The following is a 144179-nucleotide window of genomic DNA, read 5'->3' on the forward strand; positions in this document are numbered from 1 at the left end:
ATCATTGCACATCCTTCAGTTTTTTTATGTGTAAGGATAAAATTTTTGTTGTGTTAAATATAAAGGCATTATCTGGATTTTAGGGGTTTTCAGCGCTGTACACTCCTCTCCAAATCCTTTTTCTTGTGCAGTATTAACTACAGGTGTTGGTGTATACCTGGGATTGGAGCTGAGCAGCTGATTACCAGCGCTGTGAGGGGAAATAATTCCTTTTTCATCAGTAGCCACTGGCACCACAATAGGCTGGTTTACGTGAAATGATGAAACCACTTTTGGCAGAAATTGCTGACGAGTTCTCAACTCCGATCTATCAGCATGGAAGATTAAATAGGGGCTTTTGTGAGACAAAGCCGCCAACTCAGATACCTGCCTTGCAGATGCCAAGGCCAACAACATGACTACTTTGAAAGTAAGGAATTTTAACTCAACCTTACGTAAAGGTTCAAACCAATGAGATTGTAGGAACTGCAATATCACATTAAGATCCCACGGTCCCACAGGCGGCACAAATGGAGGTTGGATGTGCAGCACGCCTTTCTCGAAGGTCTGAACTTCTGGAAGGAAGGCCAATTCCTTCTGAAAGAAGATTGACAAGGCTGAAATTTGTACTTTAATAGAGCCTAACTTTAGGCCCGCATCCACACCTGCTTGCAAAAAATCGAGCAAACGCCCCAGCTGAAATTCTTCCGTAGGAGCCTTCTTGGATTCACACCAAGACACATAATTCCTCCAAATACGGTGGTAATGCTTTGCCGTTACTTCTTTTCTAGCCTGAAGAAGTGTGGGAATGACTTCACTGGGAATACCCTTCCAGGCTAGGATTTGGCGTTCAACCGCCATGCCATCAAACGCAGCCATGGTAAGTCTTGATACATGCACGGCCCTTGTTGTAACAGGTCCTCCCGTAGAGGAAGAGGCCAGGGATCTTCTATGAGCAATTCCTTAAGATCTGGATACCAGGCCCTCTTTGGCCAATTTGGAACAATGAGTATCGCCTGAACCCTTATTCTTCTTATAATCTTTATCACCTTTGGAATGAGTGGAAGTGGAGGGAACACATAGACCGGCGTAAACACCCACTGTGTCACCAGGGCGTTCATCGCTATTGCTTGAGGGTCCCTCGACCTTGAACAATATCTCTGAAGTTTCTTGTTGAGGCGGGACGCCATCATGTCTATTTGAGGAATTCCCCAATGACTTGTCACTTCTGCGAAGACCTCTTGATGAAGACCCCACTCTCCTGGATGGAGATCGTGTCTGCTGAGGAAGTCTGCTTCCCAGTTGTCCACTCCTGGAATGAAGACCGCTGACAGAGTGCTTGCATTTCTCTCCGCCCAGCAAAGAACTTTCGTGGCCTCGGCCATTGCCGCTCTGCTCTTTGTTCCGCCTTGGCGGTTTATGTATGCCACTGCTGTTATGTTGTCTGACTGAATCAAGACGGGCAGACCGCGAAGAAGATGTTCCGCTTGCAGAATGCAGTTGTAAATGGCCCTTAATTCCAGAATGTTTATGTGCAGACAAGCTTCCTGGCTTGACCATTTTCCCTGAACATTTCTACCCTGTGTGACTGCTCCCCAGCCTCGGAGACTTGCATCTGTGGTCACCAGGATCCAATACTGAATCCCGAACCTGCGTCCCTCCAGAAGGTGAGAACTGTGCAGCCACCACAGGAGGGAGATCCTGGTCCTGGAAGATAGGAGTATTTTCCGGTGCATGTCCAGGTGAGACCCGGACCATTTGTCCAACAGGTTCCACTGAAACACCCTGGCATGGAACCTGCCATACTGAATGGCCTCGTAGACCGCCACCATCTTCGCCAGCAACCGAGTGCATTGAAGAATCGACACTCTTGCCGGTTTCAGAATCTGTTTTTCCATGTTCTGTATTTCCAGAGCCTTTTCCACTGGAAGAAAAACTCTCTGTAATTCTGTATCCAGAATCATACCCAGGAACGACAGCCATGTCGTCGGAACCAACTGTGATTTTGGCAAGTTTAGGAGCCAACCATGTTGTTGCAGAATCGTCATGGAGAGCACAACGTTTTTCAGCAATTGTTCCTTGGATCTCGCCTTTATGAGGAGATCGTCCAAGTACGGGATAATTGTGATTCCCTGCTTGCGCAGGAGAACCATCATTTCCACCATAACTTTGGTGAAAAACCTCGGAACCATGGACAGACCAAATGGCAACGTCTGAAATTGGTAATGACAATCCTGAACAGCAAACCTCAGGTAAGCCTGATGTGGAGGATATATGGGGACGTGTAAGTAGGTATCCTTTATGTCGACCGACACCATAAAATCCCCCTCCTCCAGACTGGAGATCACTGCTTGGAGAGATTCCATCTTGAATTTGAATTTTTTTAGAAAGAAATTGAGGGATTTTAGGTTCAGAATCGGTCTGACTGAGCCATCCGGCTTCGGTACCACGAACAGACTCAAATAAAAGCCCTCCCCGTTTTGTGACGGGGGTACCGTGACAATGACTTGATTTTGACACAGCTTTAGTATCGCAGCACCTACTACCTCCCTTTCTGGAAGAGAAGCTGGCAAGGCCGATTTGAAAAATCGGTGAGGAGGCACGTCTTGAAACTCTAATTTGTACCCTTGGGTTACTATTTCTAATATCCAAGGATCCAGGGCCGAGTGAACCCAGACCTGACTGAAGAGTTTGAGATGTGCCCCCACAGGTGCGGACTCTTGCAGAGGAGCCCCAGCGTCATGCGATGGATTTGGTAGAAGCCGGAGAGGACTTCTGTTCTTGGGAACTTGCCACAGCCTTTGACCTTTTTCCCTTTCCTCTTCCTCTCGCAGCAAGGAAGGAGGATCCTCGTCCTTTTTTGTATTTATTGGGCCAAAAGGACTGCATCTGATAGTGGGGCATTTTCTTTTGTTGTGCAGGAACATAAGGTAAAAATGACGACTTACCCGCGGTAGCCGTAGATACCAGGTCAGTGAGGCCGTCACCAAACAAGACACTACCGTTAAACGGTAGAGACTCCATAGTCTTCTTTGAGTCAGTATCAGCATTCCATTGATGATTCCACAATGCCCTCCTAGCCGAGACTGCCATGGCATTGGCCCTTGACCCCAAAAGGCCAATATCTCTTGCAGCTTCTTTTAAATATGCTGCAGCATCCCTGATATGACCCAGAGTCAAAAGCACGCTATCCCTGTCCAGGGTATCTATCTCAGATAACAAGTTATCTGCCCACTTTTCAATAGCGATACTCACCCATGCCGAAGCCACGGCAGGCCTGAGAAGCGAACCTGTAGTGACATAAATGGATTTTAGTATATTCTCCTGCTTACGATCCACAGGATCCTTTAGGGCTGCCGTGTCAGGAGACGGAAGCGCCACCTTTTTGGACAGATGCGACTGTTAGGGTCTCCTGCCCTGTGCTGCCACGTCGTCATGGCAACCAGGAGACAAGTGCTAGCGGAGTAACCTGAGTGCAGCTGATACTCCGGTTCGGGTCTTCTGCTGTGCAGTGGTTACAGGCTCTGTGCACGGCAGGGGATCCGGTGCTGGTTTTTGTGCCCACAGTCTGTGAGGTCTGAGTGGGGCGTGGACAGCACCTGCTTTATAAGGCCTCTTCTCAGGTTAAGCAGATGCTGCTGAATCTTTGTTGGTTAGTCAGTTCCTGAAAGTTAGCCAGTACTGTGTAGCTTTGTATTTGTTGTTGCTTACTGCAAATAGGCCTGGGGATTTGGTACTACACTCTGCCAATCCAGACCTAGCAGTAAGACTGGAGTCAGTCGTTTAGCTTGCTGGGGTTCTTTTACTACTCTGTGAACTTAGCAAGTTTGCGGCTGTATTCTAAGACTTGCCTGCCTAAATCCTGTCTCACTGTGCAAGGTGTCAGGTGTCAGTTTAGTGGCAGTAAGCTGAACCTGTGCACTGCAAGTGAGAATTAGGATTGTGGAGACTCTCCTTGTGTCTATCATTCCATCTCTGACCAAGGAGTTTACTGCCACACCCGTTGGTAACCCTTTAGGGTTTTGCTGTTGCCCTTAGCAACAGCATTTCGGGTTCTCTACGTATTAAAACACAACATCTTGCTTTTCCCATCTGAGCATTACTAATACTAGGGAGACACCCAGTTCCTTAGCCTCTGGGCTTCTCTGTTCACTTTGTGTGTATTTTGTTACCCTATCACCTTCTGTGTCTGTCTGTGAGTTCATTTGCTTTGCATACCTATCCGTTCAGACACCAGTACATTCCTGCAGGCACTGGTGTGCATAACAGTTCAAACACCAGTACATTCCTGCAGGCACTGGAGTGCATAACAGTTCTGACACCAGTACATTCCAGCAGGCACTGGTGTGCATAACATATTCAGCAGCCTAATACTCCTGTTGAAATTTTGTGGGAATATGGAGCATACCCCTCAAAATACGTTGCAACAGGTGGTCGATCAGGTGCAGGTCCTGACTCAACAATTTAATGATTTGTCCATTAAAATGCACACCTCCCAGGCCGCTGGCGGAGCTCCCGCAGCAGCAGCACCTGCAGGGGTTAAGGAGCCGAAAGTAAATCTCCCGGATCGTTTTTCTGGAGATCGCTCGCAGTTCTTTTGTTTCAAGGAGAGCTGCAAGCTATACTTCCGGCTTAGGCCTCAGTCTTCTGGGTCGGAGATTCAGCGGGTGGGCATAGTGATTTCCTTGCTACAAGGAGACCCACAGGTCTGGGCATATGGGTTGCAGCCTGACTGTCCGTCGCTTAAAAGTGTTGATGCTTTTTTTACGGCACTGGGCATGTTGTATGATGACCCTGACAAGACGGCCTCAGCCGAGGCTCAGATTTCGATCCTTAAGCAAGGGCGAAGGCCAGTTGAGGTTTACTGTACGGAGTTTCGGAGGTTGGCCCATGATACCCAGTGGAATGACCCAGCCCTGAGACACCAGTACCGAAGAGATCTTTCTAACCAGATAAAGGACCAACTGGTACAATATCCCTTGCCTGATAGCTTGGATCAGCTCATGCAGTTATCCATCCGGGTGGATAGACGGCTGAGAGAGCGTAGGCTTGAAAGGGAGACTGAGGTTTCCTTCTTTCCCAAGGGAACCTCAGACTCTGAGGAATTTTCCGAGGAGCCTATGCAGATTGGGGCTACCCGCCTCTCCTCGCGTGAGAAGACGCGGAGGAGACAGCAGGGGTTGTGTTTGTACTGTGGGAATAAAGGTCATGTGGTAGTATCATGCCCAGAAAAGCCAGAAAACTTCAGGGCCTGAGGGTGATGGGAAATATCCTGTCAGGCCAGAAGTCAGAATTTCCCAAGAAGACTTTTATCATTCCGGTGACCTTGAAGATCCTCGGTCAAACTGTCAAGACTGAGGCCTTTGTGGACAGTGGGGCCGACGGGGTTTTTATGGACCGCCAATTCGCCCTGAAACACTCTGTTCCCTTAGTACCCTTGGCATCGGAAATTGAGATTTGTGGGTTAAACGGGGAACCATTATCCCAAGGTAAAATTACCTCTTGCACTAGCCAGATTTCTTTGTTTATTGGAGCCACACACTCTGAAAAATTGTCCTTTTATGTGACTGTCTGTACTTTTGCCCCATTGGTGTTGGGGTTACCCTGGTTAAGGGCCCACAATCCTCAATTTGACTGGGTCTCTGGGAAGATTCTTAGTTGGGGTACTGATTGTTTCAGGAGTTGCTTGAGCCTTCCAGTCAGGCTCTCGCAGCTAAGTTTGCCAGGATTGCCAGGGTGTTATGCAGATTTTGCGGACGTGTTCTCCAAAAAAGTTGCAGAGGTACTACCTCCCCATCGCCCCTATGACTGTGCCATTGATTTGTTGCCAAATGCTAAGCTTCCCAAGAGCAGGTTGTACTCCCTGTCACGTCCTGAGACTCAGGCTATGGCAGAGTACATTCAGGAGAACTTGGCTAAGGGATTTATCAGACCTTCACAGTCTCCAGTTGGGTCGGGGTTCTTCTTCGTGGGTAAAAAGGATGGTTTGTTGCGGCCCTGCATCGACTTCAGGGAATTGAACCGTATCACGATTAAAAACTCATACCCACTGCCTCTCATTTCGGTCTTGTTTGACCAGCTTCGTACTGCCACCATTTTTTCTAAGATTGACCTACGTGGTGCGTACAATCTAATCCGAATAAGAGAGGGGGATGAATGGAAGACTGCCTTTAATACCCACTCAGGGCATTATGAATATTTGGTGATGCCTTTTGGGCTCTGTAATGCCCCGGCAGTCTTCCAGGATTTCATGAATGATGTGCTCAGGGAATATTTGGATAGATTCTTAGTTGTATACTTAGATGACATCCTAATCTTCTCCCATTCCCTGGAGGAACATCGGAAGCATGTACGCTTAGTCCTCCAGAAACTCAGAGACCACCGGCTTGGGGCGAAGCTGGAGAAGTGCGAATTTGAAGTTCAGCAAATCGCATTTCTAGGATATATTATCTCCCCAGAAGGTTTCCAAATGGAGGGTTCCAAGGTACAGGCAGTCCTGGATTGGGTGCAGCCCACTAGTTTGAAGGTTCTTCAGCGTTTCCTGGGCTTTGCGAATTTTTATAGACGATTTATCGCTGGATTTTCGTCTATAGTGGCGCCTTTGGTGGCACTCACTAAGAAAGGGGCGGATGTTGCTCACTGGTCTTGTGAGGCTAAAGCGGCTTTTGCCCGTCTCAAAAGGGCATTTGTATCGGCCAAGGTGCTGCGACACCCAGATCCAGAGCGTCCTTTTGTGGTGGAGGTGGATGCCTCCGAGATGGGTATTGGGGCAGTGCTTTCTCAGATGGGAGTGTCTGATAATCGCCTTCATCCCTGTGCTTACTTTTCCCGTAAATTTTCGCCTGCCGAGATGAATTATGACGTGGGTAACCGGGAATTGTTGGCTATTAAGGATGCACTCGAGGAGTGGAGACACTGGCTTGAGGGGGCTAAGTTTGTGGTCTCAATTCTCACCGACCATAAGAATCTGGCATATTTAGAGTCAGCGAAGCGTCTCAATGCCAGGCAGGCACGATGGGCTTTGTTTTTGCTCGCTTTAATTTTTTGAGAACATATCGCCCTGGGTCAAAAAACATCAAGGCTGATGCGCTCTCGCGGAGTTTTGCTCCAATCCAGGAAACCACCGAGGAGCCGTTGCCCATTGTGTCCCCATCATGTATTAAAGTGGGCATTACCCAGGACCTCTTATCATTAGTCCTTAGAGCACAGGAGCAGGCTCCTCCAGACCTTCCGGTAGGTCTTTTGTTTGTGCCTCCTAGGTTAAGACAGCGAGTGTTCCTGGAATTCCATGCCAAGAAGTCGGCAGGTCACCCGGGTATTGCCAGAACTCGGGAGTTGCTATCTAGGGCGGTGTGGTGGCCCTCGGTGGCTAAGGATGTGGATCAGTGGGTTCGGGCATGTGACATCTGTGCCCGAAATAAGACTCCTAGAGGGGTTCCTGTTGGCCCATTACATCCACTCTCTATCCCATCTAAGCCATGGACCCACATTTCAATGGATTTTGTGGTGGACTTGCCCAAATCCTCGGGGATGACAGCCATCTGGGTTGTCGTTGACAGGTTTTCGAAGATGGCGCACTTCGTTCCACTGGTTGGGCTGCCATCGGCCAGACGCCTGTCTGAATTATTTATGCTGCATGTTGTGCGTCTCCACGGGTTGCCACTTGATGTGGTCTCTGACCGCGGATCCCAGTTTGTGGCCAAATTCTGGAGGGCATTTTGTTCCGATCTCCAGATTTCTGTCAGCTTGTCGTCAGGCTACCATCCGCAGTCTAATGGGCAGACTGAAAGGGTGAACCAGTCCTTGGAGCAGTTCCTCAGGTGTTATGTCTCCAAGTGTCAGACTGACTGGGTTGCTCATCTGTCCATGGCGGAGTTTGCCTATAACAACGCGGCTCACTCTGCTACAGGGATCTCTCCCTTCCTTTGTGTGTATGGGCATCATCCTAAGGCCAATTTTTTTGACCCCCTGGACTCCACGCCTGGTGGTTCCTCTGTGGTTTCGGTCCTTAGAGGTATTTGGCGGAAAGTGAAGAAAGCCCTTGTGTCTGTGTCATTAGTGACCAAAAGGGTTTTTGATAAGCGGAAAAGACCCTGCAGCTTCAAATTAGGAGACTTCGTCTGGTTGTCTACCAAGAATTTGAAGTTGAGACAGCCATCTCATAAGTTAGGCCCCCGGTTCATCGGCCCTTATAAGATCACCAGGGTTATCAATCCGGTGGCATTTCAGTTAGATCTGCCCCGTTCTTTGGGTATCAATAAAACATTTCATTGTTCCCTTTTAAAACGGGCGATTAGTAATCCTTCTTCCAGTGGAAGACCTTCCCCTCTTCTGATACGTGGCCAGAGGGAGTTTGTTGTTGAAAGGATTCTTGACTCCAAGATGGTTCGGGGTCGGCTGTCATTTTTGGTGCACTGGAAGGGGTATGGCCCGGAGGAGCGGTCGTGGGTGCGCAGATGTGATCTTCATGCCCCCAGACTGATACGCTCTTTCTTCTCGCAGTTCCCCGATAAACCCGGTGGTTGGGGTTCTTTGACCCCTCGTCAGAGGGGGGGTACTGTTAGCGTCTCCTGCCCTGTGCTGCCACGTCGTCATGGCAACCAGGAGACAAGTGCTAGCGGAGTAACCTGAGCGCAGCTGATACTCCGGTTCGGGTCTTTTGCTGTGCAGTGGTTACAGGCTCTGTGCACGGCAGGGGATCCGGTGCTGGTTTTTGTGCCCACAGTCTGTGAGGTCATAGTGGGGCGTGGACAGCACCTGCTTTATAAGGCCTCTTCTCAGGTTAAGCAGATGCTGCTGAATCTTTGTTGGTTAGTCAGTTCCTGAAAGTTAGCCAGTACTGTGTAGCTTTGTATTTGTTGTTGCTTACTGCAAATAGGCCTGGGGATTTGGTACTACACTCTGCCAATCCAGACCTAGCAGTAAGACTGGAGTCAGTCGTTTAGCTTGCTGGGGTTCTTTTACTACTCTGTGAACTTAGCAAGTTTGCAGCTGTATTCTAAGACTTGCCTGCCTAAATCCTGTCTCACTGTGCAAGGTGTCAGGTGTCAGTTTAGTGGCAGTAAGCTGAACCTGTGCACTGCAAGTGAGAATTAGGATTGTGGAGACTCTCCTTGTGTCTATCATTCCATCTCTGACCAAGGAGTTTACTGCCACACCCGTTGGTAACCCTTTAGGGTTTTGCTGTTGCCCTTAGCAACAGCATTTCGGGTTCTCTACGTATTTAAACACAACATCTTGCTTTTCCCATCTGAGCATTACTAATACTAGGGAGACACCCAGTTCCTTAGCCTCTGGGCTTCTCTGTTCACTTTGTGTGTATTTTGTTACCCTATCACCTTCTGTGTCTGTCTGTGAGTTCATTTGCTTTGCATACCTATCCGTTCAGACACCAGTACATTCCTGCAGGCACTGGTGTGCATAACAGTTCAAACACCAGTAAATTCCTGCAGGCACTGGAGTGCATAACAGTTCTGACACCAGTACATTCCAGCAGGCACTGGTGTGCATAACAGCGACAGAGCTTTGTCCACTGTGGGGGTTGACTCCCACTTTTCCCTGTCCCCAGAGGGGAATGGATATGCCACTGGAATTCTTTTTGGAACCTGTACCTTCTTGTCAGGATTTTCCTAAGCCTTTTCAAAAACAGCATTCAGTTCATGAGAGGGAGGAAACGTTACCTCAGGTTTCTTTCCTTTAAACATACAGACCCTCGTATCAGGAACAGCAGGGTCCTCCGTGATATGTAATACGTCTTTTATCGCCACAATCATGCACTGAATGCTCTTAGCCAGTTTAGTATTCAATCTGGCATCACTATAGTCGACACTGGAATCAGAGTCCGTGTCGGTATCTGTATCTGCTATCTGGGTAAATGCACGTTTCTGTGACCCCGAAGGGGTCTGAGTTTGTGACAATGCATCCTCAATGGATTTCCTCCATGTCTGTTTCTTAGACTCAGATTTATCTAATCTCTTAGTCAACCAAGCCACATTTGCATTCAAAACACTCAACATATTTACCCACTCAGCAGTCAGCGGTGCCGACAGGGTCACTCCCACTGCTTTTTCTGTCCCCCCTCCAGCTTCCTCCTGGGAAGAGTACTCAGCCTCAGACATGTCAACACACACGTACCGACACCTACAATCACACTGGGCTATAGGGGACAGACCCACAGCAAAGCCTGTTAGAAAGACACAGAGGGAGTTTGCCAGCTCACAACCCAGCACCTATCCCGGTACTGAAACCTTATATGCAATGCCTCAGACCTGTTAACGCTTTTATAATAAAGATAATAGCACCAAATTGACTGTGCCCCCCCCCCCCCCTTTTTGCACCCTGCTACTTGTATAGCAGTGTGGAGGTCAGGGCCAGCATCTCTGCAGCTTCTGTGAAGAGAAAATGGCGCTGGTCAGAGCTATGAGGGCTAAGCCACGCCCCCTCATCGGAGCGTTTCAGTCCCGCTCATTTTTTTCATATTTATACTGGCGGGGGTCTATATTAAGTGCCCAGGCACTTTTCATATAACTTTTGCCAGTTTTCTTCAGGTCTACATGCTGCCCAGGGTGCCCCCCCTGCGCCCTGCACCCTGTTAGTGCCGCTGTGTGTGTGGGAGCATGGCGCACAGCGCGACCACTGCGCGGTACCTCAAGACCTGAAGTCTTCTGCCGTCACTGAAGTCTTCGGTTCTTCTTTTACTCACCCGGCTTCTTTTTTCTGGCTCTGCAAGGGGGGGTGACGGCGCGGCTCTGGGAACGAGCAGCTAGGCGTACCATGTGATCGGACCCTCTGGAGCTAATGGTGTCCAGTAGCCTAAGAAACAGAGCCTTTGAACTCACAGAAGTAGGTCTGCTTCTCTCCCCTCAGTCCCACGAAGCCTGTTGCCAGCAGAGCTCCCTGAACATAAAAAACCTAACATAAGTCTTTTTTCAGAGAAACTCAGTAGAGCTCCCCTGAGTGTGACCAGTCTCCCTGGGCACAGAATCTAACTGGAGTCTGGAGGAGGGGCATAGAGGGAGGAGCCATTTCACACCCATTTAAAGTCTTAAAGTGCCCATGTCTCCTGCGGATCCCGTCTATACCTCATGGTTCTTGAAGCATCCCCAGCATCCTCTAGAACGTATGATAAATATCCTGGTCTCAGTAGTACAAGTGGGTGAGAGAATGTGAGGGGCACCCTAAAGTCTGATGGAAATGTCCTTGCTGAGCCTGGCCCTAGTGTTCTCTACCCAGTACTACCTGCTCACCTTGATGGGTAGGCCCAGGGCAGTCCTGATGTTGTCAGCTAGAGTGGTAGTAGGCCTGGTCCTGGTGATCTCATTGCAGAAGTGTGATGAGTCCAAATAATATTCCTGAGTTTTTCATTGATGTTGTTCAATTTTTGTTCAACTGTTTTTTTAATTTTGTTAAAATTGTTAATTTTCAAAATGCTTAGAGATAGGAACGCTTTGAGTATTGGAATGCACAGCTTACACGCACAGATGTGCATAGCTGAATCTACAGATATACTCATTTCCATGCCACAGTATTAGAAGCCTATCGCAGTCCATGACTCCCTCTCGGAAGAGGCACAAATCATGGTGGACAAGCGAGGGCATTTCCAGGAAGTGCATTGTGGAACGCATATTGCGTTCCACAGCACAGCCCACTACACTTGATGGGATGGAAGGGAGGTGTGTAATGCTTGGCAATTGTCAATCGCTTTGTCAGATCTCCAGATCTGGAGACCAACCAAATGATTTATGCCTTATAAGGCATTTTTCCAATTATTCCAATTTATATATAATGACATTTCACTTCTGTAGAGTAACTAGTTTTAACATTACGCAATCAAAGAAGTTTCTTGTTATCATTTCCTGTAAATAGCACAATTGGTGCAGATTGACAGAAAATGAGGTCAGTTTTTTTGAACGATGTGATTGACCTTTCTACCTTCAAATACCATGCTACTGTATACACAGATCCCAAATGTCTTGAAAACAGAGCCGAAACGCATTGTCAGAAACATCTTCGACTCTGTTGACTTCTAATGTTGCAAAAACTACTGAGGTAATTTACCATTCACATCTTTTAAATGGTCTGGACTCCATTTATTGATATTTTTTGCACCTCAGTGGTCTTCCTTTGCTTTTATGAACTTTTGTATATATTGTTCCTAATTATGGGTTTCTTATGTTTCTAAAATAAAATCTTTTTACGTAACATTCTCTGACTTTTTTTTGTGGTGCCACATATATAAAACGTGGAAATTTGGAGAGAACATTGGGGGTCATTCCGAAAGTTGTTCGCTCGGTAAAAATCTTCGCATCGCAGCGAATTTCCGCTTAATGCGCATGCGCAATGTCCGCACTGCGACTGCGCCAAGTAAATTTGCTATGCAGTTAGGATTTTTACTCACGGCTTTTTCATCGTCCTGGCGATCGTATTGTGATTGACAGGAAATGGGTGTTACTGGGCGGAAACAGGCCGTTTTATGGGCGTGTGGGGAAAAACGCTACCGTTTCCGGAAAAAACGCAGGAGTGGTCGGAGAAACGGAGGAGTGTCTGGGCGAACGCTGGGTGTGTTTGTGACGTCAAACCAGGAACGACAAGCAGTGAAATGATCGCAGATGCCGAGTAAGTCTGGAGCTACTCAGAAACTGCTACGAGGTGTGTAATCGCAATATTGCGAATACATCGTTCGCAATTTTAAGATGCTAAGATTCACTCCCAGTAGGCGGCGGCTTAGCATGAGCAAATCTGCTAAAATCCGCTTGCGAGCGAACAACTCGGAATGACCCCCATTATTTTAATGTAATAACCAAAGTAACCCAGATAGGAATCACAAATGTATAATTTCTGTGAGTGTGGTACACAATATTTTAGCCGATTTCACTATATAAAGATACCTTGATGTGTACACCTTTACTATACTCTATGTAAGTTATAGTACGCTTCTAATCCAGACAGACAGTCTCTGGTGAAGGGTCTACCACCATTTATGTGAGACCAAAAGTAACCTTTATATGCACAAACTTTTTATCTTATCTGTAAGTTGGGTATGCTCATTCTCTGAGATGTAAAGTGTTCTTCATTGTGGGGATCTTCACTTCTCTGTCGTTTCAAACATATTTACATTTTTAATCATAAACAATACAACATATTGTATTTTTTTATTCACTTTTTCATGGTTTCTGGACCTCCTGGACAAGTAAAATAAGATCCACAAAGAAAACAAGAAACTGAGGAAAATCATTTGAAGGAATGTATAATTATTCCTTTATTTTTTACCTTATATTTCATGTTGTACACAATAATATAGACCACCATCTGTGACATTTCCTCATACCCTATGTCTTGTATAACTATTGTTTTGGGTACGGTGGCACCCCATATTTGAGGTAAAGGAACTTCACATGGGTTGCTGTGGAGTATATTCTGTGAATTTACACACTTCTTTTTTTGTGTATATTAGAGGTGGCACCCCATATTTGAGGTAAAGGAACTCCACATGGGTTGCTGTGGAGCATATTCTGGGAATTTACACACTTCTTTTTTTGTGTATATTAGAGATGAGCGGGTTCGGTTCTCAGAGAACCAAACCCTACCGGACTTCACCATTTGAATCCGGTTCCGAGCCAGGCTCGGGTTTTCCTGCCTGACTCGGAAACCCAAACGAGGCAAAACGTCATCATCCCACTGTCGGATTCTCGTGGAATTTGGATTCCATATAAGGAGCCGCACGTTGTGGCATTTTCACTCCAGTCTCAGAGAGTGTAGTGAGAGGACGTGTCTCCGTGCTCAGTGTCTGTGTGGGGGCGGGAAAGTGGGGTGGCGAGTCTAGTGCTGTGTTGTGCTGCTCAGTCCAGTCCAGTGTAGTCAGTGTCTTATGCTGCAACAGTCCAGCCAGTCACAGTGTTGGTGTCCTCTGCTGCTATATGTCCCCAGTGCTGCCGGCTGCTGTATAAGTCCCTTGCATTTTTGCTGTATTGTCTTGCATCAGACCAGGGGTAGTGTCTTGTGCAGCATCAGTCTAGTAACCAGTCACAGTGGTGGTGTCCTCTGCTGCCATAGATCCAGTGTAGCTGTATAAGTCCCTTTCAGTGGTGTTGTGTTGTCCTGCATTAGACCAGTGAAAGTGTCTTGTGCAGCATCAGTCCAGTGACCAGTCACAGTGGTGGTGTCCTCTGCTGCCCTATATCCAGTGTTACTGCCATAAAATTCCCGTGATACTGGCGTATAATTTCTGTGATACTGCCATATAATTCTCGGAATACTGGCGTATAATTCCCGTAATACTGACGTATAATTCCTGTGATACTGGCATATAATGCCTGTGATATTGCCGTATAATTCTCGGAATACTGGCGTATAATTCCTGTGACATTGCCGTATAATTCTCGGAATACTGGCGTATAATTCCTATGATATTGCTGTACAATTCCAGTGGTATTGCCGTATAATTCCCATGATACTGGCGTATAATTCCCGTGATACTGGCGTATAATTCCTGTGATATTGTTGTATAATTCTCGGAATACTGGCGTATAATTCCCGTGATACTGGTGTATAATTCCTGTGATATTGCCATATAATTTTCGGAATACAGGCGTATAATTCCGGTTATCCTGACGTATAATTCCGTATAAATCCAGTCCAGTGGTGCTGTCCTGTGCTGTATATTATTTACTCCAAATAAAGGGTTTATTAATATTTAATCCAAATAATTTTTACAGGGTTTGCCCTGTGAGGTGTAGGGGTACGCTCTCTTGTGCCGCATATTGTGTTCTATATCTCCAGAAAAATAATGGAGAACAAACATTTGGAGGATAAAATAGGGAAAGATCAAGAACCACTTCCTCCTAGTGCTGAAGCTGCTGCCACTAGCCATGACTTAGCCAATGAAATGCCATCAACGTCGTCTGCCAAGGCTGATGCCCATTGTGATAGTAGAGGACATGTAAAATCCAAATAGCCAAAGTTCAGTTAAAAGACCCAAAAAAAGAAATTTAAATGGTCTAAGGAGAAACATAAACTTGTCAATATGCCATTTACGACACGGAGTGGCAAGGAACGGCTGATGCCCTGGCCTATGTTCATGACTACTGGTTCGGCTTCACATGATGATGGAAGCCCTCATAACTGAGGCTTTGACACTTATGTTGGTGTTAGACGTGTGTCTGGTATCCGCCATTAGTACAGTGGGATTTAGACAATTGATGGAGGTATTGTGTCCCTGGTACCAAATCCCATGTAGATTCCACTTCACTAGGCAGGCGATACAGAGATTTTTCCATTTAATTCCAGTGATTTGGATGTATAATTATTAATTCCAGTGCTTTTGCAAATTAATTCCAGTGATTTGGATGTATAATTCCAGTGATTTTGACAATTAATTCCAGTGATTTGGATGTATAATTCCAGTGATTTTGACAATTAATTCCAGTGATTTGGACGTATAATTATTAATTACAGTGATTTTGCCAATTAATTACAGTGATTTGGACGTATAATTACAGTGAATTTGCCAATTAATTCCAGTGATTTGGACGTATGATTATTAATTACAGTGATTTTGATAATTAATTCCAGTGATTTGGATGTATAATTACAGTGATTTTGCCAATTAATTCCAGTGATTTGGACGTATAATTACAGTGATTTGGATGTATAATTCCAGTTGGAATTGTTTGTGTCGCTTGGCTTAGTCATACAGCTACCTCATTGCACCTCTTCGACATCTTTGCATGAGGTGCTGTTTGGGGCCTTTTTTTTGGATATCTGCCCTCCTTTCTTGCTCTGCAGTGCCACTCCTAGATGGGCCAATTGTTTGTGTCACTTGGCTTAGTCATACAGCTGCCTCATTGTACCTCTTCGACATCTTTGCATGAGGTGCTGTTTGGGGCCTAGTTTTTGAAAAGTGCCATCCTGTCTGACACTGCCGTATGAGTCCAGGGGTACTGCTGTATTAGTCCTGGGTACTGCCGTATAAGTCCACCAATTTCAGAATTTTTTAAAAATGACAGGGGCGTGCTGGAGATGCTGTCAGTGGACCGAACAATTGCGTCCCACTCTTGACATTCAGCCACTGCGTGACACTACTAGATCTGCCAGGTGGTTGTGTCGCTTAGCTTAGTCATACAGCAGCTTCGGGGCACCTTTTTTTCTTCTTTGCATCATGTGCTGTTTGGGGACTATTTTTTTAAAGTGCCATCCTGTCTGACACTTCCGTATACAGATGTGTCCACTTACATCTTTGCTTTTTTACCAATTTGGCACAACATGCAAAACAAGGCTAAGCTGTTTTTCACGAGTAGGGAGTGGATGAATTTTAAAATTTTTGCTTGCCATAATAGAATATGTATAAAGTAAAATATTAAAGAAGCAAATTAAGAAAAATCACAAGGCATGGCTAAATCTCTGAGTCTATGGCATGCAAAACTGTGCCATACATGGCGGGATATAGCAAAGATGTATGTGGACACATCTGTATGTCCAGTGGTACTGCCATTTAATTCCAGTGCTTTGGACGTATAATTCCAGTGATTTGGACGTATTATTCCAGTGATTTTACAGTATTATTACAGTGATTTTGCAGTATAATTCCAGTGATTTTGCCATTTAATTCAAGTGATTTGTTCGTATAATTCCAGTGATTTGTCCGTATGATAAGAGTGATACAGTACTGTGCAAAGGTTTTAGGCAGGTGTGGAAAAAATGCTGCAAAGTAAGGATGCTTTAAAAAATAGAAGTGTTAATAGTTTATTTTTATCAACATGCAAAGTGAATTCTAAATTAAATCAATATTTGTTGTGACCACCCTTTGCCTTCAAAACAGCATCAATTCTTCTAGGAACACTTGCACATAGCTTTTGAAGAAACTCGGCATAGAGGTTGTTTCAAACATCTTGGAAAACTAATCACAGATATTTTGTGGATGCAGTATTGCTCAAATCCTTCTGTTTCTTTATGTAATCCCAGACAGACTCGATGATGTTGAGATCAGGGCTCTGTGGGGACCATATTATCACTTACAGGACTCCTTGCTCTTCTTTACTTTTAAAAAAGATAGTTTTTTTATGACATTGGCTGTATGCTTGGGCTCGTTGTCCTACTTCAGAATAAATTTTGAGCCAATCAGACGCCTCTGTAATGGTAGAGATGGAGGGGAGAAGCCTGTCGACTTATAGCAGAAGGTACAGATGGAGCCACACTCATTGAGCTTGGCTACATCGCAGGTGGGGGCAAGTGACGTGCCTAGGTGCACCTGTGCCTTGGCTAACCACTGAGTGTACACAGATGCTCCCATTCAAAGCAAATAGGGCGCATGTACCCACAACCCATTCGCTCCCGGCAGGGCGCACCTACTAGCAGACAGAGCCACAATTAGCATGGCTCTATATATGTACTTGAAATACAAATACTGGGCTTTCCGGAAGTCTGAATTCTATAGCTGATGGACTTGCAATCAGTCACTGAAGTTTGGACACAGATTTTTGAAACCACCACTATGAACTCAGACATACAGGGCAAGATGCGTCATCGCTTGGAAAGTGATAAAATGGAGAGTGATAAAGTACCAGCCAATCAGCAGGTCCTAACTGCCATGTCACAGGCTGCGTTTGAAAAATGGCAGTTAGGAGCTGATTGGTTGGTACTTTTTCACTCTCCATTTTATCACTTTCCAAACGATGATGCATCTGGCCCACAAGGTTTGACAGGGTGAACAAACAGACATGCTGACATGAAGAATTGGCCCAAACGGGAGTGATCAGCATGACAGAATAAGGCAGACGTAGGTTCCATTCATGGGAAGGTATCGGAATCCCAGCAGTAAGGATCCCAACTGTATGAGGACAGCGGCATCCCAATGTTCAGAATCCTGAGAGCTCCCGGTAAGCATTTTAATTCTAACTTTAATCCACCCCTCCTGCAGCCTAACCCTAACCATCACATCCTGCAGCCTAACCCTAACAGTCCCCTTCCAAAGCTTAACCCTAACTGCTACCCACTGAGCCTAACACTTTTCCTTCCCCTAGTACCCAGTGTCGGACTGGGGCATGTAGGGCCCACCGGGAGAATGCAGTGGTAGAGGCCCATGTTTAGGGGTGTGGCCAGTCTGCTGAGGGGGTGTGGCCTGCCACCTCATTGGTTTGACTAACCATTAGAGAGCGCAATGTCTGGGCCCCTTCATAAATATATACAGTAAATGACAATGTACCAGATTAATAACAGATTAATAACAGCAATGCACTGTGGAAAATACACCATAGTCCAGTATAAGGTAACATATGTATAATGTATAATTCAAGTGCACAGTCTAGAACCTGATCCTTAGAGCAGGAGGTGGGGCCCCAGGCAGTGGGGCCTACCAGTGGTTTTCCCTGTACCCCTGTGGGCCAGTCCAAGCCTGCTAGTACCTAACCCTAACCCCAGTGCTTACCATTGGTATCCATCAGAATTCTGAGCATCAGGATACCGCTGACTGCATCCTGCTGTTTATAGCTGATAAATCAATTAATCAAGCCATACTGCATGCAAAATCAGCACAGACAGGATAGAACATAATCAGTAGTACCAACATGACAGAAAAACATTGTCTCCCTTAAGAAAATATGAATCACATTGACCCCCACAAAAAAACAACAACAGGATTTTAATACCTACCGGTAAATCATTTTCTCCTAGTCCGTATAGGATGCTGGGATCCACTTCAGTACCATGGGGTATAGACGGTTCCGCAGGAGCCATGGGCACTTTAAGACTTTTCAAGGGTGTGAACTGGCTCCTCCCTCTATGCCCCTCCTCCAGACCTCAGTATAGAAACTGTGCCCACTGAGACGGACATTTCGAGGAAAGGATTTATTTTTAAGCTAAAGGTGAGATTCATACCAGCTCACACCTCAAGCATGCCGCACAACATGGCATTCAACTTAACACATGTCAACGGGCACGAACAATTGCAGCAACATGCTGAAAAATAGGATTTTAATACCTACCGGTAAATCCTTTTCTCTTAGTCCGTAGAGGATGCTGGGCAGAGGCGGAACTACCGCCAGTGCAACCAGTGCGTTGCACTGGGGCCCGCCACTGTCCAGGGGCCCAAAGCATGTAATGAGTCAAACTGACTCATTACATGCCACTGTGTGCTGCGGGCAACCGCTGCCCGCAGCACACAGCCGCCCGGACAGAGAGGAGAGGAGCGCAGCAGTACGGGGGAGAAGGAGGAGGAGGGAGGAGGGAGGTGGAGGAGGGAGCCGCAGCAGCGCTTTACTACTGGTTGAGGCGCTGCTGCTGCTGTCCCTCTGCTTCACTGTAGGCTGTCTTCTGAGAACAGCCTATAGTGAAGCAGAGAGACAGCAGCAGCAGCGCCTCCACCAATAACACAGCGCTGCTGCGGCTCCCTCCTCCATCTCCCTCCTCCTCCTTCTCTCCTGCCCAGGAATCGTGACCAGAAGCTGCACCGAGGAGCCTGAGCCAGCGGAGAGGGTAAGTATAATTCTTCTTTCTTTCTGTCTTTCTTTTTTTCCATGTGCAAAAAGGGGGACTGCCTGCCGCAATGTGTAAAAATGGGGGACTGCCTGCCGCAATGTGTAAAAAGGGGGAATCTGCTTGCCGGAATGTGTAAAAAGGGGGAATCTGCCTGCCGCAATGTGTAAAAAGGGGGAATCTGCCTGAGATAATGTGTAAAAAGGGGGAATCTGCCTGACGCAATGTGTAAAAAGGGGGAATCTGTCTGCCGTGATTTGTAACAAGGGCACACTGTCTGCCGTAATGTGTAAAAAGGGACGCTGTCTGCCGTTATGTGTAAAAAGGGCACGCTGTCTACCGTTGTGTGTAAAAAGTGTACGCTGTCTGCCGCTATGTTTAACAAGGACACGCTGTCTGCCGTTATGTGTAAAAAGTGTATGCTGTCTGCCGCTATGTGTAAAAAGGGCACGCTGTCTGCCGTTATGTGTAAAAAGGGGGACGCTGTCTGACGTAATGTATAAAAAGGGGACACTGTCTGTTGTAATGTGTAAAAAGAGGAATCTGTCTGCCGTAAGGTGTAAAAGGGTCTCTACCTGGTGTAGTGGTGCTACTGTGCGGCGTAATTTGAATAATGGAGACTACTGTGCACCGTTGTATGAATTGGTATTATTTTGTGGCCACACCCCATCCCCACGAAGCCACGCCACTATGTATTTTTGCGCGCACCTACGGCGCGCACTGCCCCTTTTTTGCATGCAGGGGTGGGGCTCCGATGACGTTTCTTGCACACAGTGCTAAAATGTCTAGTTACGGCACTGTTGCTAGGTATCCATTTATCTGGCCCTGAGCAGGTCCCCCTCACCAGGTCCTCTCCAGGGGTGAGGGGGTGAACTTGGATGGGATGGGGGGCCCAAAGCATTTTGTCGCACCTGGGCCCACCGCTCGCTAGTTCCGCCACTGATGCTGGGGATGCTTCAAGAACCATGGGGTATAGACGGGATCCGCAGGAGACATGGGCACTTTAAGACTTTAAAAGGGGTGTGAACTGGCTCCTCCCTCTATGCCCCTCTTCCAGACTCCAGTTATAGGAACTGTGCCCAGGGAGATGGACATTTCGAGGAAAAGGATTTATTTAATTTTTAAACTAAGGTGAGATACATACCAGCTCAAACCTCAAACACGCCGTACAACATGGCATTCAACAACAACGCATGCAACAGCATGAATAACATCAGCCATAGACTGACTGCACTCAACACAACATGTGTATAACCATAACCAATAACTGCAGATACAGCCCGCACTGGGACGGGCGCCCAGCATCCTCTACGGACTAAGAGAAAAAGGATTTACCAGTAGGTATTAAAATCCTATTTTCTCATACGTCCTAGAGGATGCTGGGGTTGCTTCAAGAACCATGGGGTTTATACCAAAGCTCCAGAACAGGTGGGAGAGTGCGGATAACTCTGCAGCACTGAATTAGCAAACAAGAGTTCCTCATCAGCCAGGGTATCAAACTTGTAAAATTTCGCAAAGGTGTTTGATCCCGACCAAGTAGCTGCTCGGCAAAGCTGTAATGCCGAGACCCCTCAGGCAGCCGCCCAGGATGAGCCCACCTTTCTGGTAGAGTGGGCCTTTACTGATTTCGGTAACGGCAATCCCGCCATAGAATGAGCAATAGTGTGCTTAGAAGCAGGAGCCCCAATCTTGTTGGGAGCCCACAGGACAAACAGAGCCTCTGTTTTCTTAATCTGAGCCGTTCTGGCGACATAGATTTTCAACGCTCTGACCACATTGAGAGACTTTGATTCCGCCAAGGTGTCAGTAGCCACTGGCACCACAATAGGCTGGTTTACGTGAAACGATGAAACCACTTTTGGCAGAAATGGCTGACGAGTTCTCAACTCCGCTCTATCTGCATGGAAGATTAAATAGGGGCTTTTGTGAGACAAAGCCGCCAATTCAGACACCCGCCTTGCGGATGCCAAGGCCAACAGCATGACTACTTTCCAAGTAAGGAATTTCAACTCAACCTTACGTAAAGGTTCAAACCAATGAGATTGCAGGAACTGCAACACCACATTAAGATCCCATGGTGCCACTGGGAGCACAAAGGGAGGTTGGATGTGCAGCACGCCTTTCACGAAGGTCTGAACTTCTGGAAGGGAGGCCAATTCTCTCTGAAAGAAAATTTATAAGGCCGAAATGTGTACTTTAATGGAGCCTAACTTTAGGCCCGCATCCACACCTGCTTGCAAAAAATGGAGCAAACGCCACAGCTGAAATTCTTCCGTAGGATCCTTCTTGGATTCACACCAAGACACATATTTCCTCCAAATACGGTGGTAATGCTTCGCCGTTATTGCTTTTCTAGCCTGAAGTAGTGTGGGAATGACTTCACTGGGAATTCCCTTTCGGGCTAGGATCTGGCATTCAACCGCCATGTCGTCAAACGCAGCCGTGGTAAGTCTTGATACACGCACGGTCCTTGCTGTAACAGGTCCTCTCATAGAGGAAGAGGCCAGGGATCTTCTATGAGTAAGTCTTGAAGATCCGGATACCAGGCCCTCCTTGGCCAGTCCGGAACAATGATTATCGCCTGAACCCGTGTTCTTCTTATGATCTTTATCACCTTTGGAATGAGTGGAAGTGGAGGGAACACATAGACCAACTGAAACACCCACTGGGTCACCAGTGCATCCACTGCTACTGCTTGAGGGTCTCTCGACCTGGAACAATATCTCTGAAGCTTCTTGTTGAGACGAGATGCCATCATGTCTACTTGAGGAACTCCCCAAAGTCTTGTCACCTCTGCGAAGACTTCTTGGTGGAGGCCCCACTCTCCTGGATGGAGATCGTGTCTGCTGAGGAAGTCTGCTTCCCAGTTGTCCACTCCCGGAATGAAAATTGCCGACAGAGCTTTTGCATGTCTTTCTGCCCAGAGGAGGATCTTTGTAACCTCTGCCATTGCCGCTCTGCTTTTCGTTCCACCCTGACGGTGTATGTACATGACTGCTGTTACATTGTCCGACTGGATCTGCACTGGCTGATCTTGTAGAAGATGCACCGCTTGTAGAAGGCCGTTGAAAATGGCTCTCAATTCCAGAACGTTTATGTGAAGACAGGATTCCTGACTTGACCATTTTCCTTGGAAGCTTCTTACCTGTGTGACTGCTCCCCAGCCTCGGAGACTTGCATCCGTGGTTACTAGGACCCAGTCCAGAATCCCAAATGTGCGTCCCTCTAATAGGTGAAAACTGTTCTGCCACCACAGGAGTGAAATCCTGGCTTTGGAGGACAGGATTATCCTCTGGTGCATGTGTTGGTGGGATCCGGACCACTTGTAAAACAGATCCCACTGGAAAACTCTGACATGGAATCTGTCAAAGTGTATGGCCTCGTAGGCCGCTACCATCTTTCCCAACAACCGAATGCATTGGTGTATTGACACTCTTGTCGGTTTCAAAACTTGTTTGACCATTTTCTGGATCTCCAGAGCTTTTTCCACTGGAAGAAATACCCTCTGAACTTCTCTGTCCAGTATCATCCCCAGAAAAGACAATCTTATCGTTGGTTCCAACTGTGACTTTGGAAAATTCAAAATCCAACCGTGTTGTTGGAGCACTGACAGGGAGAGTGCAATGTTCTGCACCAACCGTTCCTTGGATCTCGCTTTTATCAGGAGATCATCCAGGTAAGGAATTATATGGACTCCTTGTTGTCGAAGGAGGACCATCATCTCTGCCATCACCTTGGTGAACAACCTCGTGCGGTGGAGAGTCCGAACAGCAACGTCTGGAACTGGTAATGGCAATCCTGTATCTCGAACCTCAGATAAGCCTGATGTGGAGGATAAATGGGAACATGTAAGTAGGCATCTTTCATGTCTACCGACACCATGACATCTCCTTCCTCCAGACTGGAAATCACTGCCCTCAGAGATTCCATCTTGAACTTGAACCTTTTCAGGTAGAGATTCAGAGATTTTAAGTTCAGAATTGGTCTGACCGAGCCGTCCGGCTTCGGAACTACGAAGAGGCTTGAATAAAAACCTCCTCCCTGCTGTGACAAGGGTACCAGGACAATGACTTGATCCTGACATAATTTTTTAATTGCAGCCCTTACTACTTCTCTGTCTGGAAGAGAAGCTGGCAAGGTCGATTTGAAAAATCGGCATGGGGGACGTCTTGAAACTCCAGCTGGTATCCCTGGGACACTATTTGCAAAACCCAAGGGTCCAGGCCAGATTGAGCCCAGATCTGACTGAAAAGTTTCAGACGTGCTCCCACCCAAGCGGACTCCTGCAAGGGAGCCCCAGCATCATGCTGAAGATTTGGCATAAGCAGGGGTGGACTTCTGCTCCTGCGATCAGGGAGATGCTGCAGACTTTTTTCCTCGTCCTCTCCCTCTACCTGCAAAAAAGGGGGAACCTTTGGCCTTTTTTGAACCTTGACAAAGACCCCAGCTTGGGGTGGAAACGCGTCGGTTACCTTCTGACAAGCCTGAGGACGGGCTTAAAGACCAGTATCCAGTAAGATCCATGTATGGTGGGATTATCCGGAAATCCCTATACCATCTCCCATTCACTTTTAGAACTGCCTAAAAACAGTTCTGAAAGATCTGGTAATTAGTTTGTCATTCCTTGCTGCTTGCAGTTATTTGCACAAATACCTGACCTTTGATATTTTTAAATAAATGTGTGTCATATATGTATGCTATTAAAACGGTATTTCACTATATGCACTTTATATTTATTTACATGATACTTCTAATACGAATGATGGAAGCCTGTGAATAAGCATCAGCAAGAATAAGAAGCGCTAGTTAAGTCTCAGTCTCCATATTTCTTATGTTGTGCACTTTGGCCTTTTTGTATTTGTTGGGCAGAAAGGACTGCATCTGAGAGTGATGTGTCTTTTTTTGTCGGTGCTGGAGCATAAGGCAAGAATGTCAACTTACCTTCAGTAGCCGCAGAGACCAACGCATCCAGCCCATCTCCAAACAAGGCCTCACCTTTATACGGGAGAGCCTCCATATTTCTTTTGGATCTCTGCGTCAGCATTCCACTGGCGAATCCACAACGCCCTCCGAGCCGAGACTGCCATGGTAGCGGCTTTTGAACCTAAAAGCCCAATATCCTTCATGGCCTCTAGCATGTATGCAGCAGCGTCTTTGATATGACCTAACTTTAGGAGTATCTCATCTCTATCTATCGTGTCAATTTCAGATGATAAGTTATCTGACCATTTTTCGATAACACTACTCACCCACGCGCAAGCAATGGTGGGCCTGAGCAGTGTTTCATTGGCCACATAAATAGATTTTAACATAGTCTCCAACTTGCGGTCTTCCGGCTCCTTTAGTGAAGCCGTCCCAGGTGCAGGGAGAATCACCTTTTTCGTTAACCGTGACAGGGCACTGTCTAAAACTGGAGGTGACTCCCACCTTTTCCTGTCCTCTGCTGCAACCTGAATCCTTTTGGGAATCTGAAATTTCTTTTCAGGGTCTGCCCAAACTCCCTCAAAGAGAGTATTTAGCTTGTGAGAAGGAGGGAAAGTTACAGTAATTTTCTTTTCTTTATAAAAATAAGCTTTCTCCTGGGGTACAGGAGGGGCTTCCGTACCTTCCAAAACCTCTCTTTTAGCAACAATCATGTATTGAATGCTTTTTGCCAATTTAGGATCGATTCCCCTGGAATCACTAGTGTCGACACAGGAATTAGAGTCCGTGTCGGTATCAGTTTGCACTATTTGTGCAAATGGGCTTTTATGTGACCCAGAGGTGACGCCTGTGGATGAAAAAGCAGAACCACTAAAAATCACATCTTCCACTGATTTTCTCCAGCTTTCTGCATGAGACTCAGACTTATCTAATCTCTTACTGATATGATTCACACTATCATGTAATTCTTTCACCCATTCAGGCTCATGGTGTGCCGGCAGTCCCACCACATTACAACTCTGTGTCTCTAAAATGGCTCCCTCAGGGGAAGAGCTCCCTGCCTCAGACATGTCACACACGTGCACAACCACACCACAGACACTCCGGGACTTATAGGGGACAGACCCACAGTAAAGTCTGTCAGAAGGACACAGATAGGATTTGCCAGTTCACAACCCAGCGCCAGTAATAAAATGTCTGTGTAACACAAAATGCCCACAGACCTGCAGCGCTTTTATACACAATATTATATATATATATAGCACCAAATTTCACTGTGCCCCCCCCTGTTTAGCACCCTGATACTTAGTTCAGCAGTGGAGGAGGACCAGCGTTCTTCTCTGCAGCCTGGAAGGAGAGAAAATGGCGCTGAGCAGTGTGCTGGCTGACTGAGGAAGAAGCCCCGCCCCCGTAATGGCGCGTTTCCCCTCAGATTTCTTGAACTAATATTTATACTGGCGGGGGTAGGACTGTGCCTCAGCATCTTATGCCCCTTATTTCTGCCAGTTTTAGTAGGTTTCATGCTGCCCAGGGTGCCCCCCTGCGCCCTGAACCCTGCAGTGCCTGTGTGTGTGATGGGTAGCATGGCACGCTCCACGGTACCTTTCAGCTGTCACGATGTCTGAAGATCCTTTTCTTCTTACACTCACCTGTCTTCTGACTTCTGGCTCTGTAAGGGGGGTGACGGCGGGCTGTGGGAGTGAGAACATAGCCGCAGCTAGCGTTCAGTACCCTTCAGGAGCTAATGGTGTCCTGTCAGCCAGAAGCAGAGCCATGAAACTATTCAGAAAGTTGGTTCCTACTTCTGCCCCCTAAGTCCCACGAAGCAGGGAGACTGTTGCCAGCAGTCCTCCCTGAAAATAAAAAAACCTAACAAAAGTCTTTCAGAGAAACTCAGTAGAGCTCCCCTGGAGTGCATCCAGTCTGCCTGGGCACATTTCCTAAACTGAGGTCTGGAGGAGGGGCATAGAGGGAGGAGCCAGCTTACACCCTTGAAAAGTCATAGAGTGCCCATGGCTCCTGCGGTACCATCTATACCCCATGGTACTGAAGTGGACACCAGCATCCTCTAGGACGTAAGAGAAATAAAATGTGCACCGGACATTTTTCGGGTTTTGTGTTTTGGTTTTGGATTCGGTTCCGCGGCCGTGTTTTGGATTCAGACGCGTTTTGGCAAAACCTCCCTGAAATTTTTTTGTCGGATTCGGGTGTGTTTGGGATTCGGGTTTTTTTTACAAAAAAACCCTCAAAAACAGCTTAAATCATAGAATTTGGGGGTAATTTTGATCCCATAGTATTATTAACCTCAATAACCATAATTTACACTCATTTTCAGTCTATTCTGAACACCTCATACCTCACAATATTATTTTTAGTCCTAAAATTTGCACCGAGGTCGTGGATTACTAAAATAAGCGACACAAGTGGCCGACACAAACACCTGGCCCATCTAGGAGTGGCACTGCAGTGTCAGACAGGATGGCAGATTAAAAAAATTGTCCCCAAACAGCACATGATGCAAAGAAAAAAAAAGAGGCACACCAAGGTCGCTGTGTGACTAAGCTAAGCGACCCAAGTGGCCGACACAAACACCTGGCCCATCTAGGAGTGGCACTGCAGTGTCAGGCAGGATGGCAGATTAAAAAAATTGTCCCCAAACAGCACATGATGCAAAGAAAAAAAGAGGCGCAATGAGGTAGCTGTGTGACTAAACTAAGCGACCCAAGTGGCCGACACAAACACCTGGCCCATCTAGGAGTGGCATTGCAGTGTCAGACAGGATGGCACTTCAAAAAAATAGTCCCCAAACAGCACATGATGCAAAGAAAAAAAGAGGCGCAATGAGGTAGCTGTGTGACTAAGCTAAGCGACACAAGTGGCCGACATAAACACCTGGCCCATCTAGGAGTGGCACTGCAGTGTCAGACAGGATGGCAGATTAAAAAAATTGTCCCCAAACAGCACATGATGCAAAGGAAAAAAGAGGCGCAATGAGGTAGCTGTGTGAATAAGCTAAGCGACCCAAGTGGCCGACAAAAACACCTGGCCCATCTAGGAGTGGCACTGCAGTGTCAGGCAGGATGGCACTTCAAAAAAATTGTCCCCAAACAGCACATGATGCAAAGAAAAAAAGAGGCGCACCAAGGTCGCTGTGTGACTAAGCTAAGCAACCCAAGTTGCCGACACAAACACCTGGCCCATCTAGGAGTGGCACTGCAGTGTCAGGCAGGATGGCACTTCAAAAAAATTGTCCCCAAACAGCACATGATGCAAAGAAAAATGAAAGAAAAAAAGAGGTGCAAGATAGAATTGTCCTTGGGCCCTCCCACCCAACCTTATGTTGAATAAACAGGACATGCACACTTTAACGAACCCATCATTTCAGCGACAGGGTCTGCCACACGACTGTGACTGAAATGACTTGTTGGTTTGGGCCCCCACCAAAAAAAGAAGCAATCAATCTCTCCTTGCACAAACTGGCTCTACAGAGGCAAGATGTCCACCTCATCATCATCCTCCGATTCCTCACCCCTTTCACTGTGTACATCCCCCTCCTCACAGATTATTAATTCGCCCCCACTGGAATCCACCATGTCAGGTCCCTGTGTACTTTCTGGAGGCAATTGCTGCTGGTGAATGTCTCCACGGAGGAATTGATTATAATTAATTTTGATGAACATCATCTTCTCCCCATTTTCTGGAATTAACCTCGTACGCCGATTGCTGACAAGGTGAGCGGCTGCACTAAACACTCTTTCGGAGTACACACTGGAGGGAGGGCAACTTAGGTAAAATAAAGCCAGTTTGTGCAAGGGCCTCCAAATTGCCTCTTTTTCCTGCCAGTATACGTACGGACTGTCTGACGTGCCTACTTGGATGCGGTCACTCACATAATCCTCCACCATTCTTTCAATGGTGAGAGAATCATATGCAGTGACAGTAGACGACATGTCAGTAATCGTTGGCAGGTCCTTCAGTCTGGACCAGATGTCAGCACTCGCTCCAGACTGCCCTGCATCACCGCCAGCGGGTGGGCTCGGAATTCTTAGCCTTTTCCTCGCACCCCCAGTTGCGGGACAATGTGAAGGAGGAGATGTTGACGGGTCACGTTCCACTTGACTTGACAATTTTCTCACCAGCAGGTCTTTGAACCTCTGCAGACTTGTGTCTGCCGGAAAGAGAGATACAACGTAGGTTTTAAATCTAGGATCGAGCACGGTGGCCAAAATGTAGTGCTCTGATTTCAACAGATTGACCACCCGTGAATCCTTGTTAAGCAAATTAAGGGCTCCATCCACAAGTCCCACATACCTAGCGGAATCGCTCTGTTTTAGCTCCTCCTTCAATGTCTCCAGCTTCTTCTGCAAAAGCCTGATGAGGGGAATGACCTGACTTAGGCTGGCAGTGTCTGAACTGACTTCACGTGTGGCAAGTTCAAAGGGTTGCAGAACCTTGCACAACGTTGAAATCATTCTCCACTGCGCTTGAGTCAGGTGCATACCCCCTCCTTTGCCTATATCGTGGGCAGATGTATAGGCTTGAATGGCCTTTTGCTGCTCCTCCATCCTCTGAAGCATATAGAGGGTTGAATTCCACCTCGTTACCACCTCTTGCTTCAGATGATGGCAGGGCAGGTTCAGGAATGTTTGGTGGTGCTCCAGTCTTCGGCACGCGGTGGCTGAATGCCGAAAGTGGCCCGCAATTCTTTGGGCCACCGACAGCATCTCTTGCACGCCCCTGTCGTTTTTAAATAATTCTGCACCACCAAATTCAATGTATGTGCAAAACATGGGACGTGCTGGAATTTGCCCAGATGTAATGCACGCACAATATTGGTGGCGTTGTCCGATGTCACAAATCCCCAGGAGAGTCCAATTGGGGTAAGCCATTCTGCGATGATGTTCCTCAGTTTCCGTAAGAGGTTGTCAGCTGTGTGCCTCTTCTAGAAAGCGGTGATACAAAGCGTAGCCTGCCTAGGAACGAGTTGGCGTTTGCGAGATGCTGCTACTGGTGCCGCCGCTGCTGTTCTTGCTGCGGGAGGCAATACATCTACCCAGTGGGCTGTCACAGTCATATAGTCCTGAGTCTGCCCTGCTCCACTTGTCCACTTGTCCGTGGTTAAGTGGACATTGGGTACAACTGCATTTTTTAGGACACTGGTGACTCTTTTTCTGAGGTCTGTGTACATTTTCGGTATCGCCTGCCTAGAGAAATGGAACCTAGATGGTATTTGGTACCGGGGACACAGTACCTCAATCAAGTCTCTTGTTGCCTCTGAATTAACGGTGGATACCGGAACCACGTTTCTCACCGCCCAGGCTGCCAAGGCCTGAGTTATCCGCTTTGCAGCAGGATGACTGCTGTGATATTTCATCTTCCTCGCAAAGGACTGTTGGACAGTCAATTGCTTACTGGAAGTAGTACAAGTGGTCTTCCGACTTCCCCTCTGGGATGATGATCGACTCCCAGCAGCAACAACAGCAGCGCCAGCAGCAGTAGGCGTTACACTCAAGGATGCATCGGAGGAATCCCAGGCAGGAGAGGACTCGTCAGACTTGCCAGTGACATGGCCTGCAGGACTATTGGCTTTCCTGTGTAAGGAGGAAATTGACACTGAGGGAGTTTGTGGTGTGGTTTGCAGGAGCTTGGTTACAAGAGGAAGGGATTTAGTTGTCAGTGGACTCCTTCCGCTGTCCCCCAAAGTTTTTGAACTTGCCACTGACTTCTGATGAATGCGGTCCAGGTGACGTATAAGGGAGGATGTTCCTAGGTGGTTAACGTCCTTACCCCTACTTATTACAGCTTGACAAAGGCAACACACGGCTTGACACCTGTTGTCCGCATTTGTGTTAAAATAATTCCACACCGAAGAGCTGATTTTTTTTGTATTTTGACCAGGCATGTCAATGGCCATATTCGTCCCACGGACAACAGGTGTCTCCCCGGGTGCCTGACTTAAACAAACCACCTCACCATCAGAATCCTCCTTGTCAATTTCCTCCCCAGCGCCAGCAACACCCATATCCTCATCCTGGTGTACTTCAACAGTGACATCTTCAATTTGACTATCAGGAACTGGACTGCGGGTGCTCCTTCCAGCACTTGCAGGGGGCGTGCAAATGGTGGAAGGCGCAAGCTCTTCCCGTCCAGTGTTGGGAAGGTCAGGCATCGCAACCGACACAATTGGACTCTCCTTGGGGATTTGTGATTTAGAAGAACGCACAGTTCTTTGCTGTGCTTTTGCCAGCTTAAGTCTTTCCATTTTTCTAGCGAGAGGATGAGTGCTTCCATCCTCATGTGAATCTGAACCACTAGCCATGAACATAGGCCAGGGCCTCAGCCGTTCCTTGCCACTCCATGTCGTAAATGGCATATTGGCTAGTTTACGCTTCTCCTCAGACGCTTTCAATTTTGATTTTTGGGTCATTTTACTGAACTTTTGTTTTTTGGATTTTACATGCTCTCTACTATGAAATTGGGCATCGGCCTTGGCAGACAACGTTGATGGCATTTCATCGTCTCGGCCATGACTAGTGGCAGCAGCTTCAGCAAGAGGTGGAAGTGGATCTTGATCTTTCCCTATTTTAACCTCCACATTTTTGTTCTCCATTTTTTAATGTGTGGAATTATATGCCAGTATCAATAGCAATGGCCTACTACTATATATACTGCGCACAACTGAAATGCACCACAGGTATGGATGGATAGTATACTTGACGACACAGAGGTAGGTAGAGCAGTGACCTACTGTACCGTACTGCTATATATTATATACTGGTGGTCAGCAAACTGTGCAAAAATGAAATTCACCACAGGTATGGATGGATAGTATACTTGACGACACAGAGGTAGGTACAGCAGTGGCCTACTGTACCGTACTGCTATATATTATATACTGGTGGTCAGCAAACTGTGCAAAACTGAAATGCACCACAGGTATGGATGGATAGTATACTTCACGACACAGAGGTAGGTACAGCAGTGTCCTACTGTACCGTACTGCTATATATTATATACTGGTGGTCAGCAAACTGTGCAAAACTGAAATGCACCACAGGTATGGATGGATAGTATACTTGACGACACAGAGGTAGGTACAGCAGTCTCCTACTGTACCGTACTGCTATATATTATATACTGGTGGTCAGCAAACTGTGCAAAAATGAAATGCACCACAGGTATGGATGGATAGTATACTTGACGACACAGAGGTAGGTACAGCAGTGGCCTACTGTACCGTACTGCTTTATATTATATACTGGTGGTCAGCAAACTGTGCAAAAATGAAATGCACCACAGGTATGGATGGATAGTATACTTGACGACACAGAGGTAGGTACAGCAGTGGCCTACTGTACCGTACTGCTATATATTATATACTGGTGGTCAGCAAACTGTGCAAAACTGAAATGCACCACAGGTATGGATGGATAGTATACTTGACGACACAGAGGTAGGTACAGCAGTGACCTACTGTACCGTACTGCTATATATTATATACTGGTGGTCAGCAAACTGTGCAAAACTGAAATGCACCACAGATATGGATGGATAGTATACTTGACGACACAGAGGTAGGTAGAGCAGTGGACTTCTGTACCGTACTCCTATATATTATATACTGGTGGTCAGCAAAATTATGCACTGTACTCCTACTATATACTGTCTACAATGCAGCACAGATATTGAGTGTTTTTCAGGCAGACAACGTATACTGGTGGTCACTGGTCAGCAAAACTCTGCACTGTACTCCTCCTATATATTATTATACTGGTGGTCCCCAGTCCCCACAATAAAGCAGCACACTGAGCACAGATATGGAGTGTTTTTCAGGCAGAGAACATATAGTGGTGGTCACTGTCAGCAAAACTCTGCACTGTACTCCTGCTATATAATACAGCTGCTCCCCAGTCCCCACAATTAAGCAGTGTGAGCACAGATATATGCAGCACACTGAGCACAGTTAAGGAGCATTTTTTTCAGGCAGAGAACGGATAACTGGTGGTCACTCTGCACTGTACTCCTCCTATATTATACAGCTGCTCCCCAGTCCCCACAATTAAGCAATAAAGCACAATCAAGTTCAACAATAAACGGAGAGGACGCCAGCCACGTCCTCTCCCTAACATTTCCAATGCACGAGTGAAAATGGCGGCGACGCACGGCTGCTTATATAGAATCCGAATCTCGCGAGAATCCGACAGCGGGATGATGACGTTCGGGCGCGCTCGGGTTAACCGAGCCATACGGGAGAATTCGAGTATGCCTCGGACCCGTGTAAAATGGGTGAAGTTCGGGTGGGTTCGGTTTCCGAGGTTCCGAACCCACTCATCACTAAAAATAACACATTGACCACCACAGTGGAACACAAATCCAGAAAACGTGGCAGCTGGCCGCTAGCATAAATCAACCCAGAGGCGGGGAGAACCATTGGCTGTAGTAAGTCACTGAGGTGAGCATGGGAACTGTGTAATGCTTGTGTTGTCCAAATCTCCCCCTGGGTCCATTGGATGATTGATCTCCTGTGACCTGGCATAGTAGGAACTGATACCTTTAGCATGAGCTCCACCATCGCTACTACCTTGCATACTGCAGATTGTACCCTGATTGGAAAAGAACCTGTTGCCCTAGTGCTGCAAAGCACCAAGCTATTACACAGTATCATCAATTCTACCCATCCCTCACTGCAATTCATATTAACTCATTACAATTGTAGTTGATGTAACAATAAGAGATTGCTGTCTCATTCTATTGTAAGCATTACTTCCATAGACCTACAGATATGTCCTCATACATCTTTGCCTGCGATGTGTTTGCACCGCAGGCAAAGAATACCGGCATAGCGTGTCATTTTCAGGAGCCGCGCGGTATTATGTATACATTCGCAATGCAGTCGCAGGTATTGGGAAGAGGACATTCCCGCTGCCATAGACAGTGTAGGGAACACAGTGGGAATATATTTGCTTGGACAGCAGGTGGATAAGATCCTGCTGTCCATTGTTATAAGTGTTTTCTGCAGCGTTTACGGGTGTGCGCGTAAGCATGTAACCGCGATTAATAAAATAATAATTAAAAATGTAAATAATGAAAAAAATAATGTATGCATCTTAAAATTGCTCTTAATTTGCAGGACAACTGAAGCTTCATAGATATTAATAATGTATCCTGTGAGAACAGGATGGAGCTCAGGTTCTCACTATAACATGATAAATCACAAGCTTGTGTACCATTATTGGTGTCATACCAGCTGCCTGTGACTTGTTGTAAGCCATGTTTATCTCAAATAGCCAGTGGCTGAATAACTCTCATCTCTACAATACAAAAAGCTGAAATGATTTATAATTAACACTCCTGGAGAAAGGCTTGAGCTAGCATTAATAAGGACAGAAGGAGAGTAAGTATGGCTCATATTCTTACTGATCTTGGCATCTATACCGATTTATTGCATATAAAATAGTTTATTCTTCTACAATTATTATATTTTGTACTGTTATTTGCACATGTTTATTAGAATGAACCACATGTACTGTAGTTATGAAGATTCTACTTTTTTGTTTAACGTCAAACACATCTATATGCTGTGCAGAGTGAAGTAGAGAGATTGCTATAATGCAGCAATAATGCAGATTTTACAGATCTCTTCACAAAGAAATTATGCTGCCAATATAAGATTCTAAATTATAACATTATTCTGAATAAATATCCTGATAATAATGAAAGGGTTGGGTATACGTGACCGCCGCTGGGGATGCCGGTGGCAGAATGCCAGCGGGGGTGAACACAACAAGCTACTTGCGGGCTCGCTGCGCTCGGCACAGGTTCAATTCCTACTCTATGGGTGTCGAGGAAATAGTCCCTGCTAGTTGGCATACCAACTGTTGGGACTTAGAGGGGGTGGAATCAGAGGCAGAACTCTGGGAGGCAACGGAGTCATCTGCCGCCGGGCTCCTGCTCTGAAGGGGGGCACCTCTCCTCCTATTCTGTGACACCATTGAATTAAGTTAATTGATAGCTGTCGCTGTCTTTTTAGTGGCCGGCTTCCTCACTGGTCCCCCCACCTTACAAGTCACACCCTCTTTATTATACTGAATATACACATTTTACAAGTATCACACCCAGGATTAGAAACCACAACCTACTACACTGGAAGCAGACACCTTACTGATCAAGCTGTTTGCTCCTGTATAGGAAATTTGAGAATTTTAACTATATGAAGATACTTCTCTGACAATTACACGTAACTTCATATAGTAAGAATTCTCATGCTTCCTCTACAGGAGCAAATAACTCCATCAGTAAAGTGTCTGCTGTTAGTGAAACAGGTCATGGGTTCTAATCCTGGGTATGACTGCTAAGAATTGTGTGATGAAAAATAAAAGTAAATTAAATGTATAAATACAGTATATACATTTTTTTCAGAACACTACACACAAACACACACACACACACACACACGCATGCATGCACGCACGCACGCATGCACGCATACATTTATTTATCTTAATATAGGAAATAGGGGGGGCACCAATATTTATCTTGCCTCCGGGCAACTGGGACGAACTTACGCCACTGGGTGGAATGTAGCCATCTGTAATGTGACTGGCAGTCTCCTGACCGCCGGCCACATAACTACATCCCTAATGAAATCATGCTAAAGGTCACATGGTCAGACTGAGCAGCAGGGGCATTTTAACCACTTCCCTGGTATGGTCGCATCAGATGCGACCATGACAGCAAGTGCTTTATCTGACCTGGTCGCACAGGATGCAACCAGTCAGATAGAGAGTGTTAAAAGCAGCAGGGAAGATAAACTTCCCTTCGCTGCTACTGTCAAAGGGCTGTGCCTCCCTGCACCCTCCCCCTGTGTCTGCCGTGCTGCCGATCACTGCTGATCGGTCAGCAGGGCAGGATCCCCCCCCCCCCCCCTCCAGTGGCTTAAGACAATGGTAGCCGCTGGGGAATGTAAATGAACCCTCACAAGCCACCCCCAGACCCCCCCTGTATACCTGCAGGCTGTCCCGGCTTTCAAAATGAAAGCCGCAATGGTCGCGATGTTCCGATGGTCGCAATGTTCCCGATCAATGATTTCGATGTTTGAAGAAGAAAAAAAATTAACTAAAATCATTTGGGATAGGGATAAATTCATGTTTTTCACCTAATTCACTCATAAAGAAAAACTACAATTTCGGAGTGGTTTTCGGTGAAATAAATCGTCAGTTAAGTGGTTAAGAGAGAAGGGGACCCGTGTGCATCCTCCGTCGCTGGCCCCCTCCTCTCCTGCAGCCGTAGACTCTGGCACAATGCCAGAGTCTAATGCACATGCGCAGGTCTCCGGGAACATGGCGCCCATGCCTTGTTCTCGGGGACACCTCCAGTGCGCATACGCAAATCACTCGGATATGGCCGTGGCCATTGGTGGGAATATCCGAGATGGGTCTCGGATCGACTTGTATCAGCTAAGTTCGGGTGTGAAAATCTCTAGTAAGTACAGGAAGTTTCATTATTGGGACACATTTGTTTCCCCAGTGTAATTTAAAGCTTTTTTTCTAGAAATAAAATCTGATGTTTAGTCTTCTACTGGGATATTCATTTCACACACACTGGGGCAGATGTATTAAGCCTATAGAAGGCATAAAGAAGTGATAAAGCGGTGATATGTGCAAGGTGATAACGCACCAGCCAATGAGCTCATAACTCGCAATTTACATATTGGAGCTGATTGGCTGGTGTGTTGTCACCTTATACATACAGTATTACTGCTTCATCATTCCTTTATGCCTTCTCCAGGCTTAATACATCTGCCCCACTGTGAGAAGAGTTCAGATGGAGATGGTGTGCTACACTGTGAGGCACTGTTTTAAAAAAAATATAACATAATTTTAGAGTACCATTATTACTATGGGGGTAATTCAGACCTGATCGCTGCTGTGTGTTTTTGCACAATGTGCGATCAGGTCCAAACTGCACATGCGTATGCAGCGCAATGCGCAGGCACGTTGCACGGGTACAAAGCAGACTGCCGCTCAACAAAGGATTTGTGTGATGGATCCTTTGCACAGACGATCACAAGGAGATTGACAGGAAGAAGGCGCTTGTTTTGTGTCAACTGACCGTTTTCAGGGAGTGTCTGGAAAAATGCAGGCGTGTCCATGCATTTGCAGCACTGGCGTTTCTATAATGGGTGCAGTGTGTGCAGTGCACACGGTCCCCTGAGTTCAGAGGGGGCCCCCACCGCACACACTGCACCCATTTTTAAAATACTAACCCCTCCTAAGTCCAGCGCCAGCATCCGCAGCGCTGTTAGAACACTGTGAAAATGGCTCAGCGGCTATTTTCACGGAGTTCTGCGCATGTGCAGTAGGGAAATCTCAGGGAAAATGGCCCCCGTTCCATTTTCCCGGAGATCTGCTCATGCGCAGTAGAGTCTGAGCCCTCTAGTGCTCAGTCTCTACAGTGCTCCGGGCAGAGAGGAGGGGGCCCGAACAGAGGAGGCTGAACACGGACCTCCTGCTCTCTTAAAGCGCCCCTGATTTGCAGGGAGGGTTCCTGACGTCAATTCCGGTTATAGACAGGCTGATATGATCGCAGTGGCTGAGTCGGTCCTGCACAAAATCTGTTTGTACAGCTCTGCTACACATGCGTTCGCACACTTGCACAGCTAAAATACACTCCCCCTGTAGGCGGCGACTATCTGATTACAGCAGTGCAAAAATTGCTTGCTAGCGATCAGGTCTGAATTAGGCCCTATGAGCACTGTGTTGTTTGTGTGTTCTGGCACTGTGCTTTTAAAAAATAGAACATCAATATATGGTGCCATTATTACTAGGAGCACTGTTTGTATAGTAAGGTACTTTGGGGGTCATTCCGAGTTGATTGCTCGCTGGCAGTTTTTAGCAACCGTGCAAACGCTATGCCGCCGCCCACTGGGAGTGTATTTTAGCTTAGCAGAAGTGCGAACAAAAGGATCGCAGAGCGGCTACAAAGTTTTTTCCCCTGACTGCATGCCCCTGCTGTCGTCGGCCATGACCTTGTGTGCAATGGTGTAGGAGGCTAAACATGTGTCTTTATATATTATTGCTGCAGTTCACCAAACAAGCTCCGCTTGGCACTTCATATCCACTGAGACTCTGCTAGAAACACAATGTGACTAGGATACAACAGGAGACTGTGCTGAGTAATTCAACATGCAATCCTTGTATGTCAGCCCACTTTTGCCATCCATCTCCCGCTGTGTGGCGTATTGAGGCTAGATACAGTATATGAGGACAAATCTGTACTTCTTTAAAATATTGCAAAGCTGATATTATTAAAAATTAACTACAATTCCATGAGGAAGACTTTTCAAACCAATTACGTCAATATACTTCTGTAATGGTAGATTCTAGTGATGCACAATACACTTGCAAAGTAGATCAATATCAATAGCGCGAACAAAGTTCAAATGCAGCCTCTGTGACAGAGAGGAGGCTCAACAAATCTCCTAAAATAAACAGCACACACAATAAAAAAGTCCCAGAAGTGGTGCAAAAAAAACAGTTTTTCCAACTAGGGGGTATATTTACTAAGCTCCTGATTTTGACCGATTTGGTGTTTTTTCTTCAAAGTGTCATCTCGGGAATTTACTAAACACAAATCTCGGCAGTGATGAGGGCATTCGTATTTTTTTTGAAGTCAAAGAAAAAAATTACGAATGAATACACCATCGGTCAAATATGCCTGTTATTTGATAGAACTCGGTAATTTACTAAAATTTGTATTATTTCACAAACACTGCCGGCAATAGCCAAACACTGCCGTGAAAAAATACAAATCGTAAAAAAAGCAGATTTAAAACAGACCTGCTTTTTTTTACTGTGTTCTGATAGTCATGCACGGATCCATGATATCCGTGCATGGTTATCAGTGGGAATGGGTGGGAAATGATGTAAAATTTGAAAAAAAAATGCTTGGGGTCTCCCCTCCTAAGCAAAAACAGCCTCGGGCTCTTTGAGCCGGTCCTGGTTGACAAAATATGGGGGGGGAAATGACAGCGGTTCCCCCATATTTCATCAACCAGCACCGGGCTCTGCGCCTGGTCCTGGTTCAAAAAATACGGGGGACAAAAAGCGTAGGGGTCCCCCGTATTTTTTAAACTAGCACCGTCTCCACTTGCCAGGTACATAATGCCACATCCGGGGGACACTTTTATTGTTGTCCCAGCGGCCCTGGCATTACATACCCAACTAGTCACCCCTGGCCGGGGTACCCGGGAGGAGTGGGAACCCCTTAAATCAAGGGGTCCCCACCCTCCAGCCACCCAAGGGCCAGGGGTGAAGCCCGAGGCTGTCCCCCCCCCATCCAAGGGCGGCGGATGGGGGGCTGATAGCCATTTGAAAAAAATGTGAATATTGTTTTTAGTAGCAGTACTACAAGTCCCAGCAAGCCTCCCCCGCAAGCTGGTACTTGGAGAACCACAAGTACCAGCATGCGGTGGAAAAATGGGCCCGCTGGTACCTGTAGTACTACTACTAAAAAAATACCCCCCAAAAAACAGGACACACACACCGTGACAGTATAAGTTTATTACATACATGCACACCTCCAAACATACATACTTACCTATGTTCCCACGAGGCTCGGTCCTCTTCTCCATGTAGAATCCTCAGGGTACCTGTGAATAAATTTATACTCACATAATCCAGTGTTGCTCGTTTTCTTTGTATAATCCACGTACTTGGCAAAACAAAAAAACGGAAACCTGACCACGCACTGAAAGGGGTCCCATGTTTACACATGGGACCCCTTTCCCCGACTGCCAGGACCCCCCCTGACTCCTGTCAAAGAGGGTCCCTTCAGCCAATCAGGGAGCGCCACGTCGTGGCACTCTCCTGATTGGCTGTGTGCTCCTGTAGTGTCTGTGACGCAGCCCACGGCAGAGATACAATGTAGCGCCTATGCGCTCCATTGTATCCAATGGTTGGAACTTTGCGGTCAGCGGTGAGGTTACTTTCGGTCAACCGCTGACCGCAAAGTTCCCACCATTGGATGCAATGGGGCGCATAGGCGCAACATTGTATCTCTGCTGTGTGCTGCCTCACAGACACTACAGGAGCACACAGCCAATCAGGAGATTGCCACGACGTGGCGCTCCCTGATTGGCTGAAGGGACCCTCTTTGACAGGAGTCAGGGGGGGTCCTGGCAGTCGGGGAAAGGGGTCCCATGTGTAAACATGGGACCCCTTTCAGTGCGTGGTCGGGTTTCCGTTTTTTTGTTTTGCCAAGTACGTGGATTATACAAAGAAAACAAGATACCCTGGATTATGTGAGTATAATTTTTTCACAGGTACCCTAAGGATTCTACATGGAGAAGAGGACCGAGCCTCGTGGAAACATAGGTAAGTATGTATGTGTTGAGGTGTGCATGTATGTAATAAACTTATACTGTCACGGTGTGTGTGTCCTGTTTTTTTGGGGGTATTTTTTTTAGCAGTAGTACTACAGGTACCAGCGGGCCCGGTTTTCCACTGCATGCTGGTACTTGTGGTTCTCCAAGTATCAGCTTGCGGGGGAGGCTTGCTGGGCCGAAAATGTACACAGACCTCAGAAAAAGACTCACCAGTGTCCTAAAAAATGCAGTTGTACCCAATGTCCACTTAACCACGGACATGTGGACAAGTGGAGCAGGGCAGGCTCAGGACTATATGACTGTGACAGCCCACTGGGTAGATGTATGGATTCCCGCCGCAAGAGCAGCAGCGGCGGCACCAGTAGCAGCATCTCGCAAACGCCAACTCTTTCCTAGGCAGGCTACGCTTTGTATCACCGCTTTCCAGAATACGCACACAGCTGAAAAGGAAGGAAGATCATTGCGGAATGGCTTACCCCAATTGGACTCTCCTGTGGATTTGTGACATCGGACAACGCCAGCAATATTGTGTGTGCATTAAATCTGGGCAAATTCCAGCACGTCCCATGTTTTGCACATACCTTGAATTTGGTGGTGCAGAATTATTTAAAAAACGAGAGGGGCGTGCAAGAGATGCTGTCGGTGGCCAGAAGAATTGCGGGACACTTTCGGCGTACAGGCACCACGTACAGAAGACTGGAGCACCACCAAAAACGCCTGAACCTGCCCTGCCATCATCTGAAGCAAGAAGTGGTAACGAGGTGGAATTCAACCCTCTATATGCTTCAGAGGTTGGAGGAGCAGCAAAAGGCCATTCAAGCCTATACAACTGAGCACGATATAGGAGGTGGAATGCACCTGTCTAAAGCGCAGTGGAGAATGATTTCAACGTTGTGCAAGGTTCTGCAACCTTTTGAACTTGCCACACGTGAAGTCAGTTCCTACACTGCCAGCCTGAGTCAGGTCATTCCCCTCATCAGGCTTTTGCAGAAGAAGCTGGAGACATTGAAGGAGGAGCTAACACAGAGCGATTCCGCTAGGCATGTGGGACTTGTGGATGGAGCCCTTAATTCGCTTAACAAGGATTCACGGGTGGTCAATCTGTTGAAATCAGAGCACTACATTTTGGCCACCGTGCTCGATCCTAGATTTAAAACCTACCTTGGATCTCTCTTTCCGGCAGACACAAGTCTGCTGGGGTTCAAAGAACTGCTGGTGACAAAATTGTCAAGTCAAGCGGAACGCGACCTGTCAACATCTCCTCCTTCACATTCTCCCGCAACTGGGGGTGCGAGGAAAAGGCTCAGAATTCCGAGCCCACCCGCTGGCGGTGATGCAGGGCAGTCTGGAGCGACTGCTGATGCTGACATCTGGTCCGGACTGAAGGACCTGACAACGATTACGGACATGTCGTCTACTGTCACTGCATATGATTCTCTCCCCATTGAAAGAATGGTGGAGGATTATATGAGTGACCGCATCCAAGTAGGCACGTCAGACAGTACGTACTTATACTGGCAGGAAAAAGAGGCAATTTGGAGGCCCTTGCACAAACTGGCTTTATTCTACCTAAGTTGCCCTCCCACAAGTGTGTACTCCGAAAGAATGTTTAGTGCCGCCGCTCACCTTGTCAGCAATCGGCGTACGAGGTTACATCCAGAAAATGTGGAGAAGATGATGTTCATTAAAATGAATTATAATCAATTCCTCCGTGGAGACATTCACCAGCAGCAATTGCCTCCACAAAGTACACAGGGAGCTGAGATGGTGGATTCCAGTGGGGACGAATTGATAATCTGTGAGGAGGGGGATGTACACGGTGATATATCGGAGGATGATGATGAGGTGGACATCTTGCCTCTGTAGAGCCAGTTTGTGCAAGGAGAGATTAATTGCTTCTTTTTTGGTGGGGGTCCAAACCAACCCGTCATTTCAGTCACAGTCGTGTGGCAGACCCTGTCACTGAAATGATGGGTTGGTTAAAGTGTGCATGTCCTGTTTATACAACATAAGGGTGGGTGGGAGGGCCCAAGGACAATTCCATCTTGCACCTCTTTTTTCTTTCATTTTTCTTTGCGTCATGTGCTGTTTGGGGAGTAGTTTTTGGAAGGGCCATCCTGCGTGACACTGCAGTGCCACTCCTAGATGGGCCAGGTGTTTGTGTCGGCCACTTGGGTCGCTTATCTTAGTCACACAGCTACCTCATTGCGCATCTTTTTTTTCTTCTTTGCGTCATGTGCTGTTTGGGGAGTAGTTTTTTGAAGGGCCATCCTGCGTGACACTGCAGTGCCACTCCTAGATGGGCCAGGTGTTTGTGTCGGCCACTAGGGTCGCTTAGCTTAGTCACACAGCTACCTCATTGCGCCTCTTTTTTTCTTTGCGTCATGTGCTGTTTGGGGGGTGTTTTTTGGAAGGGCCATCCTGCGTGACACTGCAGTGCCACTCCTAGATGGGCCAGGTGTTTGTGTCGGCCACTAGGGTCGCTTAGCTTAGTCACACAGCTACCTCATTGCGCATCTTTTTTTCTTTGCGTCATGTGCTGTTTGGGGGATGTTTTTTGGAAGGGCCATCCTGCGTGACACTGCAGTGCCACTCCTAGATGGGCCAGGTGTTTGTGTCGGCCACTTGGGTCGCTGAGCTTAGTCATCCAGCGACCTCGGTGCAAATTTTAGGACTAAAAATAATATTGTGAGGTGTGAGGTGTTCAGAATAGACTGAAAATGAGTGGAAATTATGGTTATTGAGGTTAATAATACTTTGGGATCAAAATGACGCCCAAATTCTATGATTTAAGCTGTTTTTTAGGGTTTTTTGAAAAAAACACCCGAATCCAAAACACACCCGAATCCGACAAAAAAAATTCGGTGAGGTTTTGCCAAAACGCGTTCGAACCCAAAACACGGCCGCGGAACCGAACCCAAAACCAAAACACAAAACCCGAAAAATTTCTGGTGCTCATCACTACTGTGTATAAGTACAGGTTTCCGGAGTAATCTCCCAAATAGTTCAGAAAGCCACCAGATGCTTAATGCATTTTGAATTTTTGTCCTTCATCAAGGACAAAGATCAGGATCTGTGCTGATTCCGGACGTTTCTCACTAGGGAAGCCAGGGTTGAGACTCTGGAGCCTCCATCTTTAAACCATCTACTGTACATGGTCCTAAGTCACAAAAATCTGGTAAAGCCTCCATTTCCTACCAATTTTAGTGACCAAAAATTCAATATTATGAATTATTACCAGTTATTTATATAGCGCACACATATTCCACAGCACTTTACAGAGAATATTGCCCATTCACATCAGTCCCTGCCCCAGTGGAGCTTACACTCTATATTCCCTATCACATGTACACGCACACACATTCATGCAAGGGTTCATTTTTGTTGGAAGCCAATTAACCTAGCAGTATATTTTTGGATTGTGGGAGGAAATCGGAGTACCCGGAGGAAACCCACGCAAGTACGGGGAGAATATACAAACTCCACACAGTTAGGGCCATAGTGGGAATTGAACCCATGACCTCAGTGCTGTGAGGCAGTAATGCTAACCACTAACCATTACACCATCCGTACTGCCCATGTTTGAAGATGATTTTTAGTTTAATGTGAAAATAAATATTTGAAACATTTTATACTATTCTGGATATTCTTCCATTTTTCCACAAGTACCGCAATTCTCTTTACATATGTGATTCAACAGCATGGGATGAAGTTCACGTCTGAATAATAGGAAAGGCACTGTTTTCTTTTTTATCACTTGGGTGTTGAACAACCTTTATGCACTCCCCTCTGACTACCTATTCCATATACAGGATAGCACCTGGATATTGTCATAATGCTTACTGCACCTCCTAATATTTGTTAGTGTAAGATAGGCTGATTTGAAATTTGTATCTCTGCAGTTCAACTATTAATTTTCTTGGCTTCTCTTAAACCCTTGTCAGGAATCCTTGGTTTATAACAGTGTGTTATTTTATGTCCTTTTTTCTTCTGATTCTTGCAAGGCCATGCCTCAAATTTAATTTTCTAAATCAATCAATTATTCCTGTACTTGCCTTTCACTACATACTCCACTTTCATTTCCCTGTACTGCCCTCGAGCCTCAAATCTAGTTTTTGATTAATGAAAACATTCTTTCTATGCTGTTATATAGTTTATATAACTGCAATCCTTTATGTCATTACTGTGTTGTAATGTTTCATAGATATGCTACTGTCATGTGTTTCTGCCAAAACTAAACTAAAATGATGAATTTAAACCAAAACTAAAACACGGGGGTGCGCACATCTCTAGTTCTTACAGTATTTTTTGTCCTGAATTCAAATATGTTTGAGATTTTCCACTTACATTTCTGATACAGAAACTTTTCTAAAAGCATTATCAATGCTGCAAATTCTGCTTGATATTTAAAAGTTAATAATATATTACATTTTCTATCCCATGATTATTCTAAATGAGGAAAATAAGCATCGTTCAACAGAAAAAACTACGCCTGATAGGAAAGATCCAATTGCTTATTTGAATTCAGCCTATAAATGTAAACTCGTAATACCAATCATGGGGCAAATTTGCTGTTGACCAGTGTTGTCAATGTAAATGTATCAAAAATCATTTATATACTGTATGTCATCTACAGTATATATGGTAACTGATATAATTTAACAAGTAAGATCTTAATAAATGTTTAGACAATAAACTATTAAACAATTAACCTATGGGGTTGTTTCCAAGTGCATATCTCTGCTGGCTAAAGAGGAGGGAGCCCAGACGGAGACTGCACACAGACCCTCTCCTCTCTTGTGGGCAGCACAATAGTTTCTGAGCACTAGGGTTACTAAGATATCCTAGTTATGTACCAGAAACTACAGTGCATGTGCAGGACTCTGGGAAAATGGCACAGCAGCCATTTTCTAGTCACATTTCTTCTGTGCATGTGCGAAACATTGGGAAAAGGGCCGCCTTGCTATTTTCCTGGTGACTTATACAAAGCTACTCCTGCTGATGCAGGCCTCTGAAGAGGTAAGTATTCAAGAAATGGGTGCAGGGTTTGAGGTGTGGGCCACGCTGGAGCCAGGGGCCTGTGTGCACCGCATACCTTGTACCCATTATAGATACATCACTCTTCTTACTTGGAGTATGGGAGGAAATCAGAAAATAGATGCATGATTATTCACAATATGGCCATCACATACAAATTCAAAAGGTGTATATTGCTATGCAGTGAAATTAAATTTAGTAGAAAAACTACACTAGGACTTTAAGAAGGGTACACCAATTTGACCAAGCATAATTAATCAAAGGACTACCACAGTTAAGGGTAATCATAAAAATGTGTTTCTCCTATCAGAGTATTACATCCTCAATTGTGAGTGATAAAAAAACTAATTTTTAACATAGCGTAGCTAGCCCAGGGGTTCCCAAATGTGTGTGTGTGGGGGGGGGGGATTCCGATCTGATCGTAGATGTGCTAAATTTAGAAGTGACCAGCCATTGTAGGTGCAACCTAGCATAGTATATAAAGAAAAAGAGCTCTACTTCGCTGCCCACTTCAAGCTGTTGTGTATGTGCCTGGGTTATACCAGGAGGGAACAGTAGTATATGCACCTGGATTACACCGGAGAGAGCAGTAGTATATGCGCCTGGATTACACCGGGAGAGAGCAGTAGTATATGCGCCTGGGTTACACCAGGAGAGAGCAGTAGTATATGCGCCTTGGTTACACCATGAGAGAGCAGTAGTATATGTGCCTGGGTTACACCATGAGAGAGCAGTAGTATACGCACCTGGATTACACCGGGAGAGAACAGTAGTTTATGTGCCTGGAATACACTGGGAGACAAAAGTAGTATATGTGCCTGGGTTATACTGGGAGAGAGCAATAGTACATGTGACTGGGTCACACCAGGAGAGAATAGCAGTATATGTGCCTGGGTTGCACCGGGAGAGAGAAGTAGTATACGCACCTGGTTTACATTGGGAGAGAGCAGTAGTATATGTGCCTAGGTTATACCGGGAGAGAACAGTAGTATATGTGCCTGGATTAGACAGGGAGAGAGCAGTAGTATATGTGCATGTTTTACACCGTGAGAGAGCAGTAGTATACGCACCTGGATTACACCAGGAGAGAACAGTAGTATATGTGCCTGGATTACACTGGGATAGAACAGTAGTATATGTGCCTGGGTTACAGCGGGAGAGAGCAGTAGTATATGTGCCTGGGCATGTTTTTATTTATGCACAGCTTCCATTTTATAACAAAATCTAAACATGATAATCATATTTACAATTATATACATAATAATTAAATAGAGATCATTACATCATGGTATTTACTGTTTACATAACTTAAATTTGTTTTCCATCACTTTATCATACTTTCAGTTTAAACATTTCACTTGATTCACAACATTTCTTTGAATCTATTTTAGGGTAACCCCCCCAACATTCCCCACTTAGCTGATTCAACATTTAACACACATTTGTCCATCTATCATAAACCCTCCACCTCCATACACTCCCACATTTATCCACAATCCTACCTACATTCATACTATTTACCTTTCATACATACTGGACTACCAACAAATAATTATAACTAGAGTAACATATCTGCATATTTTAAGGTGTATGCAAACCCCTTCTTTTAAAAAAAATGAAACAACAAAATCTAATCAGCTGAGAAAAAGTGACCAGGACAGAAAAGAACCTGAGACTGAAAAGAGGAAATCTTCCACCACTCACTAAGGGGGTTTCAACTGGCGCCACAATCTGGACCAGCTGACAATGTCCAATGTCCTCTTCTCCAGATCCATCATCCAACTCACCTCGTGAAGAATACAACCTACCACCTCTTCACAGGGAGGGACTTTTTCTCTCAAATTAACCAGACACCGTGCCTGCCATGTGTGGAACCTAACCGCTAAACTGACTAGAAAAACTGTGCCTAAATCAAAGTCCCCATACCCTTTGAATACCCAGTAAACCCATTCAGGGTAACTGAGCCCCCAAAAGGCAAGGAAAGCCTATGGCACCCGACACTGGGGGTCATTCCGAGTTGTTCGCTTGTTAGATTTTTTTCGCAACGGAGCGATTAGTCGCAAACTGCTGATAATGTCGATATTATCTTAAACCATAAAGCTATACCTTTAAACACACTTTTACCATGGAGCCGCTGCGGCCGCTAGACTTAATATGCACTCTACGTACTTTGTACGCTATTTGCGTACAGAGTCCCATACCTTGTACGGACTTAGCGTACAAACGCCGCACTGGGGGTACAAAGTACACACAGCGCGCACACACCCAGATATATACTTAAAACCTCAGTAGTAATGCAATGCAATGATATTACACCTTAAACCTTATGCAGCAAAGCACTACAATGATATTACACCTTAAACCTTATGCAGCGCTGATGGTACAAAGTACCCGCAGCGCGTACACACCGTATTAATACACTTTAAAACCTTTTACAGTTAGGTAATGTAATACACTTTAAACCCTAGCAGGGAAAAGAGGACACAACACCGATTTGTAGTTAAACACTGGGCTCCAACACCTCAGCGTATATATCTGGAAGGGGATAACAATACCATTTATACACTACAATATAACAGAGTAAATGGCTACAGTCAATGTACATACGTGAGAATATTCGCTTGCGCAACCCGGCCCGGTCCTCTGCTATCAGGTTGATTGCGTTGAGAGTCTTGTTGTCAGGCCAGGCTGCAGCAGGCTTTTTATACAGTAGATCAAAACATAATACAATAGACACTGTGTGCTCTTCTTCCATTGGTTCGGGGGTGGGACATATCCTGTGCACCGGGGACCATTGGTCTGCTCAAGAAGTGGGCGATGGCTAGGACTTGAGATGTGGTTTCTGTTGTTTGCATCTGAGTTCCCGCCCCATGACCAGTTAAACCCATCACATTAATCATACATAAATCTGGTATTATTAATAACTTAATGTGGTAATATATAATAATGTTCTTATTCCCACCAGATAAATGTTTACGTGACTCTGAACAATATGATCCGACACATGATATGATTATCTATTTCAAATCTCAAGATACACATATATCCATATATATATATATATATATATATATATATATATATATATATGTGTGTGTGTATATATATATATATATATATATATATATATACATACACACACACACATATATATATATATACACACACATACATCTCCATGAGGTTAGACTCTGAATGTTAATATCTTAGATTTCTAAATGTCTGGTTTTGTGTTTTGGTTAGCTATTGTTAATTGATTTTCTAACAGCTTTGGTTCCTGGGTATTGTCTCTTTGTTTGTTTTTGTCTTCAGGTGAGACAATGACAATCCAGTACCCATTGTTATTAATTGAAACTCGGCTATCCTCGTAAAAAATGTGTTTGCCTTCTTCATAGAATTTCAAAGCTTAGTGTAAATAAGGCCATTGTATTTTAGTCTCTGGGAGTTTTAATTTATGTGTGACTGATCTTCATGCTATTTAGAAGAAAAAGCAGACAGTGTGGGATTTATACAATATATATATATTAGATTTATGATATGTCTTTGTGGTTTTTCCATGAGAGTACAAACTCCACTGTAATTACTCATACCACGCTCAAACCACGCAGGACCGCGGGAGCGACCATACACAATTTGCGAATATGTGCATGCACAGCTGAACACGCACGCACATGGAGGCCACCTATGTGGTTTTTGTATGTAATGTGTTTTGTAATATTTTCTGACTTCGACACTGCGCATGCGCAATGTTCGCAGTGCGCCTGCGCCAAGTAAATTAGCACAAAATTTTGGTATTTTACTCACGGCCTAACGAGGATTTTTCATCGTTCTGGTGATCGTAGTTTGATTGACAGGAAGTGGGTGTTTCTGGGCGGAAACTGGCCGTTTTCTGGGAGTGTGTGAAAAAATGCTGGCGTTTCTGGGAAAAACGCGGGAGTGTCTGCAGAAACGGGGGAGTGTCTGGGCGAACGCTGGGTGTGTTTGTGACATCAAACCAGGAACGAAACTGACTGAACTGATCGCAGTGTAGGAGTAAGTCTGGAGCTACTCAGAAACTGCAAAGAATTTTCTATTCGCAATTCTGCTAATCTTTCGTTCGCAATTCTGCTATGCTAAGATACACTCCCAGAGGGCGGCGGCTTAGCGTGTGCAATGCTGCTAAAAGCAGCTAGCGAGCGAACAACTTGGAATGAGGGCCACTGTTTTGTAAACCTTTATGTTAAAGGGATATCTACAGAAGAAGTGGTCCATGGTCTTCTCCTCCCCTTGACATTCCTCCCGTGGGCAAACACAATCACCGGCACTTCTAAATTTGATGTTTTCCCTAACTTAAAGCCTCCCTTGAAAAAGAACCAGGCAATATCCCTAAACTTCAGAGGTACTCTCTGGGAATTTACCAGATTCAAACCTTCTGTAAGAACATTACCTGGGCAGTCTTTCAGGGCCAACAGGACATAAAAATGGTAACAACAGACCCTCTTCCCCAACTCCTTTCTCGAGAGATCTCTTATATCACCCACCTCCAAGCCCCATCACCTGATAATCTTCTGACACTAGATCACATTGATCGGGAGGTAGCCTCTATGAGCCCGAAAAATTCTCAGTCTGTCATCCTGTAACCATACTCTAATAAATGGAGACACCCGTTCCCTAAAGCCATTTACCCACCAAGGGGGTGTCTCTAAGCAGAGCCCACCAACATTTAGCTTCAGAAAAGCTGTTACAAAGACTAGGGGGTTGACCATGTCCAAGCCCACTTTAGCCCTTGGTCTGTAAGTGATACCTCTGCACAATGTTCATTTTGTTCCCCCACAATAGCAGAAAAAAACAAGGAATTAATTCTAGCCCACAAATACTGAATCAAAAAACATACATAGCTGACATACAAAAACATGGGATCAGGTAAGTTTTACACAGGTTTATCCTTTTTCCTCAGAGAGAACTTCCATCCTGTCCAGCTCTTTACTTTATGGGTTGCACCATCCAGTTCCCTGACCCAATTTGTACTGGCGTAGTCACCATGATCAAATTTTATGCCCAAGATTTTTGTACTTTGACTGGCCCTGGGGAGGCTGTCCGGAAGATTAAACTTATTGCCTTCTTCCCACATCCAGAAAGCTTCACACTTGTCCTAATTGACTATGGAACCTGAAGCTCTTGAATATTTCATAATCAGTTGGTCTACATCATGTGCCTCTGCCACCGATGACAGGACTACCATGATGTCATCAGCATTGGCTACTACACTCAAAAGGAAACTCTGGGTTCAGCTGCACCCCTTCCAACATGCTGCCCTCAACCCTGACGAAAACCAAAGTCTACTGAAAATGCAGGCTCTACCCAACCGTTCATAACTGGGAAGCTCTCGTCTTTTTATACAAAACTTTCAGCCTTTCAAGTAAGGCCCACAGGTACTCATGATTGACCTGATCAAAAGCCTTAGACTGATCCAATACCAGCAGAAACTTATTCAACTTTACACCCCTGCACCTTTCAAGAGCCTTTCAGAAACCAAGGACAGCAATATAGGTACTGCGGCCCTTTACAGTACAGTGCTTGGAAGGTGAAAGTACAAGCACTGAAAATTCCTTTAGCCTGTTGAATTTTTTTTCCCCAGAATCTTTTTGTCCGTATTGAGAAAAGCGATGGGGCGCCAGTTCTCAATATGGACTTTGTCCTTACCTTTGGACAGCAAAATAAGAGCTGACTGTCTCATGGAAGGAAGGAGTTCACCCTCACCAAGGCTAGTATTATATACTTCCGTAAGACGAGGAGCCAAGATATCTGAGAATTCTTTATAGAAGTCAGCTGTTAAACTACAGTATATGGTCCTGAAGATTTTTTGGGAGTTAACCCAACAATTGCCTCTCTGATCTCCTCCACATCTATTTCGCTGTTCAAACAGTCAAAATAAGCATCTGGCTCCACAAGACCAGGTGTCTCCCTCAGAAATGCCTCCATTGTTTCTCTGTCAAGTGCCTTCCCAGACAAGAGTTCAGCGTAGTAGAACCTGATTACTTTTAGGATGCCTTCCCCACCCTTCTAAAGCACACCCTCTCCATCAACAAGCCCTCTTATCTCTTTAAGATCAATCCCCTTCTGTAACCCTGGTAGGGACCCGGGGAGTGTACTTTCCGTAATCCCTTTCCAAAATAAAAGAAGACAGATATACTGATATTCTCTCATCTGTGATTTCATTCGGGAGATTTCCCCACTATCCCTATGTTCAGAGGTCAGGAAATCTAATCTTCTTCTTAGAGTATAGTAGGTATTTTTTTTTACCAAGTTTCTTTTGACTACTAGCCTCCTGAAAAGACTTTGGGCTCTCTTTTTTTACTTCCTCCCATCACTCCGATGTACTCCAACCCACCTCCTCAGTGTCTCCTGCACCTGTAAAATCGCCCTGAAAGACTCTTACTTCCTCTTTCTTAAGAAGCTCAGTATTCAGATGCCACAGACCCCTTCCTTTCTGGAAGGATTTTGAGGCATTCAAAACAAAACTTAAGTACCCGTGATTGGAGAACTCTACAAACTTTACCTCTGAAGGTAAAGTGCTTGAGGACTCCTAAACAAAAAAACCTGTCTATCCTAGATCTGTGCTGACCACAAAAGTAAGTGTAACCCGTGAGGTCTGGTTGATGTTTAATGTGTATATCAACCAAACCTGCTTGATCAGCCATACTAACTAAAAAATTCTCATTATAGCCAGGCCTCTGTCCTCTGGAGCCTCCCCTGTATTTCGGCCTGACAGCGTTGAAATTGCCCCCAAAGATGACTTGCTGTGCCGTGAACAGAAAGGGTTTAATTATTTCAAAAAGACATTTCCTATCCCAGCAAGACCGGGGGCCATACAGTAGATGTTGACAAGCCTAAGGTTATGTCCTCTTAAAGTGACATCCAAAATCATACACCTTCCCACTTGTGACTTAACAACCTTGCGCACGGTGACCATGTTGGTAAAAAGTACTGCTACCCCACCGTACGGCTCAGCAGAAAGGGACCACTCCCTTTTAGCTTTGTGGGCTAACAATCTGTTGATCCAGGTCTCTTGTAAGAACAAGATGTCCACGTCCTGTTTGTCAAAAAACTCAAAAGCCAGATACCGAGCACGTACGGATAACATGGAAGCCACATTCATTGTGGCACATCGAACAGGATGGGGATCCATGGTTCCAGATTGTTGAAATGGACTATGCACATACATAACTCTAGTTATCACCCCCACCACCAACACCACAGTCTATACATGCCACACCATTCACTTCCTCAATCACAACCACATCCACACCCGTACTAGCAACTTTAGGACCAGGGTCAGGGGGTTACCTTGCATCCAGTGACCCAGGGCCAGACTCATTATTTTGATTGATCTGACTCTCAGATTCACTCTGCCTCTTTCCTTATCACCATCACTTCCTCCTCAGCAGCAACCACCTCCACACCTACCTACTCCTCCTCCTCAAACAGTGGCTTCCCAAACTCCTCTTCCTCTCTTCCTTCCTCCAATTCAATCCGTATTGGATCCCACTCTAAACTTTCTGATGCAACATCCTATATGTTACTGCCTGCATTCCCTCCTCCATCCTTCTCTTCCCTACCATCTTGATTATTTCTTCTTTCCTTTCTTTTTTCTTTCTTCTCTGTCTTCTAGGTTTAAGTCTTGGTTCCCATTTTTCTAGACCCACTTTTTCCTCCTCTTCCTCATCTGTGAAGAATACCCCAAACCTATTTGAAAGAATCACCTCTTCCTCCACTTTCCTCTTTGTTGTTTTCACACCTTTTTTTCCACTTGAAACCAGGATTGGGGCTGGGATTGGGCCTGAGACTGAGTTTTTCTTCCTTCTGAGACTTTCTTTCCAATATCCCATACCATCTATTTCTCTTTGTTTACTTGAACTAATCCCACCCCTAGGAGTTATCTTTTCTGAGCTACTACTTTCTTCAAATTTCATGCAACCTCTGTTGTTATGACTTGCCATGGGGCAACGACAGTATGGATGTCTCATCTCCCCACACAGGTTACATTTCACCTTATTACATGATCTAGATGTATGTCCACTCTCCCCACACATCGAACATTTCACACCACCACAGTCACCACTGAGGTGGCCAGCCTCACCACACTTAAAACATGTTCTTGGTTGACCAGTATAAAATATCTGCACCCGGTCTCGACCTATGTATGCAACAGATGGAACATGGCACATACTGGTCTCCCCAGGATGCAGAAATACACTGGCCTACCAAGACCTCCACACACTCCCTTTGTGTGGTCCTTTTTCCTGATGTCTGATTGCAATTCACATTGCTTAACCAAAACCTGATATCTTCCTCAGGCATGGATTCATTGCGGACCAGGATGGTTACTTTTATATGTCATTTTGCTTCTCCACCTAATCCACCTCATAATTACAGTAACCATCCATGTCCTTGTTTACTGACAACTTTTTCAAAAAAAAATAAACAATGTTTCTTTATTATAAAATCTGACATCATACTCAACAGATTTTGTGGGCTGAATACAGGCATATAAATCTCAGTATGTAACCCCAAAAGAAAAAATGAACGTAAGAAAATCAGTCATAGGTGGGGGGGGGTTTATCATCGCCCACCCACTTAAACTGTACTAGGTTCTGTCTCACTCTGGCCACCACTACCACCACCAAATCTTGAATCCTTATTTCCAGAACTTTTCCCCATACCTGCCGCCTTCTGTGCATAAGGAATTCCTTCAGGGTAAGGCTTGCCCGCACTCCCTGCACCTTCTGTCACTGAAAAAATAGGATTTTAATTACCTGCCGGTAAATCCTTTTCTTGTAGTCTGCAGAGGATGCTGGGGTCCATTTTAGTACCATGGGGTATAGACGGTTCTGCATGAGCCTTCGGCACTTTAAGATTTTTCAACAATGTGAACTGGCTCCTCCCTCTATGCCCCTCCTCCAGACCTCAGTATAGGAACTGTGCCCGAGGAGACGGACATTCTCGAGAGAGGAATTACTATTAAAATTGTGGCGAGATTCACACCAGCTCACACCATACAGAAATAACATGTTGGCTAAAATGGCCAATAACATAACTCTTGCAAACCAGCATATATAATGCAACTGAAACAGCTGTCAACATCTGAACACATGTGCGCAAAAAGATAAATGTAATCAGCAGGAAAAAATGAGCACTGGGCAGACGCCCAGCATCCTCTACGGACTACGAGAAAAGGATTTACCGGCAGGTAATTAAAATCCTATTTACTCTTACGTCCTAGAGGATGCTGGGGTCCATTTTAGTACCATGGGGATGTACCAAAGCTCCCAGTATGGGCGGGAAAGTGCTACTGTTCCTGCAGAACTGACTGACCAAATTGAAGGTCGTCAGCATCCAAGGTGTCAAACTTATAACACTTAGCAAATGCATTTGCACCCGACCAAGTAGCAGCTCAGCAGATTTGCAAAGCCGAGACCCCCCGGGCAGCCGCCCAGAACTAACCCACTTTCCTTGTAGAGTGGGCTTTTACCAAAGTCGGTAACAGCAATCCTGCCATGGAATGAGCGTGCTGAATGGTACCCCTGATCCAGAGCGCAATAGTTTGCTTAGAAGCAGGACCCCCAATATTTTTGGGGTCATAGAGGACAAACAGATATTCTGTTTTCCTTATCCGAGCCGTTCTTAAAACATAAGTCCTCAACGCTCTGACGACATCCAAGGACTTTGAGACGGCTGAGGTGTCAGAACTTACTGGCACCACCACTGGTTGGTTGATATGAAAAGAAGACACAACCTTCGGAAGAAAGTGCTGACATGTTCTCAGTTCAACCCTATCTTCATGAAATATCAAATAAGGACTTTTGTGTGACAGAGCTCCTAACTCAGACACTCGTTTGCCTGAAGCCAAGGCCAATAGCATGACCACTTTCCAAGTGAGAAACTTTAACTCCACATCTTGCAGAGGCTCAAACCAGTCTGATTTAAGGAACTGCAACACCACATTAAGATCCCATGGCGCCGCAGGAGGCACAAAGGGAGATTGGATGCGCAGAACCCCCTATACGAACGTCTGGACCTCAGGAAGAGAAGCCAATTGTTTCTGAAAGAAAACTAACAAGGCTGAAATCTGAACCTTGATAGATCCTAATCTCAATCCAGCATCCACACCTGCCTGTAGAAATAGGAGAAGTCATCCTAATTGAAACTCCACCGCAGGAGACTTCTTGGATTCACACCAAGATACATATTTTCTCCAAATACTATGGTAATGTTTGGACGTTACCCCTTTCCTGGCCAGAATAAGTGTGGGAATGACTTCACTGGGAATACCCTTACGGTCTAGGATCTGGCGCTAAACAGCCATGCTGTCAAATGCAACCGCTGTAAGTCCTGATAAACTAATGGCCCCTGCTGAAGCAGGTCCTCGCGAAGAGGAAGAGCCCGAGGGTATTCCATTAATAACTCTTGAAGATCTGGATACCAAGCCCTCCTTGGCCAGTCTGGAGCAATGAATATTGCCCGAACTCCTGTTCTTCTGATGATCTTGAGAACTTATGAAATAAGTGGAAGTGGAGGGAACAGATACACCAACTGAAACACCCACCGGGTCACCAGTGCATCTATCGCTATTGCTTGTGGGTTTCTTGAACTGGAACAATATTTCTGATTCTTGTTGAGGCGTGATGCCATCATATCCACTTGAGGAACACCCCCAACAACTTGCCACTTCCACAAAGACTTCTGGGAGGAGGCCCCATTCTCCTGGATGGAGATCATGTCTGCTGAGGAAGTCTGCTTCCCAGTTGTCCACTCCCAGAATGAAAATTGCCGACAGAGCTTTTGCATGTCTTTCTGCCCAGAGGAGTATCTTTGTCACCTCTGCCATTGCCACTCTGCTTTTTGTTCCGCCTTGACGGTTTATGTAAGCTACTGTCGTTACATTGTCTGACTGGATCTGTATGGGACGACCTTGAAGAAGGTGTGCCGCTTGATGAAGACTGTTGTACACAGCTCTCAACTCCAGAATGTTTATGTTAAGGCGAGTTTCTTAACTTGACCATCTTCCTTGGAAGCTTTCGCCTTGCGTGACTGCTCCCCATCCTCGGAGACTTGCATCCAAGGTCACCAGGATCCAGGCCTGAATCCCGAACCTGCGTCCCTCCAGGAGGTGAGAAATTTGTAGCCACCACAGGAGCGAAATTCTGTCTTTCGCTGACAAGGTTATCCTTTGAAGCATGTGGAGATGCAACCATGACCACTTGTCCAGTAGGTCCCACTGGAAGACCCTGGCATGGAATCGGCCATATTGTTGCACCTCGTAAGGAGCTACCATTTTCCCCAACAGGCGAATGCACTGCTGAATTGAAACTGTTCTTGGTCTCAAACATTGTTTGACCATGCTCTGGATCTCCTGAGCCTTTTCCATCGGTAAAAATACTCTCTGTACCTCATTCACCATGATCATTCCAAAAAACGATAATCTAATTGTCAGTTCCATCTGGGATTTTGGAAAGTTGATGATCCAACTATGCTGTTGAATCACCTTCAGGGACAATGCTATGTTCTGGAGTAGCTTGTCCCTGGATCTCGCTTTTATGAGGAGATCATCCAAGAATTAGGCGGACTCCTTGTTTGCGAAGGAGAACTATCATCTCCGCCATCACCTTGGTGAATATTCTCGGAGCCGTGGAGACCCCGAACGGTAATGTCTGGAATTGGTAGTGGCAATCCTGAACCGCAAACCTCTGGTGTGCTTGATGTGGTGGGCAAATGGGGACATGCAAGTAAGCATCCTTGATGTCCACTGACACCAGAAATTCCTTTTCTTCCAACCTGGAAATCATTGCTCTCAAGGATTGCATTATGAATTTGAACCTTTTCAAATAAAGATTCAGAGATTTTAGGTTTAAAATTGGTCTGACCGAGCCATCCGGCTTCGGCACCACAAACAGGCTTGAATAAAAACCTTGGTTTCTTTGTTCGGCAGGAACCAAGGAAATTATTTTGTCTTGACATAATTTGTGTATTGCGTTCAGGACATTTGTGCCGTCCTGAGCTGCAACTGGCAAGGCTGATTTGAAAAATCGGCATGGGGGAAGGTCTTGAAATTCCCACCTGTAACCTTGGGATACTATCTGTAATATCCAAGGATCCAGGTATGAATGAAGCTAGACTTGGCTGAAAAATAATAGACGTGCCCCACCCGATTGCACTCCCGCAGAGGAGCCCCAGCGTCATACTGTGGCTTTTGCAGAAGTAGTTGCTGACTTCTGCTCTTGGGAGCCTGACGGTGTTGTAGATTTTCTACTTTTTCCTCTCCCTTTTCCTGTGACAAAAGGGGTACTCTTAACCTTTTTGTACCTGTTGGGCCGAAAGGACTGCATAGTATGAGAATTATATACTTTTTCAGCCAGTGTAGCTGCCGACGGCAGAAATGCTGACTTGCCAGATTAGTTTATATCATGGAATCTAGTTTCTCTCCAAAGAGGGTCTCACCATTGTAGGGGAGCGCCCCAATATTTATTTTGGATTCAGCGTCAGCGTTCCATTGGCGGATCCAAAGCGCCCTGCGAGGTGAAATCGCCATATTAGAGGCCCTTGTGCCCAGTAAGCCTACGTCCTACATAGCCTCAACCAAGTAACCTGCAGAATCTTTGATATGACCTAGAATTTGCAGCATATCATCTTTATCGACCGTGTCAATATTAACAATTAAATTGTCTGCCCACTTTTCCACTGCGTTATCTACCCACGCAGAAGCAATTGCGAGCCTGAGTAACGTACCCATAGCAACATAGATGGACCTTAAAGTTGTCTCTAATTTGCGGTCAGCAGGTTCTTTTAATGAAGCTGACCCTGGGGCAGGTAAAAATATTTTCTTTGACAACCTAGAGACTGAGGTGTCTATCATTGGGGGTGACTCCCACTTACACCTATCCTCTTCAGGGAAAGGGTATGCTATCCTTAGATGGAGGAAAAGTCACCACCTGTTTTTTTATTTAATTTAAAATAATCTTTTTCCTCAGGTGGAGGTGTTGTGTCAGGAAATTCCAAACCCTTTTATAGTGACTATCATACATTGAATGCTCTTAGCCAGTTTAGGATCTACCCCCCTCAAATCTCCTGTGTTGACTTCAGTGTCGAAATATGTGTTAGTGTCCCTTTGCATAATTTGGGTCAGAGACCTTTTCTGGGAACAGGAGGGGTCCCGAATGGGTGACGTGGAGGAATCAGCAAACAGAGCATCCTCCACAGACTGCCTCCATTGCTTTGTCTTTTGTTTAGACTCAGAGAATTCACATATTACTCTGCAGCTTTCTCACCCACACAGGCTCAGAACACTCTTGTGCCTCCAAAATGGATTCCTCTGTGGAAGAACTTTCTCTAAACATGTTACACACATGTACAGTCACACCTCTCACACACACAGGGAAGCTATTGGGGACAGATCTACCTAAAGTCTGTCAGAGTGACCCACAGGGTATTGCCAGTCCACACCATGCGCCCTATATGTATTACATACAATAAATACACAACCACAGCGCTTATTTATCCAATATGAAGATCGCAGACTTCAATAACTATGCGCTCCCCTCCCCTTCTATAACACCCCGATACTTGTATCAGCGATGTGTGAGGAGAAGCAGTGTTCAGAATCAGCGCTCCGGTGTCTCTGTGAGGAGAAAATGGTGCCAAAGTGTTACTAGCAATTCTGAGGAGAAGCCCCGCCCCCTGTAATGGCATGGTTCAGCCTCAGGAACACAATATTTATACTGGCAGAGATATGTACACCAGCGGATCCTATGTGTGTACTTTGTTGCCAGTGAGAGTAAGGATTTTATTTTTCATGTCCCTCAGAGCGCCGCCCCCCCCCCCCCCGCGCGCGCGCCCTGCACCCTGTGCTGAGAGACATGTTTGTGCGCAGTGCGCTGGTACCTTAATGCTGCCATGATGACAAGAGGGCCCCTCTCTGAAGGTCTCTGGTAAATACTCACCAGCCTTCTGGCTTCAGGCTCTGTTAGGGGGTGGCGGCAGTGCTGTGGAAGTGAGCAGAAGCCAGACAAGGGCTGTGTTCAGTACCCTTCAGGAGCTAATGGTGTCCTGTCAGCGGAAGCAGAGCCATTGAACTAATTGAGAATTTGGTTTCTACTTCTCCCCTAAGTCCCACGAAGCAGGGAAGCTGTTGCCAGCAGCTTTCCTGTAAAATAAAAAACTTAAAGTCTTTTTCCAGCAGAACTCTGTAGAGCTCCACTGGTGTGCATCCAGTCTCCTGGGCACATTTTCTAAACTGAGGTCTGGAGGAGGGGCATAGTGGGAGGAGCCAGTTCGCACTGTTGAAAAGTCTTAAAGTGCCGAAGGCTCCAGTGGAACCGTCTATACCCCATGGTACTAAAATGGACCCCAGCATCCTCTAGGACGTAAGAGAAAGAAACACGTGGCCCTAAATTGACATTTTGACTTTGCATTTTTTCTCCCACATTTTTATTCCTTCCTTCTGGGATGTCTTTAGAATACTTTTTCTTTACTTCTGATCCTAATTAACAACAATGCTTCCTTCACCATGGCAGGAGCTGGAATGTTCCCGTACATTGACTCTGCAACTGCTTTCTCACCAGGCCCTGCCCTCCGGTCCTCCCCGGCCCATCACCTATTACAGCATTTTCATTACTGCTCCCATCACCTGGCACCTTGGAAGCCACGGGTGATGACACCTGCACAGATCTTACCTTGCTTGGTGCGCCACCAGGGATTTCCGAGCTGCCATCCTCTCCCCTCACCTCTGCTCCCATCTCTATAGCAGCTGAAGAAGCTGCTTCCAGAACAACCACGGCCACTTCCTGGATCACAGGTACATCACTCTGGAGCTCATCAATAGCTAGGGATTCCTCCATCACCACACCCTCTTCCTTCTCCAGGTGAATCAACTCCTTTGCTGAAGGTGTAACCTGAATTCTATGAATTTCAGTTAACTCATTCCCTGCTGGTAAGGAAACTTTTGCCTTTACATTCTTTTAAGGATGTTATTCTTGCATTAATACTGCTCATGGTTGCTTGTATTTCATCCATTTCACCCTGGATCCTGACCCACTCAAAATTGACAATTATATTACATTTTCTCTTGCAAGCATAATACCAGGATTTAAGATTAGCTTCTGCCACTAATTCATCCAGTAATCATCCTCTGAAACAACATCATTGCCATCTGAGACCTTTGCATCTGAGATCCCTTCTGTTACACTAACATTAAGCTCTTCCTTGTCTGGAGGCTCAGCCACTGCGGCGATTGTACCATCCCCACCACTAATCTTACTGGCAGAGGTACCTTCCACAGGCTTAAAGTTACACAATCTTCCTGCAATCCTTGTTGCTTCACAGGGGCTACGGCAACAGTGCTGGTACTCCTTGTAATCCGTGGCTGACTGGCTTGATCTGCCATCCCTTCCCAATCCCGCAAACTCTACAGCTGGGGAAGGAGGTGGTGTGGGGGATGCCTGCCCCTTCTTCATACCTCTGGGACCTGATGGCAGCATCCCTAGGACTCGGCCTTCCACCTGCTGAAACTCCAACTTTCCCCCTGCTGAGAGCAGCAACTGTTGCCCAGGAATCCTGCAGTTGGGAGGTCACTCTCACTCTGCTACACTGCTAGTCTCTGGAGCTCAGGAGCTTCTGCACATATGTCTGCACACCAGGAGAGAGCAGTAGTATATGTGACTGGGTTACACCAGGAGAGGGGATGCAGTCGCTTTACCTCCAATCATAATCCCGACGGACTATATACCGACACCCATTGACCGATGGTCGAAATCCCGACAAGGTCTAAATACCGACACGGACTAAATACCGACATGTAAAATACCGACAAGGTCTAAATACCGACATGTAAAATGCCGACAGGTCGAAATACCGACACAAGTTTTTCATGATTTTTTTTATTAAAACCGACTTGTTCATACTTTACCGTCCCAGTGGACCTGGAGGGGGAATATAATAGTGTGCCGAGCGCAGCGAGGCACCGTGCCCGAAGCATGGCGAGCGCAGCGAGCCATGCGAGGGGACGCGGTACACTTTATATGGTGTCCATGTTGATTTATGTCGACATACACACACAAAAACATCAAAAAATGCATGTCGGTATTTCGACCTGTCGGCATTTTACATGTCGGTATTTAGACCTTGTCGGTATTTTACATGTCGGTATTTAGTCCGTGTCGGTATTTAGACCTTGTCGGTATTTCGACCATCGGTCAATGGGTGTCGGTATATAGACCGTCGGGATTATGATTGGCGGGATATCATACCGATCCCCAGGAGAGTACAGTAGTATATGCACCTGGGTTACACTGGGGAGAACAATAGTATACTGTATGTGCCTGGGTTAGACTGGGAGAGAGCAGCAGTTTACATGCATGGGTTTCACCAGGAGAGAACAGTAGTAAGTATATGCGCCTGGGTTACACCGGGAGAGAACAGTAGTATACGCGCCTGGGTTACACTGGGAGATAACAGTAGCATATACGCCTTGGTTACACCAGGAGAGAGCAGTAGTATAGGTGTCTGGGCATGTTTTTATTTATGCACAGCTTCCATTTTATAACTAAATATAAACATTATAATCATACAGTATTTACAATTATATACATAATAAATAGAGATCATTACATCATGATATTTACTGTTTACATAACTAAAATATGTTTTCCATCACTTTATTATACTTTCATTTTAAACATTTCCTTGATCCACATAATTTCTGTGAATCCATTTCAGGGAAACCCCCCAACATTCCCCACTTAGTTGACTCAACATTTAACACACATTTATTTATCTATCATAAACCCTCCACCTCCATATACTCCCACATTTATCCACAATCCTACCTTCATTCATACCTTTCACCCTCCATACATACTGGACTACCAACAAATAATTATAACTAGAGTAACATATCTGCATATTTTAAGGTGTATGCAAACCCCTTCTTTAAAAATAATGAATCAACAAAATCTAATCAGCTGAAAAATAGTGACCAGGACAGAAAAGAACCTGAGACTGAAAAGAGGAAATCTTCCACCACTCACTAAGGGGGTTTCAACTGGCGCCACAATCTGGACCAGCTGACAGTGTCCAATCTCTTCTTCTCCAGATCCATCATCCGACTCACCTCATAAGGAATACGACCCACTACCTCTTCACAGGGAAGGACTTTTCCTCTCAAATTAACCAGACACCGTGCCTGCCACGTGTGGAACCTAACCGCTAAGCTGACTAAAAAAAATTGTGCCTAAATCAAAGCCCCCATACCCTTTGAATGCCCCATAAACCCATTCCGGGTAACTGAGCCCTAAAAGGCAAGGGATGCCTATGGCACCCGACACTGTTTTGTAAACCTTTATGTTAAAGGGACATCCACAGAAGAAGTGGTCCATGGTCTCCTCCTCCCCTTGACATTCCTCCCGTGGGCAAACACGTTCATCGGCACTTCTAAATTTGATGTTTCCCCTAACATAAAGCCTCCCTTGAAAAGAGAACCAGGCAATATCCCTAAACTTCAGAGGTACCCTCTGGGAATTTACCAGATTCAATCCTTCTGTGAGAACATTACCTGGGCAGTCTTTCAGGGCTAATGGGACATAAAAGTGGGAACACAAGACCCTCTTCCCCAACTCCTTTCTCGAGAGATCTCTTATATCACTCACCTGCAGGCCCCATCGCCTGATCACTTTCAGACACTGGATCACATAGATCAGGAGGCAGCCTCTATGAGCCCGAAAAATTCTCAGTTTGCCATTTTGTAACCATACTCTAATAAAGGGAGACACCCATTCCCTAAAGCTATTTACCCACCAAGGGGGCGTCTCTAAGCAGAGACCACCAACATTTAGCTTTAAAAACGCTGTTACAAAGAAAACTACGGGGTTTACCATATCCAAGCCCCCTACTGCCCTCGGTCTGTTAGTGATACCTCTTTTCACAATGTTCATCTTGTTCCCCAACAAAACCAGAAAAAACAAGGAATTCATTCTAGTCCACAAAGACTGCGGCAAAAAACATACATAGCTGACATACAAAAACATTGGAGTCAGGTAAGTTTTACACAGGGCCACCCTTTCCCTCAGAGAGAACTTCCATCCTATCCAGCTCTTTACTTTACGGGTTGCACCATCCAGTTTCCCGACCCAATTTGTACTGGCATAGTCACCATGATCAAATTTGATGCCCAAGATTTTTATACATTGGCTGGCCCTGGGGAGGCTGTCCGGAAGAACAAAGTCGTTGCCTTCCTCCCCCATCCAGAAAGCTTCACACTTGTCCTGATTGATTATGGAACCTGAAGCACTTGAATATTCCATGATCAGTTGGTCTACATCACGTGCCTCTGCCACCGATGACAGGACTACTGTGACGTCATCAGCATAGGCTACTGCACTCAAAGGAAACTCTGGGTTCAGCTGCACACCTTCCAACATGCCGCCCTCAACCTTTCTTATAAAGGATCGATTGCAAACACGTACGAAAGAGGGCTCAGGGGACACCCCTGACAAACACCAGAGTCTACTGAAAATGCAGGCCCTACCCAACCATTCACAAGTGGGAAGCTCTCGGCCTTTTTATACAAAACTTTCAACCAATTTACCGCCCTTATAGGGAAACCATACTTTTTAAGTAAGGCCCACAGGTACTTATGATTGACCCGATCAAAAGCCTTAGACTGATCCAATGCCAGCAGAAACTTATTCAACTTTCCACCCCTGCACCTTTCAAGAGCCTCCCAGACAGCAGTAAAGGTACTGCGGCCCTTTACAGTACAGTGCTGGGAAGGCGAAAGTACAAGCTCTGAAAATTCCCTTAGCCTGTTGAAAAAGATTTTTGCCAGAATCTATCTGTCCGTATTGAGAAGAGCGATGGGGTGCCAGTTCTCAATATGGACCGGGTCCTTACCTTTGGACAGCAAAATAAGAGATGACTGTCTCATGGAAGGAGGGAGTTCACCCTCACCCAGGATAGTATTATATACTTCCGCAAGACGAGGAGCCAGGATATCTGAGAATTCTTTATAGAATTCAGCTGTAAAACTATCTGGTCCGGGAGATTTTTTGGGAGTTAACCCACCAATTTCCTCTCTGACCTCCTCCACACCTATTTCGCTGTTCAAACAGTCAAAAGAAGCATCTGGCTCCACAAGACCAGGTGTCTCCCTCAGAAATGCCTCCATCGTTTCTCTGTCAAGTGCCTTTGCAGACAAGAGTTCAGCGTAATAGGACCTGATGACTTTTAGGATGCCTTCCTCACCCATCTGAAGCACACCCTCTTCATCAACAAGCCCTCTTATCTCTTTAACATCAATCCCCCTTCTACAACTCTGGTAGGGATCCGGGGAGTGGTACTTTCCGTAATACCTCTCCAAAATCAAAGAAGATAGACGGCTATACTGATGTTCTCTCATCTGTGATTTCACCCGGGAGATTTCCCCACTATCCCCCTGTTCAGAGATCAGGAAATCTAATCTCCTTCTTAGAGTATAGTAGGTATTTTTTTTAACCAAGTTTCTTTTGACTACTATCCTCCTGAAAAGACTTTGGGCTCTCTTTTTTACTTCCTCCCACCTCTCCGATCTACTCCAACCAGCCTCCAACATTGACTCCTGCACCTGAAAAAACTCCCTGAAAGACTGTCTCACTTCCTCTTCCTTGAGAAGCTCAGTATTCAGACGCCACAGACCCCTTCCTTTCTGGAAGGATTGCGAGGCATTCAAAACAAAACTTAAGTACACATGATCGGAGAACTCTACAAACTTTACCTCTGAAGGTAAAGTGCTTGAGGACTCCTAAACAAAAAACCTGTCTATTCTAGATCTGCGCTGACCACAAAAGTAATTGTAACCCGTGAGGTCTGGTTGATGTTTAATGTGTACATCAACCATACCTGCCTGACTAGCCATACTAACTAAAAAAATCTCATCATAGCCCAGCCTCAGTCCTCTGGAGCCTCCCCTGTCTTTTGGCCTAATGATGGCGTTGAAATTGCCCCCAAAGTTGACTTGCTAAGCCGTGAAAAGAAAGGGTTTAATCATTTCAAAAAGATATTTCCTATCCCAGCGAGACTGGGGGCCATAGATATTGATAAGCCTAAGGTTATGTCCTCTTAAAGTGACATCCAAAATCATACACCTTCCCACTTGTAACTCAACAACCTTGCGCGCGGTTACCATGTCGGTAAAAAGTAGTGATGAGCGGGTTCGGTTTCTCAGAAACCGAACCCCCCCGAACTTCACCCTTTTTACACGGGTCCGAGCCATACTCGGATTCTCCCGTATGGCTCGGGTAACCCGAGCGCGCCCGAACGTCATCATCCCGCTGTCGGATTCTCGCGAGATTCGGATTCTATATAAGCAGCCGCGCATCGCCGCCATTTTCACTCGTGCATTGCAAATGTTAGGGAGAGGACGTGGCTGGCGTCCTCTCCGTTATTGTTGAATTTGATTGTGCATTATTGCTTAATTCATTGTGGGGAGGACTGGGGAGCAGCTGCATAATATAGGAGGAGTACAGTGCAGAGTTTTGCTGATCAGTGACCACCAGTTATACGTTCTCTGCCTGAAAAAAAAACGCTCCATATCTGTGCTCAGTGTGCTGCATATATATCTGTGCTCACACTGCTTAATTGTGGGGACTGGGGAGCAGCTGTATTATATAGCAGGAGTACAGTGCAGAGTTTTGCTGACAGTGACCACCAGTATACGTTGTCTGCCTGAAAAACACTCCATATCTGTGCTCAGTGTGCTGCTTTATTTTAATGTGGGGACTGGGTACCACCAGTATAATTAATATTATATAGGAGGAGTACAGTGCAGAGTTTTGCTGACAGTGACCACCATTATACGTTGTCTGCCTGAAAAACACTCCATATCTGTGCTCAGTGTGCTGCTTTGTTGTGGGGACTGGGGAGTCGGGACCACCAGTATAATATTATATAGGAGGAGTACAGTGCAGAGTTTTGCTGACACAGTGACCACCAGTCTACATTCTATACCTGTGGTGCATTTTAGTTTTGCAGTTTGCTGACACAGTGACCACCAGTATACTATATATAGCAGTACGGTACGGAAGGCCACTGCTGTACCTACCTCTGTGTCATCATTAAGTACACTATCCATCTACATTCTATACCTGTGGTGCATTTCAGTTGTGCGCAGTATATATAGTAGTAGGCCATTGCTATTGATACTGGCATATAATTCCACACATTAAAATATGGAGAACAAAAATGTGGAGGTTAAAATAGGGAAAGATCAAGATCCACTTCCACCTCGTGCTGAAGCTGCTGCCACTAGTCATGGCCGAGACGATGAAATGCCATCAACGTCGTCTGCCAAGGCCGATGCCCAATGTCATAGTAGAGAGCATGTAAAATCCAAAAAACAAAAGTTCAGTAAAATGACCCAAAAATCTAAATTAAAAGCGTCTGAGGAGAAGCGTAAACTTGCCAATATGCCATTTACGACACGGAGTGGCAAGGAACGGCTGAGGCCCTGGCCTATGTTCATGGCTAGTGGTTCAGCTTCACATGAGGATGGAAACACTCATCCTCTCGCTAGAAAAAAGAAAAGACTTAAGCTGGCAAAAGCACAGCAAAGAACTGTGCGTTCTTCAAAATCACAAATCCCCAAGGAGAGTCCAATTGTGTCGGTTGCGATGCCTGACCTTCCCAACACTGGACGGGAAGAGCTTGCGCCTTCCACCATTTGCACGCCCCCTGCAAGTGCTGGAAGGAGCACCCGCAGTCCAGTTCCTGATAGTCAAATTGAAGATGTCACTGTTGAAGTACACCAGGATGAGGATATGGGTGTTGCTGGCGCTGGGGAGGAAATTGACAAGGAGGATTCTGATGGTGAGGTGGTTTGTTTAAGTCAGGCACCCGGGGAGACACCTGTTGTCCGTGGGACGAATATGGCCATTGACATGCCTGGTCAAAATACAAAAAAAATCAGCTCTTCGGTGTGGAATTATTTCAACACAAATGCGGACAACAGTTGTCAAGCCGTGTGTTGCCTTTGTCAAGCTGTAATAAGTAGGGGTAAGGACGTTAACCACCTCGGAACATCCTCCCATATACGTCACCTGCAGCGCATTCATCATAAGTCAGTGACAAGTTCAAAAACTTTGGGTGACAGCGGAAGCAGTCCACTGACCACTAAATCCCTTCCTCTTGTAACCAAGCTCCTGCAAACCACACCACCAACTCCCTCAGTGTCAATTTCCTCCTTATCCAGGAAAGCCAATAGTCCTGCAGGCCATGTCACTGGCAAGTCTGATGAGTCCTCTCCTGCCTGGGATTCCTCCGATGCATCCTTGAGTGTAACGCCTATTGCTGCTGGCGCTGCTGTTGTAACTGCTGGGAGTCGATCGTCATCCCAGAGGGGAAGTCGGAAGACCGCTTGTACTACTTCCAGTAAGCAATTGACTGTCCAACAGTCCTTTGCGAGGAAGATGAAATATCACAGCAGTCATCCTGCTGCAAAGCAGATAACTCAGGCCTTGACAACTATGTTGGTGTTAGACGTGCGTCCGGTATCCGCCGTTAGTTCACAGGGAACTAGACAATTTCTTGAGGTAGTGTGCCCCCGTTACCAAATACCATCTAGGTTCCACTTCTCTAGGCAGGCGATAACGAGAATGTACACGGACGTCAGAAAAAGACTCACCAGTGTCCTAAAAAATGCAGTTGTACCCAATGTCCACTTAACCATGGACATGTGGACAAGTGGAGCAGGGCAGACTCAGGACTATATATACTGTGACAGCCCACTGGGTAGATGTATTGCCTCCCGCAGCAAGAACAGCAGCGGCGGCACCAGTAGCAGCATCTCGCAAACGCCAACTCGTTCCTAGGCAGGCTACGATTTGTATCATTGCTTTCCAGAAGAGGCACACAGCTGACAACCTCTTACGGAAACTGAGGAAGATCATCGCAGAATGGCTTACCCCAATTGGACTCTCCTGGGGATTTGTGACATCGGACAACGCCAGCAATATTGTGCGTGCATTACATCTGGGCAAATTCCAGCACGTCCCATGTTTTGCACAAACATTGAATTTGGTGGTGCAGATTTATTTAAAAAACGACAGGGGCGAGCAAGAGATGCTGTCGGTGGCCCGAAGAATTGCGGGCCACTTTCGGCATTCAGCCACCGCGTACAGAAGACTGGAGCACCACCAAACAATCCTGAACCTGCCCTGCCATCATCTGAAGCAAGAGGTGGTAACGAAGTGAAATTCAACCCTCTATATGCTTCAGAGGATGGAGGAGCAGCAAAAGGCCATTCAAGCCTATACATCTGGCCACGATATAGGCAAAGGAGGGGGAATGCACCTGACTCAAGCGCAGTGGAGAATGATTTCAACATTGTGCAAGGTTCTGCAACCCTTTGAACTTGCCACACGTGAAGTCAGTTCAGACACTGCCAGCCTGAGTCAAGTAATTCCCCTCATCAGGCTTTTGCAGAAGAAGCTGGAGACATTGAAGGAGGAGCTAAAACAGAGCGATTCCGCTAGGCATGTGGGACTTGTTGATGGAGCCCTTAATTCGCGTAACCTGGATTCACGGGTGGTCAATCTGTTGAAATCAGAGCACTACATTTTGGTCACCGTGCTCGATCCTAGATTTAAAACCTACCTTGTATCTCTCTTTCCGGCAGACACAAGTCTGCAGAGGTTCAAAGACCTGCTGGTGAGAAAATTGTCAAGTCAAGTGGAACGTGACCCGTCAACATCTCCTCCTTCACATTCTCCCGCAACTGTGGGTGCGAGGAAAAGGCTAAGAATTCCGAGCCCACCCGCTGGCGGTGATGCACGGCAGTCTGGAGCGAGTGCTGACATCTGGTCCGGACTGAAGGACCTGCCAACGATTACTGACATGTCGTCTACTGTCCCTTCATATGATTCTTTCACCATTGAAAGAATGGTGGAGGATTATATGAGTGACCGCATCCAAGTAGGCACGTCAGACAGTCCGTACGTATACTGGCAGGAAAAAGAGGCAATTTGGAGGCCCTTGCACAAACTGGCTTTATTCTACCTAAGTTGCCCTCCCTCCAGTGTGTACTCCGAAAGAGTGTTTAGTGCAGCCGCTCACCTTGTCAGCAATCGGCGTACGAGGTTACTTCCAGAAAATGTGGAGAAGATGATGTTCATCAAAATTAATTATAATCAATTCCTCCATGGAGACATTCACCAGCAGCAATTGCCTCCACAAAGTACACAGGGACCTGAGATGGTGGATTCCAGTGGGGACGAATTAATAATCTGTGAGGAGGGGGATGTACACAGTGAAAGGGGTGAGGAATCGGAGGATAATGATGAGGTGGACATCTTGCCTCTGTAGAGCCAGTTTGTGCAAGGAGAGATTGATTGCTTCTTTTTTTGGTGGGGGCCCAAACCAACCAGTCATTTCAGTCACAGTCGTGTGGCAGACCCTGTAGCTGAAATGATGGGTTCGTTAAAGTGTGCATGTCCTGTTTATACAACATAAGGGTGAGTGGGAGGGCCCAAGGACAATTCCATCTTGCACCTCTTTTTTCTTTCATCTTTCTTTGCATCATGTGCTGTTTGGGGACAATTTTTTTGAAGTGCCATCCTGCCTGACACTGCAGTGCCACTCCTAGATGGGCCAGGTCTTTGTGTCGGCCACTTGTGTCGCTTAGCTTAGTCACACAGCGACCTTGGTGCGCCTCTTTTTTTCTTTGCATCATGTGCTGTTTGGGGACAATTTTTTTGAAGTGCCATCCTGCCTGACACTGCAGTGCCACTCCTAGATGGGCCAGGTGTTTGTGTCGGCCACTTAGCTTAGTCACACAGCGACCTTGGTGCGCCTCTTTTTTTCTTTGCATCATGTGCTGTTTGGGGACTATTTTTTTGAAGTGCCATCATGCCTGACACTGCTGTGCCACTCCTAGATGGGCCAGGTGTTTGTGTCGGCCACTTGTGTCGCTTAGCTTAGCCATCCAGCGTCCTTGGTGCAAATTTTAGGACTAAAAATAATATTGTGAGGTGTTCAGAATAGACTGGAAATGAGTGGAAATTATGGTTATTGAGGTTAATAATACTATGGGATCAAAATGACCCCCAAATTCTATGATTTAAGCTGTTTTTTAGGGTTTTTTGAAAAAAAAACACCCGAATCCAAAACACACCCGAATCCGACAAAAAAATTTCGGTGAGGTTTTTCCAAAACGCGTCCGAATCCAAAACACGGCCGCGGAACCGAATCCATAACCAAAACACAAAACCCGAAAAATGTCCGGTGCACATCACTAGTAAAAAGTACCGCCACCCCACCGTACGGCTAAGCAGCAAGAGACCAAAAATAGGGCCCGCGCCTCCACTCACTTTTAGCTTTGTGAAGGGCTGCCAATCTGTTGATCCGGGTCTCTTGTAAGAACAAGATGTCCACGTCCTGGTTGTCAAAAAACTCAAAAGCCAGATACCGAGCACGTACGGATAACACGGAAGCCACATTCATTGTGGCACATCAAATAGGATGGGTATCCATGGTTCCAGATTGTTGAAATGGACTATACACATACATTACCCTAGTTATCACCACCACCCCCATCACCAACACCACAGTCCATACATGCCACCCCATTCACTTCCTCAATCACAACCACATCCACACCCGCACCAGCCACTTTAGGACTAGGGTCAGGGGGTTCCCTTGCATCCAGTGACCCAGGGCCAGACTCATTATTTTGATTGATCTGACTCTCAGATTCACTCTCTGCCTCTTTCCTTATCACCATCACTTCCTCCTCAGCAGCAACCACCTCCGCACCTACCTCCTCATCCTCAAACAGTGGCTTCCCAAACTCTCCCTCCTCTTTTCTTTGCTCCAATTCAATCCCTATTGGATCCCACTGTAAAGTTTCTGCTACAACATCCTCTATTTCACTGTCTGCATTCCCTTCTCCCTCCTCCCTCCTTCTCTTCCCTCCCATCTTAATTACTTCTTCTTTCCTTTCTTTGTTCTTTCTTCTCTGTCTTCTAGGTTTAAATCTTGGTTCCCCTTTTTCTAGAACCACTTCTTCCTCATCTTCCTCATCTGTCAATACCCCAAACCTATTTGAAAGAATCACCTCTTCCTCCACTTTCCTCTTTGTTGTTTTCACACCTTTTTTTCCCACCTGAAACCAGGATTGGGAATGGGATTAAGGCTGGGATTGGGCCTGAGGCTGAATTTTGGTTCCTTCTTACACTATTTTTCCAATTTCCCATTACATTTATTTCTCTTTGTTCACTTTAACTACTCCCCCCCTAGTAATTCTCATTTCTGAACTACTACCTTCCTCAAAATTCATGCAACCCCTGTTGTTACGATTTGCCATGGGGCAACGACTGTAGGGATGTCCCATCTCCCCACAAAGGTTACATTTCACCTTATTACATGTTCTAGATGTATGTCCACTCTCCCCACACATCGAACATTTCACACTCCCACAGTCACCACTGAGGTGGCCAGCCTCACCAACTTAAAACATGTCTTTGGTTGACCAGTATGAAATATCTGCACCCGGTCTCGACCTATGTACGCAGCAGATGGAATATGGCGCACACCGGTCTCCCCAGGATGCAGACGTACACTGGCCTACCAAGCACCTCCACACACTCCCTTTGTGTGGTCCATTTTCCTAATGTCAGATTGAAAATTCACATTGCCTGCTTAACCAAAACCTGATGTCTTCCACAGGTATGGATTCATTGTGGACCAGGATAGTCACTTTTCTCTATCGTCCTAAGTGGATGCTGGGGTTCCTGAAAGGACCATGGGGAATAGCGGCTCCGCAGGAGACAGGGCACAAAAAAGTAAAGCTTTACTAGGTCAGGTGGTGTGCACTGGCTCCTCCCCCTATGACCCTCCTCCAGACTCCAGTTAGATTTTGTGCCCGAACGAGAAGGGTGCAATCTAGGTGGCTCTCCTAAAGAGCTGCTTAGAGAAAGTTTAGTTTAGGTTTTTTTCTTTACAGTGAGTCCTGCTGGCAACAGGATCACTGCAACGTGGGACTTAGGGGGAAAGTAGTAAACTCACCTGCATGCAGAGTGGATTTGCTGCTTGGCTACTGGACACCATTAGCTCCAGAGGGATCGAACACAGGCCCAGCCGTGGAGTCCGGTCCCGGAGCCGCGCCGCCGACCCCCTTGCAGATGCTGAAGCGTGAAGAGGTCCGGAAACCGGCGGCTGAAGACTCCTCAGTCTTCATAAGGTAGCGCACAGCACTGCAGCTGTGTGCCATTTTCCTCTCAGCACACTTCACTGGGCAGTCACTGAGGGTGCAGAGCGCTGGGGGGGGGCGCTCTGAGAGGCAAATATAAACCTTATACAAGGCTAAAAATACCTCACATATAGCCCATAGGGGCTATATGGAGATATTTAACCCCTGCCTGACTGGAAAAATAGCGGGAGAAGAACCCGCCGAAAAAGGGGCGGGGCCTATCTCCTCAGCACACGGCGCCATTTTCTGTCACAGCTCCGCTGGTCAGAACGGCTCCCAGGTCTCTCCCCTGCACTGCACTACAGAAACAGGGTAAAACAGAGAGGGGGGGCACATTAATGGCTATATATATATATATTAAAGCAGCTATAAGGGAGCACTTAATATAAGGATATCCCTTGTATATATAGCGCTTTGTGGTGTGTGCTGGCAGACTCTCCCTCTGTCTCCCCAAAAGGGCTAGTGGGTCCTGTCTTCATTAGAGCATTCCCTGTGAGTTTGCGGTGTGTGTCGGTACGTGGTGTCGACATGTATGAGGACGATATTGGTGTGGTGGCGGAGCAATTGCCAAATATGCAGATGTCACCCCCCAGGGGGTCGACACCAGAATGGATGCCTTTATTTGTGGAATTACGTGATGGTTTATCTTCCCTTAAACAGTCAGTTGAGGACATGAGGCGGCCGGACAATCAATTAATGCCTGTCCAGGCGCCTCAAACACCGTCAGGGGCTGTAAAACGCCCTTTGCCTCAGTCGGTCGACACAGACCCAGACACGGGCACTGATTCCAGTGACGACGGTAGAAATTCAAACGTATTTTCCAGTAGGGCCACACGTTATATGATTTTGGCAATGAAGGAGACGTTACATTTAGCTGATACTACAGATACCGTAAAACAGGGTATTATGTATGGTGTGAAAAAACTACAAACAGTTTTTCCTGAATCAGAAGAATTAAATGACGTGTGTGATGAAGCGTGGGTTGCTCCTGATAAAAAGTTGATAATTTCAAAAAAGTTATTGGCATTATACCCTTTCCCGCCAGAGGTTAGGGCGCGCTGGGAAACACCCCCTAAGGTGGACAAGGCGCTCACACGCTTATCCAAACAAGTGGCGTTACCCTCTCCTGAGACGGCCGCACTTAAGGATCCATCAGATAGAAAGATGGAAGTTATTCAAAAGAATATATACACACATGCAGGTGTTATACTACGACCAGCTATAGCAACTGCCTGGATGTGCAGTGCTGGAGTAGTTTGGTCAGAATCCCTGATTGAAAATATTGATACCCTAGATAGGGACAATGTTTTACTGTCGTTAGAACAAATAAAGGATGCATTTATCTATATGCGTGATGCACAGAGGGATATTTGCACACTGGCATCTCGGGTGAGTGCTATGTCCATTTCAGCCAGAAGAGCCTTATGGACACGACAGTGGACAGGCGATGCGGATTCAAAACGTCACATGGAGGTTTTGCCGTATAAAGGGGAGGAGTTATTTGGAGTTGGTCTATCAGACTTGGTGGCCACGGCTACTGCCGGGAAATCCACTTTTTTACCTCAAGTCACTCCCCAACAGAGAAAGGCACCGACCTTTCAACCGCAGCCTTTTCGCTCCTACAAAAATAAGAGAGCAAAGGGCTTGTCGTACCTGCCACGAGGCAGAGGAAGAGGGAAGAGACACCAACAGGCAGCTCCTTCCCAGGAACAGAAGCCCTCCCCGGCTCCTGCAAAAACCTCAGCATGACGCTGGGGCCTCTCAAGCGGACTCGGGGACAGTGGGGGGCCGTCTCAAAAATTACAGCGCGCAGTGGGCTCACTCGCAGGTAGACCCCTGGATCCTGCAGATAATATCTCAGGGGTACAGGTTGGAATTAGAGACGGATCCTCCTCATCGTTTCCTGAAGTCTGCCTTACCAACCGTCTCTTCCGAAAGGGAGAGGGTGTTGGAAGCCATTCACAAGCTGTACGCTCAGCAGGTGATAGTCAAAGTACCCCTATTACAACAAGGAAAGGGGTATTATTCCACTCTATTTGTGGTACCGAAGCCGGATGGCTCGGTAAGGCCTATTCTAAATCTGAAGTCCTTGAACCTCTACATAAAAAAGTTCAAGTTCAAGATGGAGTCACTCAGAGCAGTGATAGCGAACCTGGAAGAAGGGGACTTTATGGTATCCTTGGACATCAAGGATGCGTATCTACACGTTCCGATTTACCCCGCACACCAGGGGTACCTCAGGTTCATTGTTCAAAACTGTCACTATCAGTTTCAGACGCTGCCGTTCGGATTGTCCACGGCGCCTCGGGTCTTTACCAAGGTAATGGCCGAGATGATGATTCTTCTTCGAAGAAAAGGCGTATTAGTTATCCCATACTTGGACGATCTCCTAATAAGGGCAAGGTCCAGAGAACAGCTGGAGACAGCTTTAGCACTATCTCAAGAGGTGCTAAGACAACACGGGTGGATTCTGAATATTCCAAAATCCCATTTAATCCCGACAACTCGTCTGCTGTTCCTAGGAATGATTCTGGACACGGTTCAGAAAAAGGTTTTCCTTCCAGAGGAAAAAGCCAAGGAGTTATCCGATCTGGTCAGGAACCTCCTAAAACCAGGAAAAGTGTCAGTACATCAATGCACAAGAGTCCTGGGAAAAATGGTGGCTTCTTACGAAGCAATTCCATTCGGCAGATTCCATGCAAGAATATTCCAAAGGGATCTGTTGGACAAATGGTCAGGGTCGCATCTGCAGATGCACCTGCGAATAACCCTGTCACCAAAGACAAGGGTGTCACTTCTGTGGTGGTTGCAGAAGGCTCACCTATTAGAAGGCCGCAGATTCGGCATTCAGGATTGGATCCTGGTGACCACGGACGCCAGCCTGAGAGGCTGGGGAGCAGTCACACAAGGAAGAAACTTCCAGGGAGTATGGACGAGTCTGGAAAAGTCTCTTCACATAAACATTCTGGAACTAAGAGCAATCTACAATGCTCTAAGCCAGGCGGAACTTCTCCTGCAAGGAAAGCCGGTGTTGATTCAGTCGGACAACATCACGGCGGTCGCCCATGTAAACAGGCAGGGCGGCACAAGAAGCAGGAGTGCAATGGCAGAAGCTGCCAAGATTCTTCGCTGGGCGGAGAATCACGTGATAGCACTGTCAGCAGTGTTCATCCCGGGCGTGGACAACTGGGAAGCAGACTTCCTCAGCAGACACGATCTTCATCCGGGAGAGTGGGGTCTACATCCAGAAGTCTTCAACATGTTAATAGACCGTTGGGAAAGACCAATTGTAGACATGATGGCGTCTCGCCTCAACAAGAAACTGGACAAATATTGCGCCAGGTCAAGAGATCCACAGGCAATAGCTGTGGACGCACTGGTAACTCCTTGGGTGTACCAGTCAGTGTATGTGTTTCCTCCTCTGCCGCTCATACCAAAGGTATTGAAGATCATACGGCAAAGAAGAGTAAGAACAATACTAGTGGTTCCGGATTGGCCGAGAAGGACTTGGTATCCGGAACTTCAAGAGATGCTCACGGACGAACCGTGGCCTCTACCTCTGAGAAGGGACCTGCTACAGCAGGGTCCCTGTCTTTTTCAAGACTTACCGCGGCTGCGTTTGACGGCATGGCGGTTGAACGCCAGATCCTAAAAGGGAAAGGCATTCCAGAAGAAGTCATTCCTACCTTGATTAAGGCACGGAAGGAAGTCACCGTGAAACATTATCACCGCATTTGGCGAAAATATGTAGCGTGGTGCGAGGATCGGAGGGTTCCGACGGAGGAATTCCAACTGGGTCGTTTCCTACATTTCCTGCAATCAGGATTATCTATGGGTCTCAAATTGGGATCCATTAAGGTTCAAATTTCGGCCCTGTCAATATTCTTCCAAAAAGAATTGGCCTCTGTCCCTGAGGTCCAGACTTTTGTCAAGGGAGTACTGCATATACAGCCTCCTGTGGTGCCTCCGGTGGCACCGTGGGATCTAAATGTAGTTTTAGATTTCCTCAAATCCCATTGGTTTGAACCATTGAAAAAGGTGGATTTGAAATATCTCACATTGAAAGTGACTATGTTACTAGCCCTGGCCTCTGCCAGGAGAGTATCTGAATTGGCGGCTTTATCTTATAAAAGTCCTTATCTAATCTTCCATTCGGATAGGGCAGAACTGCGGACTCGTCCGCATTTTCTCCCTAAAGTGGTATCAGCATTTCATCTGAACCAACCTATTGTGGTGCCTGCGGCCACTAGCGACTTGGAGGACTCCAAGTTGTTGGACGTTGTCAGAGCCTTAAAAATATACATTGCAAGGACGGCTGGAGTCAGAAAATCTGACTCGCTGTTTATATTGTATGCACCCAACAAGTTGGGCGCACCTGCTTCTAAGCAGTCGATTGCTCGTTGGATTTGTAACACAATTCAACTTGCACATTCTGTGGCAGGCCTGCCACAGCCTAAAACTGTAAAAGCCCACTCCACAAGGAAGGTGGGCTCATCTTGGGCGGCTGCCCGAGGGGTCTCGGCATTACAACTCTGCCGAGCAGCTACGTGGTCGGGGGAGAACACGTTTGTAAAATTTTACAAATTTGATACCCTGGCAAAGGAGGACCTGGAGTTCTCTCATTCGGTGCTGCAGAGTCATCCGCACTCTCCCGCCCGTTTGGGAGCTTTGGTATAATCCCCATGGTCCTTTCAGGAACCCCAGCATCCACTTAGGACGATAGAGAAAATAAGAATTTACTTACCGATAATTCTATTTCTCGGAGTCCGTAGTGGATGCTGGGCGCCCATCCCAAGTGCGGATTATCTGCAATACTTGTACATAGTTATTGTTAACTAATTCGGGTTATTGTTAAGGAGCCATCTTTAAGAGGCCCTTTCTGTTGTCATACTGTTAACTGGGTTTAGATCACAAGTTGTACGGTGTGATTGGTGTGGCTGGTATGAGTCTTACCCGGGATTCAAAATGCCTCCCTTATTGTGTATGCTCGTCCGGGCACAGTACCTAACTGGAGTCTGGAGGAGGGTCATAGGGGGAGGAGCCAGTGCACACCACCTGACCTAGTAAAGCTTTACTTTTTTGTGCCCTGTCTCCTGCGGAGCCGCTATTCCCCATGGTCCTTTCAGGAACCCCAGCATCCACTACGGACTCCGAGAAATAGAATTATCGGTAAGTAAATTCTTATTTTATGTCATTTTGCTTCTCCATCAAATCCGACTCATACTTACAGTAATCATTCTTGTCCTTGTTTACAGACCACTTACATACTCAACAGATTTTATAGGGTAAATACAGGCATATAGATCTCTGTAAGTAACCCCAAGAGAAAAAATTTACCTAAGAAAATCAGTCTTAGGTGGAGGGTCACCATCACCCACCCACCTAAACTGTACTAGGTTCCGTCTCACTCTCTGGCCACCACTACCACCACCAAATCTTGTATCCTTATTTCCAGAATTTTTCCCCATATCTGCCGCCTTCTGTGCATAAGACATATCTTCAGGGTTAGGCTTGCCCGCACTTCCTCCACCCTCTGTCACTGAAAAAGAAACAAGTGGAGCTAAATCAACATTTTCACTTAGCATCCCCCTCCCCACCCCACCCCCCACATTTTTATCCTTTCCTTCTGGAATGTCTTTAGACTTCTTATTCTTTACTTCTGCACTGATTGACGACAATGCTTCCTTCACCCTGGCAGGAGCTGGAATGTTCCCAAACATTGACTCTGCAACTACTTTCTCACCATCATCCAAAGTCTCTGGATTTAGAGCTGGCAGACCTTGAGCCAAACCATCAGTTATTACAGTTTTCCTCACTGCCAATCCCACACCTCCCTGCACTTATTTGGACACAGCCTGCACAATAACACTAGTCCCTGCATCAGATTCAAGCAAAATGTTAACAGGCTCATCCTCCATGCCACCCTGCGCCCTGCATAGACCCAATTCCGGGCCCTGCCCTCCGGTCCTCACCGGCCTGTCACCTATTACAGCATTTTCATTACTGCTACCTTTGCCCGGCACCTTGGAAGCCACGGGTAACCCCCGGGAATCCCCTCCTGACAGCACCTGCACAGATCTTACCTTGCTTGTTCCTCCACCAGGGATTCCCGAGCCGCCGTCTGCTCCCCTCGCCTCTGCTTCCATCTCCATAGCAGCCGATGATGCTGTTTCCAGAAATCCACAGCCTTTTCCTGGACAGGCACACTCTGGAGCTTATCAATAGCTGGAGATTCCTCCATCTCCACACCCTCTTCCTTCTCCAGGTGAATCAACTCCTATGATGAGGGTGTAACCTGAATTCTATCCACTGCAGTTAACTCCTTCCCTGCTGATATAGAAACTTTTGCCTTTTTTTTCTTTCCTTCAGATTCCTTTAGAGATGTTATTCTGGCCTTTATATTACTCATGGTTGCTTGTATTTCATCCATTTCACCCTGGATCCTGACCCGCTCCAAATTGGCAATTGTATTTCATTTTCTCTTGCAAGCATAATACCGGGATTTAAGTTTAGCAGCTTCTGCCATTAATTCCTTTAGGCCTAAATTGACCCAGTAATCTTCCTCTGAAACATCATCATCACCACAGTCTGAGTCCTCTGCATCTGAGATCCCCTCTGTTACATTGACATTAACCCCTTTCTTGCCTGGAGGCTCAGCCGCTGCGCGACTGTACCGTCCCCACCAATAATCTTCCTGGCAGAGGTGCCTTCCTCAGGATTAGGGGTACACAATCTGCTGCACAGGGGCTCCGGCAACACTGCTGGTACTCCTTGTAATCCATGGCTGGCTGGCTGAATACACCATCCCTTCCTGTCCCCTAACCCCTACAGCTGGGTAAGGGGGTGGCGTGAGGGATGCCTGCCCCTTCTTCATACCTCTGGGACCCGATGGCAGCAGCCCCGGGCCCGGGCCTTCCACCTGCTGAAACTTCCACTCTCCTCCTGCTAAGAGCAGCAACTCTGGCCCAGGAATCCTGCAGGGGGCGGGCACTCTTACTCTGCTGCACTGTTAGGTTCTGTAGCTCAGGAGCTCCTGCACATATGTCTGCACACCAGGAAAGAGCAGTAGTATATGTGCCAGGGTTACACCGGGAGAGAGCAGTAGTATATATGCATGGGTTACACCAGGAGAGAGCAGTAGTATATGTGCTTGGGTTATACCAGGAGAAAACAGTAGATACACATAAAGACCCCAGTATAGTGACAGATACAAATAAGGACCCCAGTAGTGGCAGATAAGCATATACACCCAGCAGTGCCAGATACACATACACCCCCAGTAATGCAGTGCCATATACACATACACCCCCACAGTGCCATTTACACATATGCCCCCACAGTGCCAGTTAAATATATGCCCTCCCATTGCCAGTTACACATATGCCCCCCAGTGCCAATAACACATATGCCCCTACAATGCAGGATACACATATGCCCCCCCAGTTACACATATACCCCCCAGTGCCTTTTACAGATATGCCCTCACAGTTTAGGATACCCATATGTCACCCCCTGTGCCAGTTACACATATGCCCCTACAGTGCCAGTTACACATATGACCCCCAGTGCCAGTTACACCTATGCCCCCCAGTACCAGTTACACGTATGCCCCCCTGTGCCAAGTACACATATGCCCTCACAGTTCAGGATACACATATCCCCCCAGTGCCAGTTACACATATGCCCCCACAGTGTAGGTTACACATATGCCCCACAGTGCCAGTTACACAGATGTCCCCACAGTGCCAGTTACACATATGCTCTCACAGTGCAGGATACACATATGCCACCCCCAGTGCCAGTTACACCACTGCCCCACAGTGTCAGTTACACATATGCTCCCCCAGTGCCAGTTACACATATGATAATGCCGCCCAATGCCAGTTACACATATGATAATGCCCCCCTGTGCCAGTTACACATATGATAATGCCACCACAGTGCTAGTTACACATATACCCCCACAGTGCAGGATACACATATGCCCCCCAGTGCCAGTTACACATATGCCCCCAGTGCCAGTTACACATATGCCCCCAGTGCCAGTTACACATATGCCCCCCCAGTGCAGTTACACATATGCCCCCAGTGCCAGTTACACATTTGACCCCCAGTGCCAGTTACACATATGATAATGCCCCCCCAATGCCAATTCCACATATGCAAATAGAGTGTAAGTTACTCACCACCACTGCCCGAGATCTGCTGCTGCTCCCGCTGCTGCTTCCCTGTCTATGGGCCAGGGAGGAGAGCGCAGCATGTGCCTCTCCTGCCCCTCAGTCTGACTCTGCGTGGGATCTAATCATCACCACCACCCGGGCTCTGCTGCTGCTTCTGTGTCGAGGCCGGGGAGGAGAGCGCAGTGTGCGCCTTTCCTGCTCCTCAGATGACTCTGCTGGTGTGTGAGGCCTCCTTCCCTCCTGTGGCCACTGACAGCAGCATCTAACTACAATCAGGCATCTCCTTGCACCACGGCGCTGCTACCCGGGCACCACATTATTACAGTAGGCCCCGCCCTCATACAAAAGAGGTCGTGGGCAAAAATCAGTGGGGCCTACCGGTGGTTTCACCGGCTTCCCGGTGGCCCATTCCGAGCCTGCCACCCCGCATGTAAGGCCCTGCCACCCCGCATGGGTGCAAAAGCATTGCACAGTGGTGATGCTTTTGCACCTACCCAGTAGCTCTCATCCTGCGCAGCCTAGCTGCACTGGCAGGAGGCTACCCACCATGTCCCAGGTCGCAGTGGCTGCGTGTGATGTCATGCAGCTGCCGCGACCTGCCCCCTCAATGGTCCCGATACACCTATGTTGTCCAGACCGCAACTTGGTGTTCTAACGCCATTGGCACATCCCCTCCCGCCCCCTGACTCTGTCTGCCTGTCAATCAGGCAGAGGTGATCGCAGCCCTGAGATGATTTTAGCATCTCACTGGGCCTCCCGGTGTGTACACGCACAGGGCTTCAGTCTGTAATCGCTGCCTCAGCAGTGATCCAGTCTGAATTAGGCCATGGTCCTCAAGGAATCCTGCCAGCCCAGGTTTTAAGGGTATCCATGACTGAGCACAGATGGTTAAATCGAATTGATTGAGGAACTACAGTAACTAAGGGGGTAATTCAGACTTGATTGCTAGGGTGCGTTTTTTGCATCACTGAGATCAGGTAGTCGCCACCTGCAGGGGGAGCAGATGTGCAATCGCATTTGTAGCAGAGCTGCACAAATATCAGTTTGTGCAGTCTCTGCACTGCCCAGGACTTACTTAGCTGATGTGATGGTTTCCTGGTGTTCTGGGACGGAGCCGACGTCAGACACCCTCCCTCCAAACACCTGGTCCCTCCTGCGTTTCTCTGGACACTCCTGTAAAATGGTCAGTTGCCACCCACAAATGGCCACTTCCTTTCAATTAGCTTTCGATCGCCCGTGCAATCGCTTTTTATCCCGGCGCATTGCGGTGCATACGCATTCACAGTTCAGATATGATCGCACACTGTGCGAAAACGCACAGCAGCGATCAGGTCAGAATTACCCCCCAAGTCACCCGTGCAAAAGCTAGGTTATTGTTAAAACCTGGACCATTAAAGATGCCTTGAGGACCATGTTTGGTAACCTGTGATTTAACCTAAAAATGTTTTAAATATGCATCCTTGTTCTGTTATCTGTCACAGACAGAATACAATAGAAACAGGTCTGCTGGTAGAGGGTCCAGGAAAACCGAATGACAGAGAAAGAGAGAAAGAGCTGCTGTCATTTATGGGATACAGGCAATTTTTAGAGCCTCCCATTATTTTTATTTTAAAAACTATACCATAGTTTTGTGTGTGGAGACCTGCATTGAGTACTCATCTCCATGCCCCAAATCTGCTGCATCCCTGAGTACTGTATAATGATATATAAGCAAAGTATACAAGTAGATTGCAGCATACACTTCTTATACAGTGATCTATGAAACTTTGACATGGTAGCTCAGATACTAAAAGCAAAATAAATCTTTTTATTATATATCAAAATTAAGAATGTGAAAAATATATTTACTTGTTGGGAAACAATGATGCTGCATGTCGCTGTCCATCTGGGTAGCCCAACACAATGACAGCGTGAGAAAAAGATGAGTATTGTGAGATTATCATATCTGATACTCAGAGCTTTGCACCTTTCCATGTGCAGTGTGACAGCAGATCTGATTGGCTGTCTGTCACAGGTATGTCACTGCCGGGACCAACCCTGATGAAAGATTTCCTATGAGTACTTCCTTCCCCACTACTGGTCACATGGTGAACTGTAACAAATAATAATCCTCCCTTCAGGATGGTGGTCTAAGTGGTGTTGGGAATCCTTTTCCCAGAGGGACAATTTCCCCAGTGAAGTCAATTTCTACAGGTTATGCTTGGCTGATGTAAACATTACTTTTCCTGAAGCTTCACTATTTTCTGTGTACCAGTTGTTTCCAGTTCCCTATTTACAGTACATGTAGCCCCCACCTCTGTGACATAAACATTCTTTTGCTAAATTTGAATTAAATAATGTGTCTAGCTCTCCATGTTAACCATCACCACTGACATTAGCCCAATAATTTGATGGTGGGGAATGGGGTATTGTGTAGTTAAATGCTTTGTATATCAAAAATCTGCTGAAAAAAAGTATGTTACATGGTGTATGTAGGCAATCTCAACAGTATAAGTAAGTATTGGTCTCCATTCATATTTTCTATATTTGAACATAAAATAAAAAGTACACAAATTAATATATATGACAAAATAATTTTTTCATGTCTACATGTAAATGTATGTTATTGAACAGATTTTCGGAAGCCTAAGATGACACCCAAATTGGTAATACTGGTGACAGCTGTGGCTCTTGTCTGCCTTGTACAACTTGGGAAAGCAGAAAAGTAAGTTGTCATGTTTATTGAACAAATTTTCATATTCAATTATATAAATTAATCTTGTTGATAACATGCTACTACTGTATTTATTAAACATTTGTTGCTATTTTAGTCTTATACTTTGGTATTTTGTAATACTTAAAACTACAGTACTCTAAGAAATTCACTACCTGGTTTAGCAAGTGGTCATGGAAAGCAACCAATATGTACAGCGAGTGCACCTTTTAGGCGTCAGTGTCAGTCAATCTGCATGCTTCCATTTATTATTTGAAATTAACAGTATATTATGAATTTAATATATGGAGTAAATTTGACTGAAAGAGCATTGTCTTTCATGCTTGCTTTTAGGTAACATACTAAGTAGGGGTTGAAAACAGGGGTGTAAGTTCATCCCAGTAGCAGTGGTGTAACTACAGCCACCCCAGCCACTGCGGAGGCTTGGAGGCATAGGGCTGCGGGGGCACAGCTGCTGATTCAGTGCAGACTGACATGCGAACTAGCCTTCCACATGTCAATCTGCTAAATGTCCCTCCCACTGCCATAAAGGAGACAGCTGCTTGAAGTCATACTTGACCTATAGCGTCTGACAGAGCAGGGAAGTGCTGGGACCCAGGAGTGCATAGCGCTGGGTAGCACTGGCAGCAGTGGAACCCTTATACCCTAGGCAACAAGCATGAAAACCCCTTGGCAATGAGAATAACACCTAGTGCATGAAACCCCTGGCAACAAGCATTACCCCCTGGCAATGAGCATGATAACCAGCACATAAAATCACTGGCAATGAGTATTACCCCCTGGCAATGAGCATGACACCCAGTGTATGAAACCTCTGGCAATGAGCATCACCCCGTGGCAATGAGCATGACCCTCAGTGCATGAAACCCCTGGCAAAGAGCATGACACCCAGAGCATGAAAACCCCTGCCAACCAGCATGGAACAAGAGCGTGAAACCCCTGGCAACCAGCAGGTAATTTAAAAGTAATTGGGAGCACTTCTGTGGGGCATAATGTGTCACAGGCATTACGGTGTGTGGCATAATGTGTTAGGGGCATTACGGTCTGTGGCATATTGTGTAATGGGCATAACGGTGTGTGGCATAATGTGTAAGGGGCATTACTATAAGGGGAAAAAATTAATAATGTAAGGGGCATGAATCAGGGTTACCTTTTTCTTGTGGTGGCCAATGTCTGGGCATGCAGGTTGCAAAACTGCTTTATAAGGCAGTCTTTACCTGCAATGCCACGCCCCTTGCTGCAAAGCAATTCCCCTTTTATCGAGACATGCCCCTTTTTTTGGCAAACAAATTGTTCACTTTCCTAATGGCAATAGTTGGGGGGGGGAGCAAAACATTTTTGGGCTTGGGGGAGAAAACATTCTAAATACACGACTGCCTGGAGTCAAGTTGCAGTTTGGTGCCCCACTTAAAAAAAGGAAAAACATACATGGTGTGTGTGTTCCTATAGAAATATATATATATATATATATATATATATATGTAGAAAGGAAATGACACAGCGCCACTTGCGAGGTGGGTTCTCAGTAAAAAATGAAATAATAAAATTGCTAAAAAACACACGCAACCTTGTTAGAAGGTGTCCGCCAACCCTTAAGAGCGCAATGCTGGTACAGTACTGCTGGGAAAAATCTAAAAGTGGGGGAATAAGGGTACCGGCGACTGGTGTTGTTTAAAAGGCAATAGGTAAAAAGATAGATTTAAAAGCCAAAAACTATATAATAATACAAACAAGCTTTAATATCACATAAAAGCGGATCAAAACATGAAAACACTGATAAAATCTTATGAGCATAAAAGGTCTTAGTAAAAAGTAAGGACTTCTAACTTATCTTTTAAAATAGGCAAGGGAGTCACCACAGGGAGCCCAACGCGTTTCGTCACAGCTGACTTCTTCAAAGGGTGAGGACAGAATGAGATACTATGCCTATTTATACCCCTGATGGACAGGCTCAGGGTTGGTGATGTCATAATTAGTCATGTGATGTAATTAAAATATATACTACACAGAACATCAAAGACACTTATTTGGGACATAGCCTAAGGCTATAGAGGGTAATATAATAGTATATATGTGGAAAACGAGTGGTTTCAGGACTGTAGTAGCGTTAGGAACGTCCAGAACTGTGTATTTGTGTTGATTTGCGGCACTTCCGCCACACTTCCGGTGACGGAGGGGACGCGTCACGTGACTCCGGGTATTTCCGCCCCACTTCCGGTTACATTAGTGCGCATGCGCCGGCGGCACCAGCCGTTCATTGCGCAGGTGCCTGCAGTCTCTTAGTTGATATCAGTTCTGGTCCAGGTCTCCATGCTCTATATGTCCCTTAGTATTAGATACTGCGGCGGCCATGTTGTTGATGACAAGCTCCATAGGGAATACAGGAGAATGGTGGCCATCTTTAAGGAGTCCTTGGAGACCAAGATTCACATTGCATCGGAATCCATGACAACAGGACCATGTAAAAAAGCAGAAAGGAAATGGTGAAAGCTATGCACTGGTTTTTTTTAAGGTATATAACAGATAAAACAAGCTGAGAACCAGTACTAAAAGGGAATAAACAAATAAACTGAAAAATTATGTATATATAAAGATATATATGTAAACATATAAATGTATATAAAGAGGAAGAAGGTGACACACACAGAGCTTAGTGTGTAAGGTACATGTGGAACGTGACATCAGATTCATAACTAGAGATAACTGGTGTCAGAAATTTAAATGGGTGGAAAAAGGTTGCAGGTAATTGCAGCCTCGCGGTGAGAGGAACAGATGTGGAGGGAACACATAGTATATACATTGTGAGCGATTAGAACAGTGCACCAGTGATATTTTGATAGTTTACAATGTTATGACCTAAATGGTGAGTCTTACAGGAGTCACCTGGTTAATACCGTGTGGTATTGATTAGGTCCCTGGTTAGCTCGACGTTATTTGTCAGTCCTTACAGTACCTGATATTCCCAGGCAGTCCCCCTCCCTGGTACTGATCAGGCCCAGACACTGCTTAGCTTCCAAGATCGAACAAGATTGGGCGTACCAGTGTGGTTTGACTGTACTTAACGGTAAACATCTTATCACCAGGACCCGATCGCACATAAACACACGACTCCTGATATGTTAAATTATTTTTATGGTATGACACAGAAATCTAAGGGGAGTGAGTGGTGAGGAGGGATGTGCAAAAGGAACAACGTGGCAACTAAGGTGATGGGAATAATGGAGGATACAGCACCTCATAGAAAGGGTGCGATTTCATAGCTCTCGTTCAGACCCATGGGTTGCAGGGTCTGTAGCTGGAAAATCCAGTACATCTCCCTTCTCGAGAGTTTGTTCGCGAGGTCTCCTCCTCTCTCTCCCAGACGCACATGCTCAATCGCTTTAAATGTGAGGTCCTCAGGATTGGAGTGATGGTGCGATGTATTTATATTCCTTATGTGTTCCTGGATCCTCATTTTTAATGGTCTTTTGGTCTTTCCCACATATTTCTTCCTGCAAGGACATTCCAATAGATAGATCACGGACACGGTATTGCAGTTCATTAATTCTTTGATGGTGTAAAGTTCCTTATCCTCCATGTCGCTGAAGGTTTTCCGATTCGGATGAAGGAATTTGCATACATTGCATTTCCCGCATTTAAAGGAACCCACACATTTAGGCATCAGGGAGCTCTTGGTAGGCTTCTCCTTCAATAGACTGGGTGCAAGATGGTCCTTCAGGTTTCTAGATTTCTTGAAGATGATGACTGGTTCAGACGGTAGGAGGTCTTTGAGGACTGGGTCCATGAGGAGAATGTTCCAGTGATTCTTGAGCGACTTCCTGATAGTCTTCTCGTGCTGATTGTAGGTGGTTATGAAGGCGACCGAATTTTTCAACTTCCAACGGCGGCACTCCGGACAGGTAAATTAATTTCAAACAGACTGCATATAGGTTAATTCAAACCCCATGGGTGAATGGTATCGAGTTTGTGGATCCATCTTGCCTCAAGTTTTAGTAATTTGGTGGCACGGTCACCACCTCGTGTTGCGGCTGGGATGTGGTCTACAATTTTATAACGCACAGATGTTAATGAATGTCGCATCTGTGCGAAGTGACGTGCCACCGGCAGGTCACTTTTCCCAGTTTGCAAGGCAGCCCTGATGGCTGACCTGTGTTGGGCCATCCTTCCTTTAAAGTGGCACTGCGTTTTGCCGACGTAGTACATACTACACGAGCACATTAAAACATAAATTACAAACGTGGAACTACAGGTGAGGGGCCATCTGATGGAAATCTTTTTACCTGTGTGTGTGGGTGTGTAATAAAATCACCTGTGAGCATGTAGCTGCACGTTGTGCAGCCCAGGCATTTAAAACAACCTGCTTTGCGGCTAAGGAAATATGTGGCGGCCGGGGGATTATTGAAACCCGTAACATCGTTTTTGACCACTAGATCCTTAATATTCGCGCTTCTGGTATAGCATGGCATGATCTTACTGTGCTTAAGAGAGGTTAAATTAGGATCTGTAGGTATGATTGGCCACATTTGTTTAATCTGTTTACTTTTGGCACCACTGGAGGTGTTGAATTCATTGACCCACGTGACCCTGTCGTCTGTACGTGTCACACCCTCATACTGAAGTAGCTCAATTCTGCTAGTGGACATCACTTTAGTTCGTGCTTGTTTCAAAATTTTAAGTGGATAGCCCCGTTGTATAAACTTATCCGACATGGCATTTAGCTGAATCTCAAGATCCTCGGGTTCGCTGGTGATCCTGCGGACCCGTAGGAACTGTGAGTATGGTAGACCTCTTATTAGCGATCTGGGGTGAAAACTGTCATATCGCAGCAAGGTGTTGCGATCAGTGGGTTTACTATATAATGACGTCTGTATGTGTCTATTAATAATAATAATAATAATAATAATAATAATTTTATTTATATAGCGCTCTTTCTCCAATAGGACTCAAGGCGCTTAACAGATACATAGCATAATATAGTACAGAAAATAATGAAGTACATTTTCATAAAATACAGAAGCATGAAGATACTAAAAGGGACATTATGGAAATGCTTGAGTAAACAGAAAAGTCTTGAGCCTACTTTTGAAGGATTCTATATTTGGGGCCTCTCGCACTGTGCGGGAAAGTGAGTTCCATAGAGTCGGAGCCGCATGACTAAAAGCTCGACCCCCAGATGAATTACGGTAGATTCTAGGTACTGCTAAAAGTCATTCATCTACAGATCGCAGTAATCGAGTGGGGCAGTATGGGGTCAGAACTCAGAAGCTGTTTCAGGTACCTTGGGCCCTGGTCATGTAATGCTTTGAAACTCAGTAAGCCAATCTTGAAGATGATTCGCCATCGTACAGGCAGCCAGTGACGGGAGTAGAGGATGGGTGTTATGTGGCTAGAACGGGGCTGGTTGGTTAATAGCCTGGCAGCTGTGTTTTGCACCAGCTGTAAGCGCTGCAATTCTTTTGCTGGTAGACCAAGGTAGAGGGCATTACAGTAGTCTAAACGAGATGATACAAATGCATGTATGACTTTTGGCATATCATCTGAGGGAATTAAGTGCTTGACTCTGGCTATGTTCCTCAGGTGAAAGAATGAGGATTTGATTGTGGCTGATATCTGATGTTTAAGTGTCAAACCACCATCCAGGACAACGCCAAGATTCCGCACACGATCACTGGTCTGTAATTCTGAATTCCCGAGTGTAAGTCCAGTTGGTTGGCTATGCTGCAGTCTTGTCCTTTGATGTTGCAGTCGTATCATAAGGACCTCTGTTTTATCCGGGTTCAGTCGCAGCCAACTGGCGCTCATCCACTCCTGTAGTTCAGCTAGACAGCCATTTAGGGTTGCTATTGGGTAATCAGTGCCCGGAGCAAAGGACAAGTACAGTTGTGTATCATCTGCATAGCAGTGGTAGACCAGGTCATGGCGCCTGATTATTTCGCCCAATGGGAGCATGTATACTGCAAAAAGCATGGGGGAAAGTATAGAACCTTGTGGGACACCACATGGCAATGGCACTGGTGGTGATGAAAATAATCCAGATGATACTCTCTGTGACCTGCCTGTGAGAAATGATTTGAACCAGCTTAGGACTGTGCCATCCAGACCACAGAAATGTATCAGTCGCTCAATCAGAAGCCCATGGTCCATGGTATCAAATGCTGCCGAGAGATCCAGAAGGATTAATATTGAACAGTCACCTCTGTCTTTTGCCATCAGAAGATCATTTAACACACACACCAGGGCTGTTTCAGTGCTATGTCTTCTCCTGAATCCTGATTGAAATGGATCATAAATATCATGGGTTGTCAGGCGGGTTTCCAGTTGATTTGCAACAACTTTCTCAATAACCTTTCCTAGGAAAGGAAGGTTTGATAACGGTCTGTAGTTGGTCATGCAGTCGGGATCTAAATTAGGTTTTTTAAAAAGCAGTCTAACAATTGCTTGCTTTAGGGGTTCAGGAAAAATGCCTGTCTGCAAAGAGCATTGAACAATTTTTGTAAAGACAGGACCAATTATATCCATACAACCTATTAGAAGCTTGGTTGAGGCTGGGTCCAGATCACAGGCGGTGGGACGCAAAATCCGAGCAATTTCAGCAGTGTCCTTTACATCCACTGGATCAAAGCTGGTCCATGAAGGCAGGTAGCTTATATTGGCAGGCTTTGTAGTTTGGCACTCCTTTGATGGCACTGTGGAGATTCCAGCCCGGATGGTGGATATTTTATCTGCAAAGAAGTTTGCAAACTCGTTGCATCTTGCCTGGGATAGGGTCTCATCAGTCTGCAGGCATGCTGGCTTGCAAAGCATCTCCACTGTGTGGAAAAGTTGAGCTGGCCTATTGTTTGCTGCTGTGATCTCATTTGACAGGAACTGTGCTTTCTTACGAGTGATTGTCGATTGATATTCTTCGTTATGCTTTATTAGTTTTATTTTGTCATCCACTAGGTTAGTCTTCCTCCATCGTCTTTCCAGTCTACGTCCCCTTTTCTTGAGCTCACTAACACTGTTGTCGAACCATGGAGCTTGACGTTGTGGTTTATGAGGTCTCAAACGCACAGGGGCGATAATATCAATTGCAGCCATAACATCCCTATTATAATAACGGACTAGGGAACGCTATAGCATTGTTGGAATTCACATTGACCCATAATTATTTTATTTTCAATGGTCCGTTCTTTAAACAAAACACAGGATGTGCCATGGGGTCAGCAGTGGCCCCATCTTTGGCAAATGCCTACATGTGGGAGGTGGAGCGGTCATTGTTTTTTTGAGAATCCCTCCATTTCTGAGCACATTGCACTTTACTATCGTTACATAGATGACCTGTTGTTGTTTTGGACCCATGATGAATCTACATTGGTCAAATTGATTGAAGACCACAACAGGTCACCCAGCCCGGTTACATTTTCTTTATCTGTACATCCCACCGAAATGTGTTTTCTGGACATCAAAATTAAAATTCATAATAGACACATACAGACGTCATTATATAGTAAACCCACTGATCACAACACCTTGCTGCGATATGGCAGTTTTCACCCCAGATCGCTGGTAAGAGGTCTACCATACTCACAGTTCCTACGGGTCCGCAGGATCACCAGCGAACCCGAGGATCTTGAGATTCAGCTAAATGCCATGTCGGATAAGTTTATACAACGAGGCTATCCACTTAAAATTTTGAAACAAGCACGAACTAAAGTGATGTCCACTAGCAGAATTGAGCTACTTCAGTATGAGGGTGTGACACGTACAGACGACAGGGTCACGTGGGTCAATGAATTCAACACCTCCAGTGGTGCCAAAAGTAAACAGATTAAACAAATGTGGCCAATCATAGCCACAGATCCTAATTTAACCTCTCTTAAGCGCAGTAAGATCATGCCATGCTATACCAGAAGAGCGAATATTAAGGATCTAGTGGTCAAAAACGATGTTACGGGTTTCAATAATACCCCGGCCGCCACACATTTCCTTAGCCGCAAAGCAGGTTGTTTTAAATGCCTGGGCTGCACAACGTGCAGCTACATGCTCACAGGTGATTTTATTACACACCCACACACAGGTAAAAAGATTTCCATCAGATGGCCCCTCACCTGTAGTTCCACGTTTGTAATTTATGTTTTAATGTGCCCGTGTAGTATGTACTACGTCGGCAAAACGCAGTGCCACTTTAAAGAAAAGATGGCCCAACACAGGTCAGCCATCAGGGCTGCCTTGCAAACTGGGAAAAGTGACCAGCCGGTGGCAAGTCACTTCGCACAGATGCGACATTCATTAACATCTGTGCGTTATAAAATTGTAGACCACATCCCAGCCGCAAAACGAGGTGGTGACCGTGCCACCAAATTACTAAAACTTGAGGCAAGATGGATCCACAAACTCGATACCATTCACCCACGGGGTTTGAATGAACATTTAAGCCTGCAATGTTTTTTATGACATCCTTGGTGGTACAGGATCCTTGGTAGTACAGTATTTAGTACAGTGACACTGACATATTGCCTGCATACGGTTTCCTGCTTCTGCGCTTAAGAGGGAGTTCACCTCAACTAATTAACATTTTTAATAGGGATGAGCGGGTTCGGTTCCTCGGAATCCGAACCCGCCCGAACTTCAGTTTTTTTTACACGGGGCCGAGCGACTCGGATCTTCCCGCCTTGCTCGGTTAACCCGAGCGCGCCCGAACGTCATCATCCCGCTGTCGGATTCTCATGAGGCTCGGATTCTATCGCGAGACTCGGATTCTATATAAGGAGCCGCGCATCGCCGCCATTTTCACACGTGCATTGAGATTCATAGGGAGAGGATGTGGCTGGCGTCCTCTCCGTTTATAGAGAAGAGAGTGAGACAGTAGAGAGAGACACAGTAGTAATTTTGGGGAGCATTAGGAGGAGTACTAGTAGTTACTTGCTGAAGTGATAGATAGTGTGACTGTATTATCTGACTTGTGGGGGAGACACTGACAGTGGGGAGCAGTTAGAGTCTGAGAGCAGGACTCAGGAGTACATATAACGTACAGTGCACACTTTTGCTGCCAGAGTGCCACACTGCCATTGTGACCACACTAACCACCAGTATAATATATATTGTGATTGTCTGCTTAGGAGTACTACTTGCAAGTTGCTGATAGTGTGACCAGTGACCTGACCACCAGTTTAATAATCACCACTAGTGAGTTTAATATATATATATATATATATATATATATATAATTGTATATAATATATATATAATATTGTATACCACCTACCCGTGGTTTTTTTTTTTTTCTTTCTTCTTTATACATACTACTATAGTAGCTTACTGTAGCAGTCTGCGGTGCTGCTGAGCTGGCAGTGTCCAGCAGGTCCGTCATCAGTCATTACATAATAAATATATATACCTGTCCGGCTGCAGTACTAGTGATATTATATATATATATATATATATATATTGATTTCATCTCATTATCATCCAGTCTATATTAGCAGCAGACACAGTACGGTAGTCCACGGCTGTAGCTACCTCTGTGTCGGCAGTCGCTCGTCCATCCATAATTGTATACCACCTACCCGTGGTTTTTTTCTTTTCTTTCTTCTTTATACATACTACTATAGTAGCTTACTGTAGCAGTCTGCAGTGCTGCTGAGCTGACAGTGTCCAGCAGGTCCGTCATCAGTCATTACATAATAAATATATATACCTGTCCGGCTGCAGTACTAGTGATATTATATATATATATATATTGATTTCATCTCATTATCATCCAGTCTATATTAGCAGCAGACACAGTACGGTAGTCCACGGCTGTAGCTACCTCTGTGTCGGCAGTCGCTCGTCCATCCATAATTGTATACCACCTACCCGTGGTTTTTTTTTTTCTTTCTTCTTTATACATACTACTATAGTAGCTTACTGTAGCAGTCTGCGGTGCTGCTGAGCTGACAGTGTCCAGCAGGTCCGTCATCAGTCATTACATAATAAATATATCTACCTGTCCGGCTGCAGTACTAGTGATATTATATATATATATATATATATTGATTTCATCTCATTATCATCCAGTCTATATTAGCAGCAGACACAGTACGGTAGTCCACGGCTGTAGCTACCTCTGTGTCGGCAGTCGCTCGTCCATCCATAATTGTATACCACCTACCCGTGGTTTTTTTTTTTCTTTCTTCTTTATACATACTACTATAGTAGCTTACTGTAGCAGTCTGCGGTGCTGCTGAGCTGACAGTGTCCAGCAGGTCCGTCATCAGTCATTACATAATAAATATATCTACCTGTCCGGCTGCAGTACTAGTGATATTATATATATATATATATATATTGATTTCATCTCATTATCATCCAGTCTATATTAGCAGCAGACACAGTACGGTAGTCCACGGCTGTAGCTACCTCTGTGTCGGCAGTCGCTCGTCCATCCATAATTGTATACCACCTACCCGTGGTTTTTTTTTTTCTTTCTTCTTTATACATACTACTACAGTAGCTTACTGTAGCAGTCTGCGGTGCTGCTGAGCTGACAGTGTCCAGCAGGTCCGTCATCAGTCATTACATAATAAATATATCTACCTGTCCGGCTGCAGTACTAGTGTGATATAATATATATTGATTTCATCTCATTATCATCCAGTCTATATTAGCAGCAGACACAGTACGGTAGTCCACGGCTGTAGCTACCTCTGTGTCGGCAGTCGCTCGTCCATCCATAATTGTATACCACCTACCCGTGGTTTTTTTTTTTCTTTCTTCTTTATACATACTACTATAGTAGCTTACTGTAGCAGTCTGCGGTGCTGCTGAGCTGACAGTGTCCAGCAGGTCCGTCATCAGTCATTACATAATAAATATATCTACCTGTCCGGCTGCAGTACTAGTGTGATATAATATATATTGATTTCATCTCATTATCATCCAGTCTATATTAGCAGCAGACACAGTACGGTAGTCCACAGCTGTAGCTACCTCTGTGTCTTTTAGTTGTGCCTATTAAAATATGGAGAACAAAAATGTTGAGGTTCCAAAATTAGGGAAAGATCAAGATCCACTTCCACCTCGTGCTGAAGCTGCTGCCACTAGTCATGGCCGAGACGATGAAATGCCAGCAACGTCGTCTGCCAAGGCCGATGCCCAACGTCATAGTACAGAGCATGTAAAATCCAAAACACCAAATATCAGTAAAAAAAAGGACTCCAAAATCTAAAATAAAATTGTCGGAGGAGAAGCGTAAACTTGCCAATATGCCATTTACCACACGGAGTGGCAAGGAACGGCTGAGGCCCTGGCCTATGTTCATGGCTAGTGGTTCAGCTTCACATGAGGATGGAAGCACTCAGCCTCTCGCTAGAAAACTGAAAAGACTCAAGCTGGCAAAAGCACCGCAAAGAACTGTGCGTTCTTCGAAATCCCAAATCCACAAGGAGAGTCCAATTGTGTCGGTTGCGATGCCTGACCTTCCCAACACTGGACGTGAAGAGCATGCGCCTTCCACCATTTGCACGCCCCCTGCAAGTGCTGGAAGGAGCACCCGCAGTCCAGTTCCTGATAGTCAGATTGAAGATGTCAGTGTTGAAGTACACCAGGATGAGGAGGATATGGGTGTAGCTGGCGCTGGGGAGGAAATTGACAAGGAGGATTCTGATGCTGAGGTGGTTTGTTTAAGTCAGGCACCCGGGGAGACACCTGTTGTCCGTGGGAGGAATAGGGCCGTTGACATGCCTGGTGAAAATACCAAAAAAATCAGCTCTTCGGTGTGGAAGTATTTCACCAGAAATGCGGACAACATTTGTCAAGCCGTGTGTTGCCTTTGTCAAGCTGTAATAAGTAGGGGGTAAGGACGTTAACCACCTCGGAACATCCTCCCTTATACGTCACCTGCAGCGAAATTCATAATAAGTCAGTGACAAGTTCAAAAACTTTGGGCGACAGCGGAAGCAGTCCACTGACCAGTAAATCCCTTCCTCTTGTAACCAAGCTCACGCAAACCACCCACCAACTCCCTCAGTGTCAATTTCCTCCTTCCCCAGGAATGCCAATAGTCCTGCAGGCCATGTCACTGGCAATTCTGACGAGTCCTCTCCTGCCTGGGATTCCTCCGATGCATCCTTGCGTGTAACGCCTACTGCTGCTGGCGCTGCTGTTGTTGCTGCTGGGAGTCGATGGTCATCCCAGAGGGGAAGTCGTAAGCCCACTTTTACTACTTCCACCAAGCAATTGACTGTCCAACAGTCCTTTGCGAGGAAGATGAAATATCACAGCAGTCATCCTGTTGCAAAGCGGATAACTGAGGCCTTGACAACTATGTTGGTGTTAGACGTGCGTCCGGTATCCGCCGTTAGTTCACAGGGAACTAGACAATTTCTTGAGGTAGTGTGCCCCCGTTACCAAATACCATCTAGGTTCCACTTCTCTAGGCAGGCGATAACGAGAATGTACACGGACGTCAGAAAAAGACTCACCAGTGTCCTAAAAAATGCAGTTGTACCCAATGTCCACTTAACCACGGACATGTGGACAAGTGGAGCAGGGCAGGGTCAGGACTATATGACTGTGACAGCCCACTGGGTAGATGTATGGACTCCCACCGCAAGAACAGCAGCGGCGGCACCAGTAGCAGCATCTCGCAAACGCCAACTCTTTCCTAGGCAGGCTACGCTTTGTATCACCGCTTTCCAGAATACGCACACAGCTGAAAACCTCTTACGGCAACTGAGGAAGATCATCGCGGAATGGCTTACCCCAATTGGACTCTCCTGTGGATTTGTGGCATCGGACAACGCCAGCAATATTGTGTGTGCATTAAATATGGGCAAATTCCAGCACGTCCCATGTTTTGCACATACCTTGAATTTGGTGGTGCAGAATTATTTAAAAAACGACAGGGGCGTGCAAGAGATGCTGTCGGTGGCCAGAATAATTGCGGGACACTTTCGGCGTACAGGCACCACGTACAGAAGACTGGAGCACCACCAAAAACGCCTGAACCTGCCCTGCCATCATCTGAAGCAAGAAGTGGTAACGAGGTGGAATTCAACCCTCTATATGCTTCAGAGGTTGGAGGAGCAGCAAAAGGCCATTCAAGCCTATACAATTGAGCACGATATAGGAGGTGGAATGTACCTGTCTCAAGCGCAGTGGAGAATGATTTCAACGTTGTGCAAGGTTCTGCAACCTTTTGAACTTGCCACACGTGAAGTCAGTTCAGACACTGCCAGCCTGAGTCAGGTCATTCCCCTCATCAGGCTTTTGCAGAAGAAGCTGGAGGCATTGAAGGAGGAGCTAAAAGGGAGCGATTCCGCTAGGCATGTGGGACTTGTGGATGGAGCCCTTAATTCGCTTAACAAGGATTCACGGGTGGTCAATCTGTTGAAATCAGAGCACTACATTTTGGCCACCGTGCTCGATCCTAGATTTAAAACCTACCTTGGATCTCTCTTTCCGGCAGACACTTGTCTGCTGGGGTTCAAAGACCTGCTGGTGACAAAATTGTCAAGTCAAGCGGAACGCGACGTGTCAACATCTCCTCCTTCACATTCTCCCGCAACTGGGGGTGCAAGGAAAAGGCTCAGAATTCCGAGCCCACCCGCTGGCGGTGATGCAGGGCAGTCTGGAGCGACTGCTGATGCTGACATCTGGTCCGGACTGAAGGACCTGACAACGATTACGGACATGTCGTCTACTGTCACTGCATATGATTCTCTCACCATTGAAAGAATGGTGGAGGATTATATGAGTGACCGCATCCAAGTAGGCACGTCAGACAGTCCGTACTTATACTGGCAGGAAAAAGAGGCAATTTGGAGGCCCTTGCACAAACTGGCTTTATTCTACCTAAGTTGCCCTCCCACAAGTGTGTACTCTGAAAGAGTGTTTAGTGCCACCGCTCACCTTGTCAGCAATCTGCGTACGAGGTTACTTCCAGAAAATGTGGAGAAGATGATGTTCATTAAAATGAATTATAATCAATTCCTCCGTGGAGACATTGACCAGCAGCAATTGCCTCCACAAAGTACACAGGGAGCTGAGATGGTGGATTCCAGTGGGGACGAATTGATAATCTGTGAGGAGCGGGATGTACACGGTGATATATCGGAGGATGATGATGAGGTGGACATCTTGCCTCTGTAGAGCCAGTTTGTGCAAGGAGAGATTAATTGCTTCTTTTTCGGTGGGGGTCCAAACCAACCCGTCATTTCAGTCACAGTCGTGTGGCAGACCCTGTCACTGAAATGATGGGTTGGTTAAAGTGTGCATGTCCTGTTTATACAACATAAGGGTGGGTGGGAGGGCCCAAGGACAATTCCATCTTGCACCTCTTTTTTCTTTCATTTTTCTTTGCGTCATGTGCTGTTTGGGGAGTGTTTTTTGGAAGGGCCATCCTGCGTGACACTGCAGTGCCACTCCTAGATGGGCCAGGTGTTTGTGTCGGCCACTAGGGTCGCTTATCTTACTCACACAGCTACCTCATTGCGCCTCTTTTTTTCTTCTTTGCGTCATGTGCTGTTTGGGGAGTGTTTTTTGGAAGGGCCATCCTGCGTGACACTGCAGTGCCACTCCTAGATGGGCCAGGTGTTTGTGTCGGCCACTAGGGTCGCTTATCTTACTCACACAGCTACCTCATTGCGCCTCTTTTTTTCTTCTTTGCGTCATGTGCTGTTTGGGGAGTGTTTTTTGGAAGGGCCATCCTGCGTGACACTGCAGTGCCACTCCTAGATGGGCCAGGTGTTTGTGTCGGCCACTAGGGTCGCTTATCTTACTCACACAGCTACCTCATTGCGCCTCTTTTTTTCTTCTTTGCGTCATGTGCTGTTTGGGGAGTGTTTTTTGGAAGGGCCATCCTGCGTGACACTGCAGTGCCACTCCTAGATGGGCCAGGTGTTTGTGTCGGCCACTAGGGTCGCTTAGCTTACTCACACAGCTACCTCATTGCGCCTCTTTTTTTCTTCTTTGCGTCATGTGCTGTTTGGGGAGTGTTTTTTGGAAGGGCCATCCTGCGTGACACTGCAGTGCCACTCCTAGATGGGCCAGGTGTTTGTGTCGGCCACTAGGGTCGCTTAGCTTACTCACACAGCTACCTCATTGCGCCTCTATTTTTCTTTGCGTCATGTGCTGTTTTGGGAGTGTTTTTTGGAAGGGCCATCCAGCGTGACACTGCAGTGCCACTCCTAGATGGGCCAGGTGTTTGTGTCGGCCACTAAGGTCGCTTAGCTTAGTCATCCAGCGACCTCGGTGCAAATTTTAGGACTAAAAATAATATTGTGAGGTGTGAGGTATTCAGAATAGACTGAAAATGAGTGGAAATTATGGTTTTTGAGGTTAATAATACTTTGGGATCAAAATGACCCCCAAATTCTATGATTTAAGCTGTTTTTTTGGGTTTTTTGAAAAAAACACCCGAATCCAAAACACACCCGAATCCGACAAAAAAAATTCGGTGAGGTTTTGCCAAAACGCGGTCGAACCCAAAACACGGCCGCGGAACCGAACCCAAAACCAAAACACAAAACCCGAAAAATTTCAAGTGCATGCACATCCCTAATTTTTAATTGACAGGTTGATTAAAAGATAATTAGCTCTTCATTTAGCCACTTTTTACAAAGATTGATGCACAGCCAGTTATGCCTAATGGTTGGTATTTAGGGATTGCTACATACTGCTGAGGTGGCAAGACTGCCAAGATTTTTTATTTTTTATTTCTTTCTTTATTTAGTTATTTTAAGTGTTCACTAGGTACCATACATAAATCGTATGCACTTTTATCACCCATCACACACGGAGAGATCTGAGGTGTGTCTTAACCAATTATGTCCATCATTTTGGCACTTTTTTTTTGTTTTGTTATGTAGCTCATTGAGATGTTTTAAGCACTTGTGTTGATGTTGTTTATGTACCTGGCAACAGCGCACGCGCCGAATGAACGGTGTGTGCGCTGCTTCCATGGTAACCAGTCCCTCTGTGTACGCAGCTGCAGTGGAGGCGGTTCTCGGCGGCGCGACGACGTCACTTCCTGTGCCGGGTGAGAGCCGTGACCGGAAGTGCGGGTCGCGTGCGCCGGGATGGCACTGACACTGCGGGGCGGCCGGGGTCCTGGTAAGTAAGCTATTTAAGTTTGTCTTACTTTGTTGTACACTAGTGTGTTGTGTCCTGAGGAAGGGGGTGCGTCCCCCGAAACGTTGACTTCATTAAAACTCACCTGGCTATTTTTCACCTACTTTGTGCAAGTCTCCGAGTGCCGCCTGTTCCTTTGGCTTTTATATATATATATATATATATATATATATAAAACAACAGCTCTATTCCATACAGCGGCACTCAGAGACTTGGTAAAGTGGTAAAAATACTTTTTACTGGATCATTGTGGTAAGTTGCATTCCAACGTTTCGGGGCGCAACCCGCCCCTTTGTCAAGGTGAGCAAACAAACAAGTGAATGAAATCAAATGTTACATACCTTTATGTGTCGGGAAGACCCGTCGGCGGGAAAGACAGCGGTGCGCAGTGAGCGTAAGTGGCTTCCGGCTGCATACTGTGACGCGTGTGTGGGAAGTGCTGGTCAAGTGATCGCGACACTCAGCTGCGGCTCTCGGGCGTTGCCGTGGTAACCCCCAGTACACGGAAATGGCAAACGCGCCCGTGTCGTGGTCATGGCAACCGCGGGACTCCGTGCGCTCACGTCCTGAGTGCAGATCACTGTTGATGACTGTGAAAAGAGTGATAGACTAAAATAGAATAGAGTACAATAGAAATTGGAACAAGAAGAACTTACAAGAATGGTTTACCGGGATTACTTTGGCTTAAATTTGCAACAGTGTATTGCACATTATTAATGTGTGTATTCACAGTGTTAGGTGTGAAAACTAATGACACAAAACACTGTCTGATCAAATTAAAAAAGAGAGAACTGGACTTTCTGATGCACGGCATATCTCTCTCCAATTACCATCGGGATAAGATGATCCCTAGAGGGTTCCGCGTGCGCAATGTCCCGACCATCGGCCGCTTTAACACCGAATTCTGCGGCCGCTGGATTGGGATATTAAACAAATGCAGCATGGACCTCATGCTGCTTGTCATTGAGGAGGCAGGAAGGGAACTTAAGACCACCAGAGAAAAGATCCTACTATTTGAGGAAGAGCACAAACACTTATTAACGGCCGATGGCAATCAGCAACTAATGCACAAAATTCAGACCCAGATTGAGCTCCACAAAAAAGAACTGATCAAGTTCAAGAGGGGCAAGCTGACAGTGGTGAAGGAAGACTACGAAAATAATCAGGTGTATAGATGGTTGGCAGGTGGCGAACCAGGCAACCATAAACCATACAACTATAGATCCAAACATAGTTGGCGGAGACGCAGGGAAGAACGCCCAAGGGAAGTGGCTACTTCCAACAGCGATAGTGACTTTGTAATGGCCGATTCCGAAGGCCCCTCCGAACACACTCAGACCCCTTTACCAATGAAGCCTGCCGAGCAGGCAAAAGTAAGAGGACGCCCACCCGCCGGGGACAACAAAACACGCGGCTCCAGAAACACCTCCACCAAAAAGAAAACGTAGTCTTCAACCTGTCAGACCGCCCGTTAAGTCGATTGGAGACCAAAGTTCTGAATTATGGCCTGTCATTTGTTCCCACCTCAAGATTTGATCAACTCGGCTGGCACACAGAGCTTTACAGATTTGCCCGCAAGCTACGCTTGCAGGAGCATTTTCAGGACCATGTCTCCTCAATCCCTCCTGACCCCCATCAGAATTTCATCAACGCCATGCGCGAATCCAAATTTGATCCATCTTCTTCAAATCCTTCTATCAAAACCTTTACGCGGCTGGTAGATGAATCAGTGTCGAAGTATGCGGCTGCCTCCGCCAAAATTCATTACAACTTGTCCAAGTCAGAATACAGAGCACTTAAACAGCTGGGAGAATGTAAGGACATCATAATCCGCCCAGCTGACAAGGGCGGAGGAATCGTGATACAGAATCTGACGGACTACAAGAGGGAAGTGCACAGACAATTAGCGGATCACAATGTGTATGAATTGCTGACCACAGATCCCACTGCGCAATACAAAAAGGAAGTCGATAACATTCTCGACACAGCGGTCCAATCCCAAACAATATCTCACAAATTACGTTTGGCGTTACAACAACCGTTTCCAGTAACACCCATCTTGTTTACAGTACCGAAGATTCATAAAAACAGCACGAACCCGCCTGGCAGGCCCATAATCTCAGCTCACAAATCCATCTATCAGCCCATTTCCACTTTTCTGGACAATTTGTTACAGCCACTCATATGTCAACAACCTCACCATTTGAAAGACACCACTAGCTTCCTTAACCATCTCAGGTCTATTCCTTCCGTACCACCTGGCACCCTAATATGTACATTAGACATTTGCAGCTTGTATACAAGCATTCCACATCAGGCTGGATTGGCAGCCATGGATCAGTTCCTCATACAGGCTAATTTGACAACATTGGATCACACTTTGTTTCTGAAACTACTCGAACTAACGTTGACTCGCAACTACTTCCTTTTTGACGGCCAGTTCTATCGTCAACTCAGCGGGTGTGCCATGGGAAGTAATGTTTCCCCGTCCTTCGCGAACGTCTTTATGTTGGTTGAGGAGCAACACATGTTCTTCACTAACAACGAATTTGCTCCACACATACTCCATTATTCAAGATACATAGACGACGTGTTTATTCTATGGACGGGCCAACAAGCTAAGTTCGAGGCAATGGTCCAGTTTATCAACAGCAGAACCTCGCCTATCAAAGTGACAGCCCAATGCAGCGCTAAACAATTAAACTATCTGGATGTCAACGTATCAATCACTGCGGAGGGTCTGCAGACTGACCTGTTTCATAAACCCACCGACAAAAACACGCTACTCAGATACAACAGTCATCATCCCATGGCCTTAAAGAAAGGGCTGCCGAAGTCCCAGTATATACGGGCAGCCAGAATCACAAGCAGCCCTTCTGCACTCCAGGGAGCACTCTCAGACGTAACACAACGTTTTGCCAACAGGGGATATCCCCGTAAGATGTTACACGATATGGAGAAAGAGGTGGCTTGCAGCAAGAGAGATGAACTGTTGAAACCACAATCCAAAGAAGCTACCACCATGATACCCTTTATCTCTAAATATAATAACATCAGCCCGGTTATACCCAGGGCCTTGAGAGCTTTATGGCCCATAATCAAAACCGATCAAAGACTCACTCCTCTACACAAGAAGCGACCCATGGTATGTCATACTAAGGGCAAATCGGTGAGAGACTTTGTGGTACACACAGACATCACTAACTTCAAACCTCTCCCATCCAGCACGTTTTTGTCGAAAGCTCCAGGGTGTTACAAATGCCTGGGATGTGAAACGTGCAAAAACATGACCACAGGAGGCACCTTTACTTCCAGTTCGACCGGCCGAATGTATTCCATAAGGCACGTCCTCACATGTACCACCAATCATGTAATTTATTTAATAACTTGCCCATGCAAACTACAATACGTGGGCAAGACAATACGTACCGCCAGGGAACGGTTCGCCATGCACAGGTCTGCTGTCAAAGTAGCATTGAAGCAACGAAAGTCTGAACAACCGGTGGCCAGACATTATGCGGAATGCGGACACGTGCTGAGCGAGTTGAACTTTCAAATTATAGACCACATTCCCAAGAACATCCGGGGCGGCGATAGAGCTGGCGCCCTATTAAAAATGGAAGCACGATGGCAGTTCAAATTGAATACCACCAAACCAATGGGCCTCAACGACCGCATCCAATGGAGTGTGTTCTGAGCTACTTCCCATTCATCTTCATCTACATCGCATGTTTGATTACTACATTGAACAAAGGGACTTGTATATACCGTACCATCACGTATGGAGGACAGCAATAGAACTGTAACATTCAGGGATTTGAATATATCAATATATGTTTTTTACATACAATTTGCATATATCAAACAACCCATGCACCCGGCTTGTTTTGGTCCAGATAGCCACACATCTAGAGGACATACATACAGTCGGTCACCTGCATTATTCTATTCTATTCTATTCTTCCATCCGTTTCTCTCGTTTACACTTAGGTCCATTTTGTGTCATTAGTTTTCACACCTAACACTGTGAATACACACATTAATAATGTGCAATACACTGTTGCAAATTTAAGCCAAAGTAATCCCGGTAAACCATTCTTGTAAGTTCTTCTTGTTCCAATTTCTATTGTACTCTATTCTATTTTAGTCTATCACTCTTTTCACAGTCATCAACAGTGATCTGCACTCAGGACGTGAGCGCACGGAGTCCCGCGGTTGCCATGACCACGACACGGGCGCGTTTGCCATTTCCGTGTACTGGGGGTTACCACGGCAACTCCCGAGAGCCGCAGCTGAGTGTCGCGATCACTTGACCAGCACTTCCCACACACGCATCACAGTATGCAGCCGGAAGCCACTTACGCTCACTGCGCACCGCTGTCTTTCCCGCCGACGGGTCTTCCCGACACATAAAGGTATGTAACATTTGATTTCATTCACTTGTTTGTTTGCTCACCTTGACAAAGGGGCGGGTTGCGCCCCGAAACGTTGGAATGCAACTTACCACAATGATCCAGTAAAAAGTATTTTTACCACTTTACCAAGTCTCTGAGTGCCGCTGTATGGAATAGAGCTGTTGTTTTAAATGATGTTTCAGAAGGCACCGGAGCAATTTACCACCTGGTAGGTGAGTGCCGATCCGTTCACAGCAATTATATATATATATATATATATATATATATATATATACATACATACGGATACAGAGAGAGAAGGAGAGACAGAGAGAGAAACAGTTATATGATGAAGGATTAAATATCCGAAAGCACATGCTGGTGTGGACACAGAGTCTATTTGTGTGATTTGGAAAGTCCGCTGAATGCTGCCAATGCTATTTATTTTATGTTCCCCCTGAAAGGGCTTGGAGGGCACCACGGTGATATATGTGAGTGCCAGTTCCTATGCAGGAATATATATTTATATATCTCAATGTAGCAGATAAGTTACAGACGACCAATGGGCGGCTGAGGAGTTTCAAACAAGTAAGGTGTTACTACAGGCTAAACAGCAGAGCAAGTGCAATGGCTTCTTACACAGAGTGCCAACAAAAGTTCAGGTACAATAGTTTAGCTTATATGAGAGAGCAATTCAAATGAGCAGTGTATATACAGTAGTGATGAGCGGGTTTGGTTTCTCAGAAACCGAACCCCCCCGAACTTTACGCTTTTTACACGGGTCCGAGGCAGACTCGGATCTTCCCGCCTTGCTCGGCTAACCCGAGCGCGCCCGAACGTCATCATCCCGCTGTCGGATTCTCGCGAGGCTCGTATTCTATCGCGAGACTCGGATTCTATATAAGGAGCCGCGCGTCGCCGCCATTTTCACACGTGCATTGAGATTGATAGGGAGAGGACGTGGCTGGCGTCCTCTCCGTTTAGATAGAGAGTGAGACACTTGATTTACTGGAGCATTAGGAGTACTCAGAGAGTGCAGAGTTTTGCTGATAGTTATACTAGTGACCACCAGTTTTATTTATTATTTAATATAATCCGTTCTCTGCCTGAAAAAAAACGATACACAGTCACATACCATATCTGTGCTCAGCCTCAGTGTGCTGCATGATAATATCATCTATGTATATCTGACTGTGCTGAGTAGTGCTCACTGCTCACACAGCTTAATTGTGGGGGAGACTGGGGAGCAGTTATAGCAGGAGTACATATTTAACAGTGCACACTTTTGCTGCCAGAGTGCCAGTGTGACTGACCAGCAGTGACCACCAGTATATTGTCTGCCTGAAAAAGTTAAACACTCGTGTGGTGTTTTTTTTTTTATTCTATAAACGCATTCTGCTGACAGTGTCCAGCAGGTCCGTCATTCATTATATTTCTATCTTCTTCATACTAGTAGTTTAGGAGTCTGCAGTGCTGACAGTGTCCAGCAGGTCCGTCATTAAATAATATATACCTGTCCTGCAGTAGTGATATATATATATATTTTTATATCATTATCATCCAGTCTATACTAGCAGATGCAGTACGGTAGTCCACGGCTGTAGCTACCTCTGTGTCGGCAGTCGCTCGTCCATAATTGTATACCTACCTGTGGTGGGGTTTTTTTTTCTATCTTCTTCATACTAGTAGTTTAGGAGTCTGCAGTGCTGACAGTGTCCAGCAGGTCCGTCATTATATAATATATACCTGTCCTGCAGTAGTGATATATATATATTTTTTATATCATTATCATCCAGTCTATACTAGCAGACGCAGTACAGTAGTCCACGGCTGTAGCTACCTCTGTGTCGGCACTGGCAGTCGGTCGTCCATAATTGTATACCTACCTGTGGTGTTTTTTTTTTTCTATCTTCTTCATACTAGTAGTTTAGGAGTCTGCAGTGCTGACAGTGTCCAGCAGGTCCGTCATTATACAATATATACCTGTCCTGCAGTAGTGATATATATATTTTTTTTATATCATTATCATCCAGTCTATACTAGCAGATGCAGTACGGTAGTCCACGGCTGTAGCTACCTCTGTGTCGGCAGTCGCTCGTCCATAATTGTATACCTACCTGTGGTGGGGTTTTTTTTTCTATCTTCTTCATACTAGTAGTTTAGGAGTCTGCAGTGCTGACAGTGTCCAGCAGGTCCGTCATTATACAATATATACCTGTCCTGCAGTAGTGATATATATATATTTTTTATATCATTATTATCCAGTCTATACTAGCAGACGCAGTACGGTAGTCCACGGCTGTAGCTCCCTCTGTGTCGGCAGTCGCTCGTCATCCATAAGTATACTAGTATCCATCCATCTCCATTGTTTACCTGAGGTGCCTTTTAGTTGTGCCTATTAAAATATGGAGAACAAAAATGTTGAGGTTCCAAAAATAGGGAAAGATCAAGATCCACTTCCACCTCGTGCTGAAGCTGCTGCCACTAGTCATGGCCGAGACGATGAAATGCCATCAACGTCGTCTGCCAAGGCCGATGCCCAATGTCATAGTACAGAGCATGTAAAATCCAAAACACCAAATATCAGTAAAAAAAGGACTCAAAAATTTAAAATAAAATCGTCGGAGGAGAAGCGTAAACTTGCCAATATGCCATTTACCACATGGAGTGGCAAGGAACGGCTGAGGCCCTGGCCTATGTTCATGGCTAGTGGTTCAGCTTCACATGAGGATGGAAGCACTCAGCCTCTCGCTAGAAAAATGAAAAGACTTAAGCTGGCAAAAGCACAGCAAAGAACTGTGCGTTCTTCGAAATCACAAATCCACAAGGAGAGTCCAATTGTGTCGTTTGCGATGCCTGACCTTCCCAACACTAGACGTGAAGAGCATGCGCCTTCCACCATTTGCACGCCCCCGGCAAGTGCTGGAAGGAGCACCCGCAGTCCAGTTCCTGATAGTCAGATTGAAGATGTCAGTGTTGAAGTACACCAGGATGAGGAGGATATGGGTGTTGCTGGCGCTGGGGAGGAAATTGACCAGGAGGATTCTGATGGTGAGGTGGTTTGTTTAAGTCAGGCACCCGGGGAGACACCTGTTGTCCGTGGGAGGAATATGGCCATTGACATGCCTGGTGAAAATACCAAAAAAATCAGCTCTTCAGTGTGGAAGTATTTCACCAGAAATGCGGACAACATTTGTCAAGCCGTGTGTTGCCTTTGTCAAGCTGTAATAAGTAGGGGTAAGGACGTTAACCACCTCGGAACATCCTCCCTTATACGTCACCTGCAGCGCATTCATCATAAGTCAGTGACAAGTTCAAAAACTTTGGGCGACAGCGGAAGCAGTCCACTGACCAGTAAATCCCTTCCTCTTGTAACCAAGCTCACGCAAACCACCCCACCAACTCCCTCAGTGTCAATTTCCTCCTTCCCCAGGAATGCCAATAGTCCTGCAGGCCATGTCACTGGCAATTCTGACGAGTCCTCTCCTGCCTGGGATTCCTCCGATGCATCCTTGCGTGTAACACCTACTGCTGCTGGCGCTGCTGTTGTTGCTGCTGGGAGTCGATGGTCATCCCAGAGGGGAAGTCGTAAGACCACTTGTACTACTTCCACCAAGCAATTGACTGTCCAACAGTCCTTTGCGAGGAAGATGAAATATCACAGCAGTCATCCTGCTGCAAAGCGGATAACTGAGGCCTTGGCATCCTGGGCGGTGAGAAACGTGGTTCCGGTATCCATCATTACTGCAGAGCCAACTAGAGACTAGTTGGAGGTACTGTGTCCCCGGTACCAAATACCATCTAGGTTCCATTTCTCTAGGCAGGCGATACCGAAAATGTACACAGACCTCAGAAAAAGACTCACCAGTGTCCTAAAAAATGCAGTTGTACCCAATGTCCACTTAACCACGGACATGTGGACAAGTGGAGCAGGGCAGACTCAGGACTATATGACTGTGACAGCCCACTGGGTAGATGTATTGACTCCCGCCGCAAGAACAGCAGCGGCGGCACCAGTAGCAGCATCTCGCAAACGCCAACTCTTTCCTAGGCAGGCTACGCTTTGTATCACCGCTTTCCAGAATACGCACACAGCTGAAAACCTCTTACGGCAACTGAGGAAGATCATCGCGGAATGGCTTACCCTAATTGGACTCTCCTGTGGATTTGTGGCATCGGACAACGCCAGCAATATTGTGTGTGCATTAAATCTGGGCAAATTCCAGCACGTCCCATGTTTTGCACATACCTTGAATTTGGTGGTGCAGAATTATTTAAAAAACGAGAGGGGTGTGCAAGAGATGCTGTCGGTGGCCAGAAGAATTGCGGCACACTTTCGGCGTAGAGGCACCACGTACAGAAGACTGGAGCACCACCAAAAACGCCTGAACCTGCCCTGCCATCATCTGAAGCAAGAAGTGGTAACGAGGTGGAATTCAACCCTCTATATGCTTCAGAGGTTGGAGGAGCAGCAAAAGGCCATTCAAGCCTATACAACTGAGCACGATATAGGAGGTGGAATGCACCTGTCTCAAGCGCAGTGGAGAATGATTTCAACGTTGTGCAAGGTTCTGCAACCTTTTGAACTTGCCACACGTGAAGTCAGTTCAGACACTGCCAGCCTGAGTCAGGTCATTCCCCTCATCAGGCTTTTGCAGAAGAAGCTGGAGACATTGAAGGAGGAGCTAACACAGAGCGATTCCGCTAGGCATGTGGGACTTGTGGATGGAGCCCTTATTTCGCTTAACAAGGATTCACGGGTGGTCAATCTGTTGAAATCAGAGCACTACATTTTGGCCACCGTGCTCGATCCTAGATTTAAAACCTACCTTGGATCTCTCTTTCCGGCAGACACAAGTCTGCTGGGGTTCAAAGAACTGCTGGTGAGAAAATTGTCAAGTCAAGCGGAACGCGACCTGTCAACATCTCCTCCTTCACATTCTCCCGCAACTGGGGGTGCGAGGAAAAGGCTCAGAATTCCGAGCCCACCCGCTGGCGGTGATGCAGGGCAGTCTGGAGCGACTGCTGATGCTGACATCTGGTCCGGACTGAAGGACCTGACAACGATTACGGACATGTCGTCTACTGTCACTGCATATGATTCTCTCCCCATTGAAAGAATGGTGGAGGATTATATGAGTGACCGCATCCAAGTAGGCACGTCAGACAGTACGTACTTATACTGGCAGGAAAAAGAGGCAATTTGGAGGCCCTTGCACAAACTGGCTTTATTCTACCTAAGTTGCCCTCCCACAAGTGTGTACTCCGAAAGAGTGTTTAGTGCCGCCGCTCACCTTGTCAGCAATCGGCGTACGAGGTTACATCCAGAAAATGTGGAGAAGATGATGTTCATTAAAATGAATTATAATCAATTCCTCCGTGGAGACATTCACCAGCAGCAATTGCCTCCACAAAGTACACAGGGAGCTGAGATGGTGGATTCCAGTGGGGACGAATTGATAATCTGTGAGGAGGGGGATGTACGCGGTGATATATCGGAGGATGATGATGAGGTGGACATCTTGCCTCTGTAGAGCCAGTTTGTGCAAGGAGAGATTAATTGCTTCTTTTTTGGTGGGGGTCCAAACCAACCCGTCATTTCAGTCACAGTCGTGTGGCAGACCCTGTCACTGAAATGATGGGTTGGTTAAAGTGTGCATGTCCTGTTTATACAACATAAGGGTGGGTGGGAGGGCCCAAGGACAATTCCATCTTGCACCTCTTTTTTCTTTCATTTTTCTTTGCGTCATGTGCTATTTGGGGGGTGTTTTTTGGAAGGGCCATCCTGCGTGACACTGCAGTGCCACTCCTAGATGGGCCAGGTGTTTGTGTCGGCCACTAGGGTCGCTTAGCTTACTTACACAGCTACCTCATTGCGCCTCTTTTTTTTCTTCTTTGCGTCATGTGCTGTTTGGGGGGTGTTTTTTGGAAGGGCCATCCTGCGTGACACTGCAGTGCCACTCCTAGATGGGCCAGGTGTTTGTGTCGGCCACTTGGGTCGCTGAGCTTAGTCATCCAGCGACCTCGGTGCAAATTTTAGGACTAAAAATAATATTGTGAGGTGTGAGGTGTCCAGAATAGACTGAAAATGAGTGGAAATTTTGGTTATTGAGGTTAATAATACTTTGGGATCAAAATGACCCCCAAATTCTATGATTTAAGCTGTTTTTTAGGGTTTTTTGAAAAAAACACCCGAATCCAAAACACACCCGAATCCGACAAAAAAAATTCGGTGAGGTTTTGCCAAAACGCGTTCGAACCCAAAACACGGCCGCGGAACCGAACCCAAAACCAAAACACAAAACCCGAAAAATTTCCGGTGCTCATCACTAATATACAGCAAGTTCAGGGTTCAGTTGGTCCAGCATAGAGAGGGCTGCTGATGGTGCAACCTCTCCCTTACATTCCCACTTACTAACTCTTCAACACAGGCTTTTATATCAGCTGGTCTTAATTGAGGAAAGGGTGTGGTTCTTCCCTGAGCTACAGCAGGTTAACCCTTTCCTCAGAATGTTGGAGAAAACCACTCTGCCTCATACAGATGTGTCAATATATATATAGGAATAGGAAAGGTGTATGTGGACACATCTGTGCCTCCTCCTTTGAAAGGAAAACCTAAATTGACTGCGGAGGAAGCTCAACTCTCCAGCTCTGATTGGGAAGAAAAAAAAAATAATTGAATGTAGACATATCGGTCGGTGCAGGACTTTAAAATTAAAAAGCTGGAGAGCCCGGTACCACCCAGCAGGCTTGCATTAGAATTTTTCTTGGACCATTTTAACTGTGCATGATCAGTAACAACGATAAACCTGTCACCAGAAAGATAATACCTCAAAGCTTGTAGAAACTATTTATAGCAAGGCATTCATTTTCTACTACAGAATACCAAGGAGTATATTTACTAAGGTCCCGATTTTGACCGAGATGCCGTTTTTTCTTCAAAGTGTCATCTCGGTAATTTACTAAGCAAAAATCACGGCAGTGATGAGGGCATTCGTAATATTTTGGAAGTCCTAGGAAAAAATCACGAATCAATACACCATCGGTCAAATACGCCTGCAATTTGGTAGAAATCGGGAATTTACTAAAAAATGCAAAACACAAACACTGCCGACAATAGCCAAACACTGCCGTGATGAAATACAAATCGTGAAAAAGTGCTAAAAAAAAACAGACCTGCTTTTTTATCTTGTGTTTGTATAGGCATGCACGGATCTATGAGATCCGTGCATGTTTTTCAGTGGGAAGGGGTGGGAAATGTTTTAATTTTTTTTTTAAAAAATGCGTGGGGTCCCCCCTCCTAAACCAAACCAGCCTCGGGCTCTTTGAGCCGGCCCTGGTTGCAAAAATATGGGGAAAAAATTGACAGGGGTTCCCCCATATTTAAACAACCAGCACTGGGCTCTGCACCTGGTCCTGGTTCCAAAAATACGGGGGACAAAAAGCGTAGGGGTCCCCCGTATTTTTGGAACCAGGACCAGGCGCAGAGCCCGGTGCTGGTTGTTTAAACATGGGGGAACCCCTGTCAATTTTTTCCCCATATTTTTGCAACCAGTACCAGCTCAAAGAGCCCGAGGCTGGTTTGGCTTAGGAGGGGGGACCCCACGCAATTTTTTTATTAAGTTTAAACATTTTTATTTATTTTTACAAGGTGCACAATGAAGCCCAGCACGGATCTCTCAGATCCGGCCGAGATTCATTGTATTAAAGTCGGCAGTGTTTTACAAGTCACTCACGTAAAACACTGCCTAAAAAAACGAATGACATCGACATCGGAAAAACCGAAAATGCAGAATACGGCAGCTTAGTAAATTAGTCGTAATAAATTCAAAAAGTTGCATATTTACACTTTCGATGTCATTCGTGATTGAACTCTGACCTCAAACGGAAAATTACGAATGTTAGTAAATTTACCCCCAAGTATCTTGTGGAAACAATTTTCGACACAGATAAAGAATAGGGTGTGTAACGCCATCAAACTCCTGAGACAAAAGTACCCACAAGCCCATATCTGAGGCATCTGTTTGTACCACTAATGGCTTGGCAAAATTTGGAGACTTTAAAACCGGGCCTTTACACAAAAGATTTTTAACTGTTGCTAACGCAGACCGACAATCCCTGGACTACTCAAATTTACTTGGAGCAACATTTTTCAAAAATCTGTATAGGCAGCCGCTATGTTAAAAAAAAAAAATCCTGTAATAAAAAGGACCTTAACCATTTCTTAGTGGCTGGAACCAGGGCATCAACTTGTGCCTGTACCTTACTCACATGGGGCTTCAGATACCCACTGCCTACCACACACCCTAAATACCGTACTTGGTTTCTTAGCTTAGAAAACAATTGTTCAAATTAGCCATTAAACCTGTCTCTCGTAAAGACTGAAGAACAGCCCTTAGCCTATTAATATGGGCATTCCAATGCTGACAAAGGCCCTCATTCCGAGATGTTCGCTCGCTAGCTGCTTTTAGCAGCAGTGCAAACGCTAAACCGCCGCCCTCTGTGAGTGTATCTTAGCTTAGCAGAAGTGCGAACGAAAGGATCGCACAGCGGCTACAAAATAATTGTGTGCAGATTCAGAGTAGCTCCAGACCTACTCCTAGCTTGCGATCACTGCAGACTATTTAGTTCCTGTTTTGACGTCACGAACACGCCCTGCGTTCGGCCAGCCACGCCTGTGTTTTCCCAGGCACGCCTGCATTTGTATGTGACACGCCTGTATTTTTACACACACTCCCTGAAAACGGGCAGTTACCTCCCAGAAACACCCACTTCCTGTCAATCACTCTGCGGCCAGCAGTGCGTTTGAAAAGCGTCGCTAGACCTTGTGTGAAACTGCAACAACCGTTGTGAAAGTATAGCGCAGAATTGCTGTTTGTTTGCCAAATCCCTGCACAGCGACTGAAAGCAGCTAGCGAACAACTCGGAATGACCACCAATGTCCAGGTACGCTGCAGCATAATTTTGATGAAAATAAATCAACAGGGATATTAACATCTGAAAAGAGTCCAGGGCACCATGCAAGCCAAAAGACATTGTTTTAAACTGATAAAGGCCTAAAGGATTAGAAAAAGCCATTTTCTTCCTAGCCTCCTTAGTCAACTAAATTTGCCAATAACCCTTCATAAGATCAGGGTAGAAATATATCTGGCCAAATTTAATCTATCAAACAGGTCATCCACTTTTGGTATTAAGTAGGTATCAAATTTTGACACGTAATTAACTTAGCGGAAGTCTACTCAAAATCTTGTAGAGCCATCTGGTTTCTGGACCAAGACAATTGGGCTAAACCAGTCGCTAAACAACACCTCAGTCACTCCTAACTTCAACATATCTTGTAATTCCTTGCTTACCTCTTGTTGTTGTTGTTGTTGTTTTTGTTTTCCCCTTGAAAGCCTATAGGCTCTTTGTCAAATTACTACCCCTGGTGGGGTTACAATATCTTGTAAGACTAAATTGGTACACCATGGTTAACTAGAAAAAACATCTGGGAACTCTTTAAGAAGGTCTCCCAAGGGAGGCTTCAGTTTGTCTAAAACCAAAGGTTCAAGGTAGGGAGAATTCCCCACTGACTGGGGAAACTGTGGACCATGGTCTTGTTTGGGCATTGCAATGATAGAAAAGTGTTTGAGCCTCTTGGGCATTTGCCAAATGTTTCCAGGCCAATTGACCTAGTAGGACCATGCAATTACACATCTAAACCATATATTAAAGGATGCTTTCCCCATACATTGGCAGTTCTTTCTGTGCTTCCCTTTGAAGATTGAAACTACCATGTGGCTTCCTGATATAAAGGAGCTCAAAAGCAAGTAGAAGCATTGTAACTTCCCTGATTGCAAGTAACAAATAGGGTAGAAGCTCATCCCACCTTTTTTCTGTTTCGATAAACATTTTTAACACTGACTTCAATGTGCTGTACAACTGAATCTTTCCACTAAACCATCACTTTTTGGATGACATACTAAGTTTCTGACAGATTTAATTTTTAAAAACTTTTACACCCCCTGCATCAATTTGGGGTTATAGTTGGTGTTTAAAGAATTTATTAGGTAACCCAAACCTGGAAAACAGCTCCAGTAACATAGGGGCTAATTCAGACCTGATTGCTCACTAGCTGTTTTTTGCAGTCCTGCGTTCGCATAGTTGCCACCCACTGGGAAGTGTATTTTAGCTGTGCAAATGTGCGATCGCATGTGCAGCTGAGTGGTACAAAAAAAACTTTGTGCAGTTTCTGAGTTGCCCAGGACTTACTCCTCCGCTGCGATCACTTAAGCCTGTCTGGGGCAGGAATTGACGTCAAACACCCGCCCAGCAAACGCTTGGACACGCCTGCATTTTTCCAACCACTCCCTGAAAACGGTCAGTTGACACCTACAAATACCTTTTTCCTGTCAACCTCCTTGCGATCGGCTGTGCGAATGGATTCTTTGTAAAACCCATTGCACAGCAATGATCCGCTTTGTTCCTGTGCGACGCCCCTGCGCATTGTGGTGCATGTGCATGCGTAGTTCTGACCTGATTGCAGAGCTGCAAAAAACGCTAACGAGCGATCAAGTCTGAATTACCCCCATAGTCGTGTGGCTGTAGTCAACCACCACTAAAATTAATTTATTGCCTTAAGACAGTGGTTCAATTGGACCCACTAAATCAACCCCTATATTTTAAAGGTGACCCCTACAGTTTGGAGGGGGATCAGTGGAGCAGTTGATAGTTGGTTCACTGCTGTCTTCTAAAACTCTGAACAAGCAGCACACAACAGATATTTCAGCATAAATACCTTTCCAATAGAACTGGGAGGTTATTCTCTCCACAAACTTATCACATCCCAAATGACCACACCAAAGAACGGCATGTGCTGAAACCAAAACCTGCTTTTTGAAAGGGTCCAGGACCATCAACTGTCACATCACTTCTACCATTTGTTTGTGATTGTCTAGATGATATAAAACCTCTTTATGAAACACAGAATAGGGATATTTTAACTATGGTACATGTGACAACACGATGCAGTAGTCCAGTAGTACAATATATAATAAGTGGACCCAGAAAACTTCCTGCATCTCTGCAAGGCGGGTGGTATATAGTGGTATCCCAGTGTAAATTATTTGAAGAGATTAGAAGCTGTGAGAAGACACAGAGTACAACAAGTACAGTAAGCTTTTATTAACAACTATTTCACTGAAATAGCAGGCTGGAAACAATAGGCTTTTCATATCCCTTGTAAATAAATTATGATTCTCAGACCAGGGGAGGTCTCAACTGCTGGGTGCCTAAATGATGCTGCTTATGTAAAAATCCGCAACTGTCCAAGAGTCCCCAGGTTGGGATTTTCAGAAAACACCAGTGTAAGGTACAGGAAGCCTGTAAAATGTGGGTCCATGGAGCACTCTCACAATGTGCCTGCCACAGGGTCAGCAACAGAAATCTTGGGGCCCAGTACACTAAAAACTCTTTGGGTCCCCCTTGGCCTCAGAATGACACATCCCTCCCTGCATGTGACAATAAATGTATTGACAAATATTTGAGACTGTAATACCATAATTGTGCAAATACAGGGAGCCATACAATTTGAGGGTCAATGGGCGCTTACGCACATTACACCAGGTACAGCCCATTACACACATTAAGCCAGGTACAGCCCCTTACACACATTACTCCAGGTACAGCCCCTTACACACATTACGCCAGGTACAGCCCCTTACACACATTACGCCAGGTACAGCCCCTTACACACATTACGCCAGGTACAGCCCCTTAAACACATTACTGCAGGTACAGCCCCTTACACACGTTACGCCAGGTACAGACCATTACACACATTACGCTAGGTACAGCCCCTTACACACATTACGCCAGGTACAGCCCCTTACACACATTACGCCAGGTACCACCCCTTACACACATTACTCCAGGCACAGCCCCTTATGCACATTACGCAAGGTACAGCCCCTTACACACATTACTCCAGGTACAGCCCATTACACACATTACGCCAGGCACGGCCCCTTACACACATTACGCCAGGCACGGCCCCTTACACACATTACTCCAGGTACAGCCCATTACACACATTACGGCAGGCACAGCCCCTTACACACATTACGCCAGGTACCGCCCCTTACACACATTACTCCAGGTACAGCCCATTATACACATTACTCCAGGTACAGTTCCTTACACACATTACGGCAGGCACAGCCCCTTACGCACATTATGCAAGGTACAGCCCCTTACACACATTACGCCAGGTACAGCCCCTTACACACATTACGCCAGGTACAGCCCCTTAAACACATTACTGCAGGTACAGCCCCTTACACACATTACGCCAGGTACAGACCATTACACACATTACGCTAGGTACAGCCCCTTACACACATTACGCCAGGTACAGTTCCTTACACACATTACGGCAGGCACAGCCCCTTACGCACATTACGCAAGGTACAGCCCCTTAAACACATTACTCCAGGTACAGCCCATTACACACATTATGCCATGCACAGCCCCTTACACACATTACTCCAGGTACAGCCCATTACACACATTACGGCAGGTACAGCCCATTACACACATTACGGCAGGCACAGCCCCTTACACACATTACGCCAGGTACCGGCCCTTACACACATTACTCCAGGTACAGCCCATTACACACATTACGCCAGGTACAGCCCCTTACACACATTACTCCAGGTACAGCCCATTACACACATTATGCCAGGTACAGCCCCTTACACACATTACGCCAGGTACAGCCCCTTAAACACATTACTGCAGGTACAGCCCCTTACACACATTACGCCAGGTACAGACCATTACACACATTACGCTAGGTACAGCCCCTTACACACATTACTCCAGGTACAGCCCCTTACACACATTACGCCAGGTACAGACCATTACACACATTACGCTAGGTACAGCCCCTCACACACATTACTCCAGGTACAGCCCATTACACACATTACGCCAGGTACAGCCCCTTACACACATTACTCCAGGTACAGCCCATTACACACATTATGCCAGGTACAGCCCCTTACACACATTACGCCAGGTACAGCCCCTTAAACACATTACTGCAGGTACAGCCCCTTACACACATTACGCCAGGTACAGACCATTACACACATTACGCTAGGTACAGCCCCTTACACACATTACTCCAGGTACAGCCCCTTACACACATTACGCCAGGTACAGACCATTACACACATTACGCTAGGTACAGCCCCTCACACACATTACTCCAGGTACAGCCCATTATACACATTACTCCAGGTACAGTTCCTTACACACATTACGGCAGGCACAGCCCCTTACGCACATTACGCAAGGTACAGCCCCTTACACACATTACTCCAGGTACAGCCCATTACACACATTACGCCAGGCACAGCCCCTTACACACATTACTCCAGGTACAGCCCATTACACACATTACGGCAGGTACCGCCCCTTACACACATTACTCCAGGTACAGCCCATTATACACATTACTCCAGGTGCAGTTCCTTACACACATTACGGCAGGCACAGCCCCTTACACACATTACGCAAGGTACAGCCCATTACACACATTACGCAAGGTACAGCTACTTACACACATTACTCCAGGTACAGCCCATTACACACATAGCACCAGGTACAGCCCATTACACACATAGCACCAGGTACAGCCCATTACACACATTGCGCCAGGTACAGCCCAGTATATACATTATGCCACATACAGCCACTTACACACATTATGCCAGGTACAGCCCAGTATACAGGCAGGCACATTACCTCCCATACTCCCCTTCCCCCAATCCTCCACACACTGATTATCGAGCTCCATTAGCAGCAGCACTCTGGCAGGCACCTCACTTCCCATGCACACCCACCCTGATATATATTGATTATGGACAGATACAGGTATAGACAGCACTCACTGTCTACAATCTGTCCCCTTCACAGTCCTCTCGCACTCTTGCAGTCCCGCCGCTCCTGTAGGTTGGCACTGCAGCAGACAGGGCGGGCACGGAAGAGAAGAGAGGAGGCGCGTGACATCAATGCTAACCTGGGGGACTGCTGCAGTAGTACAAATACCTACTACACAGCGGGTGTCCAGTGCAATGACGCAATCTATATAGCGGCATCCACCCATGCTGCAGCCGCTGCACTGCAGACCTTGGGCCCCTTACAACATTGGGGCCTGGGATGGGTGTCCCCTTTGATCCCCCTGTCGCCGGGCCTGGCCTGCCATGTTAGGCAGCAAGGTCACTCTCCGCTCGGTCTGCATGTGTTGCCTCCATCCTGGTCACATCCAATATCATGGGAGTACTGTCTTTAAATAAAATACTTACAATAATTGTAATGTGTATTCTTAGAAGCAATGTGTTTGCTATTTAGATATAGGCAATATGTAATAAAGAGTTGTAATTGGCATGTCGGTGCCTGGTATAGGATGTGGTCCAAAGGTGTCTTCTGTTCCCTGTCTCTCCCTATCTGATCATGCGGCATGTATGAGGTTCCCAGCCTCCTGGCTTTTCAGTCTATATCCCCCGCTGCTGATGCTGATTTGCCTGGCTGTGGTGAATATTAATGACATCACTTGTACTGGACACCATGCAGGCTGTGCCTGTTGTAATCCTGGCAGATGCCTCCTGTTGTACATTGCTTTCTTAAGGTGGGTACACACTGGCTGATATATCGGCCGTTCTCTTGAACGGCCGATATATCGCGGGTCCGTCAGCAAGTGTGTACGGGCGATATGTCTGTGAACTCCGTCGTTCACAGACATATCGTGTCAGCCCCACAGCACAGCCAACAGCCAATATATCTACCAATATATTGGCGCGTCGCTGTGTGTGTACAGGCAGGTGGACCCCGCCCATACACATGCTGTGGCAGCCAGCGGTGATTGACAGCTGAACTGGGCGGGCGTATGTACACGCCCGCCCAGTTCATGACTTCAGTCCCCGACGGATCGGGCAGTGTGTATGCTCAACACACTGCCTGTTCCATCCATAGATGTATCTGCCGATCAATTGATCGGCAGATATATCTATCAGTGTGTACCCACCTTAATATGCAATCATACCCAAAACCTGATAATCAATCTACAAAAAGACTATAAACATATAACAGTGTTTTTATCCTTATTGTTTTAATGTTATGTGTACCCACATTATTATATACCACTGATCTCAATTTTGAACTAAGCAGCTCCCATATATCCTCACTAGCACAGAACATATTATTATTATTATTATTATTATTATTATTATTATTATTATTAACATTTATTAGTCAGCCAACCGGTTTATGATATGTGAAGTAACAAATTGCATGAACTTGCCTTTTATTCATTAAATGTCAGTTATTGATTAATACATGTTAATTTCATTTGTCAAATGTAACTGCTTTTTGCATTCACCAGTTATTAATTTAAGTTTCATGAAACATCATTTGTCATTTAAAATGCTAATTAAAAATCCAAACGTCACTTCACCAAACATAAGTTTCACTCACTGGCGTAACTATAATGAGTGCAGTGTGTGCGGTCCATTCAGGGCCGTCTTAACAGCAGTGTAGGCCCCTGGTCACAGCAATGCACTGGGGCCCCTACCCAACCTCCAGTAGGGGTGGGAGGTGTTTATGACCCGCGGGCGGTAGAGGGTGTTCTATCTTCCGCTCAGTATGTAGGACCTGGAGCAGTAATTTCTGATAATTACTCCTTTACTGCACAGATGGTGGGAGATGGGGCAGGAGGGAGACACTAAACTGTAGAAGGGGGCATTGGGCAGAATGAAGGGGCCCCAATTCTTGACTTCCAGGGTATGGGGTGTTTAATACATAGGGAGGGGTGGATAGTGGAGTGGGCTTATTATTAATAATTTTCTGGTGAGAGGGCAGCTTGCTTGACTGCAGATATATCAAATTCCCGGAAATATATTTTTTAGCTTTTAATAGGATATAAAACTAGAGAGTCCCACCTGTCATGAGATATTGGGGACTTGGAGATCAGAGGTCAGGAACCAGAGCAATCCACCAATGAAATTATAAAACTGCATATTAGGCGAGTGTAGCAGGAGCAGGGACCAGCTGCTGGACGGCTGATATCTCTGGTTCTGGGCATAGTAGAGACAAGCTGTCAGTATCCAGTGAAAGGGGAGAGTCCCAGCATTTGGAGTATATGCTCAGAAAAACTCTAAGTCAGACAGAGCCCGAGATATCTGGGGGGGGGGGGAGAGAGCAATTAACAGGCTTGCATGGGGACCATTGCTTTGAAGTTGAATATCTCTGGTTCCTCAGGGCCGATTTTAAAAAATCTGGTACCCCTGGAAAGAGGGGACCCTCAGCTATCAGCCTAGAGCCCTTATACTCCTGGGGCCCTGGGTTCAGAGAGGGCCCACACAGAACACACTGCACCCATTTCTTCTATACTCACCTTTCCGCCATCCATCGGTGACTCTGTGTGGGCCCCTTCTTCTGGTATACACAAGGTTAGGTATTTGTGGTGAGCGCTGTTCCTTCCCAAGGACGTGTGCAAAAATTATTTACTCAATGTTCAATTACTTAAAAAGACATTTTTATTTTTCCATGATAATTTAGTGACACAATGCACATTATACATGGATTGGACATACATAAAACATGAAATCGTTTGATTAAAATTGACGAATTATTGCACAGACCCTTGATTGTAAACAAATGACAAAACAGTCTATGTGCAAATCATATGGGGTGGAACTTCTGGCTCATACCGTAGGAGGCATGTGGTGTGTGCCTTTGATGTAAATAGGGTTCCAGCTGGCAGCCCAGCATCACACCACACACCCTCTTCTCCCATAGCCGTCATCGCCGCTGCTAGCGCCCTGAGCACTAGAGACTCTGGCACAGTGCCAGAGTCTACAGCTTATGCGCAGGACTCGGAAAAAACTGTGTGGTGGACATTTTTTCGAGGTCCTGCGCTTGCGCTGTAGAATCTGGCACTGTGCCAGAGTCTCAGTTCTGAGAGTGCTAACAGCGGCGGTGACAGCTACAGGAGAGGATGGGGCCGACACACGGAGTCTGCACACGGGTTCCCTCCTCTCTAGAAACGCCTCTGGTTTCACTGTATATTACGGCCTGTAATGAGATAGACATCACTGTTCATAGTTTACATATTGATTCACTACTGCTGTATTTGCTGAAAATATTTTTTTTTGTCCTTGGTGTAGGGAGGAGAAAAGCCACCATGAGAAAGAAGAAAGGGAGTTACTAAGGGACATTGCTTATGATAAAGAAACAAGTGGTCCGGATGATTTTCTTGGTGGAGTGCTAGACAAAGTTGTGGAAATTAAACAAATGTGAAATTTTGTTACAGAAATACATATTCTGTAACATCATTGGAAATGTTTTTTTTCTGTCATGATACATTGAACTATAATACATATGAGCATAACTAACATGGCATTCTGAGTGTTGTCTTTATTATATGATTATCACATACAGTATAAGTTATTTAAAAATGTATTTTTCTTACGTCCTAGGAGATACTGGGAATCCATTTAGTACCATGGGGTATAGATGGGTCCACTAGAAGCCTTGGGCACTTTAAGAATTTGATAGTTTGCGCTCCCTCTATGCCCCTTCTACCAGACTCAGTTTAGAAAATGTGCCCTGAGGAGCCGGTCCTGAAGAGTTTTCTGCTTTTATTTTATATATTTGTTATTTTCAGGCAGGACTGGATGGCACCAGCCTGCCTGCTTCGTGGGACTTAGGGGGGATAACGGCCCAACCTCTTGAAGGGTTAATGGTCCCATTCTCTGCTGACAGGACACTAGCTCCTGAGGGAACTATTCGCAAGCCCTACCACAGTGAATGTACATTGTCAAAGAGCAATTAGTATAACAGCAGACCAAGAGGTCAGCGAAGTCAGAAATCCGCTGACTAAGTCAAGCGAAGCTCTGAATACCGTGGCCTGAAAAAGGTCAGCGGTGAGAGCGCAGCCCCGGGGGTTTGCGTAGTACCCATATAGGCCCGTTCAGATACGCTCCGGCTGAGGTTTCGCAGCCTGAAAAACGATTCCATTGGTCGCATAGCGGATAAGTAACAGTTACTTATACGCCGTGCGATTGTACCGCGCGTTAGTGTGTGCAATAGTTAGTTCAACTTGATACCCATTACGCCATTTGCGTAAAATCGCGGGATCATAGACGCTAATTGTAAACGCAACGTGATTTGTGTAACAGTTTTTTATTTTAAGGGAGTTTCGCTGGTCACTCAGGAAATCTCCAACGACTGATATTTACTGGGAAGGGTAAGTCACTCCCACACACTCTCAGTAAATAGAGGTTACGTAGGGCCCTAGGTTGGGTACGACCAGCGCTGAGGACAGTGTGTAGGTGTATTGGCCAACGTGTGTTACGATTCCTGTACTCCAGACTGGAGAAGATCTTATGGCAGGGATCTGAGTACAGGAACAATATACAGGTTGTGGGAGCTGGAGAGCCTAGTAACCCCTGGCGCCCTAACTCCGTTGTCTCGCCCGTGTTATCAGAAATCCCCTGCGAGACTATGGTTGCTTGAGCCCATGGCAGCCGCGTTCGAAGGGCGGATTATGTCTGCCCAACCCCGATGCCCCCGCAGGTCTTAATGGGAGACAAGGGGAAGTCCGAGACAGGGTGATAACAAGGGGCCCTCTGACTAAGCAACCAAGCCAGGGGTTACAAGCTAACTTAACTAAATCAAAAGGTATGTGCGGACTAGCCGCCAGGGAAAAGGACAACCAAAGATCCACTGATCCGACACTCCTATCCGGCACCGCTGGACACCAGAGTGGATCTTGTGGAAGCGGAATCCTCCGCAAAGCTCCAGAACGCAATATAAACAAAAATAATAAATTATAGCGGACAAGCCGCAACACACGGCTGCGCCGCGACTCACGAACACCACCAGATGTTAACGGTGCTCGGTCAGACTCCAGGAACAGATGGTAACTTCCGAGTACTGGATCACTGAGAACAGGAACAAACGGATGGACCGGGACTGGGAACTCTCTCTGCAGCAGACACAGGCAAACAGGAAGCTATCACCGGCGTCTGTGAGGAGTCCTGGGAGTGCTTTTAACAGAGAGTCTTCCAATCAGCTGTTTGGAGGCTGATTGGATAAAATGCCATGCAGCTGACAAGCTGCATGGCCAGGGAAACAGATGAGTGATAATTACCACATGCCGTGCAGCTGCATGCTACACAGCCAGGAAACCAGTGATGATATAAACTTAGACCCAGCAACGGGGAACACGATCCGACAGTGGCGTCCCCGTTGCTAGGCGCCGGCCGCACTGACGAGCGGACCCTCGGCGCCTAACAGTACCCCCCCCCTTGAGGAGGGGTCAAGGAACCCCTAAATCCGGGTTTCTGAGGAAATTCTTGAAAAAATGCCCTTTTGAGTCTTGGGGCATGAAGGTCCTCATCAAGAACCCACGACCTTTCCTCAGGACCATAACCTCTCCAATGCACCAAAAAATAGAGCCGACCCCGGGACAACTTGGAATCGAGAACCTTCTCAACCAAGAACTCCTGCTGACCCTGTACATTAACTGGTGATCTCCCCTGAGGTCTTTTACGAGGAAATCTGCTAGATGAAACATATGGTTTGAGCAAAGAGCAATGGAAGGTATTTCCGATCCGTAAAGTTTTTGGTAGCTGTAACCGGAAAGCAACTGGATTGACTTTCTTGATAATGAGAAATGGTCCAATAAATCTAGGACCCAATCTGGCTGAGGTTTGTTGAAGTTTGATATTGCGAGTCGACAGCCACACCCTGTCTCCTACTTTAAAAGTGCACGGCCGCCGGAGCCTGTCAGAAAAAATTTTTTCTCTGAAAGCTGCTTTTCTGAGAGCAATGTGCACTCTTTTCCAAATAAGTTTAAGATGAGAGGTCAGGGCCAGAGAGGAGACAGAGGAATGTTGGAAAAATGAATTAGCTCTGGGGTGGAAACCAAAAACTGCAAAAAATGGAGATACATTGGTGGAGGAATGACAGGCATTATTATAAGCAAACTCTGCCAATGGAAGAAACTCAGACCAGTCATTTTGGAGTTTGGCCGAGTACAAACGTAAATATTGTTTTAGGGATTGGTTCACTCGCTCAGTCTGTCAATTTGATTGTGGATGATAACCGGAGGTTAATGATAATTTCATTTTTAACGAAGCACAAAAAGACTTCCAAAATTGTGCAATGAATTGTGGACCCCTGTCAGAAACAATATCAGTGGGTAACCCATGGAGTCTGAAAACATGACGGAGGAACAAGACTGCCAATCCCTGAGCAGATGGCAATCGGGGAAGACCAATAAAATGAGCCATCTTACTAAAACGGTCCACTACCACCCATATGACTGTGCATCCAGCTGACAGAGGGAGATCCACCACAAAATCCATGGAGATATGCGACCATGGTCTAAGAGGAACATTCAATGGCATAAGTTGACCAATAGGCAAAGAACGGGGAACTTTATGCTGTGCACAGACCTGACACGAAAAAACAAACTCTTTAATGTCTTTAGAAAGACCAGGCCACCACACTGAGCGGGATACCAATTCCAAAGTTTTAGCGACTCCCAGATGCCCTGCAACTTTGCTATCATGAAATTCCTCCAAAACAGTTGCTCTCAAAAACTCAGGAACAAAAAGACGACCAGCAGGAGTATTTCCCGGAGCTTGATGTTGAAGCAGCTTCAATTGAGAAAAAACATCCTGTGTGAGACCTGCCTGAATGACTGAAGGCGGAAGTATGGGAGTAACAGGACTGTTGTCTTGAACGGGAAGAAAACTGCGTGAGAGGGCATCTGCCTTGGTATTCTTGGAACCAGGTCTGAAGGTGATAAAGAATTTGAAACGAGTAAAAAATAAAGCCCAACGAGCCTGTCGGGCATTCAGTCGCTTAGCTGATTCAATGTATTGAAGATTTTTGTGATCAGTCAAAACTGAAATGGTATGGGTCGCTCCTTCAAGCCAATGTCTCCACTCCTCAAAAGCCCATTTAATAGCCAGCAACTCCCGATTACCAACATCGTAGTTGGATTCAGCAGACGAGAATTTCCTGGACATAAAGGCACAAGGATGTAACTCAAGGGAATCTGGATCCTTCTGAGAAAGGATAGCCCCTACACCAACCTCCGAGGCATCTACCTCAACGATGAAAGGCAATTCTGGGTTGGGATGTCTAAGGACAGGGGCAGAGACAAAGGCTTGTTTCAAGGCCTGAAAAGATGCTTTAGCTTCACATGACCAATTGGTAGGATCTGCTCCCTTCTTAGTGAGTGCCACAATGGGAGCAACTAGGTCAGAGAAAGAGTGAATAAACCTTCTATAGTAATTTGCAAACCCTAAAAAGCGCTGAATTGCTTTTAAGTTAGTGGGTTGCGCCCAACTCAGGATGGCTTGGAGCTTCTTAGGTTCCATTCGGAATCCCCGAGGGGAAATAATGTACCCTAAAAAGGATACCTCCGTGACGTGAAATTCACACTTCTCCGGTTTGGCATACAAGTGGTTTTCACATAATTTCTTAAGCACCTGACGCACCTGGGTAACATGTTGTTCTGCAGAGTCAGAATATATCAAAATGTCGTCTAAATAGACCACGACGAATCTTCCCAGAAACTCACGGAGCACATCATTAATGAGATCCTGAAAGACTGCCGGAGCGTTAGATAGGCCGAATGGCATGACCAGATACTCATAGTGGCCTGATTGAGTGCTGAATGCCGTTTTCCACTCATCCCCTGACCTGATTCTAATGAGATTATATGCTCCTCTCAGGTCAATCTTAGAAAAAATAACAGCCGAACGTAGCTGATCAAAAAGGACAGAGATCAGCGGCAGGGGGTAAGTATTCTTTACTGAGATCTTATTCAAGGCTCGAAAGTCAATGCAGGGTCTGAGAGAACCATCCTTCTTCTCTACGAAGAAGAAACCTGCACTCAAAGGGGACTTAGATGGCCTGATAAACCCTTTCTCAAGACTTTCTTTCACATACTCATTCATGGCCACCGTTTCAGGACCAGACAATGCATATAACCTTCCTTTAGGCAACGTGGCACCAGGAATTAATTCAATGGTACAATCATAAGGCCTATGGGGAGGCAAAATATCAGCATTGCCCTTGGAAAACACATCCAAAAAATCCTGGTATTCTCCAGGAATATGTGCGGACCTGGCAGCAGCTACTCGGATAGGAAGTGTAATACATTCTTTATCACAGATGGTACCCCATTGTAGGATCTCCCCAGACTGCCAATCTATGATGGGATTATGAAAGGCCAGCCAAGGGTGACCCAGAACCACAGGAACTGCTGGACAATGGGTAAGAAAAAACTCAATCTTTTCAGAATGTAGAGCTCCCACCGAGAGCAAAACTGGAGGGGTACATAGAGAAATAACCCCATTGGATAAGGGACTCCCATCTAAACCATGCATGGTGATACACCTACCTAAGATTAGCTGAGGAATACCTAAGGCCTTGGCCCATGTTAAGTCCATAAAGTTTCCTGCAGCTCCACTGTCCACAAAAGCAGAGACCGAGGAACAGAGGCTGTCATAAGAAACTTTAGCAGGAACCAACAGTGAATTATTTGAGGAGATGAGCTGTAGACCAAAGTGAACCCCCTCACTATTCACTTGGTCAGGAAGTTTCCCGACTTGATTGGGCAACTACGGGCAAAATGTCCCTTACCTCCGCAGTACAAACACAGACCAGAATTTTGCCTCCTGTTTCTTTCCTCCGGAGACAATTTGGAGAGACCAATCTGCATAGGCTCCTCCATGTCTACAGGAACGGAAGGAACACAGGGAAAAGAAACTACAGATGCCCCTTTTTCAGTCCTCCGCTCTCTGAGCCGACGATCTATTTTAATAGAGAGCTCCATGAGTTTATCAAGGGTCTCAGGAGCGGGATACTGAAGGAGGCTGTCTTTTATAGATTCAGATAAGCCGAGGCGAAACTGACTGCGCAGGGCAGGGTCATTCCAGCCACAGTCGTTCGACCAACGGCGAAACTCCGTACAATAATTCTCTGCAGGATTCCTACCCTGTCTTAGAGCACGCAACTGACTTTCTGCGGACGCCTCTTTATCAGGGTCGTCATACAATAGCCCTAACGATTTTAGAAAGGCGTCTACAGACGATAAGGCCGGATCGTCTGTCTTTAAACCAAAAGCCCAGGTCTGAGGATCCCCCTGAAGCAGAGAAATTATAATTCCAACCCGCTGAGCCTCCGTACCTGAGGAGACTGGTCTTAAACGAAAATACAGTTTACAAGACTCTTTAAAATTAAAAAACTGTTTTCTATCCCCAGAAAAACGGTCAGGCAGATGCATTTTTGGTTCAGGGATGACCCTCGGGGAAGTCCGTAAGAGATCTTCCTGTGAGCTCACCCGGAGGGACAGATCCTGAACCATCTGGGTAAGTTCCTGAATCTGACTAACTAGAAACTGGCCAGGATTTGGCCCAACACCGGTGGGATTCATGAGGCCGACAAAATTCTCCCAACTGGATAAGTGAAAAAATTAACTCCTGTTGAAATTTTTTCTTTTGTCTGGCCGGTGATAATGTTACGATTCCTGTACTCCAGACTGGAGAAGATCTTATGGCAGGGATCTGAGTACAGGAACAATATACAGGTTGTGGGAGCTGGAGAGCCTAGTAACCCCTGGCGCCCTAACTCCGTTGTCTCGCCCGTGTTATCAGAAATCCCCTGCGAGACTATGGTTGCTTGAGCCCATGGCAGCCGCTTTCGAAGGGCGGATTATGTCTGCCCAACCCCGATGCCCCCGCAGGTCTTAATGGGAGACAAGGGGAAGTCCGAGACAGGGTGATAACAAGGGGCCCTCTGACTAAGCAACCAAGCCAGGGGTTACAAGCTAACTTAACTAAATCAAAAGGTATGTGCGGACTAGCCGCCAGGGAAAAGGACAACCAAAGATCCACTGATCCGACACTCCTATCCGGCACCGCTGGACACCAGAGTGGATCTTGTGGAAGCGGAATCCTCCGCAAAGCTCCAGAACGCAATATAAACAAAAATAATAAATTATAGCGGACAAGCCGCAACACACGGCTGCGCCGCGACTCACGAACACCACCAGATGTTAACGGTGCTCGGTCAGACTCCAGGAACAGATGGTAACTTCCGAGTACTGGATCACTGAGAACAGGAACAAACGGATGGACCGGGACTGGGAACTCTCTCTGCAGCAGACACAGGCAAACAGGAAGCTATCACCGGCGTCTGTGAGGAGTCCTGGGAGTGCTTTTAACAGAGAGTCTTCCAATCAGCTGTTTGGAGGCTGATTGGATAAAATGCCATGCAGCTGACAAGCTGCATGGCCAGGGAAACAGATGAGTGATAATTACCACATGCCGTGCAGCTGCATGCTACACAGCCAGGAAACCAGTGATGATATAAACTTAGACCCAGCAACGGGGAACACGATCCGACAGTGGCGTCCCCGTTGCTAGGCGCCGGCCGCACTGATGAGCGGACCCTCGGCGCCTAACAACGTGGGCGTGAGTGGGTGAGAGCGCTCGGAGAACTTTCACCGTCGCCTTACCTCTGAGTAATTTGGTTTTTGTAGGAATTAGCTGAGAAGGCAATACCTGCAAAGAATGGGGGCCAGTTGCTCAAGTAAGGGACGATCAACCAGGGTTCAGGTTGATATTCCGCGGCCCAAAGGGTCGGCGAGGTACATAATGTGTGAGAAATATGGATCACACGCAGAGGTCTTATGCAATGAATGGGAACGTATGACTGCGGAAGATAGGGAACCGTTCCCTAGGGTAGGCAGTTTTAGTCCTGAGGTGTTGCAAAATTTAAGGAGAAGGATATGTCTAATAAAATCCAGAAAATAAAGGATTAGACATTATGATTGTTTACATTTATGGCAACAGGAGGGTGATATACAACGGGGATTAGCTCAAGCGGCTGGTTCCAACCCTAGCAGGAAACTGATAGCAACTGCACCACCACCACCGTACATTACAGGAGAGAAAGTGGCTACAGAGAATGGCATACTAATATATGATAAGAGTGAACTTAATAAATGTATTAATACTAACCCGTGCAAGTTGTATCCCATCTTAAACTTCCTTCAGGACTGTGACCAAGAAGATGAGCCCAGCACGATATCGGCACTCTCTCTAGCAGCCACCATACAAGACACCCAAGTGGGCACGGCCCAACCAGTAAGAGCAGTAGCAAAGGCCCCTAGCGGAGGGACAGGTGACGTCGTGTCCACAGGTAAGTACGGTACAGTACATTATGCAGAGACAATTGCACCTCACATTGTAGAAGCGACCCAGAATGATGTAATTGAACTGAATCCTGTCAGGGTGATCGCAGTCCCCAATGGGAAGACTGATGCTCTGGGAATCACTCTCGTCAGGAACATTGCTATGCATTGCCCCTGTTCCCGGACAGAATTGAGGACAATTATGTCTGAATTTCCCGATCCCAGGAAAGATCTAGCCGCATGTCAGAGGTTTATTAGAGAACTAGGTAAGGCCACCGAACCCAATAACAAAGATTGGCGGACAGTGCTACGGGCATGCTTGCTCTCTAATATTGACCCTGTGAAATTCATTGCTTACTGTAAATTAGATGCAGAGGTACCTCTCACTGATAAATACAATCAGGAGAACATAAAAAAGATCAATCTGCAGTTAGGAGTATATTTCCCAACTGTTGTCAAGTGGAATAAAATCTTCTCCATTAGACAAAAAGAAGGTGAAACTGCTTCTGACTATTTCCATCGAGCACTGCAGGAAATGGCTAGATACACTGGGGTCGCGGACATTAAGGAACATGTACATCATAGGGAGGTAGTGGTGACCGTATTAATGGACGGTTTAAAAGACACGTTGAGAACAAGGGTACAGACCACTCAACCAAGTTGGGTGGCTGCGTTTAGAGAGTCTGCTATTGAGCATGATCGGAACATCATTAGGCACAGGGAGTCACAGGGGGATAAGCTGATGACAGTAAGTATAAAAGCCCTGACAACGAAGCCACATCAGCCTAAACCCCAGACCCCTGATGGCAAGTCGTATGTGGTAAAATGTTATAAATGTCAGAGGGAAGGACATTACGCACGGAACTGTAATTTTAGAGACCCACATAAGGTATATCGACCCCCTAGACCAGAACATGACCCACATTATGACACACGTAATTGGGATCAGGGATAACATATGAAAAATTTTGGGCCGCACCTGTAGTCTGCAGCCAGTGAAGTTAATTGCTAGCCTTGGAAGTGAACCTGAGGTCACAGTTGATGTACAGATGTAGCCACCTTTATCTTGACTGTTTCTCCGCCGAGACGGGCGTTTAGTCACGCTAAGGCGATAGCTGAGTTTAATCACAGGTAGGCGCGTTGAGGCGATCTAGATACTCATCATGCATTACACATCTCCACCACTGTGTGGCTAATGCTCCACCAATCCAGTACTTTCGATCGTACAGTATAGCGGCGGATTGATCTACAGCTCTGGCAATACTGTAGGCGTAACGGGAGGCGGTGGAAAAAGTATGGAGTACTGTACAGTATGTGTATGGAGACGCAACTACAGTAATTGTGTAAAAGGAAGAATGTACAGGACAATGTATAAACACCGTGCTTTTAAAATACTTGAGCGTCTGGGAATGGAGGGCTACAGTAGCTAGCAGGAGGCGGTGGAAAATACTGTGCTTTACAAATGCGAGCGTCCGAGTCCTCTAAGGCATAAACCAACACCAATGGGGTGGGGGCCGGGCGCTGTTTGCAGTACTTTCACACATGAAATTGGGAGTCTCTCATGAGGCGTCGTGGGCTAGGGGTGAAGGCTCCCACCTCCCACGCTGGGGGTCCAGGGTTCGAGACGTGATGTGCCTTCTTTTTTTTTTTTTGTTATTGTAATAATACACTGTATTATTTTATCTACATTGTAAGACAGTCAATGGAAAGGTGCACACAAGTTACATATAAATCAGAGTACATCTGCAGGAGCGATTCTTTACGCTAAATGCAACTAAACAGCGGGAATGAAATGAGGGTATTCTGACACTACTAACTGAGCAAAACAGTACTGTAGATCTTCAGCGTTTGTGTATTGCACATGACCTGAATTCCCTCCCTGTGCAGGCTCCCAGGGGGGAAGGGCGATGGGGGTAGGGGGAGACGATGGGAAATACCGTACTGTACTGTGCCTTTGAAATGCAATTACATGAGCGTCCGAGTCCACTACGGCATACTGTAAACCAACACCAATGGGAAGGAAATGCCAACCTTTTTTTTTATGTGTTCCCGTGACATTCATTTAAAAAAAAATTTTCTCTCTAATACATCCAATGGAAGGATGCACACAGGTTTCACATAAATCAAAGTACATCTGCAGGAGCGATTCTTTACGCTAAATGCAACTGCACAACGGCAATGAGTAGAAATGAGTGTATTCTGACGCTACTAAGTGAGCAAAACAGTACTATACAGTAGATATTCGGCGTTTGTGTATTGCACATGACCTGAATTCCCTCCCTGTCTACTGCATGATCTGTGCAGGCTCCCAGGGGGGAAGGGCAATAGGCTAGCAGGAGGCGGTGGAAAATACCGTGCTTTACAAATGCGAGCGTCCGAGTCCTCTAAGGCATAAACCAACACCAATGGGGTGGGGGCCGGGCGCTGTTTGCAGTACTTTCACACATGAAATTGGGAGTCTCTCATGAGGCGTTGTGGGCTAGGGGTGAAGGCTCCCACCTCCCACACTGGGGGTCCAGGGTTCGAGACGTGATGTGCCTTCTTTTTTTTTTTTTTTGTTATTGTAATAATACACTGTATTATTTTATCTACATTGTAAGACAGTCAATGGAAAGGTGCACACAAGTTACATATAAATCAGAGTACATCTGCAGGAGCGATTCTTTACGCTAAATGCAACTAAACAGCGGGAATGAAATGAGGGTATTCTGACACTACTAACTGAGCAAAACAGTACTGTAGATCTTCAGCGTTTGTGTATTGCACATGACCTGAATTCCCTCCCTGTGCAGGCTCCCAGGGGGGAAGGGCGATGGGGGTAGGGGGAGACGATGGAAAATACTGTGCCTTTGAAATGCAATTACATGAGCGTCCGAGTCCACTACGGCATACTGTAAACCAACACCAATGGGAAGGAAATGCCAACCATTTTTTTTATGTGTTCCCGTGACATTCATTTAAAAAAAAAAAATTTTCTCTCTAATACATCCAATGGAAGGATGCACACAGGTTTCACATAAATCAAAGTACATCTGCAGGAGCGATTCTTTACGCTAAATGCAACTGCACAACGGCAATGAGTAGAAATGAGTGTATTCTGACGCTACTAAGTGAGCAAAACAGTACTATACAGTAGATATTCGGCGTTTGTGTATTGCACATGACCTGAATTCCCTCCCTGTCTACTGCATGATCTGTGCAGGCTCCCAGGGGGGAAGCGCAATAGGCTAGCAGGAGGCGGTGGAAAATACCGTGCTTTACAAATGCGAGCGTCCGAGTCCTCTAAGGCATAAACCAACACCAATGGGGTGGGGGCCGGGCGCTGTTTGCAGTACTTTCACACATGAAATTGGGAGTCTCTCATGAGGCGTCGTGGGCTAGGGGTGAAGGCTCCCACCTCCCACGCTGGGGGTCCAGGGTTCGAGACGTGATGTGCCTTCTTTTTTTTTTTTTTGTTATTGTAATAATACACTGTATTATTTTATCTACATTGTAAGACAGTCAATGGAAAGGTGCACACAAGTTACATATAAATCAGAGTACATCTGCAGGAGCGATTCTTTACGCTAAATGCAACTAAACAGCGGGAATGAAATGAGGGTATTCTGACACTACTAACTGAGCAAAAGAGTACTGTAGATCTTCAGCGTTTGTGTATTGCACATGACCTGAATTCCCTCCCTGTGCAGGCTCCCAGGGGGGAAGGGCGATGGGGGTAGGGGGAGACGATTGGAAATACTGTACTGTGCCTTTGAAATGCAATTACATGAGCGTCCGAGTCCACTACGGCATACTCAAAACTAAGGGAAGCACAAAGTACAGTACATGAACTACGTTGAATGCCTGGAACGCACAACGTCTGAGACGCACGACATCTGAGACGCACGACGTCTGAGACGCTCATTGAGCATAAGGACGGTGTCATGGCTGCTGGAAGGGACCGTCCTTATGCTCTGGGTGAGCTGCGTCTCCTCGTTTGCTGGCGGGACAGAACTCTCGCCAGCAACGAGGAGAAAATGAGGGCGTACCGGAGGGCCAGCAGGGACATCCTCCGGAGATATAACCGGAGGAGAACGGTGGGGTCACTCCAGAGGAGATGGAGTGACCTCATTAGGAGGACCCCAAGACGCCTGCAGGCCATAAGGGATTGTAAGTACAGTACTGTACATTACTGTAGATTACTGTACATTAAGTTACTGTAGTTACAGGTACAGTACATTATAGCAGGGGCTGCTGTAGCAGCAGGTATCCGGTCTATACAGCACTGTATTTGTGGTAAACAAATGGTTAAACAAGGACCAAACATTAACCCGGGTCAAAAGGTCAATTTGTTTTTTGGTGTCGACCTAGATGGTGCGGCTTTTGAAATTGGTTGACACCAGTTACTGTAGGTTGACATGGTCGTTAAGTTGACATGGAAGAAGATCGACATGAGTTTTACATAAACAATTATTACTTTTTTAAACTTGTATATACAGTATACAGTAGTTCTTTACAATCCACGTGGTCTACGATTGTGCAGTGTGTACAGTATCATGCAGTGTACAGTATATGCAGTGTATCACAGTGTATCGTGCTGCGTAATTGCAGCGTGTCATGCAGTGTACATTCAGTATATGGTATTGTGCAGTGAGTGTAATGCATAGTGAATCACATCGTGCAGTGTACTGTATACACATGTGGTACTGTAATTGCAGTTTTTTGTGCAGTGTACATTGTATCATATTTTGCAGGGAAATGTTGTCGTATCACGCAGTGCATACAGTATGCAGTGTCGTGCAGTGCATTGTGTGGTTTAATATTTAATTGCAGTGTGTCATGCAGTGTACCTGCAGCGTATTGTGCAGTGTATCGTACATTATCATTCAGTGTAACATGCAGCTGTAATTGCAGTCTCCTGCCTCCCACGCTGAGAGTACCGATTTTTATACCCAAAGTTCAAGTACAGTAACTATTTTTTTAGTAGATTTGTGTTTCAGATAGTACAGTGTTCTAAGGGACGTTACTGTGGTAGAAATTATTCTAAGGGGTGTTACAGTGGCCTAATGTGTTCTGACGTGCATTACTCTTGCATAATGTGTTATAAGGTTCATGACTGTGGCAGATCTCTACTTTGTGACGTAATGTGGATATACTACTGCACTACTGTGACGTACAGTACAGTAACGTGAATAAGGTGCTCTACTGTGTGACACAACGTGAATCAAGGACAGTACTGTGACGTGAATACGGTGCTCTACTGTGTGACACAACGTGAATCAAGGACAGTACTGTGACGTGAATACGGTGCTCTACTGTGTGACACAACGTGAATCAAGGACAGTACTGTGACGTGAATAAACTGCACTACTGTAACATGACGTGAATAAGATGAATTCAGGTGAGTGCTGCATCATATGTCATGGAATCAATTTATACTGTAATGAACAGTACTGAGATGGTTAAGGGTGGGAGGGCTGCATGCTGATGTGTGTCATAATGTTTATAAGGGCAATGCTAATGTGTGTAACAGTCGCACCAGACTATAAAGGTAGTGTTCTGTCTAATACCCTGGACCTACTGTACTGTAGCGATACTGTAAGTGTACTGTATGTCACATTTAGAAATGTCCCCCTTAAGTTTTGAAGACAGTACAGTACACTATGCCCTCCTGAGTGATTAGGTGCAGGGTACTAGAATGAACAATTCCATTGATTGTGATGTCATAAAGATGCTGTCAATGTTGAATTTCATTGACTGTACAGTATGCTGCCATTATACTGTATATATATTTTTACAGGGCTGGTAGCAAGACGGCACAGGAGGCGGAACAGGCGCCGCCAAGCTGGTAAGTATTGTCAAATACAGTAGTGTACAGTACATAGTGATTTCTATAGTCCCACCCCCCTGTCCTGACCATCACAGATAACTCGCTGCAATCCGGATGGGAGAGAGGGTGGGACACTTCCTGTGAGATCTGGTTGCCCGTGATGTTAAGAATGTCTGTTTACAAAACTAACTGTAAATATTAAACACACAGTATAAATAACATTGTAGATAGCTGAATACCCGTGCTGCGCTACGGGATGAGGATGGTAAATCACAGTGATAGTTGTTTGTTAATTTACGTTTGACAGCTTCACTTACAGCACTGTTGTTTTTTTTCTCACAGTACCACCACCACCACCACCACCTGCGCTGCCAGGTATTGTGTAACGAGAATTCTGGTGCGACTGTCATCGTTACACTACTGTACATGTGTCCTGGATACTGTATAGTACATGTTACAAATTGACAGCTTCACTTACAGCACTGTTGTTTTTTTTCTCACAGTACCACCACCACCACCACCACCACCACCACCACCACCTGCGCTGCCAGGTATTGTGTAACGAGAATTCGGGTGCGACTGTCATCGTTACACTACTGTACATGTGTCCTGGATACTGTATAGTACATGTTACAAATTGACAGCTTCACTTACAGCACTGTTGTTTTTTTTCTCACAGTACCACCACCACCACCACCGTCTGACCAGCAGAGCTCCGGAAGTGGTAATCATTATTTTTGTTACAGACACACTAGTTTCCTACAGTATTACTGTCATTTTTTTATTTTACAATACTTGTTATCTTGTACACACAGACCGCCTCGTTATTGATACGGAGCCAGAGGAGGAGGAGGAGGAAATGGGGGAGCCTTCAGGCCAGCCTGGTAAGAATTGTAATCTACTGTACAGTACTCTACTGTACTTTATTGTACATTTATTATTTATTGATTTATTAACAGTACCAATGGCTTGGGTTTGCGTGACCAGTGGTCAGGATTCCAGCAGTCAAGTGACCGACAGCGGTATCCTGATTGCAGAAATCCCATTGACTTTTCTTTTTGTTTTTTTTATATTCAACACAGATGTCACTTACGTGGACTCTGAATCGGAGGAGGAGCCACAGTATAGTAAGTACAGTAGGATTTTCTCAAGCCCATTCTTAAAAGTATTGACCAAGTCCACTTTTATTACTTTTCAGGCAGGGAATTCGAAACGTACAGTATTTCCCTCACTGTGAAGACCCCTTTTCGCCTCTGTATGCGAAATCTCCTCTCCTCCAACACGAGTGACTGTGCACGTGTCCTCTGTGTCGATCTTATCAAAAACAGTTCCTGTGTATTGTCCCCTTACTGTATATATTTGTAAAGGTTAATCATGTTCCCTCTTAATCTCCTCTTTTCCAATGTAAACATGCCTAGCCTAGCAAGCCTTTCCTCGTATTCCAGCTTCTCAATCCACTTGATCACTTTGGTCGCCCTCCTCCTAAACCTTTTCTAGTTCCACGATATCCATTTTGTAGTATGGTGCCCAAAATTGTGCATCCTACCCACCCTCCACTAGCCTAAACCTCCAATCATACTCTGAATCCAGACTCTGCATTCTGAATGTCGGGATCCAGACAGCAGGTGTTTTAAATACAGGTACAGTACAGTACTGTATGTCCCCTACCACTGGATAATCATTCTGCTCCTACTGTATTATGAATATCTCTCTGCCTCTTGTAGCACTGTACTACTGTAGACTACTGTGCAATTTTGTAGTAACTGTACTCTACTGTATTTTGTTTATAATCTTTTTTTTATTTTCCACTCAGTAATTATTGACAGTGAGGAGGAAGAGGAAGAGAAGCCCTCTCCCCAACTTGGTAAGTAAACTGCAGTATTGTACTGTACTGTACTATACTGTACATTGTGTTAAACCAATGCATTGGGTTTACGTGACCAGCAGTCAGGATTCCAGCGTTCAGGCGACAGACAGTGGCATCCTGATTGCAGCAATCCCAACAGGGTGAGGTACGGTATCCTAAACCTCTTCCACTAACCCCTAAATCTGGCCTCGACATTCTCGTCTCTGTGTGCAAAATCTACTCTCCTCCAACCTGACTGAATTTTTGTTATACTGTATTCAACACAGAATACAAAAGTACAAAAGTATACAGTATTTCATGTAATTTTTGTTTTCACAGGCCCTACACTGTCACAGGCCGTGGTGGAGGAGGAGGAGTACTCCCTGTCCCCCACCACACTGCACCCATCAAGTAAGTCCAGTCTGGTACATCTTGACTCTGTAGAGCCAGTTTGAGCAAGGAGAGATTGATTGCTTCTTTTTTTGGTGGTGTCCCAAACCAATCAGTCATTTCAGCCAGAGTCGTGTGGCAGACCCTGTGGCTGAAATGATGGGTTTGTTAAAGTGTGCATGTCCTGTTTATACAATACAACGGTGGGAGTGCCCAAGGACAATTCCATCTTGCGCCTCTTTTTTTTTATTTATTTATTTATCTTTGCATCATGTGATGTTTGTGGCAAATTTTTATAAGTGCCATCCTGTCTGACACTGCAGTGCCACTCCTAGATGGGCCAGGTGTTTGTGCCGCCCTCTTGGGTTACTTACAGTAGCTTAGTCATCCAGCGACCTCGTTGCACATTTTAGGACTAAAAATAATATTGTGAGGTGTGAGGTGGAAATTATGGTTATTGCGGTTAATAATACTATAGGCTCAAAATTTCACACAAATTCTATGATTTAAGCTGTTTTTGAGTATTTTTTTTTTTTTTTTAAACACGTCCAAATCCAAAACCAAACCACAAAACCCGAAAAATTTCCGGTGCACATCTCTAGTTTTAATAAAGTCCAGGAGGGAAACATTCTCCTAATGAAGACACTGCAAGCAATAGGATGTGCACAGAGACTGGAGGGGGGCGAGGTTCAGGGGGAATTTTAAGAAAAATTACTTCACAGAAAGTGCAGTGGACAAGTGGAATAGCCTCCCATCAGAGGTGATAGAGCCTAAAACAGTAGAGCTACAGTATTTAAACATGCATGGAAGAGACATACATAAGGATATCCTTACAAAGAAATAAGGATCAAATAAGGTTTGATGTAAAAAAAAGGGTAACAAAAAAGAGGCAGATTAGATGGGCAAAGTGGTTCTTACAGTATTTGTAGTCAAATTCTATGTTTCTGTATGCAGACCCTCCAACATGACCCGCCGCACTGCTCTGTTTCTAGACTTCGCCTCTTAATTTATGATTTCCATCACCTGTGTTGAACTAGTTAAATGATAAGAATGCTGTTTCTTCACAGGTGATGGCAATAATAAATTAAGAGGGAAGTCCAGAACCAGAGCATTTTGTACCTAGTGGGGCGGGTCATGTTGGAGGGTATGTGTATTTCCTGGAATTAACCTTTTTTTTTCTCATTAATGTTTTTTTTCACAGGCCCTACACTGGAACAGGCCACTGAGGAGGAGGAGGAAGATGATGATGAGGCGGCATTTAGTGGTAAGAATTATTACTGACATTGATCTGATGCCATCAGAGTAGCACTTTTCATCAGATTTTTCTGGCAAATGCGTAGAAATCGGATGACAATTGTTTTTGTTTGAACTGGTGATATTGCCCATACAGTAGCAACCGATCACATTCCACATTAACATTTACAGTATCTAGTTACACTTACAGACGATAATACAGTACAGTAGGTAATATTTGATTGGTTGCTACTGTATGGACAACATCACCTGTTCTAAAAAAAACACCCATCTTACTAAATTTCTCTCTCTCTCTCTCTCTCTCTCTCTCTCCCCCCTTGTCACTGTCTCTCCATTCATCTCTCTCTCTAGATACTGTCAGTGATGAATTTCCCATTAGGCACGAGAGGCACGTACTGTACCTAGTGGCGGCATCTGTTTGGGGGCCTCAGTTGGATGCTTACAGTATGCTAATACTGTCATCCCAAAAATTACCACTACAGTAACTGCTAAATATTTTAAGTGTACTGTACAATATGCACATACAGTACTGTACAGTATACATAATTCAAAAGAAAAAAGAGTTGCTACCTTATTCTAGTCATAATCACCGGCATACGGGCCACTCACAAATTTTCTGATAATCTCGGTGGGGCCCCTTGGAATCACCATGCCTGTCACAAGCATACCTTTTTTTACCCACCTGTCACTGGGCCTGGACACTAGTGTACTATTACTATACTTTTTACTGTATACTGTATCTTATAATATTCTTCTCTTTTACCCACAGACGACGAGCCAGAATACATTTTTAGTAAATATACTGTACAGTAGCAATAGTTGGTACTGTAATTACAGTATTTTTTTTCTCCAACATTATTTTAAGTCAAACTGATATGACTAACTGTATTTTATCTTTTTACAGTCCGTCGCCAAACCAGTGGAGGAGACACCTGGTAATAAAATATAAATACATAATGCACTGTACTGTATTCTAACTTACTGTAACATGTATAACACTGAGCTGATCATCTTCACACCCTCTGACATAACCTTACAGTCAGGGCCGGTTCTATGATTTGTGGCGCCCCGGGCAAAATATGGGGGGCGTGGCTTCGATTGGGGGCGTGGTCAGCGCGCTGAAAGAAAAAATAAAAATAAATAAAAAGTATACTTACCATCCCCGTTCCTGATCCAGACCCCCTCCGCCGGCGGCGCCGCTCTTCTCTCCTGCTCTCTTCTGTTCTCTTCGATCTATGGGAGAGACGTTATTATTACGTCTCTCCCATAGAACAGCATAGACACTAGAGGTCAATTATGACCCCTAGTGTATGTGCCACTATGCTGTGCGGTGCGCGATGACGTCATCGCGCATCGCACAGCAAAGGTCCTCTAGACGAAGGGAAACTAGACCGTAGCGTCTAGTTTCCCTTCATGGAGAGGACCTTTGCTGTGCGGTGCGCGATGACGTCATCGCGCACCGCACAACTAAGGTCCTCTCCATGAAGGGAAACTAGACGCTACACGTCTGGTTCCCTTCAAAGCGGGGGGCACAGCAGGGCACTACAGAGGGCACAGTGGCGGATCTTGCCCTGGTGCGGCGCCCTCCGGATGGCGCCGGCGCCCTCCGGAAGGCGGCGCCCCGGGCAAAAGTACCGCTTGCCCGTGGCAAGAACCGCCACTGCTTACAGTACATACTGTACTTTCTCTCCTTTTTCACCCTCTCCACTCCACAAATGCATGCTGCGTTTCCTGACTACTGATATAATAGTGTGCAGAGCGTAGCAAGGCACCGTGCCCACCGCGTGGCGAGCGAAGCAAGCATGCAAGGGGCTGCGTTCCGCTCGCCGCCCCTGTCGGGATTGTGTGGTCAGGATTCCGGCGTCTGTATTTTGACCACCGGGATCCCATCCAGCGGGATTACGTACTGATCTCCAGTCTGAGCCTGCCCTAGGCATAGGCATACTTGCCAAATGCCTAGGGGCACAAGCAGCTTCTGCTGATTAATATGATATGCAGCATGCCTACAGTATATTCTGTGTGTGACTGTGTCTGTATCTGCATACAAAATGCATTACTAATGTGCAGCATTATGTGTATAAGGGGTACTACAGTACTTTGTTGTGTAATATACTGTAGCAAGGGCACTACTGTGTGGTCTAATGTGAACAAAGAGCAATATGATGTGATGCAATGTGAATAAGTGGGAATACTTTGAGGAGTAATGTGGTACTATCCTATGATGTAACGAGAATAAGAGACACTATTGCATGATATGTTGTGAATAAAGTTGCAGTACTGTGTGGCGTCATTTCAGATTGGGGAATTACTGTGTGGCCATGCCCCTTCCCAGCAAGAACATGCACCGTTTTGGGATGCACACCGAATGTGCACACTGTTGCTATTTTAAACATACAGTAGGTTGGAGGAGCACCAAAATGAGGACTGCTATGGTTGAGGGGTGATGGTGCTGGGAAAGGGGTACAGGGTCAGAGGCGGAAATAGCGTCTGTGCAAGGGGGCAGCATCCAAAAACTTGACTAGGGAATCATATTATTTATGGCTGGCTCTGAGTACAGTCCACTATTATTGATAGTACTCCCTACAACACCACCTACAGAACTGTAACCCTCTTTTTTCTGAAGCTGTCATGAAATGTCATAACTGCTAATACATAAATGTCTACAGTATTTGTACTGTGGTGTTTTATTCCTTTGACAATTTGTTTATGACCTATTGAAGCTAAACTCTTGTACAGTACTTTATATTTTGAATACCAGCAATACAGTATAATACTGTACCTACAGTATACAGTAGTAATTGTATAGTATTTGAATGTGACTAAATGTTTTTTTTTCTCCAATATAGTTCCAATGATTTATGGGGGCCCAAGACAGGGGCAAGATAGGTGGGCTGGCCCAGAAGCGGGCAGGCAGCAGCCCACTTATACAAGAGGTAAACTAAAGCAATGTTTAAATTACCTCGACAGCATACAGTAGTGTTCGATTTACTGTACTGACAATACAGTACTGTACATTGTAAATAACAAGATTGTCTAATATAGAGTAAAGTACTGTATTGCCATTACTACACTGTAAAGTATTCAGTATTTGTTTTGTAATACTGTCCTTTTTTTCCCACAGAACAGTTGCAGCGTGCCATTCTGCTCCTGCGGGTGGTGGTCCACCTCTTAGTGGACCACTTTTTTAATTTCTTATTAAGATCTGTTTAATTTAAAAAAAAATTAATAAATATTGTTATTGTACTCCATTGTATAGTATCTTTTTCTACTGTATAAGATAGGCATACTGTACACCATACAATTATCTGGCAGATAATCTGCAAGATCTGGCTGTTTGTAATGAAATTCTCTAATAATTTAGCTGTGGTGTACCTCCTGAGTGTGCTGGGGTGCTTTCTGGCCAGTTTGGGGTGATTTGGAGCAAGTTTGGTCGGCCATCTGGCCGACATGTGCTGTCGACTGTTTGGCAAACATGTGTTTTCCCTCCAGCCATTTTGTGTGTGTCAGGCATTTTGTGTGTGTCAGCCATTTTGTGTGTGTCAGCCATTTTGTGTGTGTCAGCCATTGCTGGGCTGTGTGGTTCCACAAATGTTAGCGTGTCAAAGTGCTGACCACTGACACCACTATTTCACTTTGGACCGCATGCCTTTGTGGAACCACACAGCCCAGCATGACTTATTGCTGGGCTGTGTGGTTCCACAAATGTTAGCGTGTCAAAGTGCTGACCACTGACACCACTATTTCACTTTGGACCGCATGCCTTTGTGGAACCACACAGCCCAGCATGACTTATTGCTGGGCTGTGTGGTTCCACAAATGTTAGCGTGTCAAAGTGCTGACCACTGACACCACTATTTCACTTTGGACCGCATGCCTTTGTGGAACCACACAGCCCAGCATGACTTATTGCTGGGCTGTGTGGTTCCACAAATTTTCTTGGAAAACAAATGAACATGAGTGTCTTTACTTTAAAACTTTTTTTTTTTTCCCCCACAGATATCTACTGTATATACACAAGAAAAGAATGTAAAGAAGAACAAACTACTTTTTTGTTTTAATTAACTTTCAAACTTTATTTAAAAAAAAAACCTTTTTTTTCTTCAATAAACTTTTAAAAATAGAAGTTTCCTGTGGTTTTTATTAAAATATGAAATGCAGTTGGATTGTACATAAGTAGGTCGGCCATGGAACATCAGGGGAAATGTCGTGTCTCTTCACATCCACGCCACTTGGGAAGGATACACCGCAAGACCTGTGGAAGAGAACAGTATGAGCTTCCAGATATGGGTAATAGTGTCACCCTGGGACTGAAAAGAGGTACATACAGTCCACACTTCACAAGCGGCGAACAGTGGGCCCAAATGCAACCCTCCGCCACTCGCGTCACTACACATCCAAACATTCCCTGACAAGCATTGGTGTATCAGGGAATGTTTGGAGGTGCAGTCTTGCAAATGTCGGAGGGCTGCACTTTGGACATGCCGGGGTGATTTTGGACAAGGGAGTTTTGGTCAATACATCTCACCTGAGGGGGTTGTCTGCTACATGGCGGAGGGTCAGGTCCACATCACAAGTAGGTCGGCCATGGAACATCAGGGGAAATGTCGTGTCTCTTCACATCCACGCCACTTGGGAAGGATACACCGCAAGACCTGTGGAAGAGAACAGTATGAGCTTCCAGATATGGGTAATAGTGTCACCATGGTAGAGTTGGATAAAAGGGTCAAATATTTGCGGTAACCCAACAACAGGATAAAACAGGGGGGAACGAACTGTACAAACATGGCCTGGGGATGTACATCAACAGGATGTAAAACTCTGAAATACATAAATAAAGAGGTTTTTTTTTAAATATTACACTGTCAGTTTACACGATAATACAAATGTTGTAAGTATACTCACAGGCAACTGCAAAAAAATTTTGGATCAATGTCTGCCGGGAATCATCTCCTTCGTCCATACCCACCGGTAGAGCAGAAGACCGGTTCCCGCGTCGGAAAGCACTGCGACGAAGAGTCACCGGCAAACGGTTTGCGACACATATGTTGTGTAAAATACAACATGCATTTACCATGCCGCAAACCTTCGCCGGTGAGTACAAAAGAGCACCGCCGGAAGTGTCTAAACATCGAAACCGGCTTTTAAGTACACCGAAGGCACGTTCAATTATTTGCCTCGATGCAATGTGTGTCTCTTGGTAACGTTTTTCTGCTCTACCAACAGGATTAGACAATGGGGTCAAGAGCCACGGTTTGTTTGGATAACCCGCATCGCCTATAGAAAATAAAAAAAATGTTAGGTACTTGTAAAAAATAAATAAAAAAAAACTAATAATAAAATATTACCTGCCCCTCCACCACCCGTGGCACCCCCACCCACTGCGCCTTCGGACCCCCTACCCCACCCGCAGTGTTTTCCAAACCCCTCCCCCATCTGCAGCAGCCCCTCCCCCATCCGCCACACCCCGCATCTGGCTCTCCCCCGCCCGCTGCCCCTTTGGATCCCCTACCCCACCCACGCAGCAGGCCCTTCCCAATCCGCATCGCCTACACCATTCGCAACAGCATCGCACCCGCCACTCCCCCACCCACGTTACCCCCGCATCCACCCCTCCCCCACCAACCGCGCCCCCTGGACACCTCCCCCATCCACTGCACACCCGCACCCACCCCTTCTCCTTCTGCAGCGCCTTCGGAACCCCTCCTCCATCCGCAACAGCCCTGCAGCTGCCATCCCCCACCTGCGACACCCCTGCTCCTACCCCACTCACAGCGCCTTCATACCGCCTCCCCCATCCGCGGTTCCCACTCCCCAAACCCCTTCCTGTTGCAAGGGACTACGCCCCCTTCACCATCGGACGCCCTATCATTGTGCAATATACAAACACTAACAAAACTAGGAATGCAGGTAATACTCCATATATTGAACCCCAGAAAGGCGTGCAGGGGTTAAGGGGGCGTAGTATATTACAATAGAAAAAAGTTATAGTGTCAGTGAAAAAAGCACCTCATGACAGATACTGTACACAAGCTCATGTCTAAATACTGTATACTGTAAGCAGTGACATTAAGGGGTACAGTATATGCAATTGCGGTCGAATTCCGGCAGGAATACGGAAAAAATAGACACGGGATCCCCCATCTTTTTAGAACCAGCACCGGGCTCTGCGCCTGGTCCTGGTGCAAAAAATAAGGGG

General features: G+C 45.9%; 1 long non-coding RNA gene across 2 annotated transcripts; it reads left to right on the forward strand.

Annotated features, from left to right (window-relative positions):
* The first annotated feature begins 33704 nt into the window (after positions 1–33704).
* LOC135051187 (uncharacterized) lies at positions 33705–120844 on the forward strand. Of its 2 annotated transcripts, none has more exons than XR_010242104.1 (3): positions 33705–33763; positions 82832–82922; positions 120631–120844. It is a non-coding gene; the product is annotated as an uncharacterized LOC135051187 (long non-coding RNA). The 2 variants fall into 2 exon arrangements; XR_010242103.1 differs by lacking the exon at positions 33705–33763 and adding an exon at positions 59644–59756.
* The last annotated feature ends 23335 nt before the right edge of the window (positions 120845–144179 follow it).

This window comes from Pseudophryne corroboree, chromosome 2 (assembly GCF_028390025.1).
Source record: "Pseudophryne corroboree isolate aPseCor3 chromosome 2, aPseCor3.hap2, whole genome shotgun sequence".
Taxonomy (NCBI): Eukaryota; Metazoa; Chordata; class Amphibia; order Anura; family Myobatrachidae; genus Pseudophryne; species Pseudophryne corroboree.